We start from the raw sequence: 139025 nt of genomic DNA on the forward strand, positions 1-139025 counted from the left end.
ATCGCGGCCGAGTTAAAAGTATAAGAGTTGAAAGATTAATTTTCCTTTATTTATTTGATTTGGTTGGAAGTGGCAAAGAAAATCATAGCACATTTTATTTTGTTCCTAAATATATAAGATTCCAATCCACTTCGTCTTTTATATTTATGTATTTTTTTAAAGGTAGTCCTTCTAATAATAGTACCTCTAGTTAATACACTTGATTAGCAAAGATATTTTAGAAAAGACAATGCTTATTTATTACAAATAACTAATTTAACTTATTTTTTTAATCTACTCAAATTAGGATCAGAGTTAGTATTAGTTAATTAGATTGGTACGCGGTCTTCTTAATTAGTTGTGATCTGATGGTCGACAGCGGTAAAAAGAAAAGGATGATCAAAGGATAATTATGTATAATATTAAATAAAAATCAACTACAAGCCGGCTCATTTTCACCTCCATAATGGCTCCTCACTCAGAATAATGTTCTATGAATAGTAGTGGTTTAATTTTGGGCTACGTGCATTTTTAATTTTGCGTATGGCATGTTTTCCAGATACTTCTCCTAGAGTGTAAAGATGGGAGTTTCAAAATTTGAAGTTTCTTCCCCCTCAATCCTTTCTCTCTCTATCATTTCAAAATATGCAAGATTTCTTTCTCATGCTTTTTCGGCTTCCTTCTCAAGTTATATCCAATATTTTAAAATATAATAATCAAATAAAAAAATTGTTGTGAATATAAGTAGGAGTGTCAAAAGTGAAATCCCAGGTCACTCAAGAGAGAGGAAGCTAAAGCATATATATATATATATATATATATACTATCTTATATTATTGGACTAGTGAATGGGTCTAGAGGAGAAGGAGGATCTCATGTGACAATAGCCCACCATAGGAAAATGCAGTTGAAAACTGGCGATTTTCCCCCTGTGCGCGAGTTAAGACAACATTAGACACCTCTTACAAAAACCTTTATTTTATCAGTTTATTTTTTGAATTAGTCGGAGGTTACTGAACGTTAGGAAAGTTTTATTCCTCATTAAACCAAGATTATCCCTTCATTAATCCTTAAATCGTTTTTCATGAATTAATGCTTGCCAACATCTAAAATTCAATTTTGGAATGTATCTAACATTCATAACCGAAGGTGTAAATACAGTTTATTGTGCCAACATCTGAAACCGACGATTTAATCCTATTTATTGTCATAAGTGTGGTGCCCAATGTTCAGATACTCCGTGGCCTATATAAAGGGGTTCAAGATAGTGTGTTCAACACACTGCTTTTGAGCCTTTGAGTATTCGTCTTCTCATTTGCATTTCTCTTCTTCTCCTCTCTCTAGTGCTGGGTTATATTTCTATTTCTGTTGTTCTGTCACTCTATTTGCTACAGGAAAGGTTTGTTTAATCCTGGGAAGTGCCACATCCATATTTACCTATGGTGGCGGAATAATTTTTAAGGACAGTGTCTACTGGCACGACTCAAACCAGATTGATATCCAGCTCTAGTTTTCTCAACAAAAATAATATTAGAAATATATAAATGATGATATAAATTTGAGAAGTAAATATAAAATTACTAGATATATTTTTAAAGTTGGAATTAATATTAGCAGTTTTAAATTAAAATTAATATATGTAGAAATTACTTGAATTTTAATACAATTAAAAAATTAATATTTAAATATTTCAATGTTTATAATAATTTTTATCTTTAAAAATATGACAATATGACAATATGAATATTTTTGATGTAGTAATATAAATATTTTTACTTACCTCTATAATATAGTAAATTTTTCATATTTTTTTAAATTTGTAAATCTTTTAGATTTGTGTCAATTTTTACATACAGATAATAATTTTGTCTTGCAATTAATTTAATATTTTTTTTCCAAAACTAACATTAATTGACAGAGCATGTTGTAAATTGACGATTGAACCAAGCAAGCTCATTACCTAATACAAATGACAGAGTATGTTGGTTGGATGCAGTGTGACGATGTTAATTAGAAATTAGCAGAGGGGGTTGTTCAATGTTACGGGGGAGAGAAGGATCAAGTCATTGAGCCAAGTAGGCTGTTAATTAGCATAATTCCTCGTAAATGGTGGAACGTTGTAATCAAAGTGAGTCAACAACATCTACCTATCGACCTAAAAACAATATACTACCTCCAGTCCTAAAGGTAAAAGATACTCCTCCGGTCCTTAACATAAGACCCAATTGGTTTTAGTGCTAAATATAAGATCCATTTTTCATATTTATCAGTTTTCTTTAAATTACCCCTATAGATGCTCCCTCAACTATAATCAAGTAGAAGAGGTAGAGGAGGTATTAAAAAAGATGATTATGGTATTTTAGAAAAAATATGTCACTTTTCTTATAATTAACTAATTTATCTAATTTTCTTAATCTAATTAAATTAGTTAAATAGGTCATATATTAAGGACCGGAGGAGTAGTTAATTAATTTGAATAGATTAAGGAAATAAGTTAAATTAGCTATTTGTAATAAATAGGTGTTGTCTTTTCTAAAATATTCTTATTAGTGAATTGTATTAGTTAGAACTACTATTATTAAAAGGATTACTTTATAAAAAATATATAAATATGAGAGACAAAGTGGATTGAGGTCTTATATTTGAGATTAAAATATAAGTCAAATGAGGTCTTATGTTAAGGATAGGAGATAGTATAGACACACACATATAATCACAGACCCTTGAGCACTTGATGTCCCTTTCACCTGATGGTTGCCTCATCACACGCCACCGTTCCTTTGTTTGATCCTAAGGCAGTAAGCAGTGCTCTTTTCTGATGCAGACGCTTCATTTACCAGATTTCAACTTCCCAATAGCACCTTTTCTCTCTTCTCCCACCATTCATGGGAGATGTGTGTTGTAGAAATCAATAAAAATGGAAACTCTTCGTTTTTGGTGGCCATATTTTGAAGGAAGCATGTATAGAATATTATAGCAAACGAGTTTGATGAGTCTGGGTTTAATGAGTGAAGCAACTCACCAACCCCATCCTCTCTGGTTCCTTCTCTACCTAACTTCTCTCTGCAATTATTCGACCCCATCAAACTTTTGCTCATCAGTTTCTCCTTTTCTAAATTTCAAGTGTGCCATATCCAACGTCTCTTGTTATTTACTGCAAACCATTGCATGTATTGCTGTTCCTGCAATTCATTTGGAGGGGAATCAAATTAATGCGCATGCACTAGATACAACCAACAGCCAGGTGTAATGGCCCAATTATTGCTGCATTTGGTATTTGTAAATGGAAAGAGGACAACGCACGGATTTGGTAAATAAATAACAGATAAGATCCTTCTGTTTGCCTACCTTTTCAACCATCATTTTTTGCTTCATGTTTTATCTTTTCTTTATTTTAGTTCTGCTCTAGCAAGTCCTTAGAGATTGTCACTGGATATGGACTCCTTCACTTCTTCTGCTTGGTGAATCGTCTTCTTTTTTCTTTTTCCTCTCCATTCTTGACTTTTTACTCTCTCCTTTACGTGTTTCCCATTGTCTTTCCCCACTCCTCTCCCCCCCCCCCCCCAATTCTTCCTCAATTTCACGGGCAACACGGATACCTATTGAGCCATGACGTAGCTTTATTGATATATTTTAGATTGTAAGACTTGTTATTCACTTATTTGAATTTGATATGTTGTGTGCCCAGTTTGATGGTGATATGGATACACTACCTCCGGTCTTTAGTATAAGAGCTAGTTGCCTAGTTTGAGTAGATTAAAAAATTAAGTTAAGTTAGTTATTTGTAATAAATATGTATTGTCTTTCTTAAAATGTCATTACTAATTAAGTGTATTATAAGGATTACCTTGCAAAAAATAAATAAGTATGAGAAACAAAATAAATTGAGGTCTTATATTTAGAACTAAAATAAAAATTAAATGAGCTATTATATTAAGGATCGAGAGGTAGTATCATGTTTGTTTATGCACTGAGGTTTGTTTGTGGTTTTCTCTAATTTTGTTTAAGGCATGAACATAAACGTACTACGTTAGAGAATCTTGTCTAATACTACGACTAATCTTTACGGGTGCTGATCAGTAGTCACGTGGCTTTAGGCTTTGCAACAAGCAATGTCCAAAAGCGTCACGATAATATATACTCCAAATTATTTCTTTCAATTTTTAATATAAGAATTAGTTTGATTTTTAATTTATTTCTAAATATAATACCATATCTTAATTTACTTTATCTCATATTTTTTTTTCAAAGTAGTCCTTGTAGTAGTTGTATATGTTAAATATTCATCAGATGATAGTTCTAACTAATACATATAATTAGTAAGGGTGTTTTAGGGAAGATAATACCTATTTATTACAAATAAATAACTTAACAAATTTTCTTGATCTAGAATTCGATTATCTTTCCAATGCTGTGCACAGTTTCTTCTTTGGACCAACAATAATGTTGTGCCTAGTTGAACAATGAAAATGCGGCCAATGGGATAATAAAATTTGCATATGCCTCATCAACAGAAATTTGATGTGTGATTCCATGCATATAAAAAAATGCATGGTCTCAACTGACTCCACGTGTTTAATATAAGCGAATTTTGGGAATAATTATATTGGTCCATCTATTTCTCTTACACGTTTGATTCGTCGCTTTTGGTCCACTTTTTTTTTTATAAAAATTATCCTACTAAGGTCTGAAATAAATCAAAATGTGAAAATAAAGGGTTAGAAAAAGGAAAAGAATGAATGCATTTTTTCGGAATATGAAATAACCATGAATTAATATTAATCTTGTACATATAAAGGTGATAAAAAAATTAAACAATTCGATTTTTTTTGGAATATTAAATAATCATTTCCAAAATCTATTGCTATGAAACTGAACATGGTTTGACTATTTGATTTAATTAGGAGTTGGAAAATGGACGTATCCGTCTGTTAATAACGAATAGTTAAGCTTGATCACACTTACTAATTTACGGCAAAAGGTTCTGCTGGAGACTAACAATTAAGCCTTTAGCTTGATCAACTTAATCACGCTTCAATCTTATCCTGAATTGGAAAATTATTCCCTGACGTAAATGAAAGTATTTTAATTTCTCAACGATTTCATAAAGAGCTACAATTTAAATAAAGGTACTACGCGTAACTTCCAAAATTTTCTGCCCATCCATTTTTTCCTTAAGTAGACTCGATGAAGGAAATGCTCCGTAAATTGATTCAACACATATCAGGAGCTTTCCATCAAACACGTTACGTTCCAAAACTAGAAGCCATGTCTGTTGCAGCATCTCATCGTGACAACACAAGAAGATGTGCCAATTTTACTGCAAACAAACATTTGGAGCAATATGTTTCTTCAATATGCTTCAGAATCTAAGGTATTCTATATATATATATATATATATATATATATATATGAAACCTATATTGATCGAGCATTCTAGCTAGCTCGTTTGTTTGTTTTTAAATTAAACATGTATTAAAATTACCTATCCGTGCAGTCTGGGATATGAAAATTACATGCTTGTTTGGGAATTTTTCAGGAAGTTGATGACAATGTGGAACATAAGGTACAGAAAGAGAAGTTAAAGAAGGTTATATCTTCCAACAATCAGAATCCTTCAGGAAAGCTAGACTTCATTGACTGGGTCCAACCTTTGGGAGTTTCCTACCACTTCGAACATAAAATTGAAGATACATTGTCAAAGATTCACAGCATTTATACCAGCAACAACAATGTTGTTAGGCGGGATGGAGGTGATAATCTTCACTTTGTGGCTTTACTCTTTCGGTTGCTGAGGCAACATGGATATCCCGTTTCATCTTGTATATTCAAACTTCATCACAATTATATCTGCATTGTTTAATGAGAAGAGTTACATTTCTCTTTTCAAGCACTTCTACTAATTGGTGTGCTCAGTATACATACATATGAAATAGATGTATTTGAGAGATTCAAGGACATCAAGGGAAAGCTTAATAATGAAAGTCTCGCTGAAGATAACATTGAAGGAATGTTGGCCCTGTATGAAGCTACACAATTGGAGGTTCCCGAAGAGAGCATACTGGACGAAGCTCTTCATTTCACTTACACCTGCCTTAAATCCCTCATAGATAACAACCAACTGAGCCCTTGTCTCAATGCACGTGTCAACCACCGCTTAAGTCAGCCTCTGCACAAGAGATTGCATAGGCTAGAGGCAAGGCATTGCATGTCTTTCTAACAGCAGCAAGATCCTTCCCAAAATCATATAATGTTGCTCGACTTTGCAAAACTGGATTTCAATATGCTGCAGCATTTGCATAAGAGAGAAATTGGCAATATCACCAAGTAAACGAAGTGCTATATGTGTTGACAGTAATGATCCGTGGTGTGTGTACATATTACTTAAGCGGTGTTGTTTATTTGTATTGCAGGTGGTGGAAAGAACCAGAGTTGCCCAAAGAGGTCCCTTACGCCAGAGATCGATTGGCAGAATCCTACTTTTGGTCTTTAGCCATGTCTTATGAGCCTCAACTCAGCACTACAAGAATGATAACTAGCAAATTGGTTGCTATTATCTGTCTTCTTGATGGTATCTATACGCCTATGGCACACTTGAAGAACTTGAACTTTTCACATAGGCCATCCACAGGTTTGATAACAGATTATAGGGCCAACTTATTTACCAATCCTATTGCTGAAAAGTGAAAATTAATCATCAATTTTATAAACAACTTGGCTATTCCTTCTTATTATTTGGTTATTAGATGGGATTGAAGTCCCGTTGAATCACTTCCAGACTGCATGAAAGCGGCGTTTGAAGCAGTTTGTTGAGAGCCTTTGTCATTCGCCTTGGGGTTCCCAATCAAAAATAAATCCAAGCAATGCAATATAGTGCAAAACTCGGGTCGTTTCACTTTGAGGAGCCTTTATTTGAAATCCTAAGCAACTAAGTATCAAAAATAAAGAATTGACTTGAAAAGAGGATTGATTTTCTTTTTAACTAACTAATTGGAAAAATTTAAAAGGATGCAAAATGAGTAAATAATTTTTGGATTTTTAGTTTATAAAATAGATATGAATGAGATAAACAAAGAGAATTAACAAGTGACAACAAATAGAAAAGCAATCCTCTAGCACAATGATTTAGGCTATCATTACTTCAATTAATTTGGGAGTTAGCTAAATTCAAAAGACTCTAAGGGCCACCCCTTAGACTCGGTTTAATTAGAATAATCAACACCAAACCACCTTGCATATTAATTACTCACAATTAAACTGTTTCAGCACAATTAGCCAAAAAGAATCAAGGAAAAGCAATTAACTTTTTTTGTCCAATAACCAAGCCACCTTGAATTACCACTGAATATTCACAATAATTTCAAAACATAGTCTGACCCAGTACAATGTAAAGAAATTAAAGCTAATCACAGCATAATGTTAAATGCTAATCAAAGATTCCAGCAGTTACAACCAATCTCAATACAAATATAAATCATCACAACACATTCAAACATTATAAAATTTATTCTAAAACCTAGAAATCACAATTATAATGAAAGAAGTAAAGATTGGAAGAGCTGAAACTCCCCTTTGAAGCTTTAAGTTCAAGCTATAACCATTGCTCTAGAGAATTGGAAGGATTTAGCTACTCTTGACCATCACCATAGCTCCACCAAAATTCCAATTCGGTTCAGCCATGAAGAACAATGAAGATGGAATCTGGAGGAGTGATTTTGCCGTGAAGCTATGGTCCTTCGTTCTCTCTTCCTCGCCGCTGGTCCTCTTTTCTTTTTCTTCCGCCGCCAGCTCCCTTGCGTGTGTGTGTGTTTCGTCTCTATTTTTAATGCTCGCCTCTCTCTCTCCGTCTTTTTTTTTCTTTCTTTTTCCTCCGCCGCCAGCCCGTGTGCGCGTCCCATGAAGATGATAATAGTAGGTTATTAGAGGGGGGCAAAACGTTGTGTTTTGCTCCCCTTTTTTGTAATTATTATTTTATTATTATTTTTTTTTTTTTTCTTTCTTTTTTTTAATTTTAATTTTTAAATTTTTCAAAAACCTGCAAACAAAATTTAAGGATAAGGTAGCATTAATTGCCCTTAAAAATTAATTAATCATAATTAAACCAAAATATGACAATTTTGCCCCTAAAAATTAATAATTCAAAATAAAATATATTAAATCAATTAACAATCAATTAAGACAAAAAAGGACCAATTAAGTTGACAAAACCCATATAAAAGATATCAAAATATATAAAAATAATTGAGTTTGTCACAGTTATACAAGCTTGCAATGAAATCGACATGGTGACTGCAAAAGAAGGGACGTCAAATTTTGTGATGCCGCATGTTAAACAAGCAGTATAGAAGCAATGACTTTATAACTTAATTTCAACACAGATGATGTTATACTTATTCATTTTCACTTAGTTAATTACATATTCTGGTTGTAGTTTATTAATTTGGCCGAGGCATACTTGATGGAAGCAAAATGGTGCAGTGAAAAGTACGTCCCAAGCTATGAGGAGTACAAGAATAACGGAGTTGTATCTTCTTTTGACCCACTTCAGATAACTTCTTTCCTGGGCCCCGGAAACCTAGCAACCGAAGAGGTGTTTGATTGGATTTCCACAAATCCAAAAATAATTGAAGCTGTCTCACTTATTGGCAAACTCATGGATGACATGGCCACTCATAAGGTACAACTAAAATAATATGCGTGGGCATTTATATACTCACAGTAACTGAACGTTTTGAATAAGAAGACATAATATGCATTTACTTACAAACAACAAAACTTCATTCACGCATGTCTATTTTAAAATTTTGATATCAACTTTTAATAATAAAAAACATAATATAAGAGTAAATTAAACCATTCTTTTTGGTTTCACTTAAATTGTATAGATGTTCTCGGTACTTCTAAACCTTACACATATGATCTGTTGAAAATAAATATATCATATATGCTTATATTATTTGGAGGAAATGATAAATAAGAGTTTTATGGTTTTATTTGCATGGACATGTACTTTGAGCAGGAGAGAGAGCATGTTGCTTCAAGAGTGGAATGTTGTATGAAACAATATGGAGTTTCATAAGAAGAAGCCTACAAAATAATCAAGGATGATGTCAACAATTGCCGGAAGGACATTAATGAAGAGTATCTGAACAATCCATACAACATCCCGAAATCTCTGCCCGACTTTGTCGTCAATTGGGCTAGGGTGTCTGAGGTTATCTATGAGAATCTACAAGATATATAGATTCACCAATGGCGAGTCCCTCAAACATTACGTCGGCCAATTCCTTTTGGACCGCATGCCTATTGAGCCATGAAGTAGCTTTATTTATGTATTTTAGACTATAAGACTTGTAATTTGAATTTATTGTGTTATGTGCCAAGTTTGATGGTGATATGGATATATTATGTTTGTTTATGGATTGAGGTTTGTTCTGGTTCTCGTTAATTTTGTTTAGGGCATGAATAAAAGTACCACGTTGGAGAATTTTGTCTAATACTATGTGTAATACCCTGAATTTTATGATTTAGGATGGGCAGAAAAGAGAAAATTCATTAAAATTATTTATTTGCCAAATAAGTTGGGAAAAATTATGGAATATTGATTTTTAAGGTTTAGAGACATTTTGGAAAAGGTATTTCCCCAAAAATGGCTTAAATAACTTTAGTGGATAATTTTAAGAGTAAAATGGTTTATTTTCTCCGAAAATTATGGAAAAATACTTAGAGATTTATATTTAATCTGAAAATTTTAGGATGATCATTTGAGATAGTAAAAAAGATAGTTGAGGCATAAAATCCTTAAATGGGTTAAGGATTAATTTCTGGAATTAAGAGTTATTTTCTTGGAAAATTCAAGAAAAATAGTTATGAGTTAATTTTTGACCCAAAATTTTTAGGGAAATTATTTTATGGGTCAAAGAAGATAATGGAGAAGGAAAATCCAAACAAAACATCATGGAAAAATTTCTGGATTTATTCTATAATTTCAGAAATTTAGTGAAAGGATGAAATTGGAAATAACAATGTTTAGAGGGGCAAAATGGTCCATTAAGTCACACACTACACGTGCCATCTTCTTCATTAACAATCAGCTCACCGTGGCATTCTTTCATTTCCTTCCATCCGCGACAGTGAGAGAACTCGAGAGAGGGAGACAGACCGAGAGAGAGAACGGAGAAGGAGTAGTGCCGGAGGTGGTGATCTGAGGAGCTACACTTGCATGCAAACCGGTTAAACTGTCAAGGTGAGCATCCTGATCAACCTCCCACCATTTTCTTTCCTGTTATCGGAGTGGTTATGTCGTGTTTGAGGAGAGAGAGACAGAAGGGTAGTGAGAGAAAGTGATGGAAAGGATAAGAGGACCGATGGATTCGGATTCTATGGGTAGATTGAAGTGTTTGATGTTGGTTTTTAAGCTTGCATGTGAGATTTCTTGCTGTGCTCTAGTTTGGCCGAACAGGGGGGCATCATGGTTTCTGTAAGAATGAATTTCGGTTCCTTATTTACTTAGTGAGAGGAGTTGATCTTGAGGCTGTAAGTTCATTTCTTCCTTCTGTTTTCTTGCTGGCCGAACTGACATAGCACGAAACATATATCTATATATATATAAATATATATGCATGTGCCGCGGGATCCAGAAGGAGTTTGTGTGTGGCGGGTTGCTCTGTTTTTTTTGAATCCGAGACAGGGGAGTGTATTCGGTGCTTGCATGTTGTTTACGTTAGTTTGCTGATGGGACTTTGTTACTGGTTACAGAGATTTTGGAGTGTATATATATATGAGGAAGAACCGAAGCTTATGTGTGTGTGTGTGTATATAATGTGTGTGCGTGCTTTGTTGCTGTCATGGGACTCGAATTCATGGAGCTAAGGGAAATGGTCACTGGTTAGATGATGACTGTTTTGGAGAGGAAACCGAACTGATATATATATATATATATGTATGTATGTATATAGTTTCAGTATATGTAGCGATATATGACTTATATAGGATTTTGCACTGGATATATATTTCCTATATAAGGACCGTGGGAAGCAATGGCTATGACTGGAAATTAAAGAAAAGATTAAGAGTTACTTGGAAGCAAATAAATGAAGGTTTAGTATTTAATAAGTGTAAGGATGCTTCTTTGCGTTAAGTAGTATTTACCTAGCTAAATAAATTTTGTTTGAGGCTGGGATGCAAGTTTAGGAATTTAATGTTTGCTAACATCCTTGAGGGTACGCTATTATTGAAATTAAGTTAAATACTGTTTTGAGGGAGAATTAATTAAGAATGTTTAACTTATATTTAAGTTAGTCTTAAATCTGAAAATTTTTCTAGATTTAACTTGAAGGTTGAAAAGAGATGTTGTTGGGTATTTTTAAGTAGTGAAACTGAAAATTGATTGATACCCGATCATAATTATGAAGCAATAGTAATACATAATAAAATTTTGAGATAAGATTGTGTATTGTGTGTCTGTCTTAAGGTGGAAGTGTAGTGGCTGTTATGTGCATTTAGATGTCCAGAAATTAGCTTGAATGGATTTAAGTATTGGAAGTGAAAAGTGATACATTCACACATATTGAGGGAAGGAAAGAAACGTGTGAGGCTTGGAATGCAATGAACTTGAGTTTTGAATATTGGATATAAATGAAATGGAAAATCTGAAAGTTTAAGAAAGAAGCCTTTGATGGAGGGTTGAAAGGTTATAGATAGTATATATTAGATTAGAGATGTCTTGAAGTTAGGAATAATTTCTAGATTATGAAAGGCAGAGGAGTTGATTTAAATTTTATTGTTGAAATGTGCTTGAGGTTACCTACCAATGGATAGGAATTTTAAATAATTAGAGGATAGGTTGGCAAGGATTAAAGTTTGTATAAGAGGATTATGAGGCTATGGGAGAATATATGCAATGTGTATGTGATTGAGCTATGAATAGATAGGGATTGTAAGCGGAATTGTGGACATTGTAATATATATACATATATATTTATATATCTTTAGTTTTTCCATAATGACCAACCACTTAATAAAAGTGGAGGCAGATTTGGAAAAGGGGATACGATGTTATCCTTAAATTATAATAAATAGAAATAGTGCTTTTGATCAAGATGACCAGTTACTAGGTAAAGTAACTGTTTGGGTCAAGATAAGGAAGGAAACTCTCCAAAGAGAAAAGTTTAAATAAGAAAAATTGTCCAGGATGACCAACTATTAAGTAAGGGTAGAGATTGAAAGAGATTGGGATTTAAAGAAAGTTATTTAATTTATAAATTATGTTGGATCAGGTATTAACCAACCCTTACTAATATAATAGGTTTTGATATCTGCAAAAGCCCACCGGAGAAGCTAAGAGAAAGGAAACAAGTAAGGTTTGATTTTGAAGCGGAAGGTTCAGGTAGTAGTTCTTTCCTACCTTACACTTGTGTATGATTACTGCATGTCTGTTTGTGTCATATTGCTGTTAAAGCATGAGAATATGTAATCCTTATTTCCTTGCATGGATTATTTAGTCGTGATCACGTGTAGCTGATAGACATGGGGCAATATCTGCCAATTATTTGCACATTAATTAATCAGCTTGCCTATCTGTCATTGTGCATAAATGCTTAATTGCATTAGCTTGCAAGGTTATGTTTCTCTTTAGCTTGTTTTGCATGCTTTATGTAATGTGCACAATTGTTTGATGGAAATTACTATTACGGGGATTCTTCAGAATCTCACCCTCCAATTTATGATGAACAGTGAAGGCTAGTAGCTTGACGGACAAGGAGGTTGTTTAAGAAGAAGGTGGACTGATTGAAGAGTAGAGATACCTGTTATAATTCTGTAAATTGTATAGCAAAATATATGGGCAAGTAACTTTACTTGCTTTGTGTAAATATTATTTTATATCCTTCATAAGCGGAAGAGCACTGCCGGGTGCAAATATGTGTAGTCAACCAAAATGGTTGCTATATTTTTAATATAATATTATAAGATTGCACAGTATGAAATCATTCAAGGTGATAATAGATTAAGTGGAAAGCATAGTTGAATCAAGATCACTCTTTAATTATTCTAAGGGTTGAAATTTTTTATCGACGAATTCCAATGTTAAGTAAAAAAAAAATTCCTGTCTTTTCCCAGGTAGGAAACCTGGCATTAGTGATTCACAGACATTAAAAATGATCCTATAGTATATAAAAGTAAGGTGTTGCACTATGACTAATCTTTGTAGGTGTTGATCAGTAGTCACGTTGGCTTTAGGCTTTGTAACAAGCAAAGTCCAAAGGTATCATGACGATATATTCAATCTATTATTTCCGATTCTTAATATAAGACTTAATTAATTAATTTGGATAAATTAAGAATATCAGTTAAATTAGTTAACATGATATATATTTTTAAAACATCTTAAGTATTTTCTTTAATTTCCTTCCTCTTTCTTCTACTTGATTATTGTTAAGAAAATATTAATAGAATTAATTCAAAAAAATTGATAAACATATAAAATAGATCCTACTTATAAGACTAATATCAGCTTACAATCAGATTCTACATTAAACACGAGTATTATATTTGCATAGGATTTTATTATCCTTCCAATGCTGTGCACAGTTCCTTTTTTGATGACCAATAATGTCGCGCACAGTTGAACAATGAAAATGCGACCAATGGGATAATAACATTTGCATATGCATGATTGTCAACGGAAATTTGATGTGTGATTCCGCGCATACGAAAAAAATGCATGGTTTCAATATCGTCCTCGTGTTTCATATAAGATAATTTTTGGGAATAATTATTTTGGTCCATGTATATCTCTTACACGTTTGATTTGTCTCTTTTGGTCCACTTTTTTTTTTTTTTAAATTGTCCTACTAAGGTCTCAAATAAATCAAACTGTGAAATTAAAGATTTCATTTATAAAAAAAGGGAAAGAAAAGAATGAATGAATTTTTTTTTGAATATTAAATAATCATGAATTAATATTAATCTTGTATAAAGGTGATAAAAAAAACAATTAGATGACAGTAAAATAGAAAAAGAAAAATACTACTCACTTAAAGGTAAAGATTGCTTAGTGCATAGATATTGAAAACAAATTTTATCTTTTTTAAAAAAAGGCGAAACTTGAACGTCGTTGACTAACTGTCCCTGAGGAAGCACCCATGGGAGATGACATGGGGCGCCAGACGACTACCAACAAGAGTCAACAACATAGCGGCCAAAACGTCAAAGGAAGGATGGTCAAGGGACAGTTATGTCTTTTCCCATAATCTCCAAATGTCAAGGAACTTTAATTTCTAGTAATAAACTAAGCTCGAGAAACTTATTTATAATTAATTTATTGACTTGTGATCTAACTTTATTTTTCGTTAAACAAAAATCCTAAAAAGTGGCCTCTTACTCTTTATGCTGTGGATGCTAATGGCCGACCAAACACCCGTAAATTATATTTTCGGAAGAAATATAAAAATTTTTAAAAAATGAGTTGCAACTGTTAACTCAGGCAGTTATAAGTAAAAATTTTAATTATGAACTGAGAATTTCATTTTAAACTTAAATGTCTTACTTATAATTTAAAATGCTTTATATTTCAGCTTTGTGGGAGAATTCTATATCATTAGTATTTAGAATGGGTATAATTTTATAAATAAATAAAATTGGTCTAACGTACTCGTCCAAGGTCTATATTCCGTATTAGACTTGTTACTTTGTTGTGGTCAAGTCTCATGAAATGATGGCGTGTCCTTGTGAATTAATTGAAGTTCATGTGACTTTCTTTTGTTTCAGTCCATATTTTATATATATAAGACTTGTTGCTTTGCCATGGTCGAGGCTGGGCCAATATGGAATAATTGAGTTTCAGCCATAAATATATAACTAAGAGACTACTTTATTGACCCCCTCATCTAAATTTTTATGGTTATAACAATGCCTTAATGCACACAAAAATGAATTAAATATAACAAGTAGTTGAATGCATAAAAATAGATATAAAAATTGGAAGCATTTATCCTTTCAACAGGATAGAAAATACACAGTAAACAACAAAAGTTAAATTAGTACGACTATATTACGACAAAAATGTCTATGACTTACGATGTTAATATGAAAATTCTTGTGATGACATTTCTACAATACGCAGCTAGTATTACGCTTTGATCTCCACGCATTGATTGATTCAATTCAAGGCTTAGGTTAATTTGTAATATCATTTTGAAGGTGAACCTGAACAATTGAATTGAAAGAAGAAAAATTAATTGATGCATGTGAAACATGATTTATTATTCAAATGAGATCCTTCAAGGTACTAGGGAAGGAAGAAATTTCCCAAAGATAGTTAAGATCCTCAAAAGTCATATCATGTATCCTTCATTTGAATAACACTCTTTGACTTCATTTCCCAAATTCATTTCTATGAAAATGAACATGGTTTGATTAATTTGATTTAGTCAGAAGTTGGAAGTTGGAGGTACCCGTTTGTTAATGACGAAGAGCTAAACTTGATCACCCTTATTAATTTATGGCAATTGCTTCTGCTTGAGACTAACAATTAATTAACCCCTTAGTTTGATCAACTCAACCACGCTTCATTCTTATTCTGAATTGGAAAATTATTTCCCCGACATGAATGAAAGTATTTAATGTCTCAACGATTTCTAGAAAGAGCCGCAACTTAATTAAAAGTAGTACGCGTAACTTTCAAAATTGTTCTGCCCCATCCATTCTTACCACGCAACTTCATGTACAGTCAAGGCTTAGGCCCCACCTAACCCCACAGGAAAGTAGACTCGATGAATGAAATCCTCTATAAATTGATTCAATACGTACCAGGAGCTTCCCATCAAAAACGCATTACGTACGTTCCAAAACTAGAAGCCATGTCTGTTGCAACATCTCATCGTGACAACACAAGAAGATGTGCCAATTTTGCTCCAAACATATGGGGCAATATGTTTCTTCAATATGCTTCAGGATCTAAGGTATACTCTATATATATATATATATATATATATATATATATTATATGCAACATATATTGATCGAACATTCTAGCTAGATTTTTTGTTTCTTTTTAAATTAAACATGTATTAAAATTACCTATCTGTGTAGCCTGGGATATGAAAATTACATGCTTGTTTGGGATTTTTTTCAGGAAGTTGATGACAATGTGGAACATAAGATACAGAAAGAGAAGTTAAAGAAGGTTTTATCTTCCAACGATCAGAGTCCTTCAGAAAAGCTAGACTTCATTGACTGGGTCCAACGTTTGGGAGTTTCCTACCACTTCGAACATGAAATTGAAGAAGCACTGGCAAAGATTCATAGCATTTATACCAGCAACAGCTATGTTATTAGGCAGGACGGAGGTGATAATATTCACTTTGTGGCTTTACTCTTTCGGTTGCTGAGGCAACATGGATATCCCGTTTCATCTGGTATGTTCAGACTTCGTCACTATTATACTTGCGTTGTTTAATAAGAAGAGTTACTTTTCTCTTTTAAAGCGCTTTCACTAATTGGTATATACATAAATATGAACAAGATGTGTTTGAGAGATTCAAGGGCATCAAGGGAAAGCTTAATAATGAAAATCTTGCCGAAGATGACGTTAAAGGAATGCTGGCCTTATATGAAGCTGCACAATTTGAGGTTCACGGAGAGAGCATACTGGAGGAAGCTCTTCATTTCACTTACACTTACCTTAAATCTCTCATAGATAACAACCAGCTGAGCCCTTGTCTCCATGCACATGTCAACCACCGTTTAAGTCAGCCTCTGCACAAGAGATTGCGTAGGCTAGAGGCAAAGCATTACATGTCTTTCTATCAGCAACAACATACTTCCCAAAATTACAAAATTTTGCTCAACTTTGCAAAACTAGATTTCAATATGCTGCAGCAACTGCATCAAAAAGAAATTGGCAATATCACCAAGTAAGTGGAGTGTTATATTATCTTAAATAGTAATGACCTGTAGGATATAACAATAAACATTATTCTTAATTTGTATTACAGGTGGTGGGAAGGATCAGAGTTTGTGAGAAAGGTCCCTTATGCTAGAGATAGGTTGGTGGAGGCCTACTTTTGGTCTTTGGCCTTGTCCTATGAGCCTCAGTTTAGCACAGCGAGGATGCTAGTTGGCAAAATGGTTGCTATTTTCTGTCTTCTTGATGATACTTATGATGCCTATGGGACACTTGAAGAACTTGAACTCTTCACAGAGGCCTTCCACAGGTTTAATTAATCACAGATATACATATTTTAGGACCATTTAACAATCTTGTCACTGATTCTTGAATCTTATACATGACTGACAAATTCCGTTTATTATTTGATTATCAGATGGGATATAAGGCCAATTGAATCTCTTCCAGAGTGCATGAAAGTGGTGTTTGAAGCAGTTGTGGTACTATGCAATGAAATGGAAATGGTGACTGCAGAAGAAGGAACGTCAAATTTTGTGATCCCACATGTTAAACAAGCGGTACGCTATAAGTGATCTTGAAGGATATTATATTTTATTCGATTTGTAACTCAGAAGTTAATTACATGTTTCTGGGTGTAGTTTTATAACCTGACGAAGGCATACTTGATGGAGGCAAAATGGTGCAATGAAAACTATATTCCAAGTTATGAGGAGTACAAGGATAATGGAGTTGTATCTGCTACTTTCCCACTTCAGATAACTACATTTCTAGGCCTTGGAAACCTTGCAACCAAAGAGGTGTTTGATTGGATTTCCACAAATCCAAAAATAGTTAGGGCTGGCTCGCTTATTGCTAGACTCATGGATGACATGGCCTCTCACAAGGTACAACTTAAGACACCAAGGATTCTAGCCATGTCAAATGGTTCTTTTTGTCTTAATTATAGCGCAAAATTAGTTAATTTTATGGTTATGAAGAAGTGGTTATTGATATCTTTAAATTTATAGAACATATATGACGTTCTAATCTCGTCCTTCACTAAAATTAAAGATTGCAATAAAATGTTTTCCCAAAAAAAAAAAGAAAAAAGACAAAAAGCATGCCAATGGTTTGTTGCAATCAAGGAGGGGTATGATTTTTTTTAAAAAAATTCAATTACCAAATTTTTTGCAGCCATAAAGACTTCAAAATTTTGCCCGTAAGTATATAAACTATTGTTCTTTTTATATATCCTTACATTTTAGATTAATAGTAATGTCATAAAGCATATATATAATCCTTATATTAGTTGGAAGAAACAAATACAAGTAGTTTTACCTTTTTCTTTTTTTGCATGGACATGTAGTTTGAGCAGGAGAGAGGGCATGTTGCTTCAGGAGTGGAATGTTGCATGAAGCAGTATGGAATTTCAGAAGAAGAAGCCTATAAAATACTCGATGAAGACATCAAAAATTACTGGAAGGATATTAATGAGGAGTGCCTGAACAATCCACATGGTGTTCCAAAGTCCGTGCTTGGTTTTGTCCTCAATTTTGCCCAAGGGATTGAGGTTGTCTATGAAAATCAAGAAGACAGATTTACCAATGGCAAGTCTCTCAAACATTATGTCGTCCAGCTCCTCTTGAACCCCACACCCATTGAGCCGTGAAGCAGCTTTATATATTTTATACTATAAGACTTGTCCTTTGAATTTGTTGCGTGTAATAGTGAGATGGATATATTTCTAACTACTTCCGACGTTATCCAATTATATATGCTGTTATTATTTACAATGTTTGTTTGTGAATTGAAGTTTGTGTGTGGTTTTCTTTTGTTTGAGGCATGAACAAAAAAGTATTATCACGTTAAAGAATCTTCCATAATACTACAAATCCTTGCGAGTGTTGACCAGTCACATGGCTTTTTGGATTTAAACACGTCATACTTTTATTGAATATTTGAGTGATTGAAAAGTAATTCTTCAAATTTCGCTTCCATCGGTTTTATTTATCGTGTTAAAAATTCTAAATTGAAAACTGCGTTTTTTATATTGATAAATATGTGTTTAATATTTTTGTTATATATGAAATATTGATGCATAAAAGTATGTTGATGTTTCCTGTATAAATTATGCGTTTTCAAATAGATTAATAACATGCATAAATTAGAAAATATAAATCAATGGCTGAAAAATTATTTCCTAACTAACAGATTCTCCCGTGCAATATATGAGATGTTTAAGAAAAAAAAAACTTGACACAATAAATCAAACTTTAAGTAGTGCTAATAAGGCATGCTTTCATAATTCTTCTAAAAATAATCAAGATCACATTTCCTTTCCACGACAATAACTAGTACTCCTCCGGTCCTTAATATAAAACTCAATTCTTGAGTTGGTTTTGGTCCTAAATATAAGACACGTTTCTCATATTTATAAATTTTTTCTAAATTACCCTTATAGATACTCTCTCAACCATAATCAAATAGAAGAGGGAGATGGAGTATTAAAAAAGATGATTATGGTATTTTAGGAAAAATGTGTCACTTTTCTTATAATTAACTAACTTACCTAACTTCCTTAATCTAATCAAATTAGTTAAATGGGTCTTATATTAAGGACCGGAGGAGTATTATAGATTTGAACTATCCTCAAATGAATCTAAACCTGCGCTCTATTCGACTCGTTTTAGGGCTTCATGAGTTATGGAACTTTCATATATTTACGCGGCACCTCTCCTAAAATGGTGTGATGAATTAATAAGTTTAATTTAACAATTTACAAATGCGTATTAATTATTCATCATAGATTGTGTAAAAAAAAACATAATTATTCATAATAGAAGTACTTTTGCATTAAATTTGCATTGTTCAATAGGTTTGTGTGACCATGACAGGCTTGTCCCAGTCCCGTCCTAGTAAGTAGGGATGGAAGAGGGCAAGATTTTCATCTCTTGTGTCCCGTCTTGAGACTATCTCATTTTTTTAAAAAACATTATAATTTTAGGTATGAATTTTTTTATGTTATAATGTTTGTTTTTTATTTGGCTTCTAAAAATAAAAAAAAATTATTAAAAATATTATGTAGAAAGCTTAATTATATAATGTAAAAAAGATGTAAAAATAATACTGTAAAAAAAACACGGTATAATATAATGGCTTTATGACTTATTTTATTGAGGGAGAAAATTTTGTTGAGATAATGCTGCAACTTAAGAGCTGAAAATCACTATAAAAATAATTATTACTAATAAGTGAATTGAATAATCTAATAATAATTATTAATAAATATTTTTTTAAAAAAACCTAGATGGAATGGGACAGGACGACCTCATCTCACGTCTTGTCCTGTTCTGATTACTTTTTCATCCCGTTTCGTCATGAATTGATTGAGATTGAGATGGGACAAGTTGAACATCTACATGTCTAACAAGCTGAATTAAGTTATTCACAACCAAAAAATGTACTCCTCCGGTCCTTATTATAGGACCCAATTTGACTTTTTATTTGGTCCTAATTATAAGACCCAATCCATTTTCTCTCTTATATTTATGCATTTTTTCCAAGATAATCCTTCTAATAATGATAGTTTTAGCCAATATACTTAATTAGCAAGGATATTTTAGAAATAACAACACTTATTTATTATAAATAACCAACTTAACTTACTTCCTTAATCTTCTCAAAAAGTCAATTGGGTCTTATAATTAGGACCGGAGGAGTAACAAAGTTGCGCTTGTTAATAAATTAAAAAGTCCAACTTGGTAACTTACAAGTCCAATTTAATAATTTTTTTTGGTCAAACCAATTTAATAATTTAAAAGTCTAATATTTACAATTCTATAATTAAAGTTGAGTTCATGGACCAATTAGAAATTTGTTGAATTTGTCAAGGTGAAATGGGATTTTCCTAAATGACTTAAAATACGATTTTAATTTCTGTATAATTAATTTATTCATTCGGGATCGGTTTTAAATTTTCGTTAAATAAGAAAATTCTGAAAATGTTGTCTTACTCTTTATGTGGTGGATGCTAACAAATCAACCTAACATTACCAACTTTTTAGAAGATTGATAATTAGGTCTTAAAAAATCAATTTAACGACAGATGTAATTCAATTTATTTTTTTTAAAAATGAGTCGTAAATACCAATTTAGATAGTTGCAAACAAGAATCTTAGCTGTAAACTATAAGACTTGTTATTTGAATTTGTTGTGTATATCAAGTTTGTGGGTGATATGGATATATTCCTCGCTATTGTCGAATCATGTTTGTTTGTGAATTTGAGGTCCCTCTGCGGCTTTCTTATCTTGTCTTGGGGCATGAATAGTTGTTTCACTAATTTTCTTGTATCTTTTTCTCAACGGTCATCATTATTATCACCGTCAAGTTTCTTTCCTCTCATACCCACAAATTCATTAGTCGAGCATTAATCACTATAAACTTTTTCATTACTGTTCCATAAGCAAATGAAGACCACAAATTTTCCGTGGTTATAAGTCTTTTTCAACAGTATGCGTGTTGTTTTCTTAAACGTTTTCAAAATTTTCTTCTATTAACACCATGAATTTAGGGGAAAAAATTTCTTTTTTTCTGAAAAGTTTCATGTATTTTGAAACAAAAATTGTTTCCTTTTCCTAAAAATTTTTATATATTTTTTTAAAACATGTTTCCTCTTATTGAATGTTCGGCGTTTTTTCAGGAAAAATATTTAATTTTGCTCTTCATTAAAACTAGAATTAATACCCATAATAAAATGCTCCATTGAATTCATCATTAGTAACAAGAAACTCGATTCCCATGAAACATAATGAGGCTAACAATAAATGAAGGAGGGGCAGGATTGGGGGGGGAAAAATCTAATACTATAGGAGTATATTTTTATCCTCTATTTAGGACTGAGTAGGAAAGAAGTACTTAGAATTGTAATTAGTAATAGGACCGAAGATAGTACCTCTTTAATCTCTATAAATATATATATCCCCTCGGCCCTCCCATCCAATGCATCAATCATCACCCTTTTTTTTTTTGGGAGTTAAACATGTATCAAAAATTTACCTGTCTATGTATTGTTCAGTTAAACCTGATTGTGAGGTAAGAAAGTTACATGTTATTTTTCAGGAAGTTGATGACCGCATGGAACATAAGGCACACAAAGAGAAACTAAAGATGGTTATATCTTCCAATGATCAGAGTTGTTCACAAAAGCTGAACTTGATTAACTGGGTCCAACATGTGGGAGTTTCCTACCCACTTTGAACATGAAATTGAAGAAGCATTGGCAAAGATTCACAGCATCTATACCAGAAACAACAACGTTATTATGCAGGATGGAGATGATGATCTTCACTATCTAGCTTTACTCTTTCAGCTACTGCGGCAACAGGGATGTCCCATTTCATCTGGTATATTCAAACTTTGTCACTATTATAATTGCATTGTCTAATGTGAAGAGTTACTTTTCTCTGTTCAAGCACTTTCACTAACGGGTATGCTCAATATACGTGTGTGTGTGTGTGAGATGTGTTTTGCAGATCCAAGGATGTCAAGGGAAAGTTCAATAATAAAAATCTTATCAAAGATGGCGTGGAGGGAATGTTGGCCCTGTATGAAGCTACACAATTCAAGGTTCACGGAGAGAACATACTGGATGAAGCTCTTCATTTCACTTACACTCACCTTAAATCCCTCATTGATAACAATCAATTGAGCCCTTGTCTCAATGCCCAAGTCAACCGCTGCTTAGGTCAACCTCTGCATAAGAGATTACGCAGGCTAGAGGCAAGACATTACATATCTTTCTACCAGCAACAAGATCGTTCCCAAAATCACGTAATGCTGCTCAACTTTGCAAAACAGGATTTCAATGCTGCGGCAACCTCATCAAAAAGAACTTGGCAATATCACCCAGTAAGTGAAGCTCTCTAATATCTCGACTAGTAAGGATCCATAGGTTATATATATAACAGTAGTTAAACGATTTAGTTTATTTGTATTATGGGTGGTGGAAAGAATCATAGTTGACGAGAAAGGTTCCTTATACTAGAGATAGGTTAGTGGAGTGCTATTTTTGGCCTTTAGCCATGTCTTATGAGCCTCAACTCAGCATTGCGAGAATGATAACTAGCAAATTGGTTGCTATTATTTGTCTTCTTGATGACACCTATGACGTGTATGGCACATTTGAAGAACTTGAACTCTTTACATAGGCTATCCATAGGTTTGATCACAGATTATAGGGCCAAATTATTTACCAATCTTGCCACTGAAAGTTAATCATGAATTTCATATCTATTTCATTATCTGATTATTAGGTAGGATAAAAGTCCTATTGAATCACTTCCTGAGTATATGAAAGTGGTGTTCGAAGCACTAACACAAGTTTGTAGCAAAATCGACATGGTGACTACAAAAGAAGGGACGTCAAATTTTGTGATGCCATGTGTTAAACAAGCTATTGGCCATTACTTCATAACTTAATTTCAGCATAGATGATGTATATTTGATCCATTTTCCCTTGGTTAATTGCATATTCTGGTTGTAGTTTATTAATTTCGCTGAGGCATACTTGATGGAAGAAAAATGGGGAAGTGAAGAGTATGTTCCAAGCTATGAGCAGCACAAGAATAATGGAGTCGTATCTTCTTCTGGCCTACTTCAGATAACTTCATTTCTGGATCTTGGAAATTTTGCAACCAAAGAGGTGTTTGATTGGATTTCCATAAATCTGAAAATAATTATAACTAGCTCTCTTGTTGGTAGAATCATGGATGACATGGCCACTCACAAGGTACAACTTAATTAGACAACATGCAAGATTTTTTTTTTATATTTATTTTAATACAAAGGGAGGAGACATCTTAAAAATCAAGTGTAAAAAGACTAACCCCTAAGAACTAACGTATCATACTTATATAACGATAGAAAATTTTGAATAAGAAAATTTAATAAGCATTTACTTACAAAGAACAAAACTTCATGCATGCATGTATATTATAAAATTTTGATATCAAGTTTTAGTAATATATAGGAGTAAATTATACCATTCTTTTTAGTTTCACTTAAATTGTATACTGAAAAGATCTAAAAATAAGAGCTGTTTATTATGATTAATTACACATATGTGACATATGTTATCACATTCTTAAGAGGGAAAATGACATTTTAGTACCTTTCAAGAGGGATAATTTTAGTTAAGAATTACAAATTATTATCATTCTATAAAACCACTCGGAGAAATTTTTGGGCAAACAAAAGATGACTTTAAAACATTTCACAACCTATGTGAAAAATACAAGGTAAGCCGCATGAAAATTATCTTATTTTTAAGTGAGCTGTCAAATATTTCCAACTTTTTTTAAAAAAAAATTGTAGTTAGATTGTATACCAAATTGGAAATATTTTTGTGGCTATGAGGAAAGAAACTTGTCGGTGATAATAATGACGATTGATGAAGAGAGAAAACTATACGAGAAAATTAGTGAAACAACTAACCGTAACCCAAACATTGTGGGTCCAAAAGAAACTATACCTCTAGTCCTAAATATAAGACCTACTTTACAGTGTAAATTAAATTATAAAATGGGTTTTATATTTAAGACAGGAGGAGTATAAGATAACATTCTTATAACATAATCACTTTTATATTCATGCCTCAAACAAAAGAAAGCCGCACAGAAACTTCAAATTCATAAACAAACATAGTAATGAATCAATAACAACATAACATCATGATTCGATAACCTTAAGGAGCTAGGAATATATCCATATGACCATCAAACTTGCGACACACACAACAAATTCAAATAACAAGTCTTATTATCGTATGAGTTATATAAAGCTATATCATGACTCAATGGGTATGGGATCCAAAAGGAGTTGGACCACATAATGTTTTAGGAACTCACCATTGGTGAATCCGTCTTGGTGGTTTTCATAGACAACCTCAGACACTCGAGTCCAATTGACCACACAATCAAGCACAGATTTTGGGACAACATGTGTGGTGTTCAGATACTCTTCATTAATGCCCTTCCAGCAATTTTTGACATCATCCCTGATAATTTTGTAGGCTGCTTCTTCTGAAACTCCATATTGTTTCAGGCAACATTCAACTCCCAAAGCAACATGCTTTCTCTCCTGCTTAAACTACATGTCCATATGTGAAAAAAATCCATAAAACTCTTTTTTTTTTATCATTTCTTCCAAATAATATAAATATATATATCATACATTTATTTTTTAAGAGAAATATGCGTACGATTTAGAAGTACTCACTACTACCAAAAGCTAAATAAGTAGCACATGTTTTGTAGCACTTTTTTGAACAAGTGCTACAGCTCCTATTTATATTTATGTTTTTAAAAAATATTAAACATCTGTAGTCGGTTTTTGAGGAAGCGCTACAGCAAACTATAAATCTTTCGTAGCACTTCTTTAAAAATGCACTATAGGCGTTATATATATTTTTTTATTTTTTAAAAACATTAAACAGCTGTAGTGTTTTTTTAAAAAAGCACTACAACAGGCTATAAATCTTTTGCAGCACTTCTTTAAGAATTTGCTACAGGTGTTATATATATTTTTATTTTTTAAAAACATTAAACAACTGTAGATCTTTTTTTTTAAAAAGTGCTACGATAGGCTTTAAGTCTTCAACGGCTTTCTTGAGAAATTTTCACAGCCATTATTTTTTTTTATTTTTCGTAAAGCATAATATAGTTGTAGTATTTTCTTTAAAAAAAACGTTATAGAAGACAATTATTTTTTAAAAAATAATTATATTTTATTGCATACGGAAGTAAATAATAGATATCAATTTTTTAAAAACATTTTAGTGATATAAGTGAATAAATATCAGTATTAATATTGCCCAAAATCTATCAGTATTAATAATTATATAATATATTTATGATATGGATATGAATCTTGTTTCGAAAAACTTTAAAAACCAAAAAGCAAACAATACATACGGTGATGGCGGGTTTCGTTTTAGTTTTAATTTTCTAAAAGAAATATAAAAAAAATATCCCGTGGTATTTTTTAAGAATGAGCTATGGGTGTAATTTTTGTTGTTGAGAATAATAGAGTCACCCGTAGCGCTTTCTCAACCAAATGTAGAGCTGGGAAACAGGGCCGGCCCTTCAGGGCTGACGGGTTTAAAAGGGCCGGCCCTCCAGGGCTGAAATTTTAAGAATACCCCAATTTGCTAGGCCCGGCCCTTAAGCTACAGGGCCAGGGCTAGCCCGCGAGGTTTTGGCCCGTTTAAGAAAAAATACTATTTTTTATATTTATCATATTTTTTAATAAAAATTTAAAAATAAACCAATGAAATTATTAACAAAAGACATAAATATGAATAAAATTAAGTCACAAGTATAAAATATCATCATATATAAATATTCATCAACATCTAAGAACACCTAAAATATTCATTAACAAGATAACAACATCTAAAAGTTTTATATATAATGCAATTGTGCAATAAATAAACACTATCATTAATCTTTTGAAACTTCATCATCGCTATAATTAATTACTTTTCTTCATAAGTATGCTTTTCTTTCGTAACAAAAATATCAAATTTTTCTTCTTTATAAGAATTTTATTTTTAAATTTTGCAATCTAACTATTATTTTACTTTAATGTGAGAAATATTGTTGTTGAAACTCATGAATTTCTAATTCAAATTATAGAATCACGAGTTATATAAGTATAAAAATATTCTATTATCAAATATATATATATAGTTTAAAAATATCAACGCATATAATATAAATCAACTCATTATTAAAGTCCAACTTAACTCATTTTTTAAAAATTTAATTGGATAAATTATTGTCTAAAACTAAATTTAATTTTAAAATGATAATAATAACTAAATATTTGAAATATTATTAACAATGTAAAAAATTAATAACATTAATATTATATAAAAAATTTTAAAAATTATAAAAGGGCTTAAAAGGGCCGGCCCTGCCTCCAGGGCTTATTTATCATTTTAAGAGAAAAATATCAAGCCCGGCCCTCATAATTTCAGGGCCTAAACGGGCCGGCCCAATGGGCTTGGCCCATTTTCCCGGCTCTAACCAAATGCCACCAGATGCGCTTTTTTTTTTTTAATCCTAATATCTCCTCAAGCCCAACTCTAGCCCTAGCTTCTTTTCCTGTAGCCGTCTTGCTCTGTTCCTCTTCTCCACTTCTCTTCTCTCGAGAAGTCTTCATCCTTCCTTCTTCTCACTCTCATGCCTTCCTTCTTTCTCTTAGCCCACCATCTTCTCTATCTTTCTCTCTCATGCCTCCATTCCGCTTGTGGCATTTCGCTCTGCTCTATGGCTCTCCTCATCTAGTCATATTCAGGTTCACTCTCAACCTCTCTGCGTTCTCGCATTCGCATTTCATTGCTGGTATCACTTATCAGTCTTTGTGAATCTTTGTGTTTTTGCCCCTTAGTGGAAGATCTAGAAACATAGGAAAGTAATTTTTGGAATTGTGTTTATCTTTTTGTTTGATTTCTCATACAAGTTTGAAATTTTAGGCATTTGTGCGTTTTTTTCTTTCAAGTGCTAAATAAAAAATGTTATTTTTTGTTGTTGTACATGAATGATTTAATATTTGAATCTTTTTAGGGTGGTTATAGAGCAAAGATATCAACATATTATGAGCAACTATACTCAAATTGAAATGTGCTCTTTTTTTATCTTTTGCTTTTACAGCTTTTTCCTTTATGAAGATAAAGGAGTTTGAAGATTCAGAAAGAAAGAAGATGAATTTCGGCAGAACCCAACCAACAAAATGCCTAGGAGATGACTAACCGTCTCCTACGAATGGATTACATTTTTTAAAAAAGAAAAAAAGCACCTATAGTGCTTCTTCAAATAAGCTACAGCTAGGGCTAAACATAAGCCAAACAGAGCCGAGCAGGGCATTAGCCCATGGTCTGGTCTAGTTTGGTCTTCAGGATGGTCGTTTTAGCCCGAAGACTAGTCCAACCTGGTGGAGAACCAGCTATCTATCGGGTTGGGCAGACTAGACCGGGTTAATGGTCTAGTTTTTTTTCTCACCAAAGGTTAATGATCCAGTTGGGTTAGAAAAATGAGTGTGACGATGCAGTATGAAGATTAAAAATTCATACATATATAAAGAATTGTAATATCCTAATATTAATATATATATATATATATATATATAAGAGTCAACTTTCCACCAACTTTCAGTGGAAAGTTGAAGTGTGAAGGTGGAAAATTTGGAGTAGCATGGAAAGTTGAACATAAATGTTGAAAATTGAAGGATGAGAGTGGGAGTTGGGGGTCGGGAGAGGAATATGAGGGAGCATAATAAATGTGTGGGAGTGTTATTTTAACACTCCCCCCCCCCCAATCTAGTTCCCCAGCGCGCAAGAAGGAAAGAGAGAAAGAGAGTTAGAGTGGGTGAGAGAGAGAGGAGCAGACCGGTGAAGGAGAAAACAAGCTTTGAAGATATTTTAGGTACACAAAATTACTTCTTTTTATTAATCTTTCTTTATGAATATTTTCTGTATATTTTGAGCTTCCTATTTAAATTATTACTGTAGTTATTGGAGAAAATTTGAGACTTATATGATATAAGTATTGAGTTTTGACAAAAGATAACTATAGAAATTTAGAAGTAAATGAGTTGTTAATTTTAATCGGTTTAGATTTCTCTATTTGTTAGTTGTAGTATTTAAATTAATTTATTTAGTTGAAAATCTGTTATTTATGGAATATATCATATTTTTACCGATTAAATTCAAGTTAAATAATTTATTTGGATTGTTTGATATATTATTGAGATTTAAATAGTTTAGTTTTATTTATTGGGTGAATGGAGGTTTTAAAATAATTATTGTAGCTAAAATTTTTATTATTTACAGAAATATATATATGGTAGTTATACCATTAAAGTTTTGATTAGATTATTTATTTATAAATATTTGAAGTATTATTGAATTTTTGATAGTTTGATTTTGAGGTTTAAACTTAAATGAATATTTTTAGAATTTAGAACGTATTCAACGTAATAATTTTATATTTGGAAATTGTTGAAAATCCTTTTTATTAAGGTAAATAATTTGGAGGTGGTAAATAAATAAGGGAAAATGACAAGAAAATGACTGTTGAATTCTGAAATGACAAAATGGGCATGGGGTATCAATCTGGAATTTGGATAATTCGCCAAAAAGGCTGAAATGCCCCTGAATCAGTCTGAACACATGAAGAACAAAGACATGACACGTAACAAGAGGGAGAGCTCAGAAGCTGAAAACGGAGGTGGAGCAGAGTTGAATGCTAAGAAGACGAAAAAGGTAAGGAAAATTTCTCCTAAAATGCTCTTATCTACTCTAACTTTCACCATTCTACAAATCTGATTTATTATGGTGGAATTGCTTTGTGGGCAACCTGGTTTGTAGTGAGAGAGGGGTTGAACGTGGGTATTACGTAAGAAAGTGGAGCTTAATGATGGGTTTGGGTTTTCAAGTCGGTTTACTGGTACATGGTCTAATGGGGATGGGTTTATGAGTGTAGATGGTTTAAATGAAGAATCTGACCAGGATGAGAGAGTGATACATCGAAAATGGAAAAATGGTGGGAACTGATAACGTGGGCATGAAGTTTGAGGGCTAACAGTAAGCATGAGGTGGTCAGTGTTGTCAAATTCATTATTGGAATTGTGAAATCCCATATTTAAGTTGTCAATGCAGCAAGTGTGTGCGCGCGTTTTTTGGGTGTTGCATTTTTTGTGAAATTGTAAGAAAAGTTTTGAAATCCTGATAAATGAAATTGATTATTGGGGAACTAAAATATTGATTTATGCTTCTCTGGTGCAGGTTAGGTAGCTTTGATGACATCTAACATTGGGTCAACATCTTCAAAGCGTCTTGCTTGTTACTTTCATGTGGGTGGGAAGTTTGCAGAAAATGGTGATGGTGAAGTTAAGTACTATGGTGGAACTGTCAGGGTAAGAGTGATCAAGGAGGGTATAAGGCTTGAAGATTTGAGGGTTATGATAGGAGAATGGTTTGGTGTAGATAGTAATGGTTGCGACATTAAATACACATTGGGCTTGAATGATAGGATATTAATAGATCTTATTGATGATGATGAAGTTGACAACCTATTTGAGTATAATGATAGTAATGCACATGTTTACGTAGCAGCTAAAGGTAATGAGAATACGGAGGAAGAAGTGGCTGATCGAAACAGGTAAGTCACAAGTTTCAGATTATGGAAGTTGTTACTTGCGATAATGTTGTTGTTAATATCATAACAAATGTTGTAATTATACATGCAGCATGTCAAAATTGTCGGGACTGTCACAGCAAAATGATGAGCCAATGATTGAGGATGCTGTCGAATGTGTGAATTACATAGCAGCTGAAAATGTTCTTAGCCTGCCATATGCAGTAGAGAGTGCACCAACTCCTTTGCCAGGAATGAATTCCCTGAAATGGAAGACAGTATTGTTAGGATTGAGGCAGACTTTTCCAGATGCGGATGATTTCAAGAAGAAACTACACAAATTCAGCATTGCAAACAAATTTGAGTATAAATATGTGAAGAATTCTAATGCCCATATGTATGTCAAATGCAATGTTGAAGGTTGTCCATGGAGGATCAGTGCGAGAGCAGCTGGAAAGAGTACTCCAGCATTTTTACGTGTAACGACATTAAAAATGAGCATGTTCATAATGCCCAAGACAATCTTCACGTGACACATGGTGGATCAGCTAGCTTGACATCATCAATTATAATTGAAGAGGTTAGGGATCATATAGACATGCGTCCAAATGATATAAAAAAGAGGTTGGAAAGAGATTATGGTGTGAAGTTGACATACAAGCAAGCATACAGGGCCAAGGAAAAAGCGTTGGAGGACATACATGGCAGACCTGATCAAACTTACATGCTTATTCCATGGATATGTGACCGGTTGAAGGAAACCGATGACAAAACAGTGGCAAAATGGGTGGCTGCAAGGAACAACAGATTTGAGCGTGTATTCATAGCCTATGGGTGTTGTATAGAGGGTTTTATTGCTGGTGCTAGACATGTACTGTATATTGATGGAAGTCATTTAAGTGGACCGTATAAGGGGACACTACTTTCAGCGTCGGCTTATGATGCGGACAACGAATTATTACCTTTTGCCATTGCGATTGTGAAGGGAGAGACGCTTGAGGATTGGACATGGTTCTTACATATGATTAAGGAGATAGTTGGGTCAATGCAATTAACAATCATTTCAGACCGACACAATGCAATTATAGGTGCTGTGCAAGCAATATTCGGAGGTGAGCGACATGCGTACTGTTACAGACATGTTAAGGAGAATTTCAGTACACAAATGATCAAGTTAAATAGAGGAAAAAGGAAGACAAGTGGCAACACAAGGGAGGATGGACTGCATTTCCTAGATGCCATTGCATATGCAAGGCTTGACACAGAGTTTGATCAAGCAATGGATAACATGAGACACTTCAATTCCCAATTATTTGAATGGCTTGTCAATCATGGTGATATTCACAAGTGGGCCTTAAGCAAGTTCCCTTTTAAACGATGGGACAACATAACAACAAACCTTGCAGAGTCATTCAATGCGTGGATGCTGAAGGAGAGAAGATATAATGTTGCCCAACTTATACATGAGCATCGTGAAAAAGTAGCCAAGAAGATGTATGCAGCAAGCATGGCAATGAGCAAATGGAAGAATGGTGTAGGCCCAAATACAAATGCAACATTGATGGAAAATGTGGCGAGATCTGCACAGATGTTAAGTGTTCCTTACGGAAGGGGTAGGGTGTGTGTCCATACAGCAAAAGGAGCCATTAATGTTGATCTTGAAAAGGTGAATGTAGCTGTGCAGCTTGGCAAATGTCAGGCATCCCATGCCCACATGCATGTGCAGCTATCAAGGCCTTGAATTGCAATGTGTATGATTTTGTTGAAGAATGCTACAAGATTACGTCCCAACAAAAGATTTATGGTAGGACGATGACTCCAGTGGTGACAATCGACATGCCAAATCCTAATAACTATCGGCTGCAAGATATAGCAAGTCAAGTGTTTTTGGCACCACCTTTGACTAGTCGACCGCCTGGAAGGCCTAGGATAAATAGGCAAGAGTCGCAGTTTCAAAACAAGAAGGTGTACCATTGTAGTGCATGCCAGCAAGTTGGCCACACAAGAAGAACATGCAAGAATCCAAGCCCAACTTAAGGTTTCATGTCAATACCAACAGGGGTAATTTTTTTTTTATAGGAATGGAATGACTCTTGAACCCTTTTTAATTTTTTTGGAGAAGGGTTGATAGGTAGGCTATCTTTTTTGTTAATGATGTTAACTAGGTAGGAGATGTTCTGTAATCTGAATGACAAGAAAACATTAGGCGGTGGGTTAATCCTAATGTTAACTTGTCATTTGGATATCAGTTATGTAGCTTCTGTCATGGGCCTACTGGTTTTTGGTAAATATTATCACTTCAGTGGTCAATTCCTTTACAGATATAGTAAAGTCTGAATGTTAATGTAAAAATCGTATGATGGGTAGGCTATCCTTTTTGTAAATGATATTCACTGGGTAGGATATGTTTTGTAATGTGAATGACGAGGAAACATTAGGTAGTGGGTTAATCTTACTGTTAACTTGTCATTTGAATATAAGTTATGTAGCTTCTATGATGGGCCTACTGGTTTTTGGTAAATATTGTCACTTCAGTGGTCAATTCCATTACACATGTAGTAAAGTCTGAATGTTAATGTAGACATCCTATGATGCTCTTCAGGTGTACTTCTATGCTATTTTGTCAACACAGATGACCTTTTGTTTAATGCCCTCGAGGGAGATGGTGGAAGTTGCCAATGGGTATGACTGGAGTGGTTAATGTTATCAACGATGTTGTTATTCACATTACCAATGTTGTTATTATCATTTTCGGGCTAGTGAAACTCCCTGAAAATATGTTACTTGACTTTGAAATAAAGGAAGTGGAAGTGGAAAAAGCAGAGTGGTAAATATCATCACTAAAGTTGCATTTAAGATTTCCAATGTTGTCATTATCATTACGGGGGTAGTGAAATTTCGTGAACAATTTGATGCGTGGGTTTGAATCAAAGGAACCGGAAATGGAAAAAGCAGACTGTAAATCTCGTTACTGAAGTTGCAATTAACATTTTCAATGTTGTCATTATCATTACGGGGGTAGTAAAATTTCCCGAACAATTTGATGCGTGGGTTTGAGTTAATGGAACCGGAAATGGGAAAAGCAGACTGGTAAATCTCATTACTGAAGTTGCAATTAACATTACCAATGTTGTCATTATCATTACGGGGGTAGGAGCAATTAACATTTTCAATGTTGTCATTATCATTACGGGGGTAGTAAAATTTCCCGAACAATTTGATGCGTGGGTTTGAGTTAATGGAACCGGAAATGGGAAAAGTAGACGGGTAAATCTCATTACTGAAGTTGCAATTAACATTACCAATGTTGTCATTATCATTACGGGGGTAGTAAAATTTCCTGAACAATTTGATGTGGGTTTGAGTTAAGGGAACCGAAAATGGGAAAAGCAGACTGGTAAATCTCATTACTGAAGTTGCAATTAACATTACCAATGTTGTCATTATCATTACGGGGGTAGTAAAATTTCCTGAACAATTTGATGCGTGGGTTTGAGTTAAGGGAACAAGAAATGGGAAAAGCAGACCAGTAAATCTCGTTACTGAAGTTGCAATTAACATTTCCAATGTTGTCATTATCATTACGGGGGTAGTAAAATTTCCTGAACAATTTGATGCGTGGGTTTGAGTTAAGGGAACAAGAAATGGGAAAAGCAGACCAGTAAATCTCGTTACTGAAGTTGCAATTAACATTTCCAATGTTGTCATTATCATTACGGGGGTAGTAAAATTTCCTGAACAATTTGATGCGTGGTTTGAGTTAAGGGAACCGGAAATGGGAAAAGCAGACTAGTAAATCTCGTTACTGAAGTTGCAATTAACATTACCAATGTTGTCATTATCATTACGGGGGTAGTAAAATTTCCTGAACAATTTGATGCGTGGGTTTGAGTTAAGGGAACCAAAAATTAAAAAGCAGACTGGTAAATCTCGTTACTGAAGTTGCAATTAACATTTCCAATGTTATCATTATCATTACGGGGGTAGTAAAATTTCCTGAACAATTTGATGCATGGGTTTGAGTTAAGGGAACCGAAAATGAGACAATTTCCTGAACATGGGGATGCAAATGGGGAAACCATAGTGGTAAATCTCATTACTATAGTTGCAATTTCCTTAACAATGTTGTGATTTTCATTACCCAGGTTGTGAAATTCTGTGACAATTTATATGTGGGGACGAAAATGCAGTTGCAAAAAGCAATAGCGAGATGGTAACAATCATTAAAAAAGTTGCAATGTTCATTATGAATGTTGTGTGATTATCATTACCGGGGTAGTGGATTTCCGTTAAAAAAGTGTTACTTGGGTATGAACATGCAGAGTTGAAAAAGGTAATAGGAAGATTGTAACTATCATTACACAGGTTGCAATTATCAGTACGAACGTTGTCATTATCATTACTGGGGTAGCGAAAATGGATTCAAAAAACATGATTTGGGCTTGAAAGACTTCAGATGCAAATGGCAACAGCGATGTGGTAACTATCATTACAGAGGTTGCAATTCTCAATCCGAAAGTTGTTAATCCTATTACTTGTGTAGTGAACCTGGGTCCAAGTGGATGTAATTTGGGGCACAAATAATCAACTTGTGATTATCATCACGGAAGTCACATGGCATGTTGTAAATACCATAACTTTTTTACTCAAATTATCCCAAAAAGGATTGCAATTAGGCCAACAACTGGCAGCCACTTAGTACCTTCAACCATAAGTCAAATATTAAGACTTCAAACTAACACTGCTTTTACAAGTACTATATGCCTAATCTACATAATGTCTCCTCCTATCACAGATGCCGTCTTTTGGTCAGTGTGGTGGCTTGGGTTGATGAAAGCAAGCTTAATGCTTCATCACGTCTTGAATTAAGCTCATGATTCACTAGCCACCACATGAGGTTTCGTCGGAATTCAGCCACTTGTTCATCCGTATAGTGAAGTATCTCACCGGGCTTCCATTTACTCAACCATATTAATACATGAACGCCGCAGTCTCGCCTGCACATGAAAACATCCCAACGATGTAAAAGAATGAAAATAACACATTGGGCTGCTTTGAGACGTAATAATATCAACAACATAAACCACTCACAGATTGTTTTGTTGCGGAACAGGAGCCCAAATGATATCACTCATTTTCTTCTTCCCAGTGGCATTAGGCTTAACTATCTCAATAATGTCATAAAATCTATTCCTCTGCACAATATCATTACGCAATTGTAAATAAAAGGTAAATGAAATGTCAATCATAGAAGATGAGTTGCATTATCCTTACACATTCAGTGACCACGGTCGTCATGTCATCAATAATTACACCCTTCTTCTTGCTCTTCTTCTTACCCTCTAAATTTGGCTTCATTGAGTCCAGCACATAGAAATTCATTGTGCTAGGCTCAAGCACAACACAGAACCAGTGAGCGCCAACAAGTGTGGGTCCAAAGATCAAATCACATTCTCCTATGTTGTAGCCTACATTTTCAGGTAAAAATTGTTTCTTCCGTTTTGTAGCATCCCACAGCTTTGGGTTAGCTGCCATTATTGCCTAAAACATGAACATTTTAGTCATTTATCAACATCAATCGACAAAAAACTAACATCTCAGCAAGCTTACCATAAAGTCAGCATAAAAAATGTGCCGCTTCACCTGCCCTTCCTTCTCCATATCAGCCATTAGAGTCTTGCACACAGTTGACATCAGCTGTACGCAAAGAGATGATTGTTTTGATGAACCCAAAACACAGCATCTACTAAACAATTAAATGACCTCATCACAAATATTCTACTTACCCGGTTACCTATTTTCTCAATTCCACCAAGTGTCCTTAGCTGATCCCGAGTGATATCTTCATCAGAGATTTTCACCAAAGGCCTAAAAATATGTTGTCAATATCATTATGCATGTAGTCAATTAGCACAAAACTGTAATGAATATGATTACGTGGGTAGTGGATATGTACATACATGTCACCCTCCTTGCTTGAACACATACGGGAAACTATGTCATAAAACCGGTCCTTGTCATCCATGGGCCTCTTTCGCCTCTTAATTGGCTTTGTCAAAATCCATGGAGAATTGATAGCGGATTTCATCTCCCTTTGCGACCTCCGGAGTTGACATCCCTTGTCCATGGGGGAAAAGGGCAGGGGAGACTCCATAATTTCTTTGTCTGCACCTTCTGCTGCAACACCGATGTCATCACCCCTATCTGAGCCAGTTGCATCATCGTCTCCCTGATCATCTCCCCCGTGGAACTCATCTCTATCATCACCTTCGTGATCAGACTCATGTCCATCATGATCATGGGGGTCCTCATCGCCAAATGCATCATCATCTCCCTTATCATCATCTGGGACGTCAATAGGGTCCTCATCATCTGTGGTCACATTATTTTCCTCTATCCTTATCTCAGCTCATCTTCCATTGCACTTATAAGCCTCCTAGTGCTTAATTCGATCTGAGCCATCAATCGTCCGTGCAACTTCTGTAACTCCTGCAGCAAACAATTTAAAATGAGTAAACACTTTTTTCATGAGATTATTTGCTAATGAGAATGAAAATTAGTAACAAAGCACATACCGGGTGTAAATGACCCACACTTCTGCGTTTTCCTTCATCCTTCCCACTTCTATCCATACTTCCCTTGCCCTTATACAGTAAACCCCTCTTGCTTTCCCTCTCCTTCTTTTCCAGCTTCCTTATCCTCTCATCAGTCCAGAATTGAATGGCATTTAGGGACCCTCTCTCAACAGTTTTGGATAGTGGGAAGTGCTCAGCAAAATATAACTACAACAGTAAATCATTAACTTGCCAATTCCACAAATAAAGAAAACAATAACTTAGAAGCATAAGTCAGAAATACATACCAACAGGAGGTAGATGCATCCTCCCACATTGCAGCTTCCTTCATCTTCATCTTCGTCTTTCTTTGCTTTTGTGTACACTTTCACATAATCTCCCATCTCTTTCCACAAGTGCTTCACAATGTACGTGGCCCAATCAAATTGGTGAAATCCCTTCATGGTACAGCACATGACTCTTATTAGCTTGTCACTCACAGTTGTTTGTGAAGTAAGAGTTAAAAAACTCCCAAGTGTGTACAGCATAAACAAGAACTCAAACTCATCTTTCTTCTGCCCAGATTTAATGTCATTGAGTATCTTCGTATAAGGGACTTTACCAAATTCCTCCTTCAACCTCTGGTATGTCTCATCATCATCACATACGTCCATTTTTACCTTCTCCCCTGTGTGGGGTACACCCAACAAGTTTGCAACATCATTTGCTTCTATTTCCTTTATTATCCCTCTTATTAGAAATTGATGGGTAGGCGGATCATATGCTCGGAGAACACATACTATGAGGTCACGAGGGAGTCTCTCACATCCAATGTCAAGTAAATGGCCAAAGCCTAAATTTTGTACCCTCACTTTCAAATCTTCATCATCTTTTATGAAGTCCACTAATGACTTAAATTGCCGAACCGAGCAACGAGTGCTAAAAGCCACTTTTTTCTTCCTCTTCTTCTTCATCCCTTCCTTTCTTGATTGCTTCACCCTATCACTGTATTTCTTCTGCTCCTCTGGTGTCAACTGCTTCCATGCCTTTGATGCCTTTTTCACTTGTTCAGACATATTCTTAAACTTCTCCCCACCCTTAAGAAATTCTCGTCTAAACAACATGTAGCCATTCTTCACTTCTTCACTTGGCCCTCCTTCTACAACAAGCATAAATAACTAAATCTGGTCAGTTGAACAGCTCAACTTTCTTTGCATTTCAAAAAAGTTGTCATTACCATTTCCAGTGTAGTCATTCACATTATAGGTGTTGTTATTTAGCCACAAAATGAACCTCGACTATTTACTACTCAGATAACTAAATTTGCTGATCACGTAATGAATGTTATTGCTTCTTTCTCACTTCACAGAACAGAGCAGAAAATAGAGACTAACGACATAATACACTTTAACAACAAACTAAAAACAATCTAATCTTACCAAACCTATATAACTCAACCACTTAATTCCTATTACAACTGCATATTACCGTTTGTCGCAGTCACAGTTACTTCGCCAACCTCCTCCATGACAGCAATGCGATTGATGCTTCTCAGCACTTCAGCGACCTCTACCTCTTCAATCCTCAAACCAGCAGATTAATCTCTACCTCTTCAATCCTCAGACCAACAGATTAAAAAATAAATGAATATGCATCAAAAGTGATTCTTTCTCGATGAAATGTTACAAAATTTGCATCTTCAAGTAACTTATATTATGGAAATTACTACTACACAGTGCCACAGATGACCAAGTAAATAATAGCAATACATAAGAAGGCCACAAAGGTTATTCTCACTTGGTACATACTGAAATGAATATGCATGTTCATCCCCAGGTAAATTGCATCGCTAAATGACTGAGGTTATGCCCATTAGGTAGCTATATCTTCAAAACAGAGTTCTACCCACAAAGAGTCACCCCTTTCAATTTATTTTACAATGTTAAATTTGCATAACCAATATGGGGATATAGTTGAACTCATTTTAGTCCCATACACAATGCTAAAAATGTGCAATGTCCATTACACGAACAGACCAAACAAGGGGGCGGAAACAGGAAGCATCCACTGGCTCATGTGAGACAGTGGTCTCAATTTATGGGCTTCTAAAAAGTAGTGTAGCAATCATAAACACACACGTATATTATGCCTTCCAACATTACAGCAACACAGCAATCAGACAACAACAATCAGAGAGATATCTCGTCAAACATGGACCGAGTTATATGAATCAGAGCAAGCAAACAACTTCTGTAATTCCGTCACACACAGAAGCACCGACTTTTAATCTAATCTACCTTTACATTCCATTTTAAGCCTTTACCATTGCTTCCCCCACTTTACAACCAACATTCACCGTTTTCCCCAAATCAAAACACTCCAATCAGACAAGCACAAGACGGAGAGATTTAGGTGGCTTACCGGGGTCGGAACGAATATCGACTTCTTCCTCAACCGGTGACGACCTTACAGGTGCTCTCCCTCATAATCTCTCTCTCTAGCCACCCCCTCTCCCTTCTGAAGATTGAAGCTTGTCACTGGTTTATTGCTTCTCACTGCGACCCACGGAAAAGACGAAGAAGCCGGACGCTATTCACATTCCTCGTTCACAGTTCCTCAACCATGGCAATGTGAGACTTGCGACAACCATATGCAGTTTCGCCGAGTGTAATGTGAGAGTTCGGAGAACCCTATGGTCTATGCAGTTTCGCCGAGTGGAGAACCGCCAACCAAACTCCAGTTCCGTTGCACAATATCCCGCCCTCTGATTCCCGAAAAAATTGAGGGCATTTCAGTCTTTTTGGTGAATTATCCAAATTCCAGATTGATACCCCATGCCCATTTTGTCATTTCAGTAATTTACATGCCCATTTTGTCATTTTAGAATTCAACAGTCATTTTCTTGTCATTTTTCCAATAAATAATTTAGCTTGTTAGAAATTTTAAGTTGTTTCTAAAATACTTAATAATTTTTGGTTATGAGAGTTGCGAGAATTTAGAATAAAAATTTTAATCTAATCTACCTTTACATTCCATTTTAAGCCTTTACCATTGCTTCCCCCACTTTACAACCAACATTCACCGTTTTCCCCAAATCAAAACACTCCAATCAGACAAGCACAAGACGGAGAGATTTAGGTGGCTTACCGGGGTCGGAACGAATATCGACTTCTTCCTCAACCGGTGACGACCTTACAGGTGCTCTCCCTCATAATCTCTCTCTCTAGCCACCCCCTCTCCCTTCTGAAGATTGAAGCTTGTCACTGGTTTATTGCTTCTCATTGCGACCCACGGAAAAGACGAAGAAGCCGGACGCTATTCACATTCCTCGTTCACAGTTCCTCAACCATGGCAATGTGAGACTTGCAACAACCATATGCAGTTTCACCGAGTGTAATGTGAGAGTTCAGAGAACCCTATGGTCTATGCAGTTTCGCCGAGTGGAGAACCGCCAACCAAACTCCAGTTCCGTTGCACAATATCCCGCCCTCTGATTCTCGAAAAAATTGAGGGCATTTCAGTCTTTTTGGTGAATTATCCAAATTCCAGATTGATACCCCATGCCCATTTTGTCATTTCAGTAATTTACATGCCCATTTTGTCATTTCAGAATTCAACAGTCATTTTCTTGTCATTTTTCCAATAAATAATTTAGCTTGTTAGAAATTTTAAGTTGTTTCTAAAATACTTAATAATTTTTGGTTATGAGAGTTGCGAGAATTTAGAATAAAAATTTAATTAAATTAGAAATTTAACTAATATAGAGAAGTTTAATTAATTAATTAATTAATTTATATTAATATATGGTTATATTAATTGTGTAGATTAATTATTGGTTGAGCAAAAGATTGACCTTGTGGTAATCCTTAGTATTGCTTTGACGAGAGGTAACCACTTTTCACTTATTATATGTGCTAATATGTTGTTTGTGAGTATTTTGCTATTCTGGTATAATGATCTGTTATTTGGAACTCGAGTAAATAAGTTATATATGTTGAGCTATGAAAATTGTCTTGTGGGATTTTTTTTGGAATTGTGATTGAGGAGTTTGAAAAAGATATATGATTTATATCTTATGGATTATACTGAGAAAAGATTGAGACATTTTTTGTTATATTGTGAATGATTGGATGTTATTTGGATTTTGGATTGAGCTCGATTCCACCACGTGGTAAGGCCGCCATTGGTGCACATTGGTTGGCTTCTTCCTTCGTCCCCCATAGTGAGGGATAGGCCTTTGTGGCTTCTTATTCGTCCCCCAGAGTAAGGGATAGGCCTATATGTCTGATTATTCCCCCATAGTGAGGGATAGACTTATGTGGCTTATGTGTTAGCCCCCATAGTGAGGGTTTGGATGGTTGAAATTATATAGCTAAGTTTCCGAGAATTAATAACTGTCCCACTTGACACCTCACGAGCACATGTTAGTATGTATGATGAGTTAGAAAGTTGGTTACTGAGGCGTTTGTCTCACCCCGTGGTTTTTACTATCTTCAGGTGATAGTTCAGGTGGTGACCCATTAAGGAAGGCTCCGGAGGCATAGTGTGCTGTTACAGTTTGTATAGCCTCCCTGCTTTTGTTTTATGTGTTGACTTCTTATATATTGCCACATAGGGCCCATATACTTTAATACTGTAAACTAATACTTTTAATTATTACTATCTGATATGGAGATCGTTGGAAGGCCAGAGATATTTAAGACTTTGTGTATTACGCTCTTTTGATAGTATTGACTTTTGACTAATGGGCTCCATGACTTATATTAAAATGATTTATCAGTTCATATGCTTGAAAGTATAAGTTTGGTTTGGGCTAACGGTTGAATGATATTTCTGGACTTTGGAAGTCCAAGGCCCAAGTTAACGATCGGTGTTGCTCGTAATATAAGTTTATTTCTTTTAACCATGATAGCGATTTTAAAATTTTAAGGTTTCTTCTTCTCTATCATGGTTAATCATTCAAATAAATTGTTGGATTTAATCTAAAATGGTTTTGAAAGAACAGTTGTCACAATTTGGTATCAGAGCTAAAGATTCTACGAACTGAGTTGCATTACATTGCATTTAGTGGCAATATATAATAATCTCGTATAACCTTCCTTATTACTTTGTGTCTGTGCTTGACCTTACTTTATGTTTCTTTTAGTGGGTCCCATCCTTAAGTGGGGAGGATGGTACAGACACGATCACGACAAACCGATCAGGGTGGGGATGAATCCACAAACCCGCCTAATCAACCACCGAATCCTCTGCAGTTTAACCAAGAGACCTTATTGCAATAGCTAAGGGAAGTGGTAGTTACGGTGGTAGATGAGAGAGTAAGGAAGATGGAGGAAGATTTGAGAATCAAGAAAGCTATGGAAGAGTTTGAAGAGAGTGGGCTTCCTGAGCCGTCTGTGGGAAATTCTGTCACCCACAGGGATTCTATTGAAGGAACCAGAGAAGAGAGTAGTTCGTGAAGGCGACAAGGAAAAGAGGAGGCGGTGAACCTTAAAAGTGTATGGAAGGATATAGAGCGGCATCACCCAAAGACTTTTGATGGGGGTGTGGATCCTGACAAAGCTGAGGCTTGGATCGATGATATGGAGACAATATTCAAAGCTTGTGGCTGTAATACCTATCAGAAGGTACAAGCGACGGTGGTCTTATTGAGAGACCGAGCTAAGAGGTGGCGAAGGAGCATAAGCGGCACAGATGACTCAGGGATTACTTGGAATGAGTTCAAGCAAATGTTTTTTTATCATTACTTTCCCCTAGCCATGAGACAAGACAAAGAAACAGCTTTTTATGCTCTTCGACAGGAGAACATGCATGAGGATGAGTTTATTGCCAAGAATGATAATCCAGAGTGGATGGCCCGGCAATTGATAGAACGAGCGAGGCCAGAGTTGAAGCAGCAAATGGCCTTATATGAGTTTAAGAGTTTCGAGGATGCTTGCACGAAACTCAGGATGACAGCTCGTAGAACCCGAGAGGTAGAGGAGAGCGGACGTCGGGATAATCAGGGCAGATTCTCTGGTTTAATGAGGCCAACGGGAGGAGTCAATAAGAAAGGTAGCTATAGTTATGGGAGCTTAGGAAACTCAAGCAGATGCAAGAACCAGAATCAGAAGAATTCAGCCTGTGGAGGCTTTATGCAGAGGAGACAGGCTCAGGGGAACCATATAGGAGGAGATCGGAGTGTCCACCATGAGCCTACCAGATCCACACCAAGTGTTAGTGGTCCTTGCATGAGATGTGGGAGAAATCACCCAGGACAGTGTTGGGAATGCTACCGATGCCATAAGTTTGGACATATAGCTCGCAATTGTCCAGAGACGCAGCAGTAAACTCCTAGTTTCAGATCCACGGTTCCCGGAAGAGTTTTTGCTCTGACTAGAGAGGAAACTAGTATGTCTCCTAATCTGATTAGAGGTACTGTCTCTCTTTAAGGATATGATATACCTGTGTTATTTGATTCTGGTGCCACTTATTCTTTTATTGCTGCGGAATGTGCTCAAAAGTTTAAATTTTCAATGCATGATTTGTCTTACTTGTTGAAAGTGTCAACCCCAGCGGGAGCCACTGTGTTAACCACACAGGCTTGTTTAAGTCTTGTGCTTAAATTTGAGAATCGTGAGTCTGTGATTGATTTGATTTGTCTACCCCTCAAGGGTATTGACGTGATTATTGGTATGGATTGGCTATCAGCAAATAATGCCATTTTGGATTGCAAAAGGAAGATAGTAACTATTCCTTTGTGCACTACGATAGTTGAGGCTATTCATGGTCGTTTGTGGTTGTCTGCTACTCAAGCAACTAAGTGTATTCAAAAGGGTTGTCAAGCGTATGCTGTTTTCTTTTCTGTTAGTACGGATAAAGAAGTTGGTATAGAGCAAATCGAGGTAGTAAAGGAGTTTCCTGAGGTATTTCCTTAGGAAATATTCAGTTTACCTCCTGAAAGGGAAGTTGAATTCTCCATTGAGCTAGTACCAGGGACAGCTCCAATTTCTAAAGCACCGTACATAATGTCACCTTCTGAATTGGCAGAGCTGAAAAAGCAAATCGAAGAGTTGCTTGAAAAAGGATTTATTAGACCAAGTGTCTCCCCGTGGGGATCACCAGTACTGTTTGTGAGAAAGAAGGATGGGAGCTTGAGATTGTGTATAGATTATAGGCAGTTGAACAAAGTGACTATCAAGAACAAATATCCTCTGCCTAGGATTGATTACTTGCTAGATCAACTAATGGGGTCAGCAGTATTTTCCAAGATTGACTTGAGGTCTGGATATCATCAATTAAGAGTCAGAGCACAGGACATCCCAAAGACGGCCTTTCGTACCAGATACGGACATTACGAGTTTCTAGTAATGCCTTTTGGTTTGACGAATGCTCCAGTGGTGTTTATGGACTATATGAACCGGATCTTTAGGCCCTATTTAGACAAGTTTATTGTGGTGTTTATAGATGATATTCTGATATACTCTAGAAATGAGGAAGAACACTGAGAGCATCTTTACATTGCATTGCGAATATTGAGGGATCATCAGTTATATGCTAAGTTAAGCAAGTGCGAGTTCTGGCTTAGAGAAGTGAAGTTCTTAGGCCATGTAGTATTTGCCGAGGGAGTAGATGTTGATCCTAGCAAGGTCGATACCGTATTGAGATAAGAAACACCAGAATCTGTGACAGAGGTAAGAAGTTTCGTGGGCTTAGCTGGGTATTACCGAAGATTCATCAAGGGATTTTCTCAAATTGCCATGCCTCTAACTAAGTTGACTAAGAAAGACCGGCCGTTTGTCTGGGATGAAAAATGTGAGGCAGCTTTCCAAGAACTAAAGGCTAAGTTGACTACGACTCCAGTGTTGACTATTCCAGATCCTAGTAAACCATACACCCTTTACACTGATGCTTCACTTAAGGGTTTAGGGTGTGTCCTAATACAGGAAGGTAAGGTGGTTGCCTATGCATCTAGACAATTAAGGCCGCATGAGGAGAATTATCCTACACATGACCTGGAATTAGCGGCGGTGGTTTTTGCATTGAAGATCTGGAGGCACTACTTATATGGATCACAGTTTGAAGTCTTCAGTGACCATAAGAGCTTAAAGTATTTAATAGATCAGAAGGAATTGAATAATAGACAACGCCGGTGGATGGAATTCATCAAGGACTACGACTTTGAGTTTAAGTATCATCTTGATAAAGCCAATGTGGTTGCAGATGCTTTGAGTAGGAAAACAGTGCATGTGTTTCATCTGTGTTTGGAGGAACACTACTGTTTAGAGAGATTAAGAGATCTCCAAGTGGTGCATGAGGCTCCAGCCACTCTACAATCAATTTTAGGTGATTACGAGTTCTTTCGAGACTTGAGAGCCGCACAAATAGAGGATGACTGGTTGTTGAGCATCCGAGAGGAATTGAAAATCAGTGATGTGCCTGATTACGAAATCGGTGAAGAAGGAATCCTAAGATACAAGAAAAGGATTTGTGTCCTTGATGATGAAGAAATCAAAAAGACTATTCTTGAAGACGCGCATCGGAGCAATTACACAATACACCCAGGAATAACCAAGATGTACCAGGACTTGAAAAGAACTACTGGTGGACAAAAATGAAGAAGGATGTCACAGATTTTGTATTGAAGTGTTTGACATGTCAAAAGGTCAAGATTGAACATCAGAGACCTCCAGGGCTATTAAAGAATCTTGATATTCCCCAATGGAAGTGGGATAGTATTTCTATGGATTTCATTACTGGTATGCCAAGAACCCCAGCTGGCTATGATGCGATATGGGTAATTGTAGATAGATTGACTAAGTCAGCGTACTTCCTGCCTATCAAGAGTACTTACTCTTTGGAACGATTGACAAAGCTGTATATAGATGAGATTATTCGACTTCATGGAGTGCCAGAGTCTATCATTTTAGATAGGGACCCGAGATTTACATCAAACTTCTGGCAGTCATTACATGAAGCGATGGGCACTAAGCTCAGGTTTAGTACTGCTTATCATCCTCAGACCGATGGACAGACAAAAAGGACTGTTCAGACTCTCGAGGACATGTTGAGGGCTTGTGCTATAGAGCTAAAAGGTAGTTGGGACACTCACTTGTCATTAGCAGAGTTTGCCTATAACAACAGCTATCACACTAGCATTCAGATGGCACCATATGAGGCTTTATACGGGAGGAAATGTAGATCTCCACTTTGTTGGACTGAATTAAGTGAAAGATCAATTATTGGCCCAGATTTAGTGGACATCACAACAAGAAAGATTGAGCTGATCAAACAGAAATTGTTGATGGCCCAAAGTCGACAGAAGAGTTATGCGGACCGTCGGAGGAGACCTTTAGAATTTCTAGTGGGTGATCGTGTATTTCTAAAGATTTCACCTGTCAAAGGGGTAGGCAGATCCATCAAAGCTAAGAAGCTTACACCCTGATTCATAGGCCCTTATGAGATATCGAACCTGTTGCATATCGAATTGTGCTGCCGCCACATCTTTCCAGTTTACACGACGTGTTTCACATGTCACAATTGAAGAAGTATCATCCCGATCCGTCTCATGTTATTGAGCCTGAAGAGGTCGAGTTGCGAGATAATTTGACCTATCCAGTAGAACCAGAGCGGATTTTGGACGTTAAGGATAAACAATTGAGGAACAAAACTATCCGTCTTGTTAAGGTCTTTTGGAAGGGCATGAGTCCTGGTGATCCTACTTGGGAGACAGAGAAACGGATGCGTTATGAGTACCCTTACCTGTTTTCTTAGTAAGCACTTTGAGTTACTTTTGTTTTTATTTCTTGTGTGTGGTTGTTTGAATTTTGAGGACAAAATTCTATTTAGGTGGGGAGAATTGTAATATCCTAGTATTAAAATATATATATATATATATATATATATATATATAAGAGTCAACTTTCCACCAACTTTCGGTGGAAAGTTGAGATGTGAAGGTGTAAAATTTGGAGTAGCGTGGAAAGTTGAACATAAATGTTGAAAATTAAAATTTTAAGATTTCTTCTTTTCTATCATGGTTAATCATTCAAATAAATTGTTGGATTTAATCTAAAATGGTTTTGAAAGAACAGTTGCCACAAGAACTGGAAAAGAAATATATTCATGATGCAAAATCTCAAGAAGACTGATTGAAACATAGAAAATTAGAATTACAGGAGGAGATAGGACTCTATTTATGTTTATCACCATAGCTATTCCACATCATATTAGGGAGAATAAAATACAGGAGGACAATAACAAACTTCAAGATGAGTATTTAAAGATGATGAAGACGCTGGAGAAGGGGGCTACAAGTCTGCAACAGTGAAGTAAAGGGAAGTATTGAGCATTTGAGCAATAGATCGAAGAGAGAAGGGAAGTGGGAGGAGGAAGGGAGAAGGGAAGTGAGAGGAGGAAGAGAAAAGGTGCTAAAAAGAAGGGAAGTGGGAGTGGGAGGAGGAAGAGAGAAGGCACCGGGAACCTAAGGCTTAGGGTTTGAATGAGTTTCAAATCATATTGGGCTTTGAGGATGGTGGCACTGGCCCCCTATCAATCAGTGGCGTCATTCTTTGGAGCTTGGATTTCTTTTTTCTTTTTCCTTTTTTTAAAAAAATTACTATGATGTATAATATATATATATTAAAAAAATAATATGTATTACTGGGTAGGATTGGGTTAACCAGTCCAGCATACTTACTTGGAACCCGGTCCTACCCGGACTTCAGGTCAAGCCCGGTCTGACCTGATTTTTATCAGGCTTCTTTTCATCTTTTTCGGGGTAGTCCGAATTTATCAAGTTACCGAGTTTTGTGTTCAGCCTATAGCTTATCTTTTTTCCCAAAAAAAAAAGAGAGGATATATTCAATGCGCTACAGCTAGTGAAAATAGCAAACTGTAGCACTAATTTTTGTAGCATTTTGAAAATGTTACCAACTAAAAAAAAAGCGCTACAAATGTCTTTTTTTTTTGGTTGCTCACACAATTCACCGGAGCTTTGCTCCGATTATATCAGGATCCGACATGCGTCGCGCACCTGGCTATGGTAGGTGAGTCTCCTAACGGGAATTTCTGCATACGCTGAGGCTCGAACTCGAGACCTCACTTAAGCTGTACCAAACCGCTTACCAATCAGTGAATCGTTTCTTGTCTAGACCGACAATGTTTGGGTTACAGTTAGTTGCTCCACAAATTTTCTTGCATCGTTTTCTCTCTTCATCAATCGTCATTGTTATCACCGACAAGTTTCTTTCCTCATAGCCACACATATTTCCAATTTGGTATGCAATCTAATTATTATTTTGAATTAATTTCTTAACTACAATTTTTTTAAAAAAAGTTGGAAATATTTCACAACTCACTTAAAAATAAGATAATTTTCATGCGGCTTACTTGTATTTTTCACATAGGTTGTGAAATGTTTTAAAGTCATCTTTTGTATGCTCAGAAATTTCTCCGAGTGGTTTTATAGAATGACAATAATTCGTAATTCTTAACTAAAATTATCCCTCTTGAAAGGTACTGAAATGTCATTTTCCCTGTTAAGAATGTGATAGTATATGTCGCATATATGCAATTAATCACAATAAACAGCTCTTATTCTACGCGCATGAACGAAGAAAATTTAAACAAGGATGTTCTATTATTCAAAGGAGACAATTTATGTTAAGCCGCAAGGGAAGGAAAGAAAACTCCAAAAATAAAAAAAAGACCCTCATGTCCGTAATTAATCTTAGGAAAAATTACTAAGAGATCCTAAAGAATAAATTTAATTATTAGGAAGTCCCAATGACAAATAATCAGCCTGAAAATGTTATCATTTCCTGTTTTGAAACTTGTCATTACTTACTCTTCACTTATCAATAGACTTTACAGTAATTAAATTCTTTTTTTGAGATCTGATTGTAATGTTCCCTTAATTTTACTGTGGAGAAAAAGCCCACGTGGATTTATCAATTCGATTTAATTAGTGGTTTGGACTTGTCCGGTTGTTGGTGCCAAGTAATTAAAGTTGACCCCACTTATCAATTCTGGTTATAATTGAGATTGTACGCATCATCCCTAGCAATTGTGCGCAACTTCGAATAAGAAAAGAGATAAAGCGTCGGCAACCAAAAGAAAAAAAAGAAATAAAGAAAAGAAAGATCGAATTGCCAATATAATATTGAAGGAAAGAATTTTGTGGCAAAAAAAGGAAATAAAAATTTTCAATAGTCATAAACTGATTTTTAATTATATATATTTTTTGTATATGTTACAAATTTTGTATTCATTTTTTTCATTAATATTTCAAAAAAAAAGGAAGACTAATAACATTTGAGGAACTTATAAAAATATTAATTATAAAAAAATTAATATTTTAATCTTTTAAATTTTAAGTCACTTATAACTCAATCCCTCAACTATAATTTGATGCGATTCAATCTTTTAATTTTTAATTTATTTATAACTCAGTTTCTAATATTTTTATGTTTAATAGATTTACTTCCTAGATTTGTGACGGAGAGTACCAAAAAAGATTAATGGGTCTGTTTGGCGTCATGTGTATAAACACCTATAAACACACTTTATGCGTGATAAAATTGTCCTGACGTCCTGACTTCATATTGCATATATCACCATTGATTCATATTTTCCCCCAATAAATTTAAACGAAGGGTGTGGATTACAGAAACGAAGGAGGGAAATAGACCACCAAAAAGTAGAGATGTGGGACTCCGGTCCCGCTACCCTGCCATGTGAGCCGTATTTGGCTAATTTTATAGTATCCGATTCTAATTATACGATTTTGTTTATAATCTATAAATAAAGTCTTATAATTAAAAATAGAGATAATACTTCTCTGATCCTTAACATATGACCTAATTATTGAGTTAATTTTGATCCTAAATATAAAACCTATTTCTCATATTTATTAGGACCTAAATTATCTCTATAGATACTCCATCAACCATAATCAAGTAGAAGAGGGAGGAAGGATATTAAGGAAGGTAATTATGGTATTTTAAAAAAATGTCATATTTCTTATAATTAACTAACTTACCTAATTTTCTTAATCTAATTAAATTAGTTAAATAAGTCTTATATTAAAGATCGGAGGAGTACTCTAATACCTTTTGGTCATTCTTGTTTCTTCCCTCGAAGCCGCAAAATTCTTAGGGTGTGCATTAATCACTATAAACTTTTTATTTTGGGTCATTTTGTTCTATAACCAAATGAAGACCACAAATTCCCCTAATTTCACTTTATGTTCCCTACTATTAACACCTTATTTTCATAATTTTTTTGAGAAAATTTGCATATTTTTGAGAATTTTTATTTTGAATCGAAATTGTTGACTTTCTCAGAAAATATGCAACTCTTCTTTTAAAAAATCATGAGAATATGGTGTTAATTATGAAAGTCATTTCTTTTTGTGAAACAATTTTATGTTTTTAGGGGAGAAATTTTGTTCCTTAAAAAATAAGGAAAATTTCAATTAAAGACTGTAATTGGCAATTAATTTTAGATAGCCCTCAAAAAATTCTGAAATTTCACTAAAGGATTTTAAAATTTCATTGAAGGATCCAGGGGCAAACTGAAATTAATTGCACAGCTCATTTTATAGAAATGCCCTGCAAAATGTGATCTGTTGAAAAAAGAGAGAAGAAAGAGGGGAAAAGGAAAACTTGGTGGCTGTGTTATGTTATGCTAAAAAATGATTATTAATAAGCAAAATTCTCGTCTTTGCTTCAATGAGAAATAATTTAGCTTTGTTACGACTAAGGAGAGGTCTCGGATTTGTTAATCTTTCTTTTGTTTGTTCATTGTCTTCGGTAAGCTTTCTGTTTGTTGTTATTTGTCGTCTGTTAGGTTGTATTTTAGGTTGTTTGATTTTTCCTTTTGTATTTTAGGTTGTGTGAGCATAGTTGGGTTGTGATAGTTGAATAATCTAGAAATGAGTGTTTAAATACATGGGTGACAAACTCAATTATTTTTATATATTTTGGTATCTTTTATATGAGTTTTGTCAGCTTAATTGGTCCCTTTTTGCCTTAATTGATTTAATATATTTTATTTTGAATTAATATTTTATAGGGGCAAAATTGTCATATTCTGGTTTAATTGTGACTAATTGATTTTTGAGAACAATTAATGCTACCTTATCCTTGAATTTTGCTTGCAGGTTCTTGGAAGATTCAAAAATAAAAAATAAAAAATAAAAAGAAAAAGAAAAAGAAAATAAATTAAAAGAAAATAATAATAATAATAATAATAAGGTGGGGGCAAAACATTGCGTTTTGCCCCAACCTAATATTCCTAATATACAATCTTCTTCTTCATCCGTGCGGAGATACACAAGGAAGGCGCGGGCGGAAATAGAAAAAACAGAGCAAGCTTGACGGCGCTAAAAACACGAGACGGAGAGAGAGCTGGACGGGAGCAGAAGGGCGAACCAGGCGGCGAGACCGTTGACCGCAATCTCTCCATTCATCTTCTCTACGTCTTCTCACTGGTGGCAGAGAGAAGACGGCGAGAGTGACAGAGCCAGAGGAGACGCACGCACGAACCAGCGAACAGGGGACCGGAGCTGATACGCCGAAGAAGAAACGGAGACGCTGGGCGGCAGAGAGAAATAAACGCGCACACGAAGACGCAGACCAGCGAGCTGAGGGCGGAAGACGCAGCGAAACAGAAGCGAGCTGAGGGGCGAGGTGAAACATAGCAGACCAGCGACGGCGAATTCTTCCTTTCCACCGAATCACCATTATCACCGTCTTCTCCATGGCAGCCCATAGCAGAACATTGACTGTAGCATTCCTTATGGCAGTCCGTGGCTGAGGTTATGTGATTCTCTAATTCAACAACAATGGCAGGAGCTTGGATCATCAAAGGGGAGTTCTAGTTACTTTAATTTCTTACTCAATAATTGTTTAACAATTCCTAGATCTTAGGATAGTTTTTCTGATTGTTGGGATAATTGTATTGCTTAATCTGATTATATTTGGGGATTATTGTGACTGAATTATTGCTTAGTATTTGACATTGGGCTGTTTATAGTTTTGATCTCAATTATAATGTTGTGGTTATGACATTTGTATTGATTTTGGAATTAATATATTGTGATTTTCTAAGGTGGCTTAGAATTTTGGATCATATAGTCTCTTGCTAGCTTTAATTCTGTTATTTTGGATTTAAGAGTTCTAATTAAGCATTGGTTTTTAGCATCCTTAATCCCATTTTACTATTCTGGTTGCAATTAGTAAATTGGGATTTTAGGAAAATATTTTGTGGCAACTCGAGGTGGCTCGGTTGTTGGATCAAAAGCTTAATTATAATTCTTAATTCATTGTTTTCAACTCCCACATCTTTTAGAGTGATGATTGCCTATGTTGTTGAATTGGAGGATTGATTATTATCATTGTTATTTGTGTGTCTCATTTTCATTTCTTTCATCTTCAGTTATTTCAATCATCTTTTATATAAAAGAAAATAACAAAAAAAAAAGTATTTTAATTTCAATTTGATTCGTAGTATTTAATTAACAGCTTTTCAAAATCAAAAATCTCTTTTTATAGTTTAGGTTACTTGCATTTATTTACTAGGGTTTAATTTCGTTTTTCGGCTCCTCAAAGTGAAACGACCCGAGTTTTGCACTATATTGCATTAATTCGGTTAATTTTTTGGAGTAACCCCAAAGCGACAATTAAGGGCAGTTCAACTTCAATGGGTAAGTGGGTAGTGAGGAAGAAAAAATCTGATATCACTTTTACGTTTAGAGAGATATTGTTATCTTCTTTTTCTTTGAAGTTAATAAACATAAGGTGTTAGTGATTTTTGAAAAATGGGTGAGAATGGGTAAACACTGACTGTAATACGTTGTTGAAGGAACTTAGGGAGGAAGAACTAAAAGGAAAATGGATGAATGTACTGAAATGGGTGATATGAAAGCTAAATGTGCAGAGAAATGCTAACTTGCAATTGTGAACACATATATTCAGATTGTAAATTTGTAAATTGAAGTTGTGCAGGAAAATGGTAATTTAATGTTATGAAAACCAGTATTTCTATCGTAAAACCGCAAATTTCTATTGTTAACGCATACTGTTTGTTATTATTGAAAGTTGATTGAAATTGATAGTTGAATGATGCACAGCAACGGATTATAAATGGCTATTGTGGTGGTGGAAAACAATCATTTTGCATCTTCCATGTGTAAAAGGAATTTGTAAAGACCTTAGAAGAAAAATTGGTATATGAAGGGAATATTATAAGTGGAAGATTGATCAAAGAAGGGATGATACATGAAGAACTACATAGTAGTGAATGATGTTTAGCCAGGCAGTGGTCAATATAAAATGAAGTACACAATTAGTTTGGATAGGAAAATATTTTTAGACCTTGTTGATGATACTAAAGTAGGACAATTAATTGAGTACAATGATAATAGTAGGCATGTTTATGTTTGCAACAATAAGAAAGACTTGAGACAAGCGTCATAGTTGGACAGTGCACAAGAGTAAGTGAGCATGTTTATTTAGATTTTTTTGCATATGATAAGAGATTGGTTTAATTTTCAAAACTCAAAACTTGTATTTGTTGTGATATATATGCATATGTGGTTGATTGGTTTTTATTTTTAGCTCAAGAAAAAATTTATGGTACACCTATGATCCCAGTTGAGACACATGACATTTTTAGACCATATTCCTTTTGATATGAAGAATACTCGTCAACTATCTTTCTACAATCACTATTGAGTACTCGCCATCCTGGAAGGTTTAGAATTAGGAGGATTGAATCACAATTTCATGACAAGAAAATGTATCATTGCTCAAGATGTGGTGAAGGTGGTCACATGAGAAAAACTTGCAGTAACTTGAACCATGTGTGACTTGATTATTGACAATAGTATTTTTTTTTGGCTTAATATGCAGCTACTTTTGTACATAATAAACCCCAATATGTTTTTTTTTTTGGGATAGGTTGAGGAAGTAGCTATGACAACCCATTTAGTATATTTGGTGGTGGGTTGTAATCTTTTTTGTACAGTGAATTAATAGTTGAAATATTTTATGACGGTACGTGATGATAAGCTAGTCCAAGTACTACGCTAAAATTGCCTAGTAACACTGTAAATGTATGAAAGACTTTGTCCACTTGTAAATGGACATATTTCTGTTGTTAATTAATGTATTGATTTTGCAAATTCCCTAGTTCTTGTTGTAATGCACATATTATTTTAGCACATTCTCTAACTCCTGTTGCCAATAATGTAAGTCCACTTGCGAATACACGAGTTTTTGTTCTAAATTTCCCAACGCCTATTGCAAATTGTCTAAACCCAGTGGTGAACACATTTGACAGACTAGCGTGATGGTTAGGTTATACATGCAAATTTGCACTTGTGCAAACACTAGTCTCTCTTATGAATTTTCTAACGCCTATTGCAAATTGTCTAAACTTAATTATGAACACATTTGACAAACACTAGCGTGATGGTTAACAGTATATTGTGAAAATTTGCACTTGCAAAAACACTAGTTCCTCTTGTGAATTCCCCAACGCCTGTTGCAATTTGCCTAAACCCAGTTGTGAACATACTTGACAGACTCTAGCATGATGGTTCAGTTATATTTTAAAAAAACCACTCGCAAATATATGAGCCCCTGTTGTAAACTCAACTATTATTGTTGCAAATTTCCTAATTCCAGTAGTCAACATTTGCACTCAAAGTATGAAATTTGTGGGGGAAAATATATTGCTATTACTGGACATGTAATAAACACATAATATATAGTTTATTGCATTGAAAATGAAATTTTGGGTAATTCTTATGCACAAAAGTTGACACATCCTTTGCTAATATAAAAAACATCTTGAGCTGACAGATCCCTCTTCAATTTTCTCTTGGTTGTGTCTATATCTTTGCAAGTAGTTGTACAACAGCTGCCGACTGTGTATTTCTTGTATAGGTAATGAGCCGCCACAGCAAGTCTGACCTCAGGGAACTGAGTTCTTCCTATTGCACAACATTAAGAACCATCAAACAAGGGACACAGTGGAGTACAAGATTGAAATCTAAAAATAATGCATTCATAGATAAACACTTAATCAACTCATATTCCTACAAAATAGTTATTTCTCACCACCAGTAGCTATTTATAATCCGTTGCTACACATCATTCAACTGTCAATTTCAATTAACTTTCAATAATAATAGACAATACACGTTAACAACATGAATTTGTGGTTTTACAACAGAAATACTGGTTTTCATAACATTAAATTGTAATTTTCCTGCACAACTCTAATTTGCAAATTTACAATCTGAATACATATTTTCACAACTGTAAGTTAGCATTTCTCTGCACATTTAGCTTTCATACCATCCATTTCAGCACATTCACCCATTTTCCTTTTAATTCTCCCTCTCTAAATTCCTTCAACAACGTATTACAGTCAGCGCTTACCTATTCTCATCCACTTTTCAAAAATCGCTAACACCTCATGTTTATTAACTTCAAATAAGAAGAAGATAACAATCTCTCTCTAAAATTAAAAGCAATATTAGATTTTTCTCCCTCACTACCTATGCATTTAAACCTGAAATACAATAGGAAAAATTAAACAACCTGAAATACAGCCTAACAAACAACAAATAACAACAAACAGAATGTTTACTGAAAACAACAAAGAAACAAAAGATTGACAAATCCGAGACCTTTCCTCAGTCATAACAAAGCTGAATTATTTCACGAAGCAAAGACGAGAATTTTGCTTATTAATGTTCATTTTCGAGCATAGCATAACATAGCCACCAAATTCTCCTTTTTCCATCTTTCTTCTTCGTTTTCAACAGATCACTTTTTGCAGGGCATTTTTGTAAAATGGGTTGTGTAATTAATTTCAGTTTGCCTCTTCAGTGAAATTTCAAAATTCTTCAGTGAAATTTTAGAATTTTTTGAGGGCTGTCTGAAATTAATTGCCAACTGCGGTCTTTAGTTGAAATTTTCCCATTTGTCATGTTTTCAAGAAAAATTGCTATTATATAGTATTATGAGGAACTCATCACTTTGTTTTTATGGAATGAGGGGAAAAACAATGTATTCTTGTTATTTTGCTATTTATCACTTTCTTTCCTTTGTCATACTTCTCATCCTATTATTTAAATATGATATTGGCAAAAAATACCAGATATTAATAAATGGGTAAAAGTGTAATTTTACTTCTTCTTTTTTGCGCAATTTTGTTTATCAGTTTTTTGGAGTATGATGTTGACTTTCTCAAAGAGTAAAATTACATCATTAAAAATATCTTAGCAGTAAGCTAAAATCGCTTGTGGCTGAAGAATCCCGATGTGACACCTTACCACGTGTCATGACCACAGTGGCTGATAAACAAAATAAAAAGCTCACTCACGTAAAAAATCTATATTAACAGACTAACAAATCGCTTCTATTTTCATTTTAGTATCTCAAATTTTAAATCATAATTTTTAGTTCCTTAAAAAATAAAATGGTCCACATTTTTAGAGATTAATATTTTAAATAAAAAGAAATTTGAGGACCAAAATCTGTAATTTGAGACTTGTGGGACCAAAAAATTAAAATGAGAACAAATATAAGGAACTAAAAATTATATTAATCCTATATCAACTAATAAAAGGTTGAAAAAAAAAAAAGACCAACCAATACGATCATATGTCTGCCTCTATCTTTCTTTTTTTTTTTTGACTGAATGTCTCTCTCTTATGATCTTATCGAAATAAAGATGACATGATGCTCTACAAATGAAAAAGCATAAAAACTAAAAAGAGAAAAATTAGGGATAAATACCTCATTGAAAATTTAATTGACAAATGGGATCTAGGATGATTGATTGCACAAGAGAAGATTTGTTGCATACAAAGGATGATAAGTTGCACAAAGAGAAAATAGTTTGCACAAAACATTATTTGGATATAAAGAATTAGTTTGCACATAGGGAAGATGACTTGCACATAAGAGAATTTCATTTACACAAAGAGAAATTGAATTGCACATTACACAAAGAAAAATCATTGCACACAAAAGAAGATATATTGCACACAAAGAAAGATAAGTTGCACAAAAAGAAGTTAAATTGCACAAAATCCTTAGATCCTATTTACCAATTAAATTTTCAATGGGGGTTTATCCCCAATTTTCCCTAAAAAGTATGGGTAACTTAAATTGTTAGTACATGTTACTTTAATTTTAAAATAATATATAATAAAATAGAGATAATCGAAGCCAACAAAAGAGAGGGTGGGATAAGGGTTATTGGATTGAACAATAATGACCACAAAATTCTCTCTAATTATTGCTGTTCTCAAATTAAAATATGACCCTAGTTAAATTTATACAAATTAAACTTGATGAAGAGTCAAAAGAAATTGGATTAAACTGTTTCATCCTTTTATTTGCACTGATCATTTCCTGCAATATTTACTCTCACTCCTCCCTCCCTCCCTCTCTATATTTTTTGGACCAAATTCTCTATATATATTTCGCTGCTTTAATTTCTTAATCTTGCTAATTCTTCTGCTCCCCCCTCCATATATATATCTATATATCTATATCCATGCTTTCTTTCTTCTTGGGTATACATATATAATGCAGTGCATATATATTGGAAATTAAACATATGGCCAAGGTTATTTGAATCCTTAGCCTTATCATGTTTTGTTTTGTTTTTGTTTTATGTTTTTTCAGATGAAATGATGAAATATATATATTTATATATAAAACAAGAGAAGCACATATAGAGATAAACATAGGCCTTAGCCTGTGTTTCATAACGTTGTAAACGCGGAAGTCAAATCGCTTTGAGGGTCCATGAAAAAGAGCTAATCAACCAATAAAAGGCTGCGAAAATCAAATAATATAGAAAAAAATTCAAAAAAAAATTCTTTAAATTTCAAAATTCTAAATCAGTCTTATTTATTACACTTTAATAACAATTAACAACATTTGAAAAGTAAATAACAACAAAATTTTGTAGTTCTTCATGATTTGATATTTTAAAATTTTAAAGGTATTTTTTAAAATTTTTTCCCAATAATACATCCAATCAGTTTGTTGATGATATAAAACCCAAAAATATATATGGCGTGTTTGGTTCTATTTGAAATAAAGACAATCGAACCCAACAAAAGAGGTGGGGTGACCAAGCATTATTGGGTTGAATGTAAATGGAAACAATCTCTGATTCCAATTCTGTGGTCTCAGATTAAAATAATATATGACCCTACTTAAATTTACATTAATAGATAGTGTACTGACTAGTTAAAAAAAACAAAAAAAAAAATTGGTCAAAGAGTAAACAAAAGTTAGATAAATCAGCATTTCAACTAGTTTAAATTGTTTTTCTTTTAATTTTTAGACAACGATGTCATGTTAATTATAACAATTCTTTGAAATCACTCTTATTCCTATGGTGTGTTGAACTAGTCCATTAATTTGGTAGGCTCAATTAATGCGTCGTGTGCTTGGCCAAGCTTGGTCAATAGTGCTTTTATTGTAGTTATAATTTCTTTGTTATTTTATCAATGGATTGGAATAGCAGTAATAGTGGGTTTATCCTCACAATTTTAAAAAGTTAAGGGAAATTATGTACACATAAGTTAAAATTTAAATGGGTTACCTACACAAATAAATAAAATTCAAAGGAGATATGCATGAACAATAATATATGTTATACACGGTATGGTGAAATAATAAACTAATTAAGAAATAGGGGATATTTGCAAAAATGTTGAATTTAAGGGGTTTTTTAATTAAATATTAAGGATAAAAGAGCTATTTAAACATAGCTCACATTTTAGAAAATTTTCAAAATAAGCTATTTAAACATAGCTCAAATTTTAGAAAAATTTCACATAATTTAGGCATTGAAGTTTTTTGTGGGGACTTTCTAACCTAACCATACTAAGCACCTCTTGAGTATTTTTTAGGTGCGGTGTTGCGAGTTCAACCCTTTTTGTATATATGATAGATATATATGTGAGTTTCCTTCTATTAGATTAATACTGACAAAAAAATTATTAAAGTTTTTAATAAGTAGTTAATAATCTTATAGCATAGCAGCATGAAAACTTTTTTGTAAGTAAGTAGAAGGCCGCAAATTCCATTCGTATATAACTTAAAGTCATGCTAATTTAAGTAAGAAAGGAAATGGTTTTCCATATAAGATAAAATGGATTAGGATTTTACATTTAAATCCAAATTAAAAGTCAAACTAGTTCTTATATTAAGGATCAGAGGTAATATATAAATTATTTTGAGTAGTCAATTTATTGTTTTATGTGGCAAAAAAGATTTTTGCAAAGCTTCATCCTCCACAGGCGGACCAAGTCCATCCAGCTGATGCCACACCGCCAACCAGCCCCATCAACCACAAAAACGGGGTGGGGCATCTCAGTCAGTCAATAATTTTAGACTTGTCATTTATATTTGTTGTGTTGTCAAGTTTGGTGATGTGGATATATTCCCAGCTACTTCCAAGGTTATCGAATGATGCTGTTATTTTATTTTGGCTAAGGCACGAATATAAAGATGGCTATGTTGGGAGAATCTCATCTAATTATACTGCTAATAATCTTTTGCGGGTGTTGATCACTCCAGTGGCTTTTGGTTTTGAATCTTCCAAATTATATTTTCCCTCCCTCATTATTTAATAGTATAAAGATTCATGTGACAATTCGTGGATTAGTTAATTGTTTTATTACTCCCAAAGCCCTTACACTATGTAAGGTGTCAGGCATGATAGAATTTTAAATTATGTTTTTTTTTTTCAATTTTCTATGGCATTCGTCTCGAGTGAGAGGATCGTTGAGTTTATACTTCACTCTGATGCCTCACTTCACGGATACCATATTCTTATTAGCTGCATCCAACGAATTAAAGCCCTAAAGAAGTTGATAAAAAACAATCTGGAACCTTCATATTTATTGTAAAAACTAAAAGGTATCTAAATATAAAGGTATGTGTATTTGAGTTAAAATGTCATTTCTTAAGATCAACACTATGATTTTGCAGAAATGTCAAATATATGTAGTCTTTTAATTTCTATAAAAAAATTATGAAGGAAAGAGACTGAGACATGGATGATTGGCTGAAAATTTACTTCCTAGATTTGTGACCGAGAGTAAGAGGTTCGAAAGGAAAAAGATTAATGGGTCTGTTTGGCATCACGTGTATAGACACCTATAAACACATTTTATGTGTGATAAAATTGTTCTGTCGACATACTCACTTCATATTGCATTAATCACCATTGATTTATATTCTCCTCCAATAAACTTAAACGAAGGGTGTGGATTAGAGAAACGGAAGAGGGAAATAGACCACAAAAAAGTTGGGGGGGGGGGGCCGGTCCTGCTGTCCTCAGTGTCCTGCCATGTGAACCGTATTTCACTAATTTTATAATACTCTTCCGGTCCTAAATATGATACTCATTTTATAATGTAAATTATAGTACAAAATGAGTCTTATATTTAAAACTAAAAGAATACTACAATACTTTTTGGTCATTCTCGTTTCTTCCCTCGAAGCCACAAAATCCGTAAGTTGTGCATTAATCACTATAAACTTTTTTATTTTGTCATTTTGTTCTATAACCAAATGAAGACCACAAATTCCCCTGATTTCACTTTATGTTGCCTATTATTAAGACCGTATTTTCATTATTTTTTGGGAAAATTTGCATATTTTTTTAGAAAGTTTTTCTTTTTGGAATCGAAACTGTTGACTTTCTCGGAAAATATGCAAACTTTCTTAAAAGATCATGAAAATATGGTGTTAATTATGGAAGTTATTTCTTTTTGTGAAAAATTTTATGTTTTTAGGGGAAAAAGTTTTTTCCTTAAAAAATATGTCATGTTTTCAAGAAAAATTGCGATTATGTAGTATTATGAGAAACTCATCACTTTCTTTTTGAAGTATGGGGATATGGTTTATGGAACGAGGAAAAAAAGAAGAAGCAATATGTTCTCATTATTATGCTATTTATCACTTTCTTTCCCATGGCATCTTCTAATCCTATTATTTAAATGTAATATTGAGAAAAAAATACAAGATACTACCTCCAATCCTTAATATAAGAGCTAATTGACCAATTTTAATATATTATGAAAATTTGTTAAGTTAAGTATTTATAATAAAAAAGTATTATCTTTCTTATAATATTATAATATCCCAGGTGAGAGGAGCAAATTAATTAGAAGAATAATTTAATGAATTGATGCTTTGACTTTTCCTATAAATACCCACACATACCCTCCACTGTGGCTACACTCAACCTGAAGCTCGACATATAGTACGAAAAACCTTGTCTTCCTTTTTAAGGACATAGACTCACGAGATGTCTATCGTTGCTGCTTCAACGACCCTTGTTCCTTCTTCATCAACCCATTTGCGTCGACATCTTGCAGATTATCATCCTACTCTTTGGAAGGATTATTTCCTTCAATATGCTTCCCAATCTTTGGTATATACTTGAAGCTCTCTCTGTCTATATATGTGTGTGTATATATAATTCTTGTCATCTTGGTTTATTTGATAATGATGAGTTGTTTGAAAACTGTGCAGCAAGTTGATGAAGAAATGGGGAAACAAGTTGAAACAGTGAAAGAAGAAGTGAGGAAGATGCTTATATCTACAAGGATGGAGAAGCCCTCAACAAAAGTACTTGAACTGATTGATTCAATTCAACGTTTGGGCTTGTCGTACCATTTTGAACGTGAGATCGATGACTTACTCCAGCAAATTCACAACACTTACGTGCAAAATAATGAAATTGTAACTCATACTGAAGATCTCCATTCTCTCGCTCTGCTCTTTAAGCTACTGAGGCGAGAAGGATATCCCATTTCACCTGGTGTGTATTTATGATGTACGTATGTGTGCATATATATGCTACTATGAGTTTAGTTTGCTATTAATAACTAAAGATATAAACATATATTTCATTACCATTGTAAGATATGTTCAACAAGTTCAAGGATGAGCAAGGAAGCTTCAGTGAAAAGATAGCATCAGATGTTGAAGGGATGTTGAGTTTGTACGAGGCCGCGCATCTCAGTGTTCATGGAGAGGACATTTTAGACGAAGCGCTTGCTTTCACTTTGAATCGTCTTCATCGCTCCATCACCACCATTGAATCAAACCCTTTTCTCGCAGCAAAACTCCGCCATAGCTTGAAGCAGTGTCCTTACAGGGGATTGCCAAGGCTAGAGGCGCGAAAGTACATTTCCATATATCACTTGAATCCTTCCTGTAATCAAGTTCTTCTGAAGCTGGCGAAATTAGATTTCAATATGCTCCAAAAGCTGCATCAGAAGGAGTTCGGCAATCTCTGCAAGTGAGTTCTCGGGCTTCTTGGGATAAAATAACTAGTTTGTCACTTTGAGAAAAATGTTATATTCATTATGTAAATGCAAGAAACTTCGCTTTAATAATTCTTTGGTCTCTACGTACGTTTAGGTGGTATAACAAGTTGGATGTGCAAAGAAATCTTTCATATGCAAGAAACAGGATCGTCGAACTATGCTTTTGGATTCTCACGGTTTATTTTGAGCCTCAGTACTCTAAAGCTAGAAGCATAATGACCAAAGTGATGGCCCTGCTATCCATCATTGATGATACATTCGATGCGTATGGAACTATAGATGAACTAGAACTCCTCAACGAGGCAATCCAGAGGTTTATATCAGTTCTGATCTGAGTTCGCGAGTTTTGATCTATCTATTTAGAAGAAATCAGTATATATATATCTCTCTCGAGTTTTCCCACTGTTGATTTAATGCTTGCAGGTGGGATATTCGTTGCTTGGACAATCTCCCAGATTATATCAAATTATTTTACAAGGAACTGTTGAACGTTTTCCAAGAAACAGAAGAAGAAATGAGGAAAGAAGGAAGATCATACAGTGTTCACTATTCCAAACAAGAGGTGTACATATTATATATATGAATGACTTTGTTCTTTTAATAATCATCGATTCGACAACTTTTCGAAACTATAAACTGTTGACATCAAATATACTGTAATTTGGTTTATCACAGATTAAAAAGGCAGTGGAAGCCTACATGACAGAAGCAAGATGGCTAAATAAGAAGCATATTCCGACAACAGAGGAGTACATGAACGTATCAACAGTATCAACTTGTTATCCAGCTCTTTCCGCTGCTTCTTTCATCGGCATGGGACACATAGCCTCTGAGGATGTCTTCAAGTGGGCCCAAACTCACCCGAAAGTCATTAAAGCCTCTGCACTTATTTGCAGACTCATGGATGACATCGTCTCTAGCGAGGTATGAGGTATTTGTAGCTATATATACATACATTAATTCTTTCGAACTAGAAATTAAAGTGAAGATTTGGTGGTTAATATAGTTATTTGTGCAGTTTGAGAAGAAAAGAGAGCACATTGCGTCACTGATAGAATGCTACATGAAGGATTATGGAATGTCAAAGCAGGAAGCCATTAGTGAACTTGAGAAGAAGATAAGGAGTGCGTGGAAGGATATTAATGAAGAGTGTGTGAGACCAAATATTGGCCAAGGGATGCCAAAACCCATTCTGATGCGAGTTCTGAACATGACTCGTGTCATGGATGTCATGTACAAGGATGCCGATAACTTCACGCATTCTGGAGGACTCATGAAGGATTCTATTCAACTTGTGATCCTTGATCCTGTGCCATAAATTAATGTGATCATCTTAATATTAGTGTTTCCTTAATTCGTTGCCTGGTTTTACTTGGGAGTACCATGAATAATCCAACGAGTGGCATATTATATATGAATGAAGTGTCAAATGTTTACCTGAAGTGTCAAATGTTTCTTCTTGTGTCCCTTGGGAATAAACTTGTTTGTGTGTTTATGAATGAAGATAATGAGTTGGAAAGAGAACGAGTGAGGAAAGAGATTTAAAAAATGGGTTTAAAAAAAAAAGAAATTTATGTAATTAATTTGAGGTAAAAAATATGCATTAAATTTTGAGACAGATACTAATTGTTACTTCTATAGTAGGACCAACCATATGGAAGAGATTGTTGCCTATATAAGAGCAAAGGTTTTTTTTTTTCCCCCTTCTTTTCATCTTAGACAAACAAACCCCATTAAATATTTTTTTATTTTCCTCAGCTGTGAGTTGAGTGTAATTTGGATCTGAAAATCAAAGTGCTTCGATTCTGGCTAAACCCATCGTCTTTATCATTGCTGTCCACGTGGCCCCCAAACCAACATAAAGAGGGGGCTCTTTTGGCTAGTAGTAGAAGAGGATATTCGAATCCCCTTCCTCGTATTTTTCTCATAACCTCACAGGTACATGTAGGAAAAAAATTATATGCATATTTAAAAATGGTCCCATATATTTATACAGGGTCCAAAAATATTTTTAAAGAAGATTGCACTTAAATGTTAAATGTGAGTTGACTTGACTTGGCATGAAGATAAATCTCTCATCAAATGGATTATATGCACCATCTTGTTACTGCTGGCTTTAAGTAGGCTTTCTTTTCTTTCCAAATGCACCCTGAATCCAAGAGTCCGAATCCCACTCAGGTGATCTAGGGAAAAATAGGTCCAAAATGACATAAATAATGTGATTTTAATTTTTTTAAATATATTTTCTATATATTATAATTCACTCCAACAAATTAAAAAGATACTGCTAATATGTTGGCCAAAATAAGAGATGCCACTAATATAAATTTTTTAATTTAATAAATAATAAATAATTTCCATAACTCAATTTCTGCCCTTATAGAATCAGTTTCGATACTCATCACTTTAATAAGTACCTTAAACTCATCAAATTTGGATCATTCATATCTCATTTAGATGGTCCAGATTTGACTTTTTTATTTTTATTTATTCAAAATAATTATTTTAATATGTATAGAATATAAAATAGAAATAATCTCTTAACTATCATTCTTTTAAAAAATAGTTTTTAATTTAAAAATAATAAATTAAAAATTTTAAACATGAACTGTTCAAATTAAATATAGACAACTCAAATCTGCAAAGACGTATGTTCCATGAAATGGGAGAGAAGCATGAAGGAAACTTGGAATTCCACGATGGGAATTTTGTTTTTGCGTCTTTGACTTGTCGTGCGGGGAATTGCTTTTCCACTGCAAAGATGTCCCCGGAAACCAGGAGAAAGAAGTACTAGCAACACGCAATTCAACTGAACTATTTCTGTTCTTCTGTAAGAAATCTGAAAGGAATCAAAATTACGAGAAGTTAGCATAGAACTAATTTAAACCAGTTGACACTAAGCGTTAAGGAGGTTATTGTGTATACTTCTTCAGTCTCCAGGATTTCAGATCAGACCACAAAAAGTCGTCATGGCGGAGTGATTCAGGAACACTTGCCTGGAAAATAGGAAAAGATGAAGCGCACTTTTGCCCCCCCACCTTCCTTCTTTCCGTGTTTGTTCATTTGTTTAGTTATAACTCTCATATCGTTCGTCCACTTCAATTTATTCTTTGTTCATTCTACAATCATAGGTGATAGGACAAAGAATACATCCATCGAGGGTCAACGCAAAAAAAAAAAAGAAGAAGTTAGAATATACTACTTTCGGTCCTTAATACTCCTCCGGTCCTAAATATAAGACCTATTTTGTAGTAAAAATTTACACTATAAAATAGGTCTTATATTTACACTACAAAATATGTCTTATATTTAGGATCGGAGGAGTATAAGAGTTAGTTTGATATTTAATTTGGTCCTAAAAACCATAATTCACTTTACTAGCTTTCATATTTATTTATTTTTTTAAAAGTAGTTCTTATAATAGTTGCACATGTTAAATGTTTTATTATATGGTAGTTCGGAACCAATTTCAGTGCTCATCATTTTGATGAGTATCCTAAACTTATCAGATCTAGATCATCCATATCTCATTTGGACAGTCTAGATTTGATTTCTTTTTTATTTTTATTTATTCAAAATAACTATTTTAATATGTATACAATACAAAATAAAAATAAACTCTTAACTATCATTCTTTTAAAAACTAGTTTTTTCTATTTAAAAATAATGAATTAAAGATTTTAAATTTGAATCATTCAAATCAAATATAAACGATTCAAATCTAATGAGTTTAGATTTCAACTGAAATTGGTTCCTATCGTATGAGCGCAACACTCATTGAACAAGTGTGGCCGGAAAGAGAAATAAAAATCCAGGCGTTTCATATACCTGAGCCTGACTCTGAGATGCCTGCCACCACCAAATGGCATGGACCTCAAGCTCTGATCGCCGCTGTACCTCTGACAGATGTGAAGAAGTATGCCGGTGATACCGAACCGGAGAAGATCTCTGTCGGCAACTCGCTCCAGCGAGGTGGGTCATGGCATAAGTCTCGAAATTAGTTATTTGTAATAAATAAATATTATTTTTTTAAAAAATATTTTTGCTAGTAATGTGTATTAACTAGAACCACAAATTGATTAAATCTTTAATATGTGCAACAATTATAAGGACTATCTTCAAAAAAATAAATATATATAAGAGGCAAAGTATATTAGGGTTTTATATTTAAGACTAAATTAAATGTCAAATTAATTCTTACATTATAACAAAAAAAAGAAAAAAAAAGCAAAAATAAATAGGCGTTTTGAGTGCTGAGCATAGAATGCGAATGCCTCATTTTACCCGCATGAATAAAGAAAATTTAAACTATTATGAAATTAACCAACAAAAAAAGAAGATTAGAGAAGAGATGTAGACAAAAAAAATGAGAGAATGATATTGTACATAAACAAGGATGTTTTATTATTCTTTTTCTTTTTTTACCTTGAGGTTGTTTTATTATTCAAAGGAGACATTTTATGCTAAGCCGCATAGGAAGGAAAGAAAACTCCAAAAAGAAAAAGAAAAAATATATACCCTCATATCTGTAATTAATTTTAGGGAGAATTTCTAAAAAAATTTAATTATCAAAAAAATCCGAATGACAAATAACTAGCCTGAATATATTATTATTTTCTACTCCGAAACTTGTTATTACTTACTCTCAATTTATTGATGGATTTTAGAATAATTAAATTCCTTTCTTAGGAGCTGATTGTAATTTTTCTTTAATTTTACTATGGAGAAAAAGCTCACGTAGATTTATCAATTTGGTTTAATTAGTGGTTTGGACTAGTCCGTTTGTTAGTGCCGAGTAATTAAAGTTGACCCCACTTATTAATTTATGGTTATGATTGACACTGTGCGCATCATTTCTAGCAACTGTGCGCTGCTTTGAATAAGAAAAGAGATGAAGTGTCGGCAGGAAAAAGAAAAGCGACAAAGAAAAGAAAGATCGAATTGCCAATATAATATTTAAGTAAAAAATTTTGTGGCGAAAAAAGGAAATAAAAATTTTCAACATTCATAAACTGATTTTTAATTATAATCATTTTTCTATATGTTAAAAATTTTGTATTGATTTTTTCTCATCAAGGAAGACTAACATTTGAGGACCTTATAAAAGCATTAATCTCCATTTTTGTTTTGGAACGTCCAACGTGGCAGAAAACGGGCATCTCGTCTCCCTCCTGCTTCCTCACCCACACAGCCGACCAGCCCTATCCACAACAAAAATGGATCATCTCAGTCACTCAATAATTTTAGACTTGTTATTTATATTTGTTGTGTTGTCAAGTTTGATGGTTATATGGATATATTCCTAGCTACTTCCTAGGTTATCGAATGATGCTGTTATTGATTCCTATATAAGGTCTCGGGCATGATATTCAAAAAATTTGAAAAAGAAAGAGGTTTCACATTTCAATTTTATTTAAAAAATCTAAATAAAAATATTAATATTCCGTGTGTACAAAATGTAAAGAGTGTTGATAATTTTTATATACAGAAATTTATCAGGTTATTCTCACTAATAAAATTTTAAATTATGATATTTTTTTCAATTTTCCATGGCATCCGTCTGAAGTGAGAGGATCGTTGAGTTTATACTTCACTCTGGTGCCTCGCTTCACAGATGCTATACTCTTATTAGCTGCATGCAAGGAATTAAAGCCCTAAAGAAGTTGATAAAACCAATTTGGAACCTTCATAGTTATTGTAAAAAGTATCTATATAAAAAGGTATGTGTATTTCAGTTAAAATGTCATTTTTTTAAAATCAATACTATGATTTTGCGGAAATGTCAAATATATGTAGCCTTTTAATTTCTATAAAAAAAATTATGAAAAAAAGACAGAAATGTGGATGGCTGAAAATTTACTTCCTAGATTTTGCGACAGAGTATGAGGTTGGAAAGGAAAAAGATTGGGCCCATTTGGCATCATATTTATAAGTATTTATAAGCGTATTTTATGTAAATCTAGATAAAATTTTTTGTATACTCGTTTTGTATTCTATAATTCACAATTAAAATACTACTTATAAATCATTCCAAACAGGTTTACGAGCGTTGAACCACTCCACTTTTTTATGGTTCATTTTCCTTTGCTTCTCTAAGCCACACCTTTCATTAAATTTATTGGTGAAAAATAATTTATTTACTTAAGCCTGCTGATGCTATTTTATTTATGAAGTAATATCTTTTTTATTTTCAGGATTATATATGAATATTTCTTATTGAATTAAAACAAGTAGTCCAGTGGCAGAACTAGTTCTCAAATATGAACTTTGATGGCACAGTTGACAATCCACAGTTATCCCGTTTATTTAAAAAACAAAAGACCTCCATTTTTTATTTTTGTTTTTATTTTTGGAGCTTTTGTTTTTAAAGAAAATATATATTTGCAGGTCCTTATAGTTTGATCAGATTTTGAATTAGTTTCTTATAGTTTTATTTCTTTTTATTGAATCTTTGTACTCCTCCGGTTCTAAATATAAGACCCTTATACACTAGTATAAGGGTCTTATATTTAGAACCGGAAGAGTAGTTAATTTTGTTAAATTTACAAGTCCTTCGGTTACTAATAACATCGCAAATGCCGTTAACCCATAATGATAGAGGATGATCTGGCAGCGTGCTCCCCCCGCTCCCAAAGTTTGTGTCTCACTCTCTATCACCTGTCTCTCTCATCTGTTGAAGCTAACCACGATCACTTTTATGCTGTTATAATATATCAGAAAGAAGAAGCTCTGATTAGAATCTCATGGGAGGAATTGATGAAATAACACTATAGTGATAAATAATACAGATAATGGGATATTCTCTTAGACAAAGTGATTGTATACTTCTTTCACCTTATATTACTAGGTGGGATTGACAACAGAAATATTTGGGAGAGTTTTATATTAGCTTTTAAAACTCAACACAACCTTCCTACTTTATACAAGATTAAGACTGACCAGCTATAAAAATAAATGGAGTTAAGTATTCGCTAATACTGCATTATAATTTATAGAGAAGGAATCAATAGGTGCTAATTGAGATGATAAGCGGTCTCATCTCTGTAAGAAGAAGAATACTAGTCCGAATTTCAGAAAACGCACTTTATTGGAAGGGTTTTAATCTTAACACTCCCGACTAGTCTCAAATTTAAAGTAACTTGAGGATACTCTAACTCTCTAAGCTACACACAAAAAAAAAAATTTATAGAAAAGAAAAATTCATGCTACAGGATATCTTGCAAAAAGCAGCTTACCCATGTTGATGAGGAGCAGGATCAGTCGAAGAGGTGGTCCTTCTTCATTCCTTCCGGGTGTCATCGAGCTCATCGTGTTTATCTTTAACAGATGAGAGAGACAAGTGATAGAGAGAGAGACACACAAACGTGGAGGCGAGTGCACTGCCAAATCATCCCCTATCATTATAGGCTAACGGTCGTTGCAATATTACTGACGAAAGGACCTATAAATTTAATAAAATTAACTATAATGATTCAATAAAAAGAAATAAAATCATAACGACCTAATTCAAATATAAGGACCTGCAAATATATTTTTGCTTTTTAAAATAACAAAACGCCATGGCTTATTCACAAGACAGCGTTATCCCATATTTATGCTAATTATTTTTCACCAATAAATTTAATTATGAAGGGTGTGGATAAGAGAAGTATAAGGAAATTAACCACTAAAGTAGTATATGGTTAATCCTTTAACCTTGTACAAAATTTTAATTTAATTTTTTAATTTTAAAAAATATATTTTTAGTTTTTTAAACGTAATACTGTTAACAAAATTTAATGATATTGAAATCTTAAATGTTAGTAAAATATTTTTAAATACTAACATATCAAATTTAATTTTAAAATAACTATAATTTTTAAAAAAATTATTATTTAAGACTAATAATTTTAAAATTAAAAAACTAAAATTATATTTTAAAAATCAAGACATCAAAGAAGGGAGGCTGAGTACTGGGGAGGGATGAAGAACTTTATTTCTTTTCAGCCTGGCAACCTCACTCTCGTCACAAATCCAGGAAGTAAATTTTCAGCCATTGACTCGTATTTTCCCCCAGTAAATTTAAATGAAGGGTCTGGATTACAAACACGGAAGGGGGAAATAGACCACGAAGAAGTGGAGAGGTGGGACCCCGGCCCTGCTGGACTTCTCTATCATGTGAACTGTTTCACTAATGTTATTGTACTACACTACCTTTTTTCTCTCCGGTCATTATTGTTTGTCCCTCGAAGCCCCAAAATTCTTGAGATGAGCATTAATCACTGGAAACTTCTTTTGTCATTTTGTTCCACAGCCAACTGAAGACCACAAATTCCCCTAATTTCACTTTATGTTCCCTATAATTGACACCATATTTTCATAATTTTTTAAGAAAAGTTGCAGATATGAAAGCATGGCGTTAATGATGAAAGTTATTTCTTTTTGTGAAAAAATTTTATATTTTTAGGGGAAAAAGTCTTTTTTCCTTAAAAATATGTCATGTTTTCAAGAAAAATTGCGATTATGCAGTGCTATGAGAAACTCGTCACTTTCTTTTTGAAGTATGGGGGATATGGTTAATGGAACGAGAAAAAACAAAGGCAATATATTATTATTATTATGCTATTTATCACTTTCTTTCGCATGTCATGCTATTTTAGTTCTATTTATAAGTTACTTCTAATATATTTTAAATAGACAAAAAAAAACTTTAAATTTCATTAACTTTTATTTAAAATTTAACAACTTTTCAACTTTATCTCTATTTAATATATATTATACTTTATCTAAAAAAATTAATATAATAATAAATAAAAGGTAAAATTATACATTCATACAAAAAATTTCTCTCAGTACCTTATAAACAAGACAAGAAATATCTTCTTTTTTACCCTATAAATAGGACCAGAGGAGTACTTCTAATCCTATTATTTAAATATGATATTGACAAAAAAATACAAGATATTTAAAAATGAATAAAAGTGTAATTTTATCTCTAATTTTATTTCTCATATGCAATTTTATTCCTGGCCTTTTTAATGATGCTATTTTACTCATAATTTTTTATATAAGTTTATTCATTATTTCTTTTGATGTGATTTTTACCCGAGAAATAAAATTGCACTTCTAGAAATATCAAATATCAAGATATTTTTCTGATTTTATTTATAAGTCAGTTTTAGCATTTTTCACATAAGTTGAGAAAAACTTTAAATTTTATTAGTTTTTTTTTAAAATTTAATAATTTTTTAACTTTATTCCTATTTAATATAAACTATATTTATTTACACAATAATAAGTTGATGGCAGATGAAGAAGGCGGCGAGAGCCTTCATGAGAGAGGCCAAGTGGCTCAATGAAAGCTACACACCAACAACAGAACAGTAACTTGAGGCAGCAATGATAACTTCTTGTTATTCATTGCTCTCAACAATATCTTTCTTTGGGTTGGGACATCTTGCCACTGAGGACATGTTCAAATGGGTTACAAGTCAGCCTAAGCTTGTCAAAGTTTCTTCCCTTATTTGCAGAGCCATGGACGACATCGTCTCTAATGAGGTACTTAATTATATGACATATACATAATTAAAATGAAGATCCTTTAATTTGGTGATTTTGAAACCTTTTAATTTGTGTGCGACCAGTTTGAGCAGATCAAAAGACGGCACGTTGTGTCGGTTCTTGACTGCTATATGAGGGAACATGGTGTGACAAGGCAAGAAGCCATTGAAGAGTTTCGTTGGGTTGTTAATAATGCGTGGAAGGACATGAACGAAGAACTCCTTGGACCTTTGGAAGTGGACAGGCGTTCTCTGATGCCATCTCTGAACTTAGCTCGTGTTATGGACATGCTTTGCAGAGAAGAAGATAATTACAATCATGCCAAAGGCATCATGAAGAATTCCATTACAGCTTTGTTGGTGGATCCTGTGGCTATATGAGCATCAACCTCGTTGTTGTCATATATTTATACTATTTCCAGTCTTTAATATAATATCTAGTTAACTAGCTAGATTTTATATTAAGGACCGGAAGTAGTAGTTTATAGTCTCCTTATTCATTATACATATTGTTGGAGTAGTATTAGATTTTGGTTAATAAAAAATTGGGTGTTAATCATTTAGCTACTATCCCAAGTCTATATAAAGGATTATGGGCCTGGGAGTAATATAGAAAGGCTGGATCCTCACCTAGAGAAAGGTTAACTTGGTCCCTTCTCATATGTCCATGCTGGCGCACGTTAATGCACCCTTTAAACAAGGGCATAATTGTTTCTATGTTCGTCACTTTTACAATTAGAGGGTTGATTGTTATTTGTATTGTTTGATCTTAGCATTTTATTAATAAAAAAAATATGTTCTTTTTCCCTCTTATCTCATGTGATTAACACACATGACCCAATACGAAGGATAATGAATAAAATTAATCTGTACTCCTTGCCATTTTTAATATGTATAAGAGCTATTTAATTAATTTAAATAGATTAAGAAACTCACATAAATTAGTTGATAAAAACAAATTATCTACGTGTAATATTATATTATGTATTAATTTATAAGTTACTAAATTAGTTGAAAAAAATAATAAATATAAAAGATAAAGTAAATTGATATTCTATATTTTACACCAATCTAACTTCTAGCTAACTCGTATATTTGATACTTTTGGATAATTTTTTTTTGGTCCAAATCTTCTTGGGATCTTGATGCCCTACTTTAATTTATAATACTGTCATGTGATTAATATTTGAGCTTTACCCTTTCTTATTGTAAGAAAAGAAAAAACACAGAAGAAGAAAAAGAAGATCACGACGAAGAATTAAACTTGACGGCACTGACATTTTCTATGGGCAACAAAATCTGAGAAAAGCTAATGAAATGTTAAAAAAAATCACTGCCACTTATTAATTTATGTTAATAGCTTCTCTATACTTCAGGCAAATAATTGTCGATTTCGGTCATTCTTAACTTCAATTAGTTATATTAACTTAACCCCTTAGTTTGATTAACCTAACCACGCCTCAATTATTCTTAATAATTGTGCGATTCAATTTAAAAGGATGAAAATGACAGTAACTGAGTTGGTGAGGTTTGAGTGCGTTTTCGCATCATTGTGATATATCTAAATCATCGTCCCAACCTAATTTATATGATTTAAATTTGAAAATTATAATTAGTTAACTTTTTGTTTTCAGAGAATAAAATGTTACATTTTGATAAGCGATTGTTAAGAAAATAATATTTATTTATTTTGAATTTTATAATTATTAAAAATGTGCAAATAATAATATACGGATGACCAAGAGTTATCCATTGGCATTATTAACTAAATTCTATTGGAAGAATGAGAACGGCTAGACTATGATGAACATAAGGCCAAAGAGAGAGCTTATTCTAAAAGATTAGTCTATTAGGAGGGAGAATTCATTGAACTTATAAACCCTACAACATTGGTGTGATTGGCTTCATTCTATGGCACTTCACTCGGTCTTCTTATCGGTCAGAAGACTCCACAGTTAGCCCTTTCTTGATTGGTCGACTCTCAATGAAAGCACCAATGTGATAAGTATAAACCTAAGAGGAAAGCTCAATCTCAAAAGACCAGCATGTTTGGAGGGAGAACCCCTTGAACTTGTAAACCTCACAATACTTGTGAGATTCCCTAATGTGGGACTCATAACATACGCATCCCAACTATATTTGCTTTTGATTGACAAAATTAAATAAAAACTTTTTATAGTCATTAAGTGACTTTTAATGATAAGAAAATTAATTTAGTTTTTTTTTTGGTGTATGTAAAAACAAACTGCGTGTTTATGTTTTTTCACGCTAATACCTCGAAAAATCATTATAAGTCTAAAAAAATATAATTATCAGAAGGTTCCTATGATAAGCGGATAGCATAAATTATGTTGTCATGGTACTGGAAACATATCATTCACTTGTTATAAAAAATTTTAGTAATTACCATATTTTTTTCTGAATCACGTAATGGTTTTTCTCTTATATTTTCTTTTAAAAAAGGAATTTTGTTTATACATATAAAATTGTTTTTTTTTTCAATGGCCTTTCGTGGCTTCAACTTAGCTCCGAGACAAGACATCACTAATTCAGAAGATAATTGTTTTTTTTATAAAAATTACTTTTGGGCCAGAAACGATTATAATGTGTGCTCTGAATTGTTAGCACGGCTCCAAATAGGAAGGATCTCGGCCCGACAATATCAGACGATGGGTTAGTTAAAATCCCTGGGGCCCACTTTGTTGGCACTCGCAAAAGCCCATTCACCTTTTTAGTGTGGCATATCCTCATTTCATAGTTCTGGTCAGTACACAATATTTTTACTGTAATCTTTGCACTTTTTTTTCCTTTCATTTTCCTTCGCTTTTTATCCCGATCATAACATTACAATTTTCAGGCTCTGTTAATTAGCCCTCACACTAATTTATGATGAAAATGAAATGAGGGGCAATATATTTAACAGAAATAATAAATTGAAAGAAATTAAAATAGTAAGAGAATAATTTTAAGAAAAAAATTTAGGTTAGATTACTTATATCCATTATATCAAGTTTTTTTTACCATACATCATTATATGTCCTTTTTTATTTTATATGAATTTATAATTAAATGCTATTAAATGCTAATATTTTAAAAATAGGACATTGTGATCAGAAAACTTGACGTAATAAATATAAAAAACTTTATATGAGTATTGCCCCAATTTTAACATGCCATTGCTTTCCTAAACATGAAATATTAAATGATTATATAACTTATCACCCAAAAAAATTACTTATATAACTACTTGTCTAGAAAGAATACGCGCGCTTCATTATATTTCATGAAGTCTCATTTAAAAATGGCATGCTATTTCATATCTTTGCAATTAAATTCTATTTGATTAAATGCTTTTTCAATTAAATTATTTGAATGAAATTGATGCTGAGCACAAGTTTTTAAACAACTGTTAATTGCTTAACGAACAACTTAGGGTGTGTTTGGATGAAACCAAACCGTGGTTTGGAAAAGTGATTCTGGAGAATAGATTCTGGGGAAAATAGATTCTGTGAAGAATAGATTTTGTAAAAAAGTGATTCTGAGAAGTGAGAGTGTTTGGATAGTTGTTATCAGAAGCACTTTTTATATATACAAATTACTAAAAAAAAGACATAAGTTAATATGATAATTACAGAAAAAATATATTTTATGATATATTTTAATTTGAAGGAATAAAAAAAAGACATAAGTCAATGGAAGAAGAATGGATAATTTTTCACACATCTAGTGTCTTCCTTAACGAATCAGTCTAGGATAAAATCTAACTCACATTCTTAATAAAAACACTAGATAATTAACTCATTAAAATAAAAAAATTAGTTAAATTAGTTATTTATAATAAATTTTTGTTGGTTTTTTTAGAATGCACTTTTTAATCCTATGCATTTAACTACTCCTTTAAGTTATAACAAATTTTACATTTAGTTGTTATATTTAGGAGAGGAGGTACTAATTAGAAAAATAAAATGAGGTGTGCCCATCTATTTCTTTTAACTTTTTCACGAGTGACCCGCCATTTATAAATTGTGACAAACGTGCGTGGATTCTAATCCGCCAGGTGAGAGGAGCAAATTAATTAAGAAGAATAATTTAATGAATTGATGCTTTGACTTTTCCTATAAATACCCACACATACCCTACACTGTGGCTACACTCAACCTCAAGGTCGACATATAGTACGAAAAACCTTGTCTTCCTTTTTAAGGACATAGACTCACGAGATGTCTATCGTTGCTGCTTCAACGACCCTTGTTCCTTCTTCATCAACCCATTTGCGTCGACATCTTGCAGATTATCATCCTACTCTTTGGAAGGATTATTTCCTTCAATATGCTTCCCAATCTTTGGTATATACTTGAAGCTCTCTCTCTCTCTATATGTATATATATACTTCTTGTTATCTTGGTTTACTTGATAATGATGAGTTGCTTAAAAACTGTGTAGGAAGTTGATGAAGAAATGGGGAAACAAGTTGAAACAGTGAAAGAAGAAGTGGGGAAGATGCTCATATCTCCAATGATGGAGAAGCCCTTAACCAAAGTACTTGAACTGATTGATTCAATTCAACGCTTGGGGTTGTCGTACCATTTTGAACATGAGATCCGTGAACTATTGAAGCAAATTCACAACAGTTACGTGCAAAATAATGAAACTGTAACTCATACTGATGATCTCTATTCCCTCGCTCTACTCTTTAAGCTACTGAGGCAAGAAGGATATCCCATTTCACCTGGTATATGTGTGTGTATATGTGCGCGCGCGTATGCTACTATGAGTTTAATTTGCTTCCTTCAATATATATGTTTTATTAATAACTAAATATATAAACGTATATTTCATTAATTACCATGTATAAGATATGTTCAACAAGTTCAAGGATGCGCAAGGAAGCTTCAGTGAAAAGATAGCATCAGATGTTGAAGGGATGTTGAGTTTGTACGAAGCCTCGCATCTCAGTGTCCATGGAGAGGACATTTTAGACGAAGCGCTTGCTTTCACTTTGAATCGTCTTCATCGCTCCATCACCACCATTGAATCAAACCCTTTTCTCGCAGCAAAACTCCGCCATAGCTTAAAGCAGTGTCCTTACAGGGGATTGCCAAGGCTAGAGGCACGAAAGTACATTTCCATATATCACTTGAATCCTTCCTGTAATCAAGTTCTTCTGAAGCTGGCGAAATTAGATTTCAATATGCTCCAAAAGCTGCATCAGAAGGAGTTCGGCAATCTCTGCAAGTGAGTTCTCGGGCTTCTTGGGATAAAACAACTAGTTTGTCACTTTGAGAAAAATGTTATATTGATTATGAAATGCAAGAAACTTCGCTTTAATAATTCTTGGTCTCTACGTACGTTTAGGTGGTATAACAAATTGGATGTGCAAAGAAATCTTTCATATGCAAGAAACAGGATCGTCGAACTATGCTTTTGGATTCTTACGGTTTATTTTGAGCCTCAGTACTCTAAAGCTAGAAGCATAATGACCAAAGTGATTGCCCTGCTATCCATCATTGATGATACATTCGATGCGTATGGAACTATAGATGAACTAGAACTCCTCAACGAGGCGATCCAGAGGTTTATATCAGTTCTGATCTGGATTCTGGAGTTTTGATCTATCTATTTGGAAGAAATCAGTATCTCTCTCTCTCTCACCGTCTCTTTTTCTGGTTTTCCTACTGTCGAATTAATGCTTGCAGGTGGGATATTCGTTGCTTGGACAATCTCCCAGAGTATATCAAATTATTTTACAAGGAACTGTTGAACGTTTTCCAAGAAATAGATGAAGACATGAGGAAAGAAGGAAGATCATACAGTGTTTACTATTCCAAACAAGAGGTATATATATATTATGCATATGAATGACTTTGTTCTTTTAACCATCATCAATTCAGCAACTTTTTGAAACTATAAACTGACCAGACGTGACCGTTGACATCAAATATACTGTAATTTGGTTGATGACAGTTTAAAAAGGCAGTGGAAGCCTACATGACAGAAGCAAGATGGTTAAATAAGAAGCATATTCCGACAACAGAGGAGTACATGAACGTATCAACAGTATCAACTTGTTATCCAGCTCTTTCCGCTGCTTCTTTCATCGGCATGGGAGACATAGCCTCCGAGGATGTCTTCAAGTGGGCCCAAACTCACCCTAAAGTCATTAGCGCTTCTGCACTTATTTGCAGACTCATGGATGACATTGTCTCTAGTGAGGTAACTACACATATACACACATTAATTCTTTCGAACTAGGAATTAAGGTGAAGATTTGGTGATTAATATAGTTATTGATGCAGTTTGAGAAGAAAAGAGAGCACATTGCGTCACTGATAGAATGCTACATGAAGGATTATGGAGTGTCAAAGCAGGAAGCGATTGGTGAACTTGAGAAGAAGATCGGGAGTGCGTGGAAGGATATTAATGAAGAGTGTGTGAGACCAAATATTAGCCAAGGGATGCCAAAGCCCATTCTGATGCGAGTTCTGAACATGACTCGTTTCATGAATGTCATGTACAAGGATGTCGACAACTTCACGCATTCTGGAGGACTCATGAAGGATTCTATTCAACTTGTGATCCTTGACCCTGTGCCATAAATATGATCATTATCTTATATTAGTGTTTCCTTAATTCGTTGCTTGGTTTTACTCAGGAGTATCATGAAAAATTCAACGTGTGGCATATTTTATATATATATATATATGGGGTGTTTTTGTTTACGTCAAGGGTGAAATGTATCTTCTCGTGTCCTTTGGGAATAAGCTTGTTTGTGTGTTTTTGATTGAAGATGATGAGTGAGAAAGAGAATGAGCGAGAGAAGAGGTAAGAGAGAATGGGTGGAAATGAAAGACGAGAGATTCATGTAATTAATTGTAGGTAAAAATAAAAATATGCATTAAATTTTGGACAAATGCTAATCATCATTTTTATATAGGACCAAGCATATCTATAGAAGAGTATGTTGCCTTTATATGAGCAAGGGAGTCCCCCCCCCCCCCATCTTAGACAAACAAACGGCATTAAATATTTTTTATTTTTCTTAGAGCAACGCCGCAGCTGTAAGTTGGGTATAAGTCGGATCCGAAAATCAAGGTGCTTCGAAGAGAATATGATATTTGTGAGTAAAATTTTAGTTGGGAACGAAGAGGAGGGAAGGGAGGTAAGTGGAGGAAAACAAAATTTTGATGTTTATTTATTAGTAAAATTAATCTCTTAATCCTGATACTTTTAACTTGGTAGTCCTCAAGTTTAATCTCAAGTTTGACTTCAGTACTTAAAATTGCTAAAACTAAGTCTCATCCATGTGGCAAAAAATAGAGCTGAGGTGGCATCTTAATAAGCTCCAAATCATTCTTATTTGGAAAGGGGAAAGAGAGAGAAAGTGAGGAAGAAAGATGAGAAGAGAGGTGACGGATGAGGAAGGTGGGCACGAGTTGCAGCAGATTTTTGATTTTTCTAAAGAGGACCCCGAAACAACTGTTCGTGGAGCCTCAGCTCTTTTGCAAATTAAATTCTCCCACGCCCACCTTCCTCCTTCCACCAAACCCATCAAACGCCTCCTTCCCCTCGTGGGCAATGTCCCTTGGCCACCTCATTTCCAGAACGGAATATCCATTTCAACCACCTCTCATAATCCGATTTCTTTGAAGCCAAATAAAGCTGATGAAAAAGTTTCATACTGTGGGACATGAAGAGCGTTCCATCAAATAACATTCAAAAGCTGAACAATATTACAGAGTCTAACTTGCTGGACTACTTAATCCAGCTTCCTCAGCCACGGCATCTCTTCTCCTCTTCCTTCCTCACTCCTTTTTCTGTCACGTAGACGAGTTCTCAAGGACTGAGTCAGTTTTAGCGATTTTAAGGGCCGAGTCGTAACATATTAAAACTGGATTAAATTGTAACAAGTCAAACTTGAGAAATTGAATCGCGGCCGAATTAAAAGTATAAGAGTTGAAAGATGAATTTTCCCTTATTTATTTGATTTGGTTGGAAGTGGCAAAGAAAATCATAGCACATTTTATTTTGGTCCTAAATATATAAGATCCTAATCCACTTTATCTTTCATATTTATGTATTTTTTTAATGATAGTTTTTCTAATAATAGTAATTCTACTTAATAAACTTGATTAGTAAGGATATTTTAGGAAAGACAATACTTATTTATTACAAATAACTAATTTAATTTATTTTTTTAATCTACTCAAATTAGTCAATTAGTTTTTATGTTTAGGATAGGAGTTAGTATTAGTTAATTAGATTGGTATGCGGTCTTCTTAATTAGTTGTGATCTGATGGTGGACAGCGGTAAAAAGAAAAGGATGGTCAAAGGATAATTATGTATAATATTAAATAAAATCAACTACAAGCCAGCTCATTTTCACCTCCATAACGGCTCCTCACTCAGAATACTGTTCTATGAACAGTAGTGGTTTAATTTTGGGCTACGTGCTTTTTTAAATTTTAATTTTGCGTGTGGCATGTTTTCCAGATACTTCTCCTAGAGTGCAAAGATGGGAGTTTCAAAATTTGAAGTTTCTTCCCCCTCAATCCTTTCTCTCTCTATCATTTCAAAATCTGCGGGATTTCTTTCTCATGCTTTTTCGGCTTCCTTCTCAAGTTATATCCAATATTTTAAAATATAATAATCAAATAAAAAAATTGTTGTGAATATAAGTGGGTGTGTCAAAAGTGAAATCCTACATTACTCAAGAGAAAGGAAGCTCAAGTATATATATACTATCTTATATTATTGGGCTAGTGAATGGGCCTAGAGGAGAGGGACGATCTTGTGCATACGACAACAGCCCACCAGAAAGAAATACAGTTGAAAACTGGCAATTTCCTCCCTGTGCGAGTTAAGACAACATTAGACACCTGTTGCAAAAACCTTTATTTTATTAGTTTATTTTTTGAAAAAACTAAAACTAAAACTAAAGTGGCATCAGATAAACAATGCCACCATTTTTTTTTTCAGCGAGAAAGGGAGTAGATGTAGGAGAAGCTTTGCGACTTGAAGCTAAAAACCCCAGCCACTCTTCACCTCTGTCCGACTCCACCGTCGTCGACATTCACTCCTGCCGTCTTCTCCTTCATTCAAAGTTCTTTCCCCCCCCCCTCTTCTCTCTCTCTTTTCTTCCTTCCCCTGTTCAGCACTAATATTTGCTTCTTCCTCCTTCATATTTCAGTTCGTTGCTTTCTTTCTCTTCCTCCTCAAGTGACTTTCATAGCTGAAATACAAGGAGGAGTTGTAAAAATTTTTGGCGCCTCTAGTATCTCTTCATTGCCATTTTCTTTCTGTTGTTGTCAAGAGTTATGCCTGTTTAAGGAAAAATGATTATGTTCTGCTAAGGTGCATGATTAAAGGCATTTTGAGCCATATTTCTTCTTCCTTCACGGTTATATCTAGTTAATTTCAGAAAGAAGAACTCTTGGGTCTGTTTAGAAGAGGTAGGAAGGATCTTATATGTTGAAAGGTGATTTACAATCTTGATCGGAGGAATCATTTGATGCTTGTGATTGGGTGGTGCTGTTTATTTTAATTCGTATGATGAGTTTTAATGGAAAAAAATGTTTGGGGAATTTTCTTAGATTGGGTGAATGTTAGTCCTGCCAACTAATTTTGAATGCCTTTAAGATGCTTGGTAAAATGCCTACATGAGGAAAAGAATTGTTAATAGGTGTTGCTATGATATCTTGATGGAGGAGAGTAAAATAGATATTATTTGGATTAGTTAGGATATAATCATTGGTTTCAATGAAGTGCTCGAAGAAGTAGGAGCTAGTCGCTCTTGTATGTAGAGAAATTGAAATTTATTATTACGGGGTGTGCTATTGACGGGAAGCAAAGAAGTTATAAATAAGAATGTGATGCCAGTAAATTTATAAATAAGAAAGTCTGTGATTTATATAAGTGGAGCTTTGACATTTTGATTTTGGGTTATTAGGGGATTGAGGAGTGAACTTATCTCAAGGTCTTATAAACCAAAACTATTTAAAGGTGGGAGCACAGTAGGTGAGTGGATAGCATCTCATTATTATAAATTTTATGAGTAAGCTTTTATTGTTATTGACTCAATTAAACTTTCAGTTTTTCTTTATTTTTCATTTTATCAAGGTGATCATATTTAAAATCTTGTCAAATTTGTCTTACTTATTAAATGTCTTAACATGTTACTTGTTGAAGGAATAATTTCACTTGCTATGTCGAACAAGATGTACTCTTACTCTTTACCATGCACTTTATTCTTTTAATTAATAGTTATGTTTGGAATTTGGATAGAAGTTTTGAAAATGTTGTTTGAAAATTCATATCCTGGGGATCATCTGTCACAAAATCTTCTTTAAAGGATTTTATTATTAGAAATAATATATATCCATATATTAATATGTCAACGATGATTGATCCCATGCATGCTTGTACATATTTTGAGAGGACTAAATACAGAACGCTGGTTACTAGCACCAGTACTGTTAGTCCTTGGCGTGTCATGATAAATTCGAGCTCGCTTGAATATTCGTGGGCATAGTCCTTGTGCTTGTTTCGGGGCTTTGGCTGTGCTTGTTTCGTGGCTCCAGCTATGCTCGATTGGTTACTTGCCTCTTATAGACTATGTGTCCATGTTTGCATTAGTGGCTTCAAGCCACACTTGTTGTTTCGTTCTATTGATGTCCTACGTGTGATATAACATTTTATATTATTTATGTATAACAAGTTGTTCTATTATGAAAATTGTTTTTACTGATTTATTGAGTCTAATCACATATTTAACTTTTTTAATTTATGGTTGCATATTGTATAAATCTTAAATAATTTGCCATATTAACACTCAAATTTAAAGTTATTTCATTCATTTCTTTTAGTAATACATTTAAATTGGATAAATGAGATGTTATTTACGAGTAGATTGTTTTTGGCCTCAGATAGCACTCCAAAGTCTGTACTGCTAGCTCAGCCATGAAGAGTCTTATCAATGATCCAGAACTTGTAAATTTATTTTGAGTAACTGCTAGCTAAAGTAACCACAAGAGTACATATATGTCTTTATTTTATTAGTTAGATGCTCCACGTAATCTTGGATAAGGTCCTAGTCTTTTAGGTTATTTTGTAATGTAATTATATACATTGGTGCTGGGGCGCAGACCCCCAAATATTCAAAAAAGAAAAATGTGCAAGCCACTGTAGAATTGTTGGGCAAGTTTGATTTACAGTGGAGATTCCATGGATAATTTCTACAAGTAGCTTTATATTTTGGAATATAACAACTATATGTGCTAGTAGATGAAGGTTTTGTTCAATGAGATTCTTCTGTTTATGATTACCTTAAAAACATTAGTTATACAATCGTTTATATATGTTTAGGCTGAGTGCAAGATCTTTTATATTTCTACTCCAGGCACCTTCAAAAAAATTAGGTCGTGACACCAACATCTGAAATTCAATTTTGGAATGTATCTAACATACATAACCGAAGGTGTAAATACAGTTTATTGTGCCAATGTCTAAAACTGATGATTTAATCGTGTTTATTGTCATAAGTGTGGTGCCCAATGTTCAGATACTCTGTGGCCTATATAAAGGGGTTCAAGATAGTGTGTTCGACACACTGCTTTTGAGCCTATGACCATTCGTCTTCTCTTTTGCATTTCTCTTCTCCTCTCCCTGTTGCTGGGTTATATTTCTATTTCTACTGTTTTGTCACCCTGTTTGCTGCAGAAAAGGTTTGTTTAATCCCGGGAAGTGTCACATCTACATTTACTTATAGTAGCGGAATAACTCTTAAGAACAGTGTCTACTGGCACGACTCAAACCAGATTGATATCCAGCTCCAGTTTTTTCAACAAAAATAATATTAGAAATATATATATGATGATACAAATATGAGAAGTAAATATAAAATTACTAGATATATATTTAAAGTTGGCATTAATATTAACTGTTTTAAATTAAAATTAATACATGTAGAAATTACTTGAATTTTAATACAATTAAAAAATTAATATTTAAATATTTCAATGTTTATAATAATTTTTATCTTTAAAAATATAAAAACATCACAAATAAATATTTTTGATGTAGTAATATAAATATTTTTACTTACCTTTATAATATAGTAAATTTTTCAGATTTTTTTTAAAATTTGTAAATCTTTTAGATTTGTGTCAATTTTTTACACACAGATGATAATTTTGTCTTACAATTAATTTAATATTTTTTTCCAAAACTAACATTAATTGACAGAGCATATTGTAAATTGACGATTGAACCAAGCAGCTCATTACCTAATACAAATGGCAGAGTATGTTGGTTGGATGCAGTGTGACGATGTTAATTAGAAATTAGCAGAGGGGGTTCTTCAATGTTACGGGGGAGAGAAGGAACAAGTCATTGAGCCAAGTAGGCTGTTAATTAGCATAATTCCTCATAAATGGTGGAAAGTTGTAATCAAAGTGAGTCAACAACATCTACCTATCTACCTAATAACAATATACTACCTCTGGTCCTCAATGTAAGAGATAGTTAATTAGTTTGAGTAGATTAAGAAAATAAGCTAAATTAGTTATTTGTAATAAATAGGTGTTGTCTTTTCTAAAATATCCTTGCTAGTGAATTGTATTAGTTAGAACTACTATTATTAGAATGATTACTTTATAAAAAAATACATAAATATGAGAGACAAAGTAGATTGAGGTCTTATATTTGAAACTAAAATAAAAGTCAAATGAGGTCTTATGTTAAGGATAGGAGGAGTATAAACACACACATATAATCATAAACCCTTGGGCACTTGATATCCCTTTCACCCGATGGTTGCCTCATCACTCGCCACCGTTCCTTTGTTTGATCCTAAGGCAGTAAGCAGTGCTCTTTTCTGATGCAGACGCTTAATTTGCAGATTTCAACTTCCCAATAGCACCTTTTCTCTCTTCTCCCACCATTCACTGAGAGATGTGTGTTGTAGAAATCAATAAAAATGGAAACTCTTTCCGTTTTTGGTGGCCATATTTTGAAGGAAGCATGAATAGAATATTATAGCAAACGAGTTTGATGAGTCTGGGTTTAATGAGTGAAGCAACTCACCAACCCGGTCCTCTGGTTCCTTCTCTACGTAACTTCTCTCTGCAATTATTGGACCCCATCAAACTTTTGCTCATCAGTTTCTCCTTTTCTAAATTTCCCAAGTGTGCCATATCCAACGTCTCTTGTTATTTATTGCAAACCATTGCATGTATTGCTGTTCCTGCAATTCATTTGGAGGGGAATCATCCTCAAAATTTGGCATCAAATTAATGCGCATGCACTAGATACAACCAACAACCAGGTGTAATGGCCTAATTACTGCTGCATTTGGTATTTGTAAATGGAAAGAGGACAACGCACGGATTTGGTAAATAAATAACACAGATAAGATCCTTCTGTTTGCTACCTTTTCAACCATCATTTTTTGCTTCATGTTTTATCCTTTCTTTATTTTAGTTCTGCTCTAGCAAGTCCTCAGAGATTGTAACCGGATATGACTCCTTCACTTCTGCTTGGTAAATCGCCTGCTTTACGTGTTTCCCATTGTCTTTCCCCACTCCTCTTTTTGTCTCCCCCTCTCTTCCTCAATTTCACTGGCAACACGGGTACCTATTGAGCCATGACGTAGCTTTACTGATATATTTTAGATTGTAAGACTTGTTATTCACTTATTTGAATTTGATATGTTGTGTGCCCAGTTTGATGGTGACATGGATACTCTACCTCCAGCCTTTAATATAAGAGCTAATTGCTTAATTTGAGTAGAGATTAAAGAAATAAGTTAAGTTAGTTATTTGTAATAAATATGTATTGTCTTTGTTAAAAATATTATTACTAATTAAGTGTATTATAGGGATTACCTTAAAAAAATGGATAAGTATGAGAAACAAAATAGATTAAGATCTTATATTTAGAACTATAATAAAAATCAAATAAGCTATTATATTAAGGATCGAGAGGTAGTATCATGTTTGTTTATGAAGTGAGGTTTGTTTGTGGTTTTCTTTAATTTTGTTTAAGGCATGAATATAAACGTACTACGTTAGAGAATCTTGTCTAATACTACGACTAATCTTTACGGGTGCTGATCAGTAGTCACGTGGCTTTAGGCTTTGTAACAAGCAAAGTCCAGAAGCGTCACGATAATATATATTACAAATTATCTCTTTCAGTTTTTAATATAAGAACTAGTTTGATTTTTAATTTATTTTTAAATATAAGATCATACCTCAATCTACTTTATCTCATTTTTTTTTAAAGTAATCCTTATAGTAGTTGTATATGTTAAATATTCAATCAAATGATTGTTCTAATTAATACATATAATTAGTAAAGATGTCTTAGAAAAAATAATATCTATTTATTACAAATAAATAACTTAACAAATTTTTTTGATCTAGAATTCGATTATCTTTCCAATGCTGTGCACAGTTTCTTCTTTGGACCAACAATGCTGTGCCTAGTTGAACAATGAAAATGCGGCCAATGGGATAATAAAATTTGCATATGCGTCATCAACAGAAATTTGATGTGTGATTCCATGCATATAAAAAAATGCATGGTCTCAACCAAGGTACTGAAAACCGGACCGGTTACTAAACCAGTCGAGACAGTGGGTTAAGGGTTAGTGGGTCAAATCGGGATCAACCCGGAGTTAGACCGGTATTAATTAAAATAACATATTCTCAAATTTATATTGGTTATTTTAAATAAAAATAGAGTGAAGATATAAAAACAAATGTCAAATAATAAACATAATATTTACACATAAAATTAATAATATGTGACTTATTTTGTAATTATAATAATATATATAATATTTGTGTGCCATTAATAATATATATAAAATACATTAATTATATATAATAAATAATACTCCACTAAATCCGTTCCCAATTTAAATTGTGGTTTCATGTTTTATGTTGATGCCTCATATATCTTTAGCTGGGAAATATAAACCGCATTGTTAGCAATTAATATATTTTTAATATTAATTTAATTTATTTCAAATTTTATTTTGCTCTCTCCGTTATTATTATTTCCAAAGCATCTCACGTTTTTCGAAGTCTGAATCATTAATCAAATCACATCACTCACTCTATGAAATTTGAATACTCACCAGGCTTTTCGTTTTGCAATTATTTTCTTTTCTCCTTCCCCTTTCTCTCTTTCCTCTTTCTCCATTTGTTTCCTCTCTCGTCTTCTTTCGTTTCAGATGCTCCTCTTCCTTTCTTCGTTTTCATGCCTCCACAGTACACACTTCCTCACCTTCGTTTTAGATAAACTCAAAGGAAAGGAAATAGATCAAGGTCAACTGACTTGTAGTTGCAACAGGCAAAAGGTAAACTTGCAGAGCGGGAGGCAGGCAGAGGTCATTTTTTTATTTCTGTTTCTTCTTCTTCGCTCCATATTCTCCATTTGGTTTATTTTTTCAAGTCACCGGGCTAAGCCGTCCAAACCAGCGGGTTTTCCAATTTACGCCCGGTTCACGTCGAGTCAGAACGGTTCACACCGGTTTAAAATTTTTCCGGTCTAGATGAGAACTAGACCGGACAAGCGGCCGGTTGGCCGGTTTCCGGCCTGAACCGGCAGGTCCAGTCGAGTTTGCAAACATTGGTCTCAACATACCCCAGGTTTTTAATATAAGAGAATTTTGGGAATAATTATATTGGTCCATGTATTTCTCTTACACGTTTGATTCGTCGCTTTTGGTCCACTTTTTTTTGATAAAAATTATCCTACTATGGTCTGAAATAAATCAAAATGTGAAAATAAAGGGTTAGAAAAAAGAAAAGAATGAATGCATTTTTTTGGAATATGAAATAATCATGACTTAATATTAATCTTGTATATATAAAGGTGATAAAAAAATTAAACAATTCGAATTTTTTTGAAATATTAAATAATCATTTCCCAAATCTATTGCTATGAAACTGAACATGGTTTGACTATTTGATTTAATTAGGAGTTGGAACATGGACGTATCCGTCTGTTAATGATGAATAGTTAAACTTGATCACACTTACTAATTTACGGCAAAAGGTTCTGCTGGAGACTAGTGATGAGAGCCTTTGTCGTTTGTCTTGTGGTTCCCAATCAAAAATAAATCCAAGCAATACAATATAGTACAAAACTCGGGTCGTTTCACTTTGAGGAGCCTTTATTTGAAATCCTAAGCAAATTAAGTATCAAAAATAAAGAATTGACTTGGAAAGGGATTGATTTTCTTTTTAACTAACTAATTGGAAAAATTTAAAAGGATGCAAAATGAGTAAATAATTTTTGGATTTTTAGTTTATAAAATGGATATGAATGAAATAAATAAAGAGAATTAGCAAGTGACAGGAAATGAAAAAGCAATCCTCTAGCACAATGATTAAGGCTATCATTACTTGAATTAATTTGGGAGTTAACTAAATTCAAAAGACTCTAAGGGCCACCCCTTAGATTCGGTTTAATTAGAATAATCAACACCAAGCCACCTTGCATATTAATTACTCACAATTAAATTGTTTCAGCACAATTAGCCAAAGAGAATCAAAGAAAAGCAATTAACATTTAGTCCAATAACCAAGCCACCTTGAATTATCACTGAATGTTCACAATAATTTCAAAACATAGTCTGACCCAGTACAATGTAAAGAAATTAAAGCTAATCACAGTATAATATTAAATGCTAATCAACGATTCTAACAACTACAACCAATCTCAATACAAATATAAATCATCACAGCACATTCAATCATTATAAAATTCATTCTAAGACCTAGAAATCACAATTACAATGAAAGAAGTAAAGATTGGAAGAGTTGAAACTCCCCTTTGAAACTCTAAGTTCAAGCCATAACCATTACTCTAGAGAATTGGAAGGATTTAGCTGCTCCTAACCATCACCACAGCTCCACCAAAATTCCAATTCGTTTCAGCCATGAAGAACAATGAAGATGGAATCTGGAGGAGTGATTTCGCCGTGAAGCTATGGTCCTTCGTTCTCTCTTCCTCGCTGCTGGTCCTCTTTTCTTTTTCTTCCGCCGCCAGCCCCGTGAGCGCCTCCTTTGGTCCTTCCTCTCTGTTTTTTTTCCTTTTCTTTTCTTGCCGCCAGCCCGCCTCGCTTCGCTCCAAGATGAAGATGTTTAAATTATAGTATATTAGGTTGGGGGACGTTGCGTTTTGCTCCCTTTTTATTATTATATATTTTTATTTTTTTCCTTCTTTTTTTCTTCTTTTTTTTTAATTTTAATTTTTAAATCTTCCAAAAACCTGCAAACAAAATTCAAGAATAAGGTAGCATTAATTGTCCTCAAAAATCAATTACTCACAATTAAACCAAAATATGACAATTTTGCCCCTACAAAATAATAATTCAAAATAAAATATGTTAAATCAATTAACAATCAATTAAGGCCAAAAGGACTAATTAAGTTGACAAAACCCATATAAAAGATATCAAAATATATAAAAATAATTGAGTTTGTCAACTAGCAATTAAGCCCTTAGCTTAATCAACTTAATCACGCTTCATTCTTATCCTGAATTGGAAAATTATTCCCTGACGTAAATGAAAGTATTTTAATTTCTCAACGATTTCATGAAGAGCTACAATTTAATTAAAGGTAGCACGCGTAACTACCAAAAGTTTCTGCCCATCCATTTTTTTCCATAAGTAGACTCGATGAATGAAATGCTCTATAAATTGATTCAACACATATCAGGAGCTTTCCATCAAACAAATTACGTTCCAAAACTAGAAGCCATGTCTGTTGCAGCATTTCATCGTGACAACACAAGATGTGCCAATTTTACTGCAAAACAAACATTTGGGGCAATATGTTTCTTCAATATGCTTCAGAATCTAAGGTATTCTACACACACACACACACATATGCAACCTATATTGATCGAACATTCTAGCTAGCTCGTTTGTTTCTTTTTAAATTAAACATGCATTAAGATTACCTATCCGTGCAGTCTGGGATATGAAAATTACATGCTTGTTGGGATTTTTTCAGGAAGTTGATGACAATGTGGAACATAAGATACAGAAAGAGAAGTTAAAGAAGGTTATATCTTCCAACGATCAGAGTCCTTCAGGAAAGCTAGACTTCATTGACTGGGTCCAATGTTTGGGAGTTTCCTACCACTTCTAACATGAAATTGAAGACGCATTGGCAAAGATTCACAGCATTTATACCAGCAACAACAATGTTGTTAGGCGGGATGGAGGTGATAATCTTCACTTTGTGGCTTTACTCTTTCGGTTGCTGAGGCAACTTGGATATCCCGTTTCATCTTGTTTGTTCAAACTTCATCACAATTATATTTGTATTGTTTAATGAGAAGAGTTACATTTCTCTTTTCAAGCACTTCTACTAATTGGTATGCTCAGTTTACATACAAAGGAAATAGATGCATTTGAGAGATTCAAGGACATCAAGGGAAAGCTTAATAATGAAAGTCTTGCTGAAGATGACGTTGAAGGAATGTTGGCCCCGTATGAAGCTACACAATTGGAGGTTCCCGAAGAGAGCATATTGGACGAAGCTCTTCATTTCACTTACACCTACCTTAAATCCCTCATAGATAACAACCAACTGAGCCCTTGTCTCAATGCATGTGTCAACCACCACTTAAGTCAGCCTCTGCACGAGAGATTGCATAGGCTAGAGGCAAGACATTACATGTCTTTCTACCAGCAGCAAGATCCTTCCCAAAATCATATAATGTTGCTCAACTTTGCAAAACTGGATTTCAATATGCTGCAGCATTTGCATAAAAGAGAAATTGGCAATATTCCCAAGTAAATGAAGTGCTATATGTGTTAACAATAATGATCCGTGGTGTGTGTACATATGATAGTACTTAAGCGGTGTTGTTTATTGTATTGCAGGAGGTGGAAAGAATCAGAGTTGCCCAAAGAGGTCCCTTATGCCAGAGATTGATTTGTGGAATCCTATTTTTGGTCTTTAGCCATGTCTTATGAGCCTCAACTCAGCACTGCAAGAATGATAACTGGCAAATTGGTTGCTATTATCTGTCTTCTTGATGATATCTATGACGCCTATGGCACACTTGAAGAACTTGAACTTTTCACATAGGCCATCCACAGGTTTGATAACAGATTATAGGGCCAAATTATTTACCAATCCTATTGCTGAAAAGTGAAAATTAATCATCAATTTTATAAACGACTTGACTATACCTTCTTATTATTTGGTTATTAGATGGGATACAAGTCCCGTTGAATCACTTCCAGACAGCATGAAAGCGATGTTTGAAGCAGTTATACAAGTTTGCAATGAAATCGACATGGTGATTGCAAAAGAAGGGACGTCAAATTTTGTGATGCCGCATGTTAAACAAGCAGTAAAGAAGCAATGACTTTATAACTTAATTTCAACACAGATGATGTTACACTTATTCATTTTCACTTAGTTAGTTACATATACTGGTTGTAGTTTATTAATTTGGCCGAGGCATACTTGATGGAAGCAAAATGGTGCAGTGAAAAGTACGTCCCAATCTATGAGGAGCACAAGAATAATGGAGTTGTCTTCTTTTGGCCCACTTCAGATAACTTCTTTCCTGGGCCCTGGAAACCTAGCAACCGAAGAGGCGTTTGATTGGATTTCCACAAATCCAAAAATAATTGAAGCTGTCTCACTTATTGGCAGACTCATGGATGACATGGCCACTCATAAGGTACAATATGCGTGGGCATTTATATACTCATAGTAACTGAACGTTTTGAATAAGAAAACATAATATGCATTTACTTACAAACAACAAAACTTCATTCATGCATGTATATTTTAAAATTTTGATATCGAGTTTTAATAATAAAAAACATAATATAAGAGTAAATTATACCATTCTTTTTGGTTTCATTTGAATTGTATAGATGTTCTCGATACTTCTAAACCTTACACGTATTTCTGTTGAAAATAAATATATCATATATACTTATATTATTTAGAGGAAATGATAAATAAGAGTTTTATGGTTTTATTTGCATGGACATGTACTTTGAGCACGAGAGAGAGCATGTTGCTTCAAGAGTGGAATGTTATATGAAACAATATGGAGTTTCATCAGAAGAAGCCTACAAAATAATCAAGGATGATGTCAAAAATTGCCGGAAGGACATTAATGAAGAGTATCTGAACAATCCATACGACATCCCAAAATCTCTGCTCGACCATGTCGTCAATTGGGCTAGGGTGTCTGGGGTTGTCTATGAGAATCTACAAGATAGATTCACCAATGGCGAGTCCCTCAAACATTACGTCGGCCAACTCCTTTTGGACCACATGCCTAGTGAACCATGAAGTAGCTTTATTTATGTATTTTAGACTATAAGACTTGTTATTTGAATTTGTTGTTATGTGCCAAGTTTGATGGTGATATGAATATACTCCTCCCGTCCTTAATATAGGACCCAATTGTTGAGTTTGTTCTGGTCCTAAATATAAGATTCATTTCTCATATTATCAATTTTTTTCTAAATTATCCCCACGAATACTCCCTCAACTATAATCAAGTAGCTAGAAGAGGGAGAGGGGGTATTAAGAAAATGATTATGGTATTTTAGGAAAAACGTGTCACAATTCTTATAACTAACTAACTTACTTAACTTCCTTAATATAATCAAATTAGTTAAATAGATCTTATATTAAGGACCGGAGGAATATTATGTTTGTTTATGGATTGAGGTTTGTTCCTGGTTCTCTTTAATTTGTTTAGGGCATGAATAAAAGTACCACGCTGGATAATCTTGTCTAATACTATGACTAATCTTTGCAGGTGTTGATCAGTAGTCACGTTGGCTTTAGGCTTTGTAACAAGCAAAGTCCAAAGGTATCACGACGATATATTCAATATATTATCTCTAATTCTTAATATAAGACTTAATTAATTAATGAGTAAATTAAGAATATCAGTTAAATTAGTTAACATGATATATATTTTTTTAAAACATCTTAAGTGTTTTCTTTAATTTCTTTCTCCCTCTTCTACTTGATTATTGTTGAAAGAATATTAATAGAATTAATTCAAAAAAATTGATAAACATACAAAATGTGTCTTACTTATAAGACTAATATCAGCTTACAATCAGATTCTACATTAAACACGAGTATTATATTTGCATAGGATTTCATTATCTTTCCAATGCTGTGCACAGTTCCTTTTTTGATGACCAATAATGTCGTGCATAGTTGAAGAATGAAAATGCGACCAATGGGATAATAAAATTTGCATATGCGTGATTGTCAACAGAAATTTGATGTGTGATTCCACGCATACGAAAAAAATGCATGGTTTCAATATACTCCTCGTGTTTCATATAAGAGAATTTTTGGGGATAATTATTTTGGTCCATGCATATCTCTTACACGTTTGATTTGCCTCTTTCGGTCCACCTTTTTTTTTTTGGAAAAAAATTGTCCTACTAAGGTCTCAAATAAATCAAACTATGAAAATAAAGATTTCATTTATAAAAAAAGGGGGGAAAAGAAAAGAATGAATGAATTTTTTTGGAATATTAATAATCATGAATTAATATCAATCTTTTATAAAGGTGATAAAAAAAACAATTAGATAAGAGTAAAATAGAAAAAGAAAAATACTTCTCACTTAAAGGTAAAGATTGCTTAATGCATAAATTATTTTTTTAAAAAAATTTAAGCATGGAATTAAAAACAATTTTTTTTAAAAAAAAAGGCGAAACTTGAACGTCGTTGACTAGCTGTCCCTGAGGAAGCACCCGTGGGAAACGACATGGGGCGCCAGACGACAACCACCAAGAGTCAACAATACAGCGGCCAAAACGTAGAAGGAAGAATGGTCAAGGGACAGTTATGTCTTTTCCCATAATCTCCAAATGTCAAGGAACTTTAATTTCTTGTAATAAACTAAACTCGAGAAACTTATTTATAATTAATTTATTGATTTGTGATCTAACTTTATTTTTCCTTAAACAAAAATCCTAAAAAATGGCCTCTTACTCTTTATGCTGTGGATGCTAATGGCCGACCAAACACCCGTAAATCATATTTTCGGAAGAAATATAAAAATTTTTAAAAAATGAGTTGTAAATATTAACTCAGGCAGTTATAAATAAAAATTTTAATTATGAAGAATTTCATTTTAAACTAATATGTCTTACTTATAATTTAAAATGCTTTATATTTGAGCGTTGTGGGAGAATTCTATATCATTAGTATTTAGAATGGGTGTAATTTTGTAAATAAACAAAATCGGTCCGATGTACTCGTCCAAAGTCTATATTCTATATAAGACTTGTTACTTTGTTGTGGTCAAGTCTTATGAAATGATGGCGTTTGCTTGTGAATTAATTGAAGTTCATGTGACTTTCTTTTATTTCAGTCTATATTTTATATATATAAGACTTGTTACTTTAATTTGCCATGGTCAAGTCTGGGCCAATATGGAATAACTGAGTTTCAGCCATAAATATATAATAAAGAGACTACTTTATTGACCCTCTCATCTAAATTTTTATGGTTATTGAGAAGAAGATTTATCCATGTCTCTAGTACTCAGCGAAAATTCGATGCGTGCATTTTATAACAATGAGTTAATGCACGCAAAAATGAATTAAATATAACAAGCAGTTGAATGCATAAAAATAGATATAAAAATTGGAAGCATTTATCCTTTCAACAGAATAAAAATGGAAAATACGCAGTAAACAACAGAAGTTAAATTATTACGACTATATTATGACAAAACTGTCTATGACTCATGATGTTAACGTGAAAATTCTTGTGATGACATTTCGACTAATACAATACATAAGCTAGCACTATGCTTTGATCTCCACGCATTGATTGATTCAATTCAAGGCTTGGCTTCATTTGTGATATCATTTTGAAGGTGAACTTGAGCAATTGAATTGAAAGGTGAAAAATTAATTAATGCATGTGAAACATAATTTATTATTCAAACGAGATCCTTCAAGGTACGAGGGAAGGAAGAAATTTCCCAAAGAAAGTTAAGATCATCAAAAGTCATATCATGTATCCTTCATTTGAATAATACTCTTTGACTTCATTTCCCAAATTTATTGCTATGAAAATGAACATGGTTTGATTAATTTGATTTAATTAAAGTTGGAAGTTGGACGCACCCGTTTGTTAATGACGAACAATTAAACTTGATCACGCTTATTAATTTATGGCAATTGCTTCTGCTTTAGACTAACAATTAATTAACCCCTTAGCTTGATCAACTTAACCACGCTTCATTCTTATTCTGAATTGGAAAATTATTTCCCTGACCTGAATGAAAGTATTTAATGTTTGAACGATTTCTAGAAAGAGAACAATTTAATTAAAAGTAGTACGCGTAACTTTCAAAATTGTTCTGCCCATCCATTTTTACCAGGCAACTTCATGTACAGTTAAGGCTCAGGCCCCACCTAACCCCACAGGAAAGTAGACTCGATGAATGAAATCCTCTATAAATTGATTCAATACGTACCAGGGGCTTCCCATAAAAAACGCATTACATACGTTGCAAAACTAGAAGCCATGTCTGTTGCAGCATCTCATCGTGACAACACAAGAAGATGTGCCAATTTTGCTCCAAACATCTGGGGCAATGTGTTTCTTCAATATGCCTCAGGATCTAAGGTGTTCTATATGTGTGTGTGTGTGTGTTTGTAATTATATGCAACTTATATTGATCGAACATTCTAGCTAGCTTGTTTGTTTCTTTTTAAATTAAACATGTATTAAAATTACCTATCTGTGCGGTTTGGGATATGAAAATTACATGCTTGTTTGGGAATTTTTCAGGAAGTTGATGACAATGTGGAACATAAGGTACAGAAAGAGAAGTTAAAAAAGGTTATATCTTCCAACGATCAGAGTCCTACAGAAAAGCTAGGCTTCATTGACTGGGTCCAACGTTTGGGAGTTTCCTACCACTTCGAACATGAAATTGAAGAAGCATTGGCAAATATTCGCAGCATTTATGCCAGCAACAACAATGTTATTAGGCAGGATGGAGGTGATAATCTTCACTTTGTGGCTTTACTGTTTCGGTTGCTCAGGCAACATGGATATCCCGTTTCATCTGGTATGTTCAAACTTCGTCACTATTATATTTGCATTGTTTAATGAGAAGAGTTACTTTTCTCTTTTCAAGCACCTCTACTAATTGGTATATACATACGTATGAATCAGATGTATTTGAGAGATTCAAGGACATCAAGGAAAAGCGTAATAATGAAAGTCTTACCGAAGATGATGTTGAAGGAATGCTGGCGTTGTATGAAGCTACACAATTTGAGGTTCACAGAGAGAGCATACTGGAGGAAGCTCTTCACTTCACTTACACTTACCTTAAATCCCTCATAGATAACACCCAACTGAGCCCTTGTCTCCATGCACGTGTCAACCACCGCTTAAGTCAGCCTCTGCACAAGAGATTGCGTAGGCTAGAGGCAAAGCATTACATGTCTTTCTATCAGCAACAAGATACTTCCCAAAATCACAAAATTTTGCTCAACTTTGCAAAACTAGATTTCAATATGCTGCAGCAACTGCATCAAAAAGAACTTGGCAATATCACCAAGTAAGTGAAGTGTTGTATTCTCTTAACTAGTAATGACTTGTAGGATATAACAATGAACACTACTGTTAATTTGTATTATAGGTGGTGGCAAGGATCAGAGTTTGTGAGAAAGGTCCCTTATGCAAGAGATAGGTTGGTGGAGGCCTACTTTTGGTCTTTGGCCTTGTCCTATGAGCCTCAGTTTAGCACAGCGAGGATGCTAGTTGGCAAAATGGTTGCTATTTTCTGTCTTCTTGATGATACTTATGATGCCTATGGTACACTTGAAGAACTTGAACTCTTCACAGAGGCCTTCCACAGGTTTAATTAATCACAGATATATATATATATATATATATATTTTAGGGCCATTTAACAATCTTTTCACTGATTCTTGAATCTTATACATGACTGATAAATTTCGTTTATTATTTGATTATCAGATGGGATATAAGTCCCATTGAATCTCTTCCAGAGTGTATGAAAGTGGTGTTTGAAGCAGTTGTAGTACTGTGCAATGAAATGGAAATGGTAACTGCAAAAGAAGGAACGTCAAATTTTGTGATCCCACTTGTTAAACAAGCGGTATGCTATAAGTGATCTTGAAGGATGTTACATTTTATTCGATTTGTAACTTAGTAGTTAATTACGTACATGTTTTTGGTTGTAGTTTTATAACTTGACGAAGGCATACTTGATGGAAGCAAAATGGTGCAATGAAAACTATATTCCAAGTTATGAGGAGTACAAGGATAATGGCGTTGTATCCTCCACTTTCCCACTTCAGATAACTACATTTCTGGGCCTCGGAAACCTTGCAACCAAAGAGGTGTTTGATTGGATTTCCACAAATCCAAAAATAGTTAGGGCTGGCTCACTTATTGCTAGACTCATGGATGACATGGCCTCTCATAAGGTACAACTGAAGACACGAAGGATTCTACCCATGTCAATTAATTTTGATGTTTCAAATGAAATGTTTCTTTTAGTCTTAATTATAGGGCAAAATTAATTAATTTTACGGTTATGAAGAAGTGGTTATTGATATCTTTAAATTTATAGAAAATATATGACGTTCTAATCTCGTCCTTCACTAAAATTAAAGATTACAATAATATGTTTTCCCAAAAAAAAAAAAAAAGCATGCCAACAGTTTGTTGCAATCGAGGAGGGGCATGATTTAAAACAAAATTCAATTACCAAATTTTTGCGGCCATAAAGACTTTAAAATTTTGCCCGTAAGTATATAAACTATTGTTCTTTTTATATATCCTTACATTTTAGATTAATAGTGATGTCATAAAGCACATACATAATCCTTATATTAGTTGGAAGAAACAAATACAAATAGTTTTACTGTTTTTTTTTTTTTTCATGGACATGTAGTTTGAGCAGGAGAGAGGGCATGTTGCTTCAGGAGTGGAATGTTGCATGAAGCAGTATGGAATTTCAGAAGAAGAAGCCTATAAAATACTCGATGAAGACATCAAAAATTACTGGAAGGATATTAATGAGGAGTGCCTGAACAATCCACATGATGTTCCAAAGTCCGCGCTTGGTTTTGTCCTCAATTTTGCCCAAGGGATTGAGGTTGTCTATGAAAATCAAGAAGACAGATTTACCAATGGCAAGTCTCTCAAACATTATGTCGTCCAGCTCCTCTTGAACCCCATACCCATTGAGCCGTGACGCAGCTTTATATATTTTATATTTAGGACTTGTCATTTGAATTCGTTGTGTTGCCGCGTGTAATAGTGATCTAGCTACTTCCTAGGTTATCCAACTATGCTGTTATTGATTACTGTGTTTGTTTAAGAATTGAAGTTTGTTTATTGTTCTCTTTTGTTTGAGGCATGAATAAAAATGTATTATTACGTTAAAGAACCTTCCATAATACTACAGATCCTTGCGAGTTTAATTTTGACCTGTCACACGGCTTTTTGGATTTAAACATGTTATACTTTTATTGAATATTTGAGTGATCGAAAAGTAATTCCTCAAATTTCGTGTTAAAAATTCTAAATTGAAAACTGCGTTTTTCATATGAATAAATGTATGTTTGATATTTTTATTATATATGAAATATTGATGCATAAAAGTATGTTGATCCTGTGTAAACTATGCGGTTTCAAATAGATTAATGACATAGTACATAAATTAGAAAATATAAATCAATGGCTGAAAAATTATTTCCTAACTAACAGATTCTCACGTGCAATATATCAGATGTTTAAAAAAAAAAAACTTCATACAATAAATCAAATTTTAAGTGCTAAGGCATGTTTTCATAATTCTACTAAAAATAATCAAGATCACATTTCCTTTCCACGACAATAACTAGTATTATAGATTTGAATTATCTTCAAATGAATCTAAACCTGCGCTGTATTCGACTTGTTTTGGGGCTTTATGAGTCATGGAACTTTTGCATTAATAAATTTAATTCAGCAATTTACAAATACGCATTAACTATCCATAATAAATTTGCATTCCTCAGCAAGTTTGTGTTGTTTGTCTAATCACAACAGAGATTTATAAATTAACAAGTTGAATTTAGCTATTCACAACAAAAAATGTGATAAAGTTCCATTTTTTAATAAACATATGTTGTTATTCAATTACAAGATAGGTTTATAAATTAAAAAGTCCAATTTAGTAATTTACAAGTCCAATTTAATAATTTAAAAGTCTAATATATACAAATCTAAAACTAAAGTTGAGTCTATGGACCAATTAGAAATTTGTTGAACTTGTCAAGGTCAAATGGGATTTTCCTAAGTGACTTTAAAGAGGATTTCTGTATAATTAATTTATTCATTTGGGATCGGATTTTAATTTTCTTTAAATAGAAAACCCCGAAAATGGCGTCTTACTCTTTATGTGGTGGATACTAATGGATCAACCTAACATTACCAAATTTTAATAAGATTGATAATTAGGTCTCAAAAAATCAACTTAACGACAGATATAATTCAAATAATTTTTTTTAAAATGAGTCGTAAATACCAATTTAGATAGTTGCAAACAAGAATTTTAGCTGTAAACTCGCGATAAGACTTGTTATTTGAATTCGTTGTGTATATCAAGTTTGTGGGTGATGTGGATATATTCCTAGCTATTATCGAATCATGTTTGCTTATGAATTTGACGTTTCTGTGTGGCTTTCTTATTTTGTTTTGAGGCGTGAATATAAATTAGTTGTTTGACTAATTTTCTTGTGTCTTTTTCTCACCGGTCATCATTATTATCACCGACAAGTTTCTTCCCTCTCATACCCACAAATTCATTAGTCGAGCATTAATCACTGTAAACTTTTTCATTGGTGTTCCATAAGCAAATGAAGACCACAAATTTTCCATGGTTACAAGTCTTTTTCAACAGTATGCGTGTTGTTTTCTTAAACGTTTTCAAATTTTTCTTCTATTGACACCATGCTTTTAGGGAGAAAAACTTCTTTTGTTTCTGAAAAGTTTCATGTGTTTTGAAACAAAAATTATTTCCTTTTCCTAAAAAGTTTTATATTTTTTTAAAAAATTGTTTCTTATTATTGAAAAGTTTGGCATTTTTTCAGGAAAAATATTCAATTTTGCTCTTCATTAAAACTAGAATTAATATCCATAATAAAATGCTCCATTGAATTAACGATTGGTAACAAGAAACTCAATTCCGATGAAACATAATGAGGCTAACAATAAATGAAGGAGGGGCAGGATTGGAGGGGAAAAAATCTAATACTATAGGAGTATATTTTTATCCTCTATTTAGGACTGAGTAGGAAAGAAGTACTTAGAATTATACTCCCTCCGGTCATAAATATAAGACCCATTTTGTAGTGTAATTTATACTACAAAATGGGTCTTATATTTAAGACCAGAGGGAGTAATTAGTAATAGGACCCAAGATAGTACCTCTTTAATCTCTATAAATATATATACCCCCTCGGCACCTCCCATCCAATGTATCAATCATCACATTTGACCATCTCATCCAGAACAAAGAGACGTGATTAGTTACATTTTAATGTTTAAAAAAGAAACAAACTTTTCAATTTACCTTCATTAAATGCATCATCGTTTAAAAATATAAATCCATCTCCTGTACAAACTTTTACTCAACTCATACGAAATTATAAAAAGGGTAAAGTTAGGGGAAAAAAATTGATAGTCCATCTTCCTATGCAAAGTGACTTATAAAACAAATTAAATTATGAAAGTTTTCTAGAATGTGACTCACATATGAGAATGGAGGGAGTGTTTGTATTGGATTGTATGTATATGTTTCATTATATTTTTTGGATGAAATAGAATATTTTCTTTTTAAATATTTTTAAAATTAGTAAATCCTACCAAACAATTTTATCACAAATATGCCTTCCTGTACAATATGTTTATGAGCCTAACTTCATGGCGGATCGTACTTTAATTAGGCCTTTGTCTATGTATTATAAGCCTTAGCATGGATATAATTAACTTACCTAATTTCTTTAATCTAATCAAATTAATTAAATATGTCTTATATTAAAGACCAAAGGAGTATTTCTCAGGTGCGGTGTTGCGAGTTCAGCCCTTTATGTGATACGTATATATGTGATTTTCCTTCTATTAGATGAATAATGCCAAAAAAGTTATTAAAATTTTTAACAGGTAGTTAATAATCTTATAGCCAAGCAGTATGAAAACCTTGCAGGTAGAAAGTCGCATATTCTACCCCGTTTATAATTTTACGTAAGTACGAAAGGAAAAGGTTTTCTATATAAGACCCACACAAGCAAGCTTTGTTCTGCCATGAAAACCCGTAGTTGAAGCAGAAGAGGGATACAGAACGTCTTCTATTGCTGCTTCAACATTAGTTTCTGTTCCTCCTGCTTCAAGAAAACACACCAATGAGTCCCACATCGGAAGATACTGTGCAGAATTTCACCCTTCTATTTGGACCGACCATTCCCTTCAATATGCCTCTCACTCTCACTCTCACTCTTCTGTATACATAATTTACTGCTTTAAACTTTTCTTGCTGATTCTTCTGCTTTCCTCTTTATATCCATGCTTCCTTTCTTTCTTTCTGATGAGTACATATATAATGACGGTGCATGTGTGGGAAATTAATCTTACGGCCCAGGTATTTGAATTCTTCAAATCATATTACAGTATATCTTCTCTCAATATTTTATGATCAATTAATACTGAAGCTTTGAGCTTCCCTCATGTTGGCTCACTTACATCACTTAATTTTATATTTTAACTTCTTTTTTTTTTTAATTCTGTTGCTGTTTGAGCTTAGAAGTAAATACTAGCTCCGATCATAATTATAAGACCTGGTTTGTAGATTACAAACCAGGTCTTATAATTAGGACTGGAGGTAGTATTAATTTTTAAGATCCTTTAATGATGTTATCAAGTGCTCTTATGATTACTCTTTCCATTTTTTTTTTTTTTTACATCTTGGCGCACGTTGATGGATTTTTTCTTCTGACACTATCGTTATACGGGAAGTTAATCATAGTGAAACAGTGCAACACGTCGAAACTCTGAAAGAGGAAGTGAGGAAGATGCTTGTTCCTACCAGTGAGAAGCCCTCAATCTCAAAAGTTGAATTGATTGATTCAATTCAGCGCCTGGGTCTGAGATATCATTTTGAAAGTGAAATTGCAGTAGTGTTGCAGCAAACTCACAAGCACTACGTTCAAAATGGCCAATTAATTCTTGACTCAGACCTATGCTCTCTTGCTTTGCTTTTCAGATTACTGAGGCAAGATGGATATCTCATTTCACCTGGTGTATATATATATCTGCCTCATGGTTGAGTAGAAAAATTACATCAAATGACTTAAATGATGAAATGTTTTAAAATCGTAACCATTTATTGTGAATATTTATGCCAAATCAGACGTATTTAGTAAGTTCAAAGAAGGAGAAGGAAAGTTTAGTGAAAGAGTTAGCAACGATGTGGAAGGAATGCTGAGTTTATACGAACCTGCTCATCCGAGTATTCATGGAGAAAAAATCTTAGATGAAGCATGGCTTTCACTTCCACTCAACTTCCGGCCATCATCAAGACTATTGAACCAAACACATTTCTTAGCTTGGTGAACAAGTTCATAATAGTTTAAGGCAATCTCTCCACAGGAAAATTCCAAGGTTAGAAGCTCGAAAGTATATTTCAATCTACCAATTACAACCTTCCCACAATGAAGCCTTGCTAACCTTAGCAAAATTAGATTTCATTGTCCTTCAAAATCTGCATCAGAAAGAAGTTGCAGATGTTCGCAAGTAAGTCCTTGAACCTCTTGAACCTTAGATTTTTTTCCTTTAATTGTAAGGATATCTAAATGTGGATGGACTTAAGTTGATGTGACAAGTCTTCTATGGAATAGCATTGGGCTTAATAAATTGAAACCACCCATATATTATAACATATGGAATTATCTCTTTGCGGACAGAAAAAGAAACATTATACATGTTGTGGGGGGCGTCGGCCCCATGTTTCTTGAGCCTATGACCCACCATGTTTCTTTCACGCTGCGAGGAAACTGAGAGCTTAGACTAGCTAGTGACGACGATAGATCTAAGCCTTTTAGGTTAACTTAATTACTTTCTTGCTATATATATAGAGCTAATGGATTTTGGTGGGGTTACGGATCAGGTGGTGGAACAGCTTGGATGTGCCCGGAAATCTATCATATGCGAGAGACAGGATTGTGGAATGTTACTTTCGGATTCTTGCAGTTTATTTGGAGCCTCAATACTCTTTAGGCAGATTGATACTCACCAAAGTGATAGCCGTTTTATCCCTTATTGATGATACTTATGATGCTTCTGGAACCATCGATGAGCTGACCATTTTCACTGATGCACTTGAGAGGTATATACGGTACATATCAGTGTGTACACACTGAAAATCTTGCGTTTTTTTAATGTTTGGTTCTAATATATTGTTTTTTTAATTAAATAAAAGTATTAACCGATCAATGATTGTATAAGGTGAGATATTTGCTGCTTGGATGATCTCCCAGACTACATGAAGTTACCTTACGAGGCACTGTGGAATGTTTATGATGAAATGGATCAGTGCATGAGGAAGGGAGTACAGCATTAATTACGCAATATCTGAAGTATGATCAAATGAACCAAGTCACAGTTTAAGGACTTGGTTACAATCGAGTCAAAAATCAAAATACTAATTTTCCCAATAAACAATTTAGAAAATTAAAGTTCTTAGTTATATACAATTATATTTAGTCACCTAAAGAGTGACGATGTAAGTTGATGGCAGATGAAGAAGGCGGCGAGAGCCTTCATGAGAGGGGCCAAATGGTTCAATGAAAACTACGTGCCAACAACAGAACAGTACCTTGAGACAGCAGTGATAACTTCTTGTTATTCATTGCTCTCAACAGTATCTTTCTTTGGGTTGGGACATCTTGCCACTGAGGACATGTTCAAATGGGTTACAAGTCAGCCGAAGCTTGTCAAAGTTTCTTCCCTTATTTGCAGAGCCATGGACGACATTGTCTCTAGTGAGATACTTAATTATATGACATATACATAATTAAAATGAAGATCATTTAATTTGGTGATTTTGAAACCTTTTAATTTGTGTGCGTACAGTTTGACAGAAAAGAGGGCACGTTGTGTCTGTTCTTGACTGCTATATGAAGGAACATGGTGTGACAAGGCACGAAGCCATTGAAGAGTTTCGTAGGGTTGTTAGTAATGCGTGGAAGAATATGAATGAAGAACTCCTTAGACCTTTGGGAGTGGACAGGCCCTTTCTAATGCCCACCTCTGAACTTAGCTCGTGTTATGGACGGGCTTTGCAAAGAACAAGATAATTACACTCATGCTAAAGGCATCATGAAGAATTCCATTACAGATTTGTTGGTGGATCCTGTGCCTATAGGAGCAGCAACCTCGTTTTTCTCATACATTTATACTATTTCTAGTCTTTAATATAAGATCTAGTTAACTAGTTAGATCTTATATTAAGCACTGGAGGTAGTAGTTTACAGTCTCCTTACTTAGACAAATTGTTGAAGTAGTATTAGATGTTGGGTAACAAAAAAATTGGGATAGCTACTATCGTAAGTCTATATATAAAGGATTATGGCTTGGGAGTAATATAGAGGCTGGATCCTCACCTAGAGAAAGGTTCCCTTCTCATTTGTCAATGTTGGTGTTAGTTCACCTTTTAAACAAGGGTTTAATTTTTTCTATGTTCGTCACTTTTAGAGGGTTGATTGTTATTTGTATTGCTTGATCTTAGCATGTTATTAATAAAAAAAGATATGTTCTTTTTTCCTCTTATCTCATGTGATTAACACACATGAGCCAATAGGAAGGACAAAGAATAAAATTAATCTGTACTAGCTCCCTGCCATTTTTAATATATATAAGAGCTATTTAATTAATTGAAATAGATTAAGAAACTCACATAAGTTAGTGGATCAGAACAAATTATCTACGTGTAACATTATATTATGCATTAATTTATAAGTTAGTAAATTAGTTGGAAAAAATGATAAGTATGAAAGATAAAGTAAAATGATACCTATATTCAACACCAATTTACCTCCTAGCTAACTCATATATTTGATACTTTTGGATAATTCTTTTGTCCAAATCTTCTTGAGGTCTTGATGCCCTACTTTAATTTATAATACTATCATGTGATTTTGTGCCTTACCCTTTCTTATTGTAAGAAAAGAAAAAACAGACAAGAAGAAGAATTAAACTTGACGGCACTGACATTTTCTATGGGCAACAAAATCGGAGAAAAGCTAATAATGAAATATTTTAAAAAAAATCACTGCCACTTATTAATTTATGCTAATAGCTTCTATGCTTCAGGCAAATAATTGTCGGTTTCAGTCATTCTTAACTTCAATTAGTTATATTAACTTAACCTCTTACAATTAGTTATATTAACTTAACCCCTTAGTTTGATTAACTTAACCGCGCTTCACTTATTCTTAATAATTGTGCGATTCAATTTAAAACGATGAAAATGACAGAAACTGCGTGGGTGAGGTTTAAGTGCGTTTTCCCATCATCGTGATATACTTCTCTGATTCTACATGTTTAACAAAGACCAAAAAAAAAAATTCAACTTTATTAACTCTCATTTAAAATTCAACAACTCTCTAACTTTATCTATATTTAATATACATTATACCTTATATAAACAAAGTGAATAAATAACAAATAAGGGGTAAATTATACATTCATACAAAAAATTTCTCTCAGTGTCCTATAAATAAAACTAAAAAATGTCTTTTCTCCCTGCCCTATAAATAAAACAAGAGGAGTATCTAAATCATCGTCCCAACCTAATTTATATGATTTAAATTTGAAAATTTTAATTAGTTAACTTTTTTTTAAGAAAATGAAATGTTACATTTTGATAAGTGATTGTTAAAAAATAAAATTTATTTATTTTGAATTTTATGATTATTAAAAATGTACAAATAATAATATGGAGGACAAAGAGTTATCCATTGGCATTGTTAACTAATTTCTATTGGAAGTACGAGGACAACCAAACGTATCCCAACTATACTAGCTTTTGATTGAAAAAATAAAATAAAATAATTTTAATAGTCATTAAGTGACTTTTAATGATAAAAAGATTAATTTAGATTTTTTTTGTGCATGAAAAAACAAACTGTGTGTTTATGTTTTTTCACATTAATACCTGGAAAAATCACTATAAGCCTAAAAAAAAATATTTATCAAAAAGTTCCTATAGCAATTAAATAGCATAAATCATGTTGTCATTTGGTACTGGAAACATATCATTCTCTTGTTATAAAATTTTTTAATAATGACAATTTTTTTTTCTGAATCACATAATGGTTTTTCTTTTTTTTTTTAAAGAGGAAATTTTGTTTATGCATTGAAAATAGTCCCCCCACCCCCCACCCCACCCCAAAAATGGCCTTTCGTGGCTTCAACTTACTCTAGACTACAAAGCTCCGAGACAAGATATAACTAATTCAGATAACTTTTTTTTAAAAGAAGTATTTTGGGCCAGAAACGATTATAACGTGTGCTTCAAATAGGAAGGATCTCGGCCCGACAATATCCTATCATGGATTAGTTAAAATTGCTGGGGCCCATTTTGTTGGCCCTCGCAAAAGCCCATTTAGTGTGGCACATCCTCCTTTGGTAATTCCGATGGATACGCAAACACAATATTTTATGTCGGGAGAGGGATCTTTTCACTTCTTTTTCCTTTCATTTTCCTTCACGTTTTATCTTGATCACAAGGTTACAATTTTCAGGCTTTGTTAATTAGCCCTCACGCTAATTTATGATGAAAATAAAACGAGGAACAATATATTTAACATAAATAATAAATTGAAAGAAATTAAAATAGTAAAAGAATAATTTTAAGAAAAAAACTTAGGTCAAATTACTGATCCATTATGTCAAATTTTCTAATCATACATGATCATATGTCTTTTTTTATTTTATATGAATTTATAATTAAATATTATTAAATATTAATATTTTCAAAATAGGAATCACAACTTGAGGTAATAAACATGAGGAACTTCATATAAGTATTGCCCCAATTTTAATATGCCATTTGTTTCCTAAACATGAAATATTAAATACTTATATAACTTATCACCCAAAAAAATTTTTTATATAACTACTTGTGTAGAAAGAATATACACACTTCATTATATTTCATGAGGTCTCATTTAAAATTGTTATGCTATTTCATTTTTTTTCAGTTAAATTTTATTTGATTAAGTCGTTTTTCAATTAAATTGTTTGAATGAAATTGATGCTGAACACAAGTTTTTAGACAAGTGTTAATCGCTTAAAGAACAACTTAATGGAAGAGAAATGGATAATTTTTCACACATATATTGTCTTCCTTCAATAATCAGTCTAAAATAAAAAAACTAATTCACATCCTTAGTATAAAAGTTAGATAATAACTCATAAAAATAAAAATTAATTAAGTTAGTAATTATAATAAATGTGTTTTTTTAGAATGCGCTTTCCAATCCTACGCATTTAACTACTCCTTTGAGTCAGAACAAATTTTATATTTATCTCTTATATTTATGACAGGAGGCAGTAAGAAAAATAAAATGATGTGTGCCCACCCATTTCTTTTAACTTTTTCACTAGTGACCCGCCATTTATAAATTGTGAGAAACGTGCATGGATTCTAATTCCCCAGGTGAGAGGAGCAAATTAATTGAGAAGAATAATTTAATGAATTGATCTTTGACTTTTCCTATAAATACCCACACATACCCTACACTGTGGCTACAGCCAACCTCAAGGTCGAAATATAGTACGAAAAACCTTGTCTTCCTTTCTAAGGATATAGACTCACGAGATGTCTATCGTTGCTGCTTCAACGACCCTTGTTCCTTCTTCATCAGCCCATTTGCGTCGACATCTTGCAGATTATCATCCTACTCTTTGGAAGGATTATTTCCTTCAATCTGCTTCCCAATCTTTGGTATATACTTGAAGCTCTCTCTCTCTCTCTATATGTATATATATACTTCTTGTTATCTTGGTTTACTTGATAACGATGAGTTGCTTAAAAACTGTGCAGGAAGTTGATGAAGAAATGGGGAAACAAGTTGAAACAGTGAAAGAAGAAGCGGGGAAGATGCTCATATCTACAAGGATGGAGAAGCCCTCAACCAAAGTACTCGAACTGATTGATTCAATTCAACGTTTGGGCTTGTCGTACCTTTTTTAACGTGAGATCGATGACCTACTGCAGCAAATTCACAACACTTACGTGCAAAATAATGAAATTGTAACTCATACTGAAGATCTCCATTCTCTCGCTCTACTCTTTAAGCTACTGAGGCAAGAAGGGTATCCCATTTCACCTGGTATGTGTGTGTGTATATTTGCTATACTATGAGTTTAATTTGCTTCCTTCAATATGTTTTATTAATAACTAAAGATATAAACATATATTTCATTACCATGTATAAGATATGTTCAACAAAGTTCAAGGATGAGCAAGGAAGCTTCAGTGAAAAGATAGCATCAGATGTTGAAGGGATGTTGAGTTTGTACGAAGCTGCGCATCTCAGTGTTCATGGAGAGGACATTTTAGACGAAGCGCTTGCTTTTACTTTCAATCGTCTTCATCGCTCCATCACCACCATTGAATCAAACCCTTTTCTCGCAGCAAAACTCCGCCATAGCTTAAAGCAGTGTCCTTACAGCTGGGGATTGCCAAGGCTAGAGGCACGAAAGTACATTTCCATATACCACTTGAATCCCTCCTGTAATCAAGTTCTTCTGAAGCTGGCGAAATTAGATTTCGATATGTTCCAAAAACTGCATCAGAAGGAGTTCGGCAATCTCTGCAAGTGAGTTCTCGAGCCTCTTCGGATAAAATAATTAGTTTGTCACTTTGAGAAAAATGTTATATTGATTATGAAAATGCAAGAAACTTCGCTTTAATAATTCTTTGGTATCTACGTACGTTTAGGTGGTATAACAAATTGGATGTGCAAAGAAATCTTTCATATGCAAGAAACAGGATCGTCGAACTATGCTTTTGGATTCTTACGGTTTATTTTGAGCCTCAGTACTCTAAAGCTAGAAGCATAATGACCAAAGTGATTGCCCTACTATCCATCATTGATGATACATTCGATGCGTATGGAACTATCGATGAACTAGAACTCCTCAACGAGGCAATCCAGAGGTTTATATCAGTTCTGATCTGAATTCTCGAGTTTTGATCTATCTGTTTAGAAGAAATCAGTGTGTGTGTGTATATATATATATCTCACCATCTCTTTTTCTGGTTTTCCTGCTGTTGAATTAATGCTGGCATATTCGTTGCTTGGACAATCTCCTAGAATATATCAAATTATTTTACAAGGAACTGTTGAACGTTTTCCAAGAAATAGATGAAGATATGGGGAAAGAAGGAAGATCATACAGTGTTTACTATTCCAAACAAGAGGTATATATATATATTATACATATGAATGACTTTGTTCTTTTAACCATCATCAATTCCGCAACTTTTTGAAACTATAAACGAACCAGATGTGACCGTCGATATCAAATATACTGTAATTTCGTTGATGAAAGTTTAAAAAGGCAGTGGAAGCCTACATGACAGAAGCAAGATGGTTAAATAAGAAGCATATTCGGACAACAGAGGAGTACATGAACGTATCGACAGTATCAACTTGTTATCCAGCTCTTTCCGCTGCTTCTTTCATCGGCATGGGAGACATAGCCTCCGAGGATGTCTTCAAGTGGGCCCAAACTCACCCTAAAGTCATTAAAGCTTCTGCACTTATTTGCAGACTCATGGATGACATTGTCTCTGGTGAGGTAACTACACATATACACACATTAATTCTTTCGAACTAGAAATTAAGGTGAAGATTTGGTGCTTAATATAGTTATTGATGTAGTTTGAGAAGAAAAGAGAGCACATTGCGTCACTGATAGAATGCTACATGAAGGATTATGGAGTGTCAAAGGAGGAAGCCATTGGTGAACTTGAGAAGAAGATCGGGAGTGCGTGGGAGGATATTAATGAAGAGTGTCTGAGACCAAATATTAGCCAAGGGATGCCAAAGCCCATTCTGATGCGAGTTCTGAACGTGACTCGTTTCATGAATGTCATGTACAAGGATGTCGATAACTTCACGCATTCTGGAGGACTCATGAAGGATTCTATTCAACTTGTGATCCTTGACCCTGTGCCATAAATATGATCATTATCTTATATATATATTAGTGTTTCCTTAATTCGTTGCCTGGTTTTACTCAGGAGTATCATGAAAAATTCAACGTGTGGCATATTTTATATATATATATATATGGGGTGTTTTTGTTTACTTCAAGGGTGAAATGTATCTTCCCGTGTCCTTTGGGAATAAGCTTGTTTTTGTGTTTTTGATTGAAGATGATGAGTGAGAAAGAGAATGAGCGAGAGAAGAGGTAAGAGAGAATGGGTGGAAATGAAAGACGAGAGATTCATGTAATTAATTGTAGGTAAAAATAAAAATATGCATTAAATTTTTGGACAAATGCTAATCATAATTTTTATATAGGACCAAGCATATCTACAGAAGAGTATGTTGCCTTTATATGAGCAAGGGAGTTCCCCCCCCCCCCCAATCTTAGACAAACAAACGGCATTAAATATTTTTTATTTTTCTTAGAGCAACGCCGCAGCTGTAAGTTGAGTATAAGTCGGATCAAAATCAAAGTGCTTCGAAGAGAATATGATATTTGTGAGTAAAATTTTAGTTGGGAACGAAGAGGAGGGAAGGGAGGTAAGTGGAGGAAAACAAAATTTTGATGTTTATTTATTAGTAAAATCAAGGGAAAATTAATCTTTTGGTCCTCTAACTTTTAACTCATTTTTAATTCAGTCCTTCAACTATAACTAGACACGACTCCTGAACTTTAATTCAGTTATGACTCAATCCCTTAACTTTTCACATTTAATAATTTAATCCTTTTTCATATATAAATTATGTTGAGTCATCAATTAATTATCTGATGTGGCAAAAATATTATTTAAAAGTATTAAAAATGGCAATTAGAGCTTCTAGCGTAGAAAAAAAAAAGCATAAGCTTTCTTCTTTGTTCTTCACCCGCTCTGGCAAGGCCACGCCGGCGAAATTCAAAAAGGCTGTAGTGTGAACCAAATGGTGAACTCTGCATGCTGCTACTCCTATTTCAATGTTGCAGCAAGTAAGATGGTGAACTCCACGTTTTCTCCCAGAAAATTTGCAAGTTGGAATAACAGATGCAATAAGAATGGATGTGGAAAAACAAGTAAATAGAAGTTTGGTGGACCAAAGATAGAGATTACCGGAAACCACAGCAATTTTATGCCATATATGAGACTCCATTTGAACTATGCTTCTCTAACCTGGTCTCCAAATGTCAGCAGTGACAGATGTAAAGGTGCCCAGGTGCTTTCAGTTCTGTAATTGATTCAACTTCAAGGATACAATTCGATAGTGCTAATTTATATTGGAATTGGACAGTGTACTTGTCATAGGGCCTGCGCTGCACACGGTGTGGCTGACTTTTTGATTCACACTGTATCCTTTTTGAATTTTCCCGGTGTGGCCTCGCCGGAGTTGTTGAAGAAGAAAGCTGATGCTTTTTTCCCCCCATGCCGGAAGCTCTAATTGCAACTTTTAATACTTTTAAATAATTATTTTTGTCACATCAGATAATTAATTGATGACTCAACATAATATATATATATATATGAAAAAGGATTAAGTTATTAAATGTGAAAAGTTGAGAGACTAAGTCATGACCGAGTTGAAAGTTCAGGGACTGAGTCACATTGTGTCAAAATTAGAGAGGACTGAGTTAAAAATGAGTTAAAAGTTAGAAGATCAAAAGATTAATTTTTCCTAAAATTAATCTCTTAATCCTGATACTTTTAACTTGGTAGTCCTCAAGTTTAATCTCAAGTTTGACTTCAGTACTTAAAATTGCTAAAACTAAGTCTCATCCATGTGGCAAAAAATAGAGCTGAGGTGGCATCTTAATAAGCTCCAAATCATTCTTATTTGGAAAGGGGAAAGAGAGAGAAAGTGAGGAAGAAAGATGAGAAGAGAGGTGACGGATGAGGAAGGTGGGCATGAGTTGCAGCAGATTTTTTATTTTTCTAAAGAGGACCCCGAAACAACTGTTCCTGGAGCCTCATCTCTTTTGCAAATTAAATTCTCCCACGCACACCTTCCTCCTTCCACCAAACCCTAACGCCTCCTTCCCCTAGTGGGCAATGTCACTTGGCCACCTCATTTCCAGAACGGAAGATCCATTTCAACCACCTCTCATAATCTGATTTCTTTGAAGCCAAATAAAGCTGATGAAAAAGTTTCATACTGTGGGACATGAAGAGCGTTCCATCAAATAACATTCAAAAGCCGAACAATATTACAGAATCTAACTTGCTGGACTACTTAGTCCAGCTTCCTCAGCCACGGCGTCTCTTCTCCTCTTCCTTACTCTATTTTCTGTCGCGTAGATGAGTTCTCAAGGACTGAGTCAGTTTTAGCGATTTTAAGGGCTGAGTCGTAACATATTAAAACTGAAAGCATTAAATTGTAACAAGTCAAACTTGAGAAATTGAATCGCGGCCGAGCTAAAAGTATAAGAGTTGAAAGATTAATTTTCCCTTATTTATTTGATTTGGTTGGAAGTGGAAAAGAAAATCATAGCACATTTTATTTTGGTCCTAAATATATAAGATTCCAATCCACTTCGTCTCTTATATTATATATTTTTTAAAGGTAGTCTTTCTAATAATAGTAATTCCAGCTAATAGACTTGATTAGTAAGGATATTTTAGGAAAGACAAAACACATTTATTATAAATAACTAATTTAACTTATTTTTTTAATCTGCTCAAATTAGGATCGAAGTTAGTATTAATTAATTAGATTGGTACGCAGTCTTCTTAATTAGTTGTGATCTGATGGTCGACAGCGGTAAAAAGAAAAGGATGGTCAAAGGATAATTATGTATAATATTAAATAAAAATCAACTACAAGCCGGCTCATTTTCACCTCCATAATGGCTCCTCACTCAGAATAATGTTCTATGAATAGTAGTGGTTTAATTTTGGGCTACGTGCATTTTTAATTTTGCGTATGGCATGTTTTCCAGATACTTCTCCTAGAGTGTAAAGATGGGAGTTTCAAAATTTGAAGTTTCTTCCCCCTCAATCCTTTCTCTCTCTATCATTTCAAAATCTGCAAGATTTCTTTCTCATGCTTGTTCGGCTTCCTCCTTCTTAAGTTATATCCAATATTTTAAAATATAATAATCAGATAAAAAAAATTGTTGTAAATATAAGTGGGTGTGTTAAAAGTGAAATCCCACATTACTCAAGAGAGAGGAAGCTAAAGTATATATATACTGTCTTATATTATTGGGCTAGTGAATGGGTCTAGAGGAGAAGTAGGATCTCACGCATATGACAACGGCTCACCAGAGGAAATGCAGTTGAAAACTAATGATTCCCCTCCTGTGCATGAGTTAAGACAACATTATACACCTCTTACAAAAACCTTTATTTTATCAGTTTATTTTTTGAATTAGTCAGAGGTTACTGAATTTTTGGAAAGTTTTATTCCTCATTAAACCAAGATTATCCTTTTATTAATCCTTAAATCGTTTTTCATGAATTAATGCTTGCCAACATCTAAATTCAATTTTGGAATGTATCTAACGTTCATAACCGAAAGTGTAAATATAGTTTATTGTGCCAACATCTGAAACTGATGATTTAATTGTGTTTATTGTCACAAGTGTGGTGCCCAACATTCCGATATTCCGTGGCCTATATAAAGGGGTTCAAGATGGTGTGTTCAACACACTACTTTTGAGCCTTTGAGCATTCGTCTTCTCCTTTGCATTTCTCTTCTTCTCCTCTCTCTGTTGCTGGGTTATATTTCTATTTTTGCTTTTATGTCACCCTATTTGCTGCAAGAAAAGTTTGTTTAATCCTGGGCAGTGCTACATCCATATTTACCTATGGTGACGGAATAACTCTTAAGGACAATATCTACTGGCATGACTCAAACCAGATTGATATGTAGCTCCAGTTTTCTCAACAAAAATAATATTAGAAATATATATATATATATGATGATATAAATATGAGAAGTAAATATAAAATTACTAGATATATTTTTAAAGTTGGAATTAATATTAGCAGTTTTAAATTAAAATTAATACATGTAGAAATTACTTGAATTTTAATACAATTAAAATATTAATATTTAAATATTTCAATTTTTATAATAATTTTTATCTTTAAAAATATAACAATATCACAATATAACTATTTTTGATGTAGTAATATAAATATTTTTACTTACCTTTTATAATATAGTAAATTTTTCAGATTTTGTTAAATTTGTAAATCTTTTAGATTTGTGTCAATTTTTACATAAAGATAATAATTTTGTCTTGTAATTAATTTAATATTTTTCTCCAAAACTAACATTAATTGACAGAGCATGTTGTAAATTGACGATTGAACCAAGCAAGCTCATCACCTAAGACAAATGACAGAGTATGTTGGTTCGATGCAGTGTGACGATGTTAATTAGAAATTAGCAGAGGGGGTTGTTCAATGCTACGGGGGAGAGAAGGAAGAAGTCACTGAGCCAAGTAGGCTGTTAATTAGCATAATTCCTCGTAAATGGTGGAACGTTGTAATCAAAGTGAGTCAACAACATCTACCTATCTATCTAAAAACAATATACTACCTCCAGTCCTAAAGGCAAAAGATACTCCTTCGATCCTTAATATAAAACCTAATTTTTGAGTTGGTTTTGATCCTAAATATAAGATTCATTTATCATATTTATCAATTTTCTCTAAATTACCCCTATAGATACTCCTTCAACCATAATCAAGTAGAAGAGGGAGGGGGTATTAAGAAAGATGATTATGGTATTTTAGGAAAAATGTGTCACTTTTCTTATAATTAACTCACTTATCTAACTTCTTTAATCTAATCAAATTAGTTAAATGGGTCTTATATTAAGGACCAGAGGAGTAGTTAATTAATTTGAATATATTAAGAAAATAAGTTAAATAAGTTATTTGTAATAAATAAGTGTTGTTTTTTTTAAAATATCCTTACTAGTGAATTGTATTAGTTAGAACTACTATTATTAGAATGATTACTTTATGAAAAAAATAAATAAATATGAGAGGCAAAGTGGATTGGGGTCTTATATTTGAGACTAAAATAAAAGTCAAATGAGGTCTTATGTTAAGGATAGGAGGTAGTATAAACACACACATATAATCACAAACCCTTGAGCACTTGATGTCCCTTTCACCTGATGGTTGCCTCATCACAGGCCACCGTTCCTTTGTTTGATCCTAGGGCAGTAAGCAGTGCTCTTTTCTGATGCAGACGCTTCATTTAGCAGATTTCAACTTCCCAATAGCACCTTTTCTCTCTTCTCCCACCATTCACTGAGAGATGTGTGTTGTAGAAATCAATAAAAATGGAAACTCTTTTCGTTTTTGGTGGCCATATTTTGAACGAAGCATGTATAGAATATTATAGCAAACGAGTTTGATGAGTCTGGGTTTAATGAGTGAAGCAACTCACCAACCCCATCCTCTGGTTCCTTCTCTACCTAACTTCTCTCTGCAATTATTGGACCCCATCAAACTTTTGCTCATCAGTTTCTCCTTTTCTAAATTTCCCAAGTGTGCCATATCCAACGTCTCTTGTTATTTACTGCAAACCATTGCATGTATTGCTGTTCCTGCAATTCATTTATAGGGGAATCATCCTCAAAATTTGGCATCAAATTAATGCGCATGCACTAGATACAACCAACAGCCAGTTGTAATGGCCTAATTACTGCTGCATTTGGTATTTGTAAATGGAAAGAGGACAACGCACGGATTTGGTAAATAAATAACAGATAAGATCATTCTGTTTGCCTACCTTTTCAACCATCATTTTTTGCTTCATGTTTTGTCTTTTCTTTATTTTAGTTCTGCTCTAACAAGTCCTTAGAGATTGTCACCGGATATGGACTCCTTCACTTCTTCTGCTTGGTGAATCGTCTTCTTTTTTCTTTTTCCTCTTCATTCTTGACTTTTTACTCTCTCCTTTACGTGTTTCCCATTGTCTATCCCCACTCCTCTTCCCCCCCCCCCCCAAATTCTTCCTCAATATCACGGGCAACACAGATACCTATTGAGCCATGAGGTAGCTTTATTGATATATTTTAGATTGTAAGACTTGTTATTCATTTATTTGAATTTGATATGTTGTGTGCCCAGTTTGATGGTGATATGGATACACTACTTAAAAATCAAATGAGCTATTATATTAAGAATCGAGAGGTAGTATCATGTTTGTTTATGCACTGAGGTTTGTTTGTGGTTTTCTTTAATTTTGATTAAGGCATGAATATAAACGTACTACGTTAGATAATCTCGTCTAATACTACGACTAATCTTTACGGGTGCTGATCAGTAGTCACGTGGCTTTAGGCTTTGCAACAAGCAAAGTCCAAAAGCGTCACGATAATATATACTCCAAATTATCTCTTTCAATTTTTAATATAAAAACTAGTTTGATTTTTAATTTATTTCTAAATATAATACCATACCTCAATCTACTTTATCTCTCATATTTTTTTTTCAAAGTAGTCCTTGTAGTGGTTGCACATGTTAAATATTCAATCAAATGATAGTTCTAATACATATAATTAGTAAGGGTATTTTAGAGAAGATAATACCTATTTATTACAAATAAATAACTTAACAAATTTTCTTGATCTAGAATTCGATTATCTGTCCAATGCTGTGCACAGTTTCTTCTTTGGACCAACAATAATGTTGTGCCTAGTTGAACAATGAAAATGCGGCCAATGGGATAATAAAATTTGCATATGCCTCATCAACAGAAATTTGATGTGTGATTCCATGCATATAAAAAAAATGCATGGTCTCGAAATACTCCACGTGTTTAATATCAGAGAATTTTGGGAATAATTATAGTGGTCCATGTATTTCTCTTACACGTTTGATTCGTCGCTTTTGGTCCACTTTTTTTTTTTTTATAAAAATTATCCTACTAAGGTTTGAAATAAATCAAAATGTGAAAATAAAGGGTTAGAAAAAAGAAAAGAATGAATGCATTTTTTTGTAATATGAAATAACCATGAATTAATATTAATCTTGTATATATAAAGGTGATAAAAAATTAAACAATTCGAATTTTTTTGGAATATTAAATAATCATTTCCCAAATCTATTGCTATGAAACTGAACATGGTTTTACTACTTGATTTAATTAGGAGTTGGAACATGGACGTATCCGTCTGTTAATGACGAATAGATAAGCTTGATCACACTTACTAATTTACGGCAAAAGGTTCTGCTGGAGACTAACAATTAAGCCCTTAGCTTGATCAACTTAATCGCGCTTCAATCTTATCCTGAATTGGAAAATTATTCCCTGACATAAATGAAAGTATTTTAATTTCTCAACGATTTCACAAAGAGCTACAATTTAATTAAAGGTAGTACACGTAACTTCCAAAATTTTCTGCCCATCCTTTTTTTCCATAAGTAGACTCGATGAATGAAATGCTCTATAAATTGATTCAACACATATCAGGAGCTTTTCATCAAACACCTTACGTTCCAAAACTAGAAGCCATGTCTGTTGCAGCATCTCATCGTGACAACACAAGAAGATGTGCCAATTTTACTGCAAACAAACATTTGGGGCAATATGTTTCTTCGATATGCTTCAGAATCTAAGGTATTCTATATATATATATATATATATATATATATGCAACCTATATTGATCGAGCATTCTAGCTAGCTCGTTTCTTTCTTTTTAAATTAAACATGTATTAAAATTACCTATCTGTGCAGTCTGGGATAGGAAAATTACATGCTTGTTTGGGATTTTTTCAGGAAGTTGATGACAATGTGGAACATAAGGTACAGAAAGAGAAGTCAAAGAAGGTTATATCTTCCAACGATCAGAGTCCTTCAGGAAAGCTAGACTTCATTGACTGGGTCCAACGTTTGGCAGTTTCCTACCACTTCGAACATGAAATTGAAGACGCATTGGCAAAGATTCACAGCATTTATACCAGTAACAACAATGTTGTTAGGCAGGATGTGGTGATAATCTTCACTTTGTGGCTTTACTCTTTCGGTTGCTGAGGCAACATGGATATCCCGTTTCATCTTGTATGTTCAAACTTCATCACAATTATATTTGCATTGTTTAATGAGAAGAGTTACATTTCTCTTTTCAAGCACTTCTACTAATTGGTATGCTCAGTATACATACATGTGAAATAGATGTATTTGAGAGATTCAAGGACATCAAGGGAAAGCTTAATAATGAAAGTCTCGCCGAAGACGATGTTGAAGGAATGTTGGCCCTGTATGAAGCTACACAATTGGAGGTTCCCGAAGAGAGCATACTGGATGAAGCTCTTCATTTCACTTACACCTGCCTTAAATCCCTCATAGATAACTACCAACTGAGCCCTTGTCTCAATCCACGTGTCAACCACCGCTTAAGTCAGCCTCTGCACAAGAGATTGCATAGGCTAGAGGCAAGGCATTACATGTCTTTCTACCAACAGCAAGATCCTTCCCAAAATCATATAAAGTTGTTTGACTTTGCGAAACTGGATTTCAATATGCTGCAGCATTTGCATAAAAGAGAAATTGGCAATATCACCAAGTAAATGAAGTGCTATATTTGTTAACAGTAATGATCCGTGGTGTGTGTACATATGATAGTACTTAAGCGGGATTGTTTATTTGTATTGCAGGTGGTGGAAAGAAACAGAGTTGCCCAAAGAGGTGCCTTATGCCAGAGATCAATTGGTGGAATCCTACTTTTGGTCTTTAGCCATGTCTTATGAGCCTCAACTCAGCACTACAAGAATGATAACTGGCAAATTGGTTGCTATTATCTGTCTTCTTGATGATATCTATGACACCTATGGCACACTTGAAGAACTTGAACTTTTCACATAGGCCATCCACAGGTTTGATAACAGATTACAGGGCCAAATTATTTACCAATCCTATTGCTGAAAAGTGAAAATTAATCATCAATTTTATAAACGACTTGACTATTCCTTCTTATTATTTGGTTATTAGATGGGATTGAAGTCCCGTTGAATCACTTCCAGACTGCATGAAAGCGGCGTTTGAAGCAGTTATACAAGCTTGCAATGAAATCGACATGGTGGCTGCAAAAGAAGGGACGTCAAATTTTGTGATGCCGCATGTTAAACAAGCAGTATAGAAGCAATGACTTTATAACTTAATTTCAACACAGATGATGTTATACTTATTCATTTTCACTTAGTTAATTACATATTCTGGTTGTAGTTTATTAATTTGGCCGAGGCATACTTGATGGAAGCAAAATGGTGCAGTGAAAAGTACGTCCCAAGCTATGAGGAGTACAAGAATAACGGAGTTGTATCTTCTTTTGGTCCACTTCAGATAACTTCTTTCCTGGGCCCTGGAAACCTAGCAACCGAAGAGGTGTTTGATTGGATTTCCACAAATCCAAAAATAATTGAAGCTGTCTCACTTATTGGCAGACTCATGGATGACGTGGCCACTCATGAGGTACAACTAAGACAATATGCGTGGGCATTTATATACTCATAGTAACTGAACATTTTGAATGAGAAAACATAATATGCATTTACTTACAAACAACAAAACTTCATTCATGCATGTATATTTAATTTTAAAATATCGATATCAAGTTTTAATAATAAAAAACATTAGAGTAAATTATACCATTCTTTTTGGTTTCACTTAAATTGTATAGATGTTCTCGGTACTTCTAAACCTTACACATATTTCTGTTGAAAATAAATATATCATATATACTTATATTATTTGGAGGAAATGATAAATAAGAGTTTTCTGGTTTTATTTACATGGACATGTACTTTGAGCAGGAGAGAGAGCATGTTGCTTCAAGAGTGGATGTTTTATGAAACAATATGGAGTTTCATAAGAAGAAGCCTACAAAATAATCAAGGATGATGTCAAAAATTGCTGGAAGGACATTAATGAAGAGCATCTGAACAATCCATACGACATCCCAAAATCTCTGCTTGACTATGTCGTCAATTGGGCTAGGGTGTCTGAGGTTGTCTATGAGAATCTACAAGATAGATTCACCAATGGCGAGTCCCTCAAACATTACATTGTTGTGTTATGTGCCAAGTTTGATGGTGATATGGATATATTATGTTTGTTTATGGATTGAGGTTTGTTCCTGGTTCTCTTTAATTTTGTTTAGGGCATGAATAGAAGTACCACGCTGGAGAATCTTGTCTAATACTACGACTAATCTTTGCAGGTGTTGATCAGTAGTCACATTGGCTTTAGGCTTTGTAACAAGCAAAGTCCAAAGGTATCACGACAATACATTCAATATATTATCTCCGATTCTTAATATAAAACTTAATTAATTAATTTGAGTAAATTAAGAATATCAGTTAAATTAGTTAACATGATATATATATTTTTAAAACATCTTAAGTATTTTCTTCAATTTCCTTCTTCTCTCTTCTACTTGATTATTGTTGAAAGAATATTAATAGAATTAATTCAAAAAAATTGATAAACATACAAAATAGATCTTACTTATAAGACTAACATCAGCTTACAATCAGAACATTAAACACGAGTATTATTTTTTCTTGGACAAAAAACACGAGTATTATATTTGCATAGGATTTCATTATCTTTCCAATGCTGTGCACAGTTCCTTTTTTGATTACCAATAATGTCGTGCATAGTTGAACGATGAAAATGCGACCAATGGGATAATAACATTTGCATATGCGTGATTGTCAACAGAAATTTGATGTGTGATTCCACGCATACGAAAAAAATGCATGGTTTCATATACTCCTCGTGTTTCATATAAGAGAATTTTTGGGGATAATTATTTTGGTCCATGTATATCTCTTACACGTTTGATTTGTCTTTTTTTGGTCCACTTCTTTTTTTTTTTAAAAAAAATTGTCCTACTAAGGTCTCAAATAAATCAAACTGTGAAACTAAAGATTTCATTTATAAAAAAGGGGGGAAAGAAAAGAATGAATGAATTTTTTTTGAATATTAAATAATCATGAATTAATATTATTCTTGTATAAAGGTGATTAAAAAAACAATTAGATGAGAGTAAAATAGAAAAAGAAAAATACTACTCACTTAAAGGTAAAGATTGCTTAGTGCATAAATTATTTTTTTTAAAATTAAACATGGAATTGAAAGCAATTTTTTTTAACAAAAAAAAAAAAGGCGAAACTTGAACGTCGTCGACTAGCTGTCCCTGAGGAAGCATCCGTGGGAGATGACATGAGGCGCCAGTCCACTACCAACAAGAGTCAACAATACAGCGGCCAAAACGTCAAAGGAAGGATGGTCAAGGGACAGTTATGTCTTTTCCCATAATCTCCGAATGTCAAGGAACTTTAATTTCTAGTAATAAACTAAACTCGAGAAACTTATTTATAATTAATTTATTGATTTGTGATCTAACTTTATTTTTCCTTAAACAAAAATCCTAAAAAGTGGCCTCTTACTCTTTATGCTGTGGATGCTAATGGCCGACCAAACACCCGTAAATTATATTTTCGGAAGAAATATAAAAAATTTTAAAAAAATGAGTTGCAAATATTAACTCAGGCAGTTATAAATAAAAAATTTAATTATGAACTGAGAATTTAATTTTAAACTTAAATGTCTTACTTATAATTTAAAATGCTTTATATTTCAGCGTTGTGGGAGAATTCTATATCATTAGTATTTACAATGGGTATAATTTTGTAAATAAACAAAATCGGTCTAATGTACTCGCCCAAAGTCTATATTCCATATAAGACTTGTTACTTCGTTACTTTGTTGTGGTCAAGTCTTATGAAATGATGGCGTTTGCTTGTGAATTAATTGAAGTTCATGCGACTTTCTTTTGTTTCAGTCTATATTTTATATATATAAGACTTGTTACTTTGCCATGGTCAAGTCTGGGCCAATATGGAATAATTGAGTTTCAGCCATAAATATATAATTAAAAGACTACTTTATTGACCCTCTCATCTAAATTTTTATGGTTATTGAGAAGAAGATTTATCCATGCATCTAGTACACAGCGAAAATTCGATGCGTGCATTTTATAACAACGACTTAATGCACACAAAAATGAATTAAATATAACAAGTAGTTGGATGCATAAAAATAGGTATAAAAATTGGAAGCATTTATCCTTTCAACAGAATAAAAATAGAAAATACACAGTAATTAAACAAAAAAAGTTAAATTATTAACGACTATATTATGACAAAAATGTCCATGATTTATGATGTTAAATTGTTAATATGAAAATTCTTGTGATGACATTTCTACTAATACAATACATAAGCTAGTACTATGCTTTGATCTCCGCGCATTGATTGATTCAATTCAAGGCTTGGGTTAATTTGTGATATCATTTTGAAGGTGAACTTGGGCAATCGAATTGAAAGGAGAAAAATTAATTAATGCATGTGAAACATGATTTATTATTCAAATGAGATCCTTCAAGGTACTAGGGAAGGAAGAAATTTCCCAAAGAAAGTTAAGATCCTCAAAAGTCATGTCATGTATCTTTCATTTGAATAATACTCTGACTTCTGTAACATCCTGCAAATTTTAACTTTGAAAATGAGAGAATTAAAATAGATCAGGATCAGTTAGTGTAGCGGGGACATAGATCTCATTAGTTTTGAACTAAAACCCAGACAGTATCAAGACTGATATTTTTTGAAATATTAGTTAAAGAAAGATCTGATGGATAAGTTAGGTTAAAAATTTCCAAAAAAAATCTCAAAAAATCATGTAAAATAGAATTGAGGGGTCAAGGAGCAGCATTTGAGACCCTAGAGGAATTATGGAAAGGAAAATAAATTAATATAGAATTTTCAATATTTTCATAAATTTTTTGTTACACTAAGAAATAGTGAACAAAGTTAATTATTTAAAATATCTAGAGGCCTCAATAATTCTTAAAAAAAATATAAAAAATTTTCTTGAAAGATTATCATAATTTATAAAATTATTTCTGACTTCAAATGATGAGAAACTTAGCTTTAATAAAATTTAAAGCAGAATTATCATCGATAGAATGCTGATTTCGCTAGAAATGGAATTTAGAGAATTTCAAACCGAATTAAATTTTGAGAAAAATCATGAAACTTTCTTACACTAAGAGAAGGCTAATGGTGTATTGAGATGAATTTTCTGAGACAGTAAAATAGACAGAATACAGAAAAATTCATCCAGTACTACACCGATACTCAGTGCAATGTAAGGATACCCAGGGAAGTGAAATTTTCTGCAAAATTCTCCAGTCCATTTGGCCCAAAAATCACACCTAAGGAGGCCCATTTAGAGAAAAAATATTTAAATAGAAAATAAAAAGAGAATAGAGTTTCTAGAATATCATTAAGAAAAGTAATCATGGTGATTAAGGAAGTTAATTAAGGTTAAAGTTAAATGATATTGATATGACATAAGTAAAGTGACATGACCACCATAATATCACATGGACAAGTGGCAAGATCACATTCTTGAAGCCTAAGATTTGTCTATTTATTTCATTTTGTTTTCCATTATTCTTAGAATAAAAATGGGGGTTAGGATGTGTCTACCAACCCTTTGTAATTTTCTTAAACTTCAAGGGCTAAGAGTTAAGTCAAAGTACTATAAATACCCCCACCTCTCTAATTATAATAATGACTTAATGCACACAAAAATGAATTAAATACAGCAGGTAGTTGAATGCATAAAAATAGATATAAAAATTGGAAGCATTTATCCTTTCAACAGAATAAAAATAGAAAATACACAGTAAACGACAAAAGTTAAATTATTACGACTATATTAATGAAAAAATGCCTATGACTTGTGATGTTAATATGAAAATTCTTGTGATGACATTTCTACTAATACAATACATAAGCTAGTACTATCCTTTGATCTCCACGCATTGATTGATTCAATTCAAGGCTTGGGTTAATTTGTGATATCATTTTGAAGGAGAACCTGAACAATTGAATTGAAAGAAGAAAAATTAATTAACGCAGGTGAAACACGATTTATTATTCAAATGAGATCCTTCAAGGAACTAGGGAAGGAAGAAATTTCCCAAAGAAAGTTAAGATCCTCAAAAGTCATATCAGGTACCCTTCATTTGAATAATACTCTTTGACTTCATTTCCCAAATTTATTGCCATGAAAATGAACACGGTTTGATTAATTTGATTAAATTAGAAGTTGGAAGTTGGACGCACCCGTTTGTTAATGACGAACAGTTAAACTTGATCACACTTATTAATTTATGTCAATTGCTTCTGCTTGAGACTAACAATTAATTAACCCCTTAGCTTGATCAACTTAACCACGCTTCATTCTTATTCTGAATTGGAAAATTATTTCCCTGACGAGAATGAAAGTATTTAATGTCACAACGATTGCTAGAAAGAGCCGCAATTTAATTAAAAATAGTACGCGTAACTTTCAAAATTGTTCGGCCCATCCATTTTTACCATGCAACTTCATGTACAGTCAAGGCTCAGGCCCCACCTAACCCTCTAGGAAAGTAGACTCGATGAATGAAATCCTCTATAAATTGATTCGATACGTACCGGGAGCTTCCCATCAAAAACGCATTACGTACGTTCCAAGACTAGAAGCCATGTCTATTGCAGCATCTCATCGTGACAACACAAGAAGATGTGCCAATTTTGCTCCAAACATCTGGGGCAATATGTTTCTTCAATATGCTTCAGGATCGAAGGTATTCTTTATATATAACTATATGCAACATATATTGATCGAACATTCTATCTAGGTTGTTTGTTTCTTTCTAAATTAAACATGTATTAAAATTACCTATCTGTGCAGTCTGGCATATGAAAATTACATGCTTGTTTGGGATTTTTTTCAGGAAGTTGATGACAATGTGGAACATAAGGTACAGAAAGAGAAGTTAAAGAAGGTTATATCTTCCAACGATCAGAGTCCTTCAGAAAAGCTAGACTTCATTGACTGGGTCCAGCGTTTGGGGGTTTCCTACCACTTCGAACATGAAATTGAAGAAGCATTGGCAAATATTCATAGCATTTATACCAGCAACAACAATGTTATTAGGCAAGATGGACGTGATAATCTTCACTTTGTGGCTTTACTCTTTCGGTTGCTAAGGCAACATGGATATCCCGTTTCATCTGGTATGTTCAAACGTCGTCACTATTATATTTGCATTGTTTAATGAGAAGAGTTACTTTTCTCTTTTCAACCACATCTACTGACTGGCATATACATTCATATGAACTAGATGTATTTGAGAGATTCAAGGACATCAAGGGAAAGCTTAATAATGAAAGTCTTACCGAAGATGATGTTGAAGGAATGTTGGCCTTGTATGAAGCTGCACAATTTGAGGTTCACAGAGAGAGCATACTGGAGGAAGCTCTTCATTTCTCTCACACTTACCTTAAATCCCTCATAGATAACAACCAACTGAGCCCTTGTCTCCATGCACGTGTCAACCACCGCTTAAGTCAGCCTCTGCACAAGAGATTGCGTAGGCTAGAGGCAAAGCATTACATGTCTTTCTATCAGCAACAAGATACTTCCCAAAATCACAAAATGTTGCTCAACTTTGCAAAACTAGATTTCAATATGCTGCAGCAACTGCATCAAAAAGAAATTGGCAATATCACCAAGTAAGTGAAGTGTTATATTATCTTAAATAGTAATGACCTGTAGGATATAACAATAAACACTGTTCTTAATTTGTATTACAGGTGGTGGCAAGGATCAGAGTTTGTGAGAAAGGTCCCTTATGCTAGAGATAGGTTGGTGGAAGCCTACTTTTGGTCTTTAGCCTTGTCCTATGAGCCTCAATTTAGCACAGCAAGGATGCTAGTTGGCAAAATGGTTGCCATTTTCTGTCTTCTTGATGATACTTATGATGCCTATGGCACACTTGCAGAACTTGAACTCTTCACAGAGGCCTTCCACAGGTTTAATTAATCATAGATATATAATTTAGGGCCATTTAACAATCTTGTTGCTGATTCCTAAATCTTATACATGACTGACAAAATTCTATTTATTATTTGATTATCAGATGGGATATAAGTCCTATTGAATCTCTTCCACAGTGCATGAAAGTGGTGTTTGAAGCAGTTGTGGTACTGTGCAATGAAATGGAAATGGTAACTGCAAAAGAAGGAACATCAAATTTTGTGATCCCACATGTTAAACAAGCGGTACGCTATAAGTGATCTTGAAAGATGTTATATTTTATTCGATTTGGAACTTAGTAGTTAATTACATGTTTCTGGTTGTAGTTTTATAACTTGACGAAGGCATACTTGATGGAAGCAAAATGGTGCAATGAAAACTATATTCCAAGTTATGAGGAGTACAAGGACAATGGAGTTGTATCTGCTACGTTTCCACTTCAGATAACTACATTTCTGGGCCTTGGAAACCTTGCAACCAAAGAGGTGTTTGATTGGATTTCCACAAATCCAAAAATAGTTAGGGCTGGCTCACTTATTGCTAGACTCATGGATGACATGGCCTCTCATAAGGTACAACTTAAGACACCAAGAATTCTACCCATATCTAGTGATTTTGACGTTTCAAATGAAATGGTTCTTTTAGTCTTAATTATAGGGCAAAATCATTAATTTTACGGTTGTGAAGAAGTGGTTATTGATATCTTTAAATTTATAGAAAATATATGACGTTCTAATTTCGTCCTTCACTAAAATTAGAGATTTCAATAAAATGTTTTCCGAAAAAAAATTGAAAGCATGCCAACAGTTTGTTGCAACTTGCAATCAAGGAGGGGCATGATTAAAAAAAAAAATTCAATTACCACATTTTTGCGGCCATAAAGACTTTAAAATTTTGCCTTTAATTGGCGTCGCAAGGAGTATATAAACTATTGTTCCTTTTATATATCCTTACATTTTAGATTAATAGTAATGTCATAAGGCACATATATAATCCTTATACTAGTTGGAAGAAACAAATACGAGTAGTTTTACTGTTTTTTTTTTTTTGCATGGACATGTAGTTTGAGCAAGAGAGAGGGCATGTTGCTTCAGGAGTGGAATGTTGCATGAAGCAGTATAGAATTTCAGAAGAAGAAGCCTATAAAATACTCGATAAAGACATAAAAAATTACTGGAAGGATATTAATGAGGAGTGTCTGAACAATCCACATGGTGTTCCAAAGTTTGTGCTTGGTTTTGTCCTCAATTTTGCCCAAGGGATTGAGGTTGTCTATGAAAATCAAGAAGACAGATTTACCAATGGCAAGTCTCTCAAACATTACGTCGTCCAGCTCCTCTTGAACCCCATACCCATTGAGCCGTGAAGCAGCTCTATATATTTTATGCTATAAGACACAATTTGAATTTGTTGCGTGTAATAGTGAGATGGATATATTTCTAGCTACTTCCGAGGTTATCCAATTATGCTGCTATTGATTACTATGCTTGTTTGTAAATTGAAGTTTGCGTGCGGTTTTCTTTTGTTTGAGGCATGAATAGAAAAGTATTACACTACAGATCCTTGCGAGTGTTGACCAGTCACGTGGCTCTTTGGATTTAAACATGTTTTGCTTTTATTGAATATTCGAGTGATTGAACAGTAATTCCTCAAATTTCGCTTCCATCGCTTTTATAATTCTACTAAAAATAATCAAGATCACATTTGCTTTTCACGACAATAACTAGTATTATAGATTTGAATTATCTTCAACTCAATTCGACTTGTTTTTGGGTTTTATGAGTTCTGGATCTTTCTTATACACCTCTCCTAAAATGGTGCGATGAATCAATGAGTTTAATTTAGCAATTCACAAATACGTATTAACCATCCATAATAAGAGTACTTTTGCATTAAATTTGCATTCTTCAATAGGTTTGGGTTGTTTGTCTAATGAAGGCTATTTACAGGGACAGGGTGAGACCAGGACAGGCTTGTCCCTCTCGTCCTAGTAAATAGGGACAAGACGAGATGAGATTTTCATCTTGTGTTCCATCCCGAGACCATCTCGTTTCCTTTTTTTTTTTTCAAAATATTATAATTTTAGGTATGAATTTTCTTCTGTTACAATTTTTTTATTGGGCTTCTAAAAATAAAAACATTATTAAAAGCTTAATTATATAATGTAAAAGAGATGTAAAAATAATACTGTAAAAAAACCAGAAAAGAAACACTGCATAATATAATAGCTTTATGAATTGTTTTATTGAGAAAGAAGATTTTGTTGAGATAATCTGCTACTTAAGAGCTAAAATCACTACAAACAATAATTATTATTAATAAATAATTTTTAAAAGAATACCTTGAAATGGGATGGGATGACCCCATCTTGCATCCCGTCCTATATTGGTTACTATTTAGTCCTGTCCTAAAATTATTTTTTTTCTTTTGTCAAATCCCATCCCGTCATGAATTGATTAGGACCGGGATAGGACAAATGAACACCCTTATGTCTAATCACAATAGAGATTTATAAATTAACAAGCTAAATGTAGTATTCACAACAAAAAATGTAATAAAGTTGCTTTTTTTAATAAACACATGTTGTTATTCAATTACAAGATAGATTTGTAAATTAAGAAGTCCAATTTAATAATTTAAAATTCTAATATTTACAAATCTAAAATTAAAGTTGAGTCTATGAACCAATTAGAAATTTGTTGAATTTGTCAAGGTGAAATGGGAATTTCCTATGTGACTCTAAATAGGATTTTCGGTATAATTAATTTATTCATTTGGGATCAGATTTTAATTTTCTTTAAATAAAAGCCCTGAAAATGGTGTCTTACTCTTTATGTGGTGGATGCTAATAGATCAACCTAACATTACCAAATTTTAATAAGATTGATAATTAGGTCATAAAAAATCAATTTAACGACAGATATAATTCAAATTTTTTTAAAAAATGAGTTGTAAATACCAATTTAGATAGTTGCAAACAAGAATCTTAGCTGTAAACTATAAGACTTGTTATTTGGATTTGTTGTCTGTATATCAAGTTTGTGGGTGATGTGGATATATTCCTAGATGTTATCGAATCATGTTTGTTTATGAATTTGAAGTTTCTGTGGCGCTTTCTTATTTTGTTTTGCGGCATGAATATAAATTAGTTGTTTCGCTAATTTTCTTGTATCTTTTTCTCACCAGTCATCATTATTATCACCGCCAAGTTTCTTCCCCCTCATAGCCACAAATTCATCAGGCGAGCATTAATCACTATAAACAACGTTTTTAAATTTTTCTTCTATTAACACCATGCTTTTAGGGGAAAAAATTTCTTTTTTTTTTTTTGAAAAGTTTCATGTATTTTGAAACAAAAATAATTTCTTTTTCCTAAAAATTTTTAATATTTAAAATAAAAAACTGTTTCTTCTTACTGAAAAGCTCCACTTTTTTCAGGAAAAATTTGCTCTTCATTGAAACTAGAATCAATGTCCATAATAAAATGCTCCATTGAATTAACCATTAGTAACAAGAAACTCAATTCCCATGAAACTTAGTGAGGCTAACAATAGATGAAGGAGGGGCAGGATTGGAGGAAAAAAATCTAATACTATAGGAGGATATTTTTATCCTCTATTTAGGACTGAGTAGGAAATAAGTACTTAGAATTATAATTAGTAATAGGACCAAAGATAGTGTCTCTTTAATCTCTACAAATATACTACCTCTAGTCCTAATTATAAGATCTTATTTCTAATCTACAAATAAGGTCTTATAATTAGGACGGAGTGATGAGAGCCTTTGTCGTTTGCCTTGGGGTTCCCAATCAAAAATAAATCCAAGCAATACAATATAGTGCAAAACTCGAGTCGTTTCACTTTGAGGAGCCTTTATTTGAAATTCTAAGCAAACTAAGTATCAAAAATAAAGAATTGACTTGAAAAGGGGATTGATTTTCTTTTTAACTGACTAATTGGCAAAATTTAAAAGGATGCAAAGTGAGTAAATAATTTTTAGATTTTTAGTTTATAAAATGGATATGAATAAAATAAGCAAAGTGAGTAAACAAGTGACAGCAAATGGAAAAGCAATCCTCTAGCACAATGATTAAGGCTATCATTACTTCAATTAATTTGGGAGTTAGCTAAATTCAAAAGACTCTAAGGGCTACCCTTTAGACTCAGTTTAATTAGAATAATCAACACCAAGCCACCTTGCATATTAATTATTTACAATTAAACTGTTTCAACACAATTAGCTAAAAAGAAAATCAAAGAAAAGTAATTAACATTTTTAGTCTAATAACCAAGTCACCTTGAATTACCACTGAATGTTTACAATAATTTCAAAACATAGTTTGACCCAATACAATGTAAAGAAATTAAAGCTAATCACAGCATAATGTTAAAATGCTAATCAAAGATTTCAATAACTACAACCAATCTCAATACAAATATAAACCATCACAGCCCATTCAAACATTATAAAATTCATTCTAAAATCTAGAAATCACAACTATAATGAAAGAAGTAAAGATTGGAAGAGTTGAAACTCCCCTTTGAAGCTCTAAGTTCAAGCCATAGCCATTGCTCTAGAGAATTGGAAGAATTTAGCTAAGTCCCTGCATCACTGAAGCTCCACCGTATGCTTCAATAATCACAACCATAGCAGAACAACAGTGAAGGAGCCAATGGAAGATGAAAGCTGGAGGTATCATTTCGCCGTTCAAGCTCTCTGCTCTGTTCGCTAATCTGGTTCACGTCTCCTCACTCTGTTTGCTGTCTCTCATCCAGCCCCGTCAAGATGAAGAAGATGATGACCCGAATAGTGCCTTCGCTCTCTCTCACTGTGCCTCCTTCAGCTCGTGGGTGTGTGTGTTTCTTTTTATTTTTTTCTTTTTCACTGCCGCCACCTAGCTCGCTCTCTCTGCGTGTCCCCCGTCTCTGCTTCTCCGGATTGTGAAGATGATGATGACTAGTATATTATTAGGTTGGGGCAAAACGTCCCCTTATTATATTATATATATTTGTTTTCTTTTTTTTCGTTTTTCTTTTTCTTTTAATTTTTAAATTTTTTAAAAACCTACAAACAAAATTTAAAAATAAGGTAGCATTAATTGTCTTCAAAAATCAATTACTCACAATTAAACCAAAATATGACAATTTTACCCCTATAAAATAATAATTCAAAATAAAATATATTAAATCCATTAACAATCAATTAAGGCTAAAAGGACTAATTAAGTTGACAAAACCCATATAAAAGATATCAAAATATATAAAAATAATTGAGTTTGTCACGGAAACAGCATATACCCCCGGGTCCCTCATCCAATGTATCAATCATCACTTTTAACCATCTCATCCAGCACAAAGAGACGTAATTAGTTACATTTTAGTACGTTTGAAAAAGAAACAAACTATTCAATTTACCCTTATTAAATGCATCATCTTTAAAAATATTAATCTCTCTCCTGTACAAACTTTTCCTCAACTCATACGAAATCACAAAAGGGTAAAAAAAAAATTTGGGGGGGGGGGGAATTGATTAGTCCACCTTCCTATGCAAGGTGACTTATAAAAAAAATTTAATTATGAAAGTTTTCTAGAATGTTACTCATATATGAGAATGGAGCGAGTATTTGTATTGGATTGTATATATTTGTTTCATTTTTTTTTGATGAAATAGAATATTTACTTTTTTAATATTTTTAAAATTAGTAAATCCCACCAAATAATTTTATCACAAATATGCCTTCTTGTACAATATGTTTATGAGCCTAACTTCATATAATTTATTCTGAAGTATTTTTATGAGCCCAACTTCATGGTGGATCGTACTTTAATTAGGCCTTTGTCTATGTATTATGAGCCTCAGCACGTATAAATATCTTGTATTCCTAATTAGGTAGTTTGGTATAAATATCTCCAACCCAGCTTCAGGCACAGCTAACAGCCAGTCACGCCTTACCGAACCGCCAAAGGAAAATACATTAAATATATGAAATCTTCTTACTATAAATTGTTTAAATACATATCAGGACCTTAATTTATTTCTATCAAAGGCATTTCAGTTCCAAAAGTATAGGAAGCCATGTCTGTTGCAGCATCTCATCATGACAACACAAGAAAATGTGTCAATTTTACTCCTATCATCTGGGGTCATAGGTTTCTTCCATATATATGCTTCAGAATCTAAGGTATTCAATGTATAAATCATTATCTACAACTTATATTAATCGAATATCGAGCTAGGTTTTTTGTTTGGGAGTTAAACATGTATCAAAAAATTACCTGTCTATTTATTGTTCAGTTAAACCTGATTGTGAGATAAGAAAGTCACATGTTATTTTTCAGGAAGTTGATGACAGCGTGGAACATAAGGCACACAAAGAGAAACTAAAGACGTTTATATCTTCCAATGATCAGGGTTATTCACAAAAGCCGAACTTGATTGACTGGGTCCAACGTTTGGGGAGTTTACTACCACTTTGAACATGAAATTGAAGAAGCATTGGCAAAGATTCACAGCATTTATACCAGTAACAACAACGCAATTATGCAGGATGGAGATGATGATCTTCACTCACTAACTTTACTCTTTCAGTTGCTGAGGCAACATGGATATCCCATTTCATTTGTTATGTTCAAACTTTTGTCACTATTATAATTGCATTGTCTAATGTAAAGAGTTAGTATGCTCAATATATATGTCAGTATGAAACAGATGTATGAGAGATGTAAGGACGTCAAGGGAAAGTTCAATAATAAAAATCTTATCAAAGATGACGTGTATGGAATGTTGGCCCAGTATGAAGCTGCACATTTCACTTACACTCACCTTAAACCCTTCATTGATAACAACTAATTGAGCCCTTGTCTCAATGCACTGGTCAACCACCACTTAAGTCAACCTCTGCATAAGAGATTACGCAGGCTAGAGGCAAGACATTACATGTCTTTCTACCGGCAACAAGATCCTTCCCAAAATCACATAATGCTGCTCAACTTTGCAAAACAAGATTTCAATATGCTACAGCAACTGCATCAAAAAGAACTTGGCAATATCACCAAGTAAGTGAAGCGCTATGATATCTCAACTAGTAATGATCCGTAGGTTATATATAACGGTAGTTAAATGGTCTTGTTTATTTGTATTATAGGTGGTGGAAAGACTCAGAGTTGACGAGAAAGGTCCCTTATGCTAGAGATAGGTTAGTGGAGTGCTACTTTGGACTTTAGCTATGTCTTATGAGCCTCAATTCAGCATTACAAGAATGATAACTAGCAAATTGGTTGCTGTTATTTGTCTTTTTGATGATACATATGACGTCTATGGCACACTTGAAGAACTTGAACTCTTCACAAAGGCTATCCACGGGGTTTCGTAGATTATAGGCTCAAATTATTTACCAATCTTGTCACTGAAATTAATCATAAATTTCATATTCATTTCATTATCTGATTATTAGGTGGGATAAAAGTCCCACTGAATCACCTCCTGAGTGTATAAAAGTGATGTTTGAAGCACTCCTACAAGTTTGCAGTGAAACTGACATGGTGACTACAAAAGAAGGGACGTCAAATTATTTGACGCCATGTGTTAAACAAGCTATATTGCCCATTACTTCATAACTTAATTTCAACATAGATGATGTTATATTTGATTCATTTTCGCTTGGTTAATTACATGTTCCTATTGTAGTTTATTAATTTGGCTGAGGCCTACTTGATGGAAGCAAAATGGTGTAGTGAAGAGTATGTTCCAAGCTATGAGCAATACAAGAATAATAGAGTTGTATCTTCTTCTGGCCTGCTTCAGATAACTCCATTTTTGGACCTTGAAAATCTCGCAACCAAAGAGTTGTTTGATTGGATTTCCGCAAATCCGGAAATAATTAGAACTAGCTCTCCTGTTAACAGAATCATGAATGACATGGCCACTCATAAGGTACAACTTAATTATATAGACAACATGGATGATTTTTTATCTATTTCTTTTAATACAAAGGGAGGAAAGAAGTAACATATTATACTTATAATGATAGAAAGTTTTAAATAAGAAAATATAATAAGCATTTACTTACAAAGAACAAAACTTCATGCACGCATGTTTATTATAAAATTCTGATACCAAGTTTTAGTAATTAAAAACATGATATTGGAGTAAATTATATCATTCTTTTTTAGTTTAATTTCACTTAGATTTTATAGATCTTCTCAGTACTTCTAAATCTTACACTTGTTTCTCTTAAAACATAAATATATGATATATATTTATATTATTTGGAAGAAATGATAAAAAGAGTTTTATGGTTTTTTTTCCCATATATGGACATGTAAATTGTACAGGAGAGAGAGTATGTTGCTTCAAGATTGCGGAATGTTGCATCAAACAATATGGAGTTTCAAAGAAAGAAGCCTGCAAAATAATCAAGGATGACGTCAAAAATTGTGGAAGGATATCAATGAAGAGTGTCTAAACAATCCACACAGAATCCCAAACCCTGTGCTTGACTGTGTCATCAATTGGGCTCAGGTGTCTGAGGTTTTCTATTAAATTGAAGAAGATGGATTCACCACTGGCGAGGTCCTAAAACATTACATGGCCCAACTCCTTCTGATCCTATACCCATTGAGTCATGATATAGCTGTTAGATATTTTATTAATTTCCTAATATATATCTAAATAATAATTATAATAAAATATCTAACATTCTCCCACTTGGCCCTTATACGTATGTCAATTGCCGTGCCTCAGTAAGCTAAGGCTATACTGCAAGAATCATGGCGACAAGTCCCCTCAAGTCGGGTATTATCTTCCATGCATCACAGGCAGCATCCTTACTTAATGGGTATACCTTTATGAACAAACTCAATTTTGTTCGGTTCCTACTTTATGTTTATCAACCTCAAAACACAAATGTATATACAATCATAACAAGAGATGACAAACCATAAATTTCATTGCTCATACCTCAACTAATCAATTGGAGGACGAAGTCCCATGTGAGGTACGTGTGAAACAAAGTCATTCGGTTTCAACCCTTTAGTCAAAGGATCAGCTAGCATTTCCTTTGTACCGATGTGTTCAACCGAAATTTGGCCATCCATAACCCTTTCTTTCAAGCATAGGAATTTCAGTTCGACGAACTTACTTCGACTCTTATTCCTCTTGTTGTTGGCTATGGCCACTACAGCGGTGTTATCACAGTACATTCTGATCGGCCTAGAGATCGAATCAACAATCTTAAGCCCAGCAATGAAATTCTTTATCCAAATTGCTTGTGAACTTGCCTCAAAACACGCAATGTACTCAGTATCACCAGTAGAAGGAGCTGTTAGAGTCTGTTTCGTACTCTTCCATGATATGGCTCCTTCTGCTAGTAGGAAGATATAACCAGTCGTAGACTTATTTGTGTCCAAACATCCTCCCAAATCAGAGTCTGAGTAACCAGTCACTTCTAGATTCTCTGTCCTCTTATATGTAAGCATGTAGTGTTTAGTCCCTTGTAGGTATCTAAACACTTTCTTTGCAGCTGTCCAATGCGCCTCACCAGGATTACTTTGGTACCTTCCCAACATGCCCACAGCAAAAGCTATATCAGGTCTAGTGCAAACCTGTGCATACATTAAACTTCCTACTGCTGAGGCATATGGGATCCTTTCCATTTGCTTTTTCTTGAGCTCGGTTTTAGGACACTGATCTAGACTGAATTTGTCTCCTTTCTCTAAAGGAGTCACGTTGGTTGAACAGTTCTTCATTCGGAATCGTTCAAGAACTTTGTTTATATGGGTTTCTTGAGACAGGCCTAAAAGTCCTTGAGTCCTATCCCTATGGATCTTAATGCCAATGACATAAGATGCCTCATCCATATCTTTCATATCAAAGTTCTTAAACAGAAACTGTTTCACCTCGTGCAATAGTCCCAGATCGTTGGTTGCAAGTAATATGTCATCGACATATAAAATCAAAAATATGATATTGCTCCCACTAACCTTATGGTATATGCATTCATCCATGATGTTCTCATCGAAACCAAATGATGTGATCACCTCCTGGAACTTCAAGTACCACTGTCGTGAGGCTTGCTTTAAACCATATATTGATTTCTTTAGCTTGCATACCAAGTTTTCTTTGCCTTTCGCAATGAATCCCTCAGGCTGCTTCATATAGACCTCTTCGTCAAGATCACCATTGAGAAATGCAGTTTTAACATCCGTTTGATGCAATTCCATATCAAAGTGTGCAACTAATGCCATGATAATGCGGAATGAATCCTTCTTTGATACAGGAGAAAATGTTTCTCTGTAGTCGATTCCTTCCACTTGCGTAAAACCCTTGGCAACCAACCTTGCTTTGTAACGATCAATGTTACCTTGTGAGTCTCTTTTGGTTTTGTAAACCCACTTACAGCCAATGGCTTTAGACCCACTAGGTAACTCTACAAGCTCCCATACATGGTTGTTTGCCATAGAGTTCATTTCCTCGATCATGGCATCATGCCACAACTTGCAATTCTCATTCTTCATGGCTTGAGTAAAGGTCAAAGGATCATTTTCAATACTAACATCACAGTCAATTTCTGTGAAGTACACAACGTAGTCACTAGGTAATGCCGGCTTTCTCTCTCTAGTTGACCTCCTCAGTTCAATTTCTTGAGTCGGCTGAGGTTGCTCATCAGGAACATCCTCTGTCACATTCTGTGGTGGTTCTACTTCTGTGACAGGTTGGTCAGCTTGCATATGTTCCTGATGTCTAGCATCATCAACTTGAGTTATGGGATCCACATCATGTTGTATGACAGCTCTAACTAAAGAAGAGTCATTGACAATTGATGTTCCCTCACCATTTGTGCTAGTGGTCTCTTCTATGTGATCAATTCCTATCTGATCACTCCCACTAATCACATCATTCTCAAGAAACTTAGCATTCCTAGATTCCACAAATCGTTTTGAAGGAGGCGGACAGTAAAACTTATAACCCTTAGACTTTTCTGCATAGCCTACAAAGTAGGCCCTAATAGTCTTAGGATCCAATTTCTTTTCCTGTGGGTTGTACACTCTTACTTCTGCAGGACAGCCCCATACCCTTAAATGATTCAAACTGGGTTTCCAACCTTTCCAGATTTCAAAGGGTGTTTTAGGCACTGCCTTTGTTGGAACCCTATTTAGAATGTATACAGCTGTCTTGAGTGCTTCTTTCCATAGAGAAATTGGAAGTTTGGAGCTACTCATCATGCTCCTAACCATGTCCAGCAAGGTCCTATTTCTTCTTTCAGCTACACCATTCATGTCTGGTGAGCCAGGCATGGTATATTGAGCAACTATACCTTGCTCTCGAAGAAATTCTGCAAAAGGACCAGGTGCTTGTCCTTCATTGGTGTACCTACCATAGTATTCACCACCTCTATCAGATCTTACAATCTTAATTGGTTTCCCAATTTGTTTTTCTACCTCTGCTTTATATTCCTTAAAGGCATCTAGTGCCTCGCTTTTATTATAAAGCAAATAGATATACGTGTAGCGCGAGTAATCATCGATAAAGGTGATAAAATACTTTTGACTGTGTGCGGTTAAATCAGGGCAGCAAATATCGGTATGTATAATCTCAAGCAATTCAGAACTTCTTTTAGCTCCCTTTTGTGACTTGCTGGTCTGCTTTCCCCTTATGCAGTCCACACAAGAATCAAATTCCAAATGGTCTAAGGGTGGAAGAATTTCCTCCTTAGTTAACCTTTTGATTCTATCAATGGAGATATGTCCCAATCTCCTATGCCACAAGCTAATAGAATTCTCATTGATGACACTTCGTTTAATACCACGTGAAATATTAAAAGATTGAACAGGATCACGAATAATTTTAAATAAATTATCAATCATTGCAATGTTTGCAATCTTAACATGATGTCTGCTCAAAAACATAGAGCCCTTCTCAAGACATAAACCATAGTCCAACGAAATTAATTTTGAAATGGAAATTAAGTTCCTCATGTATGTCGGAAAAACAATCCCTAAATACGAAATTAATTTTGAAACGAAATTATGAATCCTGGGAGAAAAACAATCGCCTTACTCTCCTGCTGATCAAAACAAGGATTGCTAGGAGCATTCGGGGAGCAATCCCTAAATGCGAAACTGCTAAAGAATACCTGGAAGCTGTGGACAAACAGTTCAAACCGACAGACAAGCAAATGGGGGGCACCATTATGTCGGAATTATGTGCCATGAGGCTTACAGGTATAGGCGGTACTAGGCAGCATATAATGAAGATGAGAGATCTATCCTCTCAGTTGAAATCCTTTGATATGGAGCCTACTGAGCAATTCCTGGTGCAGTTAATCCTGAACTCCCTTCCTCCTCAGTTTGATGCCTTTAAAGTATCTTACAAGACACATAGGGAGAAATGGTCAGTTGATGAATTGCTGTCCATGTGTGTGCAAGAAGAAACTAGACTGTTGATGAGTGGAAAGGGTGCACCTAAGGAAGCTCATCTGGGAGAAAGCTCCAATAGGGGTGGCAGTAAGAAGGGAAATAAGGATGACAAGAAGAAAAGAAAGAGAAGAATCCCTCCTGCCACTGCCTTAAATAAGAAGGATGTCAAATGCTTCTTCTGCAAGAAGAAAGGGCACATGAAGAATGAGTGCTCCAAGAGGAAGGCATGTCTTGAACGTAAAGGTATGTTTACTTCTCATGTTACCTTAGAATCTGATGCTATTAATGTTGATGATGACACTTGGTGGATTGATACTGGTTCAATGATCCACATTTCCACAACCATGCAGGGCTTCTTAACAAGCAAGCCACCACATCCGAGTGAGGAATGGGTCCTATCAGGCAGCAGGAACCCAGACCGTGTGGAGTTGGTTGGGACTTATCGTATTTTTTTGAATAATATTCATGTAGACCTTTTTTAGACTTTTTATATTCCGACATACATGAGGAACTTAATTTCCATTTCAAAATTAATTTCGTTGGACTATGGTTTATGTCTTGAGAAGGGCTCTATGTTTTTGAGCAGACATCATGTTAAGATTGCAAACATTGCAATGATTGATAATTTATTTAAAATTATTCGTGATCCTGTTCAATCTTTTAATATTTCACGTGGTATTAAACGAAGTGTCATCAATGAGAATTCTATTAGCTTGTGGCATAGGAGATTGGGACATATCTCCATTGATAGAATCAAAAGGTTAACTAAGGAGGAAATTCTTCCACCCTTAGACCATTTGGAATTTGATTCTTGTGTGGACTGCATAAGGGGAAAGCAGACCAGCAAGTCAC

At 33.8% G+C, this 139025-nt stretch overlaps 11 protein-coding genes and 1 long non-coding RNA gene across 12 annotated transcripts; 10 read left to right on the top strand and 2 right to left on the bottom strand.

Moving 5' to 3' along the window:
- The first annotated feature begins 5247 nt into the window (after positions 1-5247).
- LOC114762399 (alpha-copaene synthase-like) lies at positions 5248-6666 on the top strand. The gene is made up of 5 exons (XM_028951873.1): positions 5248-5325; positions 5519-5801; positions 5916-6175; positions 6272-6306; positions 6393-6666. Exons 1-5 carry the CDS (start codon positions 5248-5250, stop codon positions 6664-6666), a joined length of 930 nt encoding a protein of 309 aa, XP_028807706.1.
- Positions 6667-15839: 9173 nt separating this feature from the next.
- On the top strand, positions 15840-18624 carry LOC114762400 (probable terpene synthase 2). Its single transcript, XM_028951874.1, has 7 exons — positions 15840-15941; positions 16115-16397; positions 16505-16895; positions 16977-17195; positions 17304-17445; positions 17527-17772; positions 18234-18624. The coding sequence occupies exons 1-7, from the start codon at positions 15840-15842 to the stop codon at positions 18534-18536; spliced, it is 1686 nt and encodes a 561-aa protein (XP_028807707.1). The 3' UTR covers positions 18537-18624.
- Positions 18625-30662: 12038 nt separating this feature from the next.
- LOC114762401 (uncharacterized) lies at positions 30663-31805 on the top strand. The gene has a single exon (XM_028951875.1). The coding sequence runs from the start codon at positions 30663-30665 to the stop codon at positions 31803-31805; it is 1143 nt and encodes a 380-aa protein (XP_028807708.1).
- Positions 31806-34853: 3048 nt separating this feature from the next.
- LOC114762402 (uncharacterized) lies at positions 34854-38242 on the bottom strand. Its single transcript, XM_028951876.1, has 10 exons — positions 38107-38242; positions 36927-37777; positions 36640-36846; positions 36490-36553; positions 36025-36409; positions 35851-35932; positions 35675-35761; positions 35339-35605; positions 35156-35259; positions 34854-35061 (listed from the first exon to the last, which is right to left on the bottom strand). The coding sequence occupies exons 1-10, from the start codon at positions 38144-38146 to the stop codon at positions 34854-34856; spliced, it is 2295 nt and encodes a 764-aa protein (XP_028807709.1). The 5' UTR covers positions 38147-38242.
- Positions 38243-46863: 8621 nt separating this feature from the next.
- Positions 46864-51479, bottom strand: LOC114762404 (uncharacterized). The gene is made up of 3 exons (XM_028951877.1): positions 51284-51479; positions 50936-51249; positions 46864-46907 (listed from the first exon to the last, which is right to left on the bottom strand). Exons 1-3 carry the CDS (start codon positions 51463-51465, stop codon positions 46864-46866), a joined length of 540 nt encoding a protein of 179 aa, XP_028807710.1. The 5' UTR covers positions 51466-51479.
- A 9481-nt stretch (positions 51480-60960) lies between these two features.
- LOC114762405 ((-)-germacrene D synthase) lies at positions 60961-63461 on the top strand. Its single transcript, XM_028951878.1, has 7 exons — positions 60961-61086; positions 61188-61476; positions 61581-61959; positions 62082-62300; positions 62411-62549; positions 62663-62911; positions 63006-63461. Exons 1-7 carry the CDS (start codon positions 60961-60963, stop codon positions 63303-63305), a joined length of 1701 nt encoding a protein of 566 aa, XP_028807711.1. The 3' UTR covers positions 63306-63461.
- Positions 63462-71315: 7854 nt separating this feature from the next.
- LOC114762446 (alpha-copaene synthase-like) lies at positions 71316-97841 on the top strand. Its single transcript, XM_028951933.1, has 2 exons — positions 71316-71524; positions 97511-97841. Exons 1-2 carry the CDS (start codon positions 71366-71368, stop codon positions 97811-97813), a joined length of 462 nt encoding a protein of 153 aa, XP_028807766.1. The 5' UTR covers positions 71316-71365; the 3' UTR covers positions 97814-97841.
- On the top strand, positions 75726-78171 carry LOC114762444 ((-)-germacrene D synthase-like). The gene is made up of 7 exons (XM_028951931.1): positions 75726-75872; positions 75970-76258; positions 76383-76761; positions 76882-77100; positions 77223-77361; positions 77491-77739; positions 77823-78171. The coding sequence occupies exons 1-7, from the start codon at positions 75747-75749 to the stop codon at positions 78120-78122; spliced, it is 1701 nt and encodes a 566-aa protein (XP_028807764.1). The 5' UTR covers positions 75726-75746; the 3' UTR covers positions 78123-78171.
- A 4415-nt stretch (positions 97842-102256) lies between the features above and the next one.
- LOC114762447 (uncharacterized) lies at positions 102257-103199 on the top strand. Its single transcript, XR_003742249.1, has 3 exons — positions 102257-102393; positions 102767-102985; positions 103105-103199. It is a non-coding gene; the product is annotated as an uncharacterized LOC114762447 (long non-coding RNA).
- A 4283-nt stretch (positions 103200-107482) lies between these two features.
- LOC114762406 ((-)-germacrene D synthase-like) lies at positions 107483-109853 on the top strand. The gene is made up of 6 exons (XM_028951880.1): positions 107483-107608; positions 107708-107803; positions 108103-108485; positions 108608-108836; positions 109231-109470; positions 109554-109853. The coding sequence occupies exons 1-6, from the start codon at positions 107483-107485 to the stop codon at positions 109851-109853; spliced, it is 1374 nt and encodes a 457-aa protein (XP_028807713.1).
- Positions 109854-117406: 7553 nt separating this feature from the next.
- On the top strand, positions 117407-119331 carry LOC114762407 (probable terpene synthase 2). Its single transcript, XM_028951881.1, has 6 exons — positions 117407-117436; positions 117598-117844; positions 117994-118384; positions 118476-118651; positions 118842-118951; positions 119044-119331. Exons 1-6 carry the CDS (start codon positions 117407-117409, stop codon positions 119329-119331), a joined length of 1242 nt encoding a protein of 413 aa, XP_028807714.1.
- Positions 119332-124420: 5089 nt separating this feature from the next.
- On the top strand, positions 124421-127123 carry LOC114762408 (probable terpene synthase 2). The gene is made up of 7 exons (XM_028951882.1): positions 124421-124522; positions 124673-124955; positions 125063-125453; positions 125535-125753; positions 125861-126002; positions 126084-126329; positions 126821-127123. The coding sequence occupies exons 1-7, from the start codon at positions 124421-124423 to the stop codon at positions 127121-127123; spliced, it is 1686 nt and encodes a 561-aa protein (XP_028807715.1).
- Positions 127124-139025: the final 11902 nt, after the last annotated feature.

Source organism: Neltuma alba, unplaced genomic scaffold, assembly GCF_004799145.2.
Source record: "Neltuma alba isolate B1F8T4 unplaced genomic scaffold, ASM479914v2 tig00011214_pilon, whole genome shotgun sequence".
NCBI classification, from domain to species: Eukaryota; Viridiplantae; Streptophyta; class Magnoliopsida; order Fabales; family Fabaceae; genus Neltuma; species Neltuma alba.

What these genes read in the sequence shown, in the direction of transcription:
- LOC114762399 (XM_028951873.1), top strand. Translation starts at nt 5,248, where the DNA reads ATGTCTGTTGCAGCATCTCATCGTGACAACACAAGAAGATGTGCCAAT. An exon ending in ACAAACATTTGGAGCAATAT is followed by an intron (nt 5,326 to 5,518) that starts GTTTCTTCAATA and finishes GGAATTTTTCAG; the next exon opens with GAAGTTGATGACAATGTGGA. An exon ending in TGGATATCCCGTTTCATCTT is followed by an intron (nt 5,802 to 5,915) that starts GTATATTCAAAC and finishes CATATGAAATAG; the next exon opens with ATGTATTTGAGAGATTCAAG.
- LOC114762400 (XM_028951874.1), top strand. Translation starts at nt 15,840, where the DNA reads ATGTCTGTTGCAACATCTCATCGTGACAACACAAGAAGATGTGCCAAT. An exon ending in TGGATATCCCGTTTCATCTG is followed by an intron (nt 16,398 to 16,504) that starts GTATGTTCAGAC and finishes AATATGAACAAG; the next exon opens with ATGTGTTTGAGAGATTCAAG. An exon ending in ATGACATGGCCTCTCACAAG is followed by an intron (nt 17,773 to 18,233) that starts GTACAACTTAAG and finishes ATGGACATGTAG; the next exon opens with TTTGAGCAGGAGAGAGGGCA.
- LOC114762401 (XM_028951875.1), top strand. Translation starts at nt 30,663, where the DNA reads ATGCGTCCAAATGATATAAAAAAGAGGTTGGAAAGAGATTATGGTGTG.
- LOC114762402 (XM_028951876.1), bottom strand. Translation starts at nt 38,146, where the DNA reads ATGGAGGAGGTTGGCGAAGTAACTGTGACTGCGACAAACG. An exon ending in TTTTTTATGCTGACTTTATG is followed by an intron (nt 35,606 to 35,674) that starts GTAAGCTTGCTG and finishes TTCATGTTTTAG; the next exon opens with GCAATAATGGCAGCTAACCC. An exon ending in GTTCCGCAACAAAACAATCT is followed by an intron (nt 35,062 to 35,155) that starts GTGAGTGGTTTA and finishes TTTCATGTGCAG; the next exon opens with GCGAGACTGCGGCGTTCATG.
- LOC114762404 (XM_028951877.1), bottom strand. Translation starts at nt 51,465, where the DNA reads ATGATCCAAGCTCCTGCCATTGTTGTTGAATTAGAGAATCACATAACC. An exon ending in TGCTATGTTTCACCTCGCCC is followed by an intron (nt 51,250 to 51,283) that starts CTCAGCTCGCTT and finishes GCGTCTTCCGCC; the next exon opens with CTCAGCTCGCTGGTCTGCGT. An exon ending in TTTCCGCCCGCGCCTTCCTT is followed by an intron (nt 46,908 to 50,935) that starts GTGTATCTCCGC and finishes GCAGACTTGTAG; the next exon opens with CCCCCTTCTCCAGCGTCTTC.
- LOC114762405 (XM_028951878.1), top strand. Translation starts at nt 60,961, where the DNA reads ATGTCTATCGTTGCTGCTTCAACGACCCTTGTTCCTTCTTCATCAACC. An exon ending in AGGATATCCCATTTCACCTG is followed by an intron (nt 61,477 to 61,580) that starts GTGTGTATTTAT and finishes TACCATTGTAAG; the next exon opens with ATATGTTCAACAAGTTCAAG. An exon ending in ATGACATCGTCTCTAGCGAG is followed by an intron (nt 62,912 to 63,005) that starts GTATGAGGTATT and finishes TTATTTGTGCAG; the next exon opens with TTTGAGAAGAAAAGAGAGCA.
- LOC114762446 (XM_028951933.1), top strand. Translation starts at nt 71,366, where the DNA reads ATGATAACTTCTTGTTATTCATTGCTCTCAACAATATCTTTCTTTGGG. An exon ending in ACGACATCGTCTCTAATGAG is followed by an intron (nt 71,525 to 97,510) that starts GTACTTAATTAT and finishes ATGGACATGTAG; the next exon opens with TTTGAGCAGGAGAGAGGGCA.
- LOC114762444 (XM_028951931.1), top strand. Translation starts at nt 75,747, where the DNA reads ATGTCTATCGTTGCTGCTTCAACGACCCTTGTTCCTTCTTCATCAACC. An exon ending in AATATGCTTCCCAATCTTTG is followed by an intron (nt 75,873 to 75,969) that starts GTATATACTTGA and finishes AAAACTGTGTAG; the next exon opens with GAAGTTGATGAAGAAATGGG. An exon ending in CTCAACGAGGCGATCCAGAG is followed by an intron (nt 77,101 to 77,222) that starts GTTTATATCAGT and finishes TAATGCTTGCAG; the next exon opens with GTGGGATATTCGTTGCTTGG.
- LOC114762406 (XM_028951880.1), top strand. Translation starts at nt 107,483, where the DNA reads ATGTCTATCGTTGCTGCTTCAACGACCCTTGTTCCTTCTTCATCAGCC. An exon ending in AATCTGCTTCCCAATCTTTG is followed by an intron (nt 107,609 to 107,707) that starts GTATATACTTGA and finishes AAAACTGTGCAG; the next exon opens with GAAGTTGATGAAGAAATGGG. An exon ending in CAATCCAGAGGTTTATATCA is followed by an intron (nt 108,837 to 109,230) that starts GTTCTGATCTGA and finishes AAGTTTAAAAAG; the next exon opens with GCAGTGGAAGCCTACATGAC.
- LOC114762407 (XM_028951881.1), top strand. Translation starts at nt 117,407, where the DNA reads ATGTTTCTTCGATATGCTTCAGAATCTAAG. An exon ending in GATATGCTTCAGAATCTAAG is followed by an intron (nt 117,437 to 117,597) that starts GTATTCTATATA and finishes GGATTTTTTCAG; the next exon opens with GAAGTTGATGACAATGTGGA. An exon ending in TTTGTGGCTTTACTCTTTCG is followed by an intron (nt 117,845 to 117,993) that starts GTTGCTGAGGCA and finishes CATGTGAAATAG; the next exon opens with ATGTATTTGAGAGATTCAAG.
- LOC114762408 (XM_028951882.1), top strand. Translation starts at nt 124,421, where the DNA reads ATGTCTATTGCAGCATCTCATCGTGACAACACAAGAAGATGTGCCAAT. An exon ending in AATATGCTTCAGGATCGAAG is followed by an intron (nt 124,523 to 124,672) that starts GTATTCTTTATA and finishes GATTTTTTTCAG; the next exon opens with GAAGTTGATGACAATGTGGA. An exon ending in TGGATATCCCGTTTCATCTG is followed by an intron (nt 124,956 to 125,062) that starts GTATGTTCAAAC and finishes CATATGAACTAG; the next exon opens with ATGTATTTGAGAGATTCAAG.